This window comes from Trichosurus vulpecula, chromosome 6 (assembly GCF_011100635.1).
Source record: "Trichosurus vulpecula isolate mTriVul1 chromosome 6, mTriVul1.pri, whole genome shotgun sequence".
NCBI lineage: Eukaryota > Metazoa > Chordata > Mammalia > Diprotodontia > Phalangeridae > Trichosurus > Trichosurus vulpecula.
The window spans coordinates 44,184,057-44,328,235 of record NC_050578.1 but is presented as its reverse complement, the minus strand read 5'-3'; the positions used below and the strand labels follow the sequence as shown (position 1 = coordinate 44,328,235).

The window sequence follows — 144,179 nt, the reverse complement described above, 5'->3', positions numbered from 1 at the left end:
TAAACTGTACTACAGAGCAGCAGTCATCAAAACTACCTGGTACTGGCTAAGAAACAGAGGTGTGGATCAGTGTAACAGGATAGGAATACAAAATGAAGAAGTGAACAACTATAGCAATCTACTCTTTGATAAACCCAAAGAGGCCAGCTTCTGGGCTAATAATTCACTATTTCACAAAAACTGTTGGGAAAATTGGAAAATGGTAGGGCAGAAACTGGGCATAGACCAGTATCTTACACCATATACCAAAATAAAGTCAAAATGGGTTCATGATTTAGGAGTAAAGGCTGATACTATAAGTAATTTGGGAGAGCAAGGAATAGTTTACTTATCAGATTTATGGAAAAGAAAAGAATTCATGACTCAACAAGAGATAGAGAGCATCACAAAATGCAAAATGGATAATTTTGATTATGTTAAATTGAGATGTTTTTGTGCAAAAAAAGCCAATGCAACAAAAATTAGGAGGGAAGCAGAAAATTGGGAGAAAATCTTTGCAACTAGTATCTCTGATAAAGGCCTCATTTCTAAAATATACAGGGAACTGAGCCAAATATATAGGAATACAGGCCATTCCCCCACTGACAAATGGTCAAAGGATATGAACAGGCAGTTTTCAGAGGAAGAAATTAAAGCTATCTATAGGCATATGAAAAAATACTCTAAATCACTACTGATTAGAGAAATGCAAATCAAAACAACTCTTAGATACCACATCTCTCCTCTCACATGGGCTAAAATAACGAAACAGGAAAATGATAAATGCTGGAGAGGATGTGGGAAAATTGGAACATTGTTACATTGCTGGTGGAGTTGTGAGATGATCCAGCCATTTTGGAGAGTAATTTGGAACTATGCCCAAAGGGCCATAAAAATGTTCATACCCTTTGACCCAGCAATACCACTTCTAGGGTTGTATCCCAAAGAAATCACACAAGTGGGAAAAGGACCCATATGTACAAAAATATTTATAGCGGCTCTTTTTGTGGTAGCCAAGAATTGGAAATCAAAGGGATGCCCATCAATTGGGGAATGGCTGAACAAGCTGTGGTATATGAAAGTAATGGAATACTATTGTGCCATAAGAAATGGGGATGATATGGACTTCATAACAACCTGGAAAAACCTACACGACATAATGCTGAGTGAGCGGAGCAGAGCCAGGAGAACGTTGTGCACAACCACAGATATATGGATTCCATGAGGACCAACCCTGCAGATTTCGCTCTTCTCAGCAACACAAGGTGCAAGGACAACTCCAAAGGACTCACGATGGAGAATGCTATCTACATCCAGAGAAAGAACTATGAAGTTTGAATGCAGATTGAGGCACACTTCATGCTCGCCTTTTTCTCTTCTGTTTTTGTTTTTGGGTTTTGGGTTTTTTTTTTGGTTCTTTTTCTTCTTCCTCACGATTCATTCCATTGGTCATAATTCTTTTCCACAACTTGACTGGTGTATAAATTAATTCAATACAAAATTATACGTGGTAGTGATATGAGATTCCATGCCGTCTTGGGGAGGGAGGAGGGAGGGAGGGGAGAAAATCTGTAACTCAAAATTATGTAGAACCATCTGTTGTAAACCAAAAGTTAAAAATAAATAAATAAATAAATGAAATTTTTAAAAACGTTCTTGTCTCCCTTACTAGGTTTTATATTGCCCAATGAGACTGTAAACCCTATGAGCCAGGAACCAGGGACGGGGAACCTTGACACAGATTCCCCATCTTTAGGCTCTCATGGTCTTTGAGTCCCAAGTGCTCAGTAGATGTTTGTTGAATCTTATTAAATATGGTCCATATTTGGAAACCTGTCCCCAAAGAAGAAAAGTATTTTGAGACTTTAAAAATTATTAAACTGCTTTCAGAAGAAATAAGTTCTTATCTAAGCTCCCTAGAGTTACCTTTGTCTTCCTTCGAAAGTTATCCAAATAAGATTCTCAAAACCCTAAGGTTGGGACAAAGATTTTTGTTTGTCTTACTTTCACTACTTAGAGCTCACTACCATTTGCACTCTTAATAAACCTCTGGGAACTTGGGCATTTTTCATGCCTAGACTGGTTTCTCTGACACACAGTTTCTTCTTCCTTTCTCTCCCCAGGACTCCCAGGACCAGTTCTTATATATTGATGCTGCCACGCAGGATTTTCAGTCATAGTTTCTGCCTTCCCTCACCCATCATGGACTAGGGACATAGATTCGAGGGCAAGAAAGCTCTACCCTACAGGTCCTAAGGCAGTGGGCCATTATCGAAGGATTTTGATTACCAGCAACAGCAAAGGAATAGACAAGAGAAAAACAAAAACAAGGGGAAAACTGGAATTAAAAAGTAGTTTCAGGTCTTGCCTTTAACATGTACTGGCTATATGTCCTTGGCCAAGTCATCATCAGTATCCCCAAGGAACTCTCTAAGAATATAAATTGTAGAGAACATGCATCAGTAGGGTTTCCTATGTCAATGAAATCATTGACAATGAAATCAACCAGTCCAGTGCTTATTTTTTATTCCATACATATTTGTTCTGAATATATATGTATATATACATACACACATATACATATTATATATGTGTGAATACATATATATATATATATATGTATAATATATATAGAGAGAGTCTCATCCACCCTTTATATTGTCGCCTTTCCCCTGCCGTTAAATGGAAGTTCTATGAGAGCAGTCATTGTCTCATTGTTTGCATTTGCATACCCAGAGTTCAGCACAGTTCTTGAAACACAGTAGGCACTTAATAAATGCTTGTTGGTGGACAGATTGCTTTATCTGGTTAATTTCTTTAACACGGCTGCAAGAAATGTGTTCTTTTTACTGATTCAAGTATTGTTTTAAAAATGTAATAGATTAATTTTGTTCTCTTATGAAGCACGTGAACCTATAGGCATCTCAGTATAAAAATACTTGTTATTGCACGGGTATAAAACAAGACTTCGAGAGTAGAAAGAAAACTATAATAACATGATAAGTAAAGGAAAATTCCAGAGTTGGCCATCTGCTGAATAGATCAAAGCCAGATAGTCACCAGGCAGCTCAGGATAAGGTTTTGTTTAGACTGAATACATTAGCTAGTATGCTGTTGTGGGAGTGGGGGTTGGGGGAGAGGGAAAAGGAAAAGGGAATATGTTATGGTTGTTCCTTTTCCTTTTGTATTTTACTAGTAGCAGAGGTTATGGTGTCTCTGAAAAAAAAAAAAACAACTTCTCAATTTACAATTAAATGAGGAAAGCCAGTGGTTTCTGGGTATTATGCTCAAGTGTAAGGAAATGGGAACGGAATACCTGGTGGCTTCTAGACACAGGTTTTCTCCTTGCATTTTCTTATCATTTCTAGGGCCTAGATAGAAGCAGAAATGCAGGGATTGAGGAGCTGACTTGCTTGAATATTCTAATGTAAACGGAGCTTCACAAATTTATACAATGTTGTACTATAGTAGGACTTTTAAAACAAAAGAGATCACATTGCAGAAAACAGACAGGAAAAGGATGCATGAAAAAAACACCTGAGTTGCAACATTGGCAGGGAGATTAGAAAATGGTGCTATTGACTTTGGACACCAGGCTGCAGTAAAAATAACAGAGAAAATGTCCACTGTCTATAAGGCTCCAAGTTTCACTTGCAGATGTGCCGGGAAGAGAGGGCTTACCCTGTTCGAATCAAAGTGCGGCAAAGGCCATGAGCTTGGTTTTGAAATAGTTCCTTTCCTGCTTTGAGACTTAGATATTGGGGTTGGAGTGTGTGTTTGTGCGCACGCACGCGTGTGTGTGTATGTGTGTACGTGTACATACAAGTTTGTGTATGTGTGTATATGTCGATGTATGTGTGTGTGTGATCTGGTGATTGATAACCCTTCTCAAAAAATTGCATCTGGTATACCTAACTGTCCCCTTGGTGAAATGAAAACTCAGATTTTAGCATGAACAGCTGTACCTGGAGTGGCTAAGAAATTGAGAATTCAGATCTTTAGATAAAATTTTAGGTTGCCAACCACCTGGGATTTTTATTATTGCATCTTTTATTTTCTATTCCATTTAGTAAATATGTTATTGTTCAGTCATGTCTGACTCTTTGAGAACCCATTTGGGGTTTTCTTGGTAAGGATACTGGAGTAGTTTGCCATTTCTTTCTCCAGCTCATTTTACAGATGGGGAAACTGAGGAAAACAGGGTTAAGTGACTTTCCCAGGGTCACACAGCTAGTACAGTATATATCTGAAGTCATATTTGAACTTGGTCTTCCTGACTCCACCCCTGTGCTCTATCCACTGCACCACCTGGCTGCCCTTTAGTAAATGTACTCTAATCTATAATAAGAGTGCATATCCTTTGGGCCATGTGAAATTGGGAAGGAAATACATCTCTTAATGGGAATGGAGGCTGTCACTTTGATAAGTTGATGAATTGGTGATAATCTTCACACTATCTACCATAGCCTAAAATGAGACAAGAGGGAACTTGAGCCAATTTCTAAGACACGGAACGAAAGCTGAGAGGGCAATATACCTGTGTGAGAAGGGCTGAGGAGGACCTGAGCAAGGTAGCCACTCAAGCTCAGAGACCTATCTGGTATCTTGTGGCAGCGGTGTCATACTCAAATAGAAATGGAGGCCACTAATTGATACACAAGGATCTCTGGGAGCTGCATATTGACTTAGTTTTAAATTTTAATATTTTCTGTGTTTTGTTGTATTTTTACTTATTTTGTTAGTTATTTCCCAATTACATTTTAATCTGGCTCACTCCACACTGGGGCAGGCTGCATGTTCTAATTGTATATTACTGTATATAACTGTATAATATAATACTAACTATGTGTCTTACACAAACATTGCATTCTTTTTATCTATTCTGACATTGCTTACCCACTCCTAGTTTACAGGTAAAATAGGCACTCCTGTAGAGAAGACAAAACCCTAAACCTTACAGAAATAATTCTCTCCTCTTGAAATACTCCAGGAGCAAACACCTGGGTCTTTCTATTCAAATTCAATCCAACACCACAAATTGAGTTAGATTGGATGAACTCTAAACTTTTTTCCAACTCTAAATCTTATAATCCTAAGTAAGCCAGGGTATAGGCACCTTACCTCGTTGTTCCACATTCTTCTCCATGGTTTTAATCCCTTCCCAGAAGCCAACGCCTGTTGGGTTAGGGAGAATTTGTATTTCACCTTGAGACTTCTAAAGAACTTGCTCTGATTCCCATTGCTCTTCTGGGGGACATAGCTAGTTCCTAATGTCCACTGAGACCAATCATTTCTTTTTCCCTACACACATAAGAAGTTAAGAATACATAAAGTGAATCCATGCATCCAGGTTCTAAATTCCTCATGCTAAAGCAAGCTAATATGATGGATGGATGACAGAAACAGGTTTTGAAGTTTTTATGTAACATGCACACAGAGCTACTCCCCCAGAGAATAACTACTACTCCCACAAGTTCAAATGTACTCTCTGAGTGACTGCTTCTATAACACAAATGCAAACAAACCCTCACTGGTGACCTTCCTCTTACCTCAGCCAATAGACACAATTAACACAAAGCAGGCTGTGGTGTTTGTCCTTCATTCTCAAAGAGGACCATGACATCAGGGAGATAATGACATAACTTGCAGTTGACTTTGATTTCAGTGAGGGAGGGCTGTGCAAGGTCACCAGCCTCACTTTCCCCTCCAAAGCCACCTGGGTCCAGTGGCCAGATATTCATCAGGATGACTAGAGATGGACCAGGATGCAACACAAAACAAAAGCACTCATTAAGATAGTAGGAATATTAATTATGAAATATTTCTCCCATAAACATGGTATCCACCCTCTCATAAAAATATACATGTTAATGTAAAGAGTGGACACAAACTTAAAACACTACTGTAATGGGGCATATATGTAGCTTCTTACCTCCTGATGCCAAGGAGAACTAACATGATGCTAACAGAAACAGGCATCAGAGCTATCTCTATGTACTTTGAACTTGAAGAGGTAGGATGGGATGGGGAAATGGACTGATCAGACATCAATACAAGATGAAACATTACAGAGATAAATATTAAGTCTTTCATTTAAGTACCAAAAAATCAATTGAATAAATACTGAATGGGGAAGAACAGCTTGATGGAGTCTGTGTGAAAAGACCTTTGAATTGCAGTGCTAACAATATCAGACTATGTAACGTGGCTACTTAATCCTAAAGTAAATTTAGCCTGAATTAATAAATTTATAACATCCAGAACACCGGAGATATAGTGGGCAGGTAGGTGGCATAAAGGATAGAGCACTGGGCTTGGAACCAGGAAGATTCATCTTCATGAATTTAAATCCTACTAGCTGTGTGACCCAGGGCAAGTCACTTAACCCTGTTTGCCTCAGTTTTCTCATCTGTAAAATGAGCTGGAGAAGGAAATGGTCAAGAAAACCCCAAACAGGGTCATGAAGAATCATACAAGACTGATGTGACTCAATAAAGACAAAAATAGTGCTACTATAATCAGTTCTAGCTAGACTTGTGATTGGGGAAAATTCTCCATATCTAACCCCACCATGATGGATACCATCATATTGCTCTCAATCCACTTCCCACTTTCTATCTCTAGCTCTGGGAACTGTAATTAAATTAATGCTACCAATCCCAGAAAGAATAAATCAATAAATGGCCCTATGGTTCTACTAACCATCCGTGTCTATGTACAGACAAAAATATCCCTCCCTGCCCACCATTCTTCTGTATGTATTATCTCCCCTTATTAGAATGTATGCTTTTTGGAGGTAGGGACTTTCTTGAGTGTGTTTGTTTGTGTGTGTGTGTGTGTGTGTGTGTCTGTGCGTGTGTGAGTATCATGGGGAGAGGAGCTAGACTAAAGCCTCATCAATATCTAAAAGTCTAAGGATTCTACCTTAAAATAAGGCAAACAAAACATAGGTACAAATCAGTGCTAATTGTAACCTCACTTATTACACATTTTGCCAGTCTTTTTAGAAAACAATTTTTTTCTGCTGCTTAGGGAAGACTATTCTATGCAAAAACCTCCTGGTCTAACTGCCATCTCCTATGTGGAAGCAAACCACACAGTTCAGCGTGGAAACTTTCTCTTTAGATAAAATGAAATAAAAGAACCGCTACCTCGAAAGCAGAAGCCTTCAAAACGGGTGTTCTCTGATTATCTGCATATTTCAGAGGAAAGCGGTTTGGGGTCTTAAATTATTCACATATTAAATGATTCCTAAAGTAACCTCAATTTTCCTCGGCTACAAATCTACAATGTAGAAAGAAAAAAAGAAGGGAAATAGCTATTGGCAAAAAGGAACAGAAAGGTATCTAGAATTCTAGATATTGGAATCTAATCATCAATGCCCTCAATTATATGCATCCTTCTGAAAAGGCATATAGATAATTGTTTATATTTACTGCCATGAATTTTGAAAAATCCCAAGAAATGAATGACAGGGAAGGTAAGACTGGTTAAATAAATGTATTTACTCTGTTTATAAAATTAGAGAAGCCTGCAAATTAGAATTTTCCTAAAAAATTTTTAATATTAATGAGTAATCAGATAAATATTAGTGAAAATTTTCTGGGGACAATAATTTTTTTGGTTTTTCCAATTTGATTTGGATTGAGTTCCAAAGTATGCCTGGCTTTGTTCTTGTGGTTGTTGTTATGTGGGTGTTGTTGTTTCTTCCCTTACAGTAATTTGCATTCATTTCTCTTCAGGTTAAACTGCACAAATTCCTATGGAATTGAAAAACACCTTAGAAGCTCACAAATTGTCAGTGCTGAATTCTGTTTTAGAGAACGCTGAGTTCAGTTCACTTACTTTACAGATGAGTGGACTGAGGTCCAAAATCATGAAGTGGCTTGACCAAGGTTCTTAGAGGCACGCCGATATTGAAATCCAATAGAATAAGCAGGAGACAAAGATTGCTAAATACCAGCCTTCTTTTCCTATCTTCATCTCCATTAAAAAAAAAGTGACCAGACAACTAAAAATCTTCTTTGGGGGTTAACTCTAACCCTAACCCTAATTCCTTCCAGGGGGGAGAGGGAGGGAGACCAAAGAATTCCTGATCTACTTGAGCTGTTTAGTTTCTATAGTATCCTAAAATCCTACCTGACAGCTTAGGGTCTTGGTTGAAAGAACTGAAAAAAAACCTTAATAATTTAGCCTTTATTCTTTGGGGATTTGGTCAGTTTAGTTCATAAAGCAGGCTGCTGTGTTGCTACTATAAACTTTGAAGCACTATATACTCAAATAATCTGATTTCATCAACTCAGGAATTCCCTCCAGGGAACAGGGAAGTCCACCTGCCATGCCTGGCCATCCTGTGACCCTACTAAAAATCTATCACAAGGGGTCTCCCCAACCTGCTGGAGGCCCTCCTCACTTTCTCCAGACCTTATATAAATAAAGCACTATATAAATACATACATATGTATGTATATATACACACATTCATATATATATACACACATACATATGTGTATATGTATTATATATATATATGTATGTACATATATATACACACACACACATACATATGGACTATTTATCTAGCCTAGTTAAGTTTTCCACATATATGAGAATCATAGAGGAAGGGACATTGAGATTATCTTCTCTAACTCTCAGAGTTTCATAAAGCACTAGATCTGGGTTACTGGTATTTGTTTGTTTTAATTATTTTTTTCAACAAACAACTATTCATTTTTATTCCCTCTTTCACTGGAAAGAGGGGGAAGGAAGGAAGGAAGGAGGGAAGGAAGGAAGGAAGGAAGGAAGGAAGGAAGGAAGGAAGGAAGGAAGGAAGGAAGGAAGAAAGAAAGAAAGAAAGAAAGAAAGAAAGAAAGAAAGAAAAAGAAAGAAAGAAAGAAAGAAAGAAAGGTGAACTACAGCTAACTGAAGGCATGACTTGGCTAAGTTTCTAAACCCTTCTAGGCGTGGTTTCCTTGTCTTCAGTTTGGAAGACGGGCTAGTATGGTGGCCAGAGCCTAGGCTCTGGAGTTGAATGACCTGGGCTCAGATCCTCCCTCTGACATTACCTGTGCAACTTTGGATGAGGGGTTTAACTTCCCTGGGCTGCAGTTTCTTCATCTATAAAATGGGAAAAGGGTTATTCTAAATGGCCTCAAAAATCCTTTCGATTCAACTCTACATCTATGATCTATTATCTCACATGAACTCATATTATTTGAATGAGGTTTACTTCATTTCTGGAAGAGGTGGCATATCCCACATTATTAAACTTTCTAATTCTATTTGTATTCAAATATCCTTTGAGAACACAGATGCCAAACCTTTATTGCAAAGTTAAAAGACAAGTCACGGAGAGAAGCATATTCTATTTCTATTGGTCCTTTTTAAGGCTCTATTCCCTAGTTTTGTGGGTTTTTTTTTCATCTATGAAATCATTCTATTTTCTTCTTCCTTCCTCTCCCTTTAATAGTTGTCATTAAAAATCCCATGATCCCTTTTTGAACACAGCAGAGAATAATATACCCTCATTATCCTGGTCAATGAGTTCTTTCGAAACACAGCAGGCTCTGATTTATTCATATATAGATTCCCATATCTATTTAGTTCCTTTTCCCCAAGGGTTTGAGTGTTTAGCACTCAGAGGTCAGGCAGTAAGTTTGGTATTATTATCCTTTTTTAAGAAGTCCAACCTTTCTTCTCCTTAAGAAGATACTAAAGAAAGTAGAAGGGCTGGAGAAAAGGAAATAATTAGAGAAAGAAAAAAGGGAGGGAATTCACAATGAAAAAAACACAGATCAACTCACCTATTGAAGTTATTTTATTTTATGAACCTACAATATAGAGCTATTTTAAAATTTAAAAACCATTACTTGAAGAAAAGATCCCTCTTCTGTTTTAAGGATCTAAAAAGTAAAATTTAATTGGTACAGTCAATAGAGTTCTAGGTCTGGAGTCAGGAAGACCCGAGTTCAAATTTGGCCTCAGATACTTACTAGCTGTGCGACCTTGGGTGAGTCACTTAACTTCAGTCTGCCTCAGTTTCCTTATCTGTAAAATGGTGATAACTATAACACCTATTTGCCAGGGTTGTGGTGACAATCAAATGAGTTAACATTTGTAAAGGGCTCTAGAAATCTTAAGGCATTATTTAAATGTCATCAAATACAATACTATGCTATGTTTATTTTATGATGTTGTGTAATGTCATATTTCATTGTCTGTATCATCTTATATGAAGGCTAGCTGTCATCATTGTTTAGAAGATGTTGACTGGTAGCATAAATTATACAGAAGCTCCTAGGCATCATAGAATAATGAAGCCAGAAGAGAACTTTGAGGTCATATGGTCCAGAGGCTCCCAAATTGGGGTACAACACAAGCTAAGGAGGTACAAAAATCATGTCAAGAAGACAGAGAATATTAGATAAATAATTTATATTATATTATCACAATTGATCTCTTTATTTCCCATGCTCATATCTATGGTAAACTCTAGAGATACTTTCATTCATACTAAGTACAAGATCTGGAAAAATGTATTGTGCCCCAAGGGGTATGAGACCACAAAAAGGTTGGGAGCCTCTGAGTTAGTCTAACTTCCTCATTTTAAGGTGAAAGAACCAGAGACTCAGTGAAGTTAATTGATTTCCTCCAGATAATTTTATGGATGAAGAGACTGCGGCCCAAAAGGTTAAAGGATTTGTCTTGGCTGACAAGTGACAGAACCAAGTTAAAACTAGGGTTACTAGTGGGAGGGGAGAGATGGGGAGAAAATTCGGAATTCAAAATCTTGTGGAAGTGAACGTTGAAAACTGAAAAAAATATGTATATACATATATATATATACATATATATATATATGTTATATTAGGGTTACCAAAATCAAAACTGAGTTGCCTGCTTCTATAATAAAATGTTGGTGGTGCTGGTTAAGTACCAGCTCAGTTGATAATCCTTATTGGGACCCAAATTTCTCGATTTCTAGTTCAGTCATCGTTCCACTAAATTGTAAGCTCCTTGAAGAAAGGGGCTGTCTCTTTCTGTCCCCAGTGCTTGGCACAATGCCTGGAACATAGTAGGCTCTTAGCAAAATGTTTATCAGATTGAATTGAATTCCACTATTCTGTAGTACAAGCCAGGATTTATACAAACAGTGAAGGAAAAGTTGAATTTAGTGACCCAATCATATCACAATGGTGATAGAGTATCCTAAGGCCCTCACTATGGCACCTCTAAAGCAAGTGCCTCATTTGCTTTGGGCATCCAAAGCTGAGGGGCACAGGAAAAAATGTAAGACATGTATCTACCATCCTAGTGCATACAAATAGGAGGAAAATAGTATTACATCCTTGTCTCAAAAAGGAAAAAAATGCTAGCACTAAAATAAATATAACCAACCATATCAAAAATTGCAATTAAAGGGGAAGTCTGTTTAGAGAACTACTTTGTATCCAGAAAAGCATATTATTGCTTTGTCTTACCTTACAATTAAAACATCTATCTTTAAACATTATGGGCTGGGTTTAGCTTCATACACTGGTACCCATTCACTTAGGAACAAGGGAACTATTTACTAACAGTGCCAATCACAGAATCACAGAATTTCAAAGCTGAAAGGGACCTGTAGTCAAATCCAGACTTGAAAAATAATTCTCTTTACCAAATCCCTGACAAGAGGCCCTTCAGTATTTGCTCAGAAATCTACAATGAAAGGGAGTCCGCTCCCTCCTGAGGAGGCCCATTTCACTGTTAAAAGGTTCTAACTGTGTTGGAGAAGATGCAGGAAAATTAGAACACTAATACACTGTTGATCCAACCAACAATTGGAGAGCAATTTGGAACTATGCCCAGCAATATCACTTCTAGGGCTTATCCCAAAGAGATCATACGAATGGTAAAAGGACTTAAATGTGCAAAAATGTTTATAGCAGCCCTTTCTGTGGTGGCAAAACATTGGAAATTGAGGGGAGGCCCATCAACTGGGGAATGGCTGAACAAGTTGTGGTATATGAATGTAATGGAATAGTACTGTGCTGTAAGAATTGATAAGCAGGCAGACTTTAGAGAAACCTGGAAGGACATATATGAACTGATGCTTAGTGAGGGGAGCAGAACCAGAAGAACATTGTACACAGTTAGATCCACATTGTGTGATGACTACCTTTGACAGACTTGGCTCTTCGCAGCAATGCAAGGTTGCAGGACAACTCCAATGGGCTCATGATGGAAAGTGCTATCCACATCCAGAGAAAGAGCTAGAGAGTCTTGAATGCAGATGGAAGCATACTATTTGATCTCTCTCTCTCTCTCTCTCTCTCTCTCTCTCTCTCTCTCTCTCTCTCTCTCTCTCTCTTCTGTTTTGTTTTATTTCATCTTTCTCATGGTTCATTCCATTGGCTATAACTCTTCTTTACACATGACTGATGTGGAAATGTTTAATATAAGTGTATATGTAGAGCCTAGATTAGATTGCATGCCATCATGGGGAAGGAGGAGGGAAAAGAGGAGGAGAAAATTTAAAACTAAAAAGCTTGTGGAACTGAATGTTGTAAACTAAAAATAAATAAATTTTTAAAAAGAGTTCTAACTGCTGGGAAGTTTTTTTTTTCCTTCCATCTGTCTCCTTCTATCTTCTACCTATTGTTCTTCGCTTGACCCTCCTGGGGTAAACAGAATAAATCTAATCCCTTTTTCACATGAAAGCCCCTCAATAATCCAAATGACTCTTCTAACTCTTCTCTTCCCCAACCTAAACATCCTTAATTACATTAAATGATCCTCACACGGAACATTCTCAAGGTCCTTTGCCAAACTGATTACCCTCCTTTCAATATTCCATAACTTATGACCTTCAGGGTTGGCAATCAAAATGGACTCTTAGCACTTAATTCAACCAAGTGCCCTTGAAGAGTTTGGCCTTTATTTCCTTGATTAAATTAGGAGTCCTTGCCAACCTCCTTTTCTCAAGGGAAAGCCTAGTTTGCATAGGTTTGAGTGATATGTTTGTGACATCAGAGGCTTTTAGACCACGTGGGTTTAAGTTGCCTCTTTGTGACAATTTTAAGTCACTTGGGTGAGTTGCATGAATGACTCACCCTTGACCCTGAAAGAGATATAAAACCAGGGGTTGGCTTTCTCTTTTTCAGAGCTCTGACCCTCAGCAGTGGTGGCGCATGTGACTCTGGGCTAGTTGTTGTTATGAGCTCCCAGGCTGAACTCAGATGTTGGTAACTATGAATTGCATTTGGTCTGTCTGTCAATGTTTGTAATTTCTTTGTATTTGCTCTGAAGTTCAGGGTGCTGGCTTTTTCCCCTGAACTAAGTGAGTGATATTTGTATGCTGGAATAAAGTAATATTGTGAACCCCTTAACATTGCTTTCCTTAGTAAAGCAGATCGAAAGAACCTGGGCTTGCAGTGTTCTGTGAGCTGGTTGTTGTTGGCTTTTCACCCCCACAGCAGCTACTAGCTGAATTGTTGAAAGACCTTCTTAAACTCTGACACCTAGAACTGAACAGGATACTAAGGATGCCATCTACGCACTATCACCTTTTTGCTCCTGGACCCCACACTTCTCTTAATTCAGTCTAAGATTGCATTAGCTTTCTTGGCTGCCATATTCCTCTGTTAGCTCATCTTGAACTTTCAGGCTGCTAAAACTCCCATATCTTTTGCTGCTGTGTAGCCATGCTTCCCTAAATTTGGAAGAAGATTGCTTAAATATCAATGTAAGCCTCTTGTTCATTTCTATTCAATTTCATTGTATTAGATTTGGCCCAACATTCCAGCCTACCAAAGTCTATAAATCTTGACTCTTCCATCTAGTATAATGAGCCCTAAACTTTGTTGATCATATTACACTTATCAATACAAAAAATCTTTGAGCAAACACTCCCTATACATGCATTTACTTACTGATAAATACATTTGCTAATGTACTAATAATTATGTAAACTCTAAAACTTACACAAAAAATAGAGATTTTGGAAGGATGAGTTAAAGGTGAAATAATATTTGACTCTATATCCCAGAGTCAATAGGGAGCCACTTGAGTTTTTTGAGGAGGAGAGTAACGTGTTCAGAGTCATACTTTAGGAAAAATCACAAAAAAAGGGAGGGAAACCAAATAGAAGGCCACTGTAGCAGTTCAGATGAAAGACGGTGATGTCCTGAATGAGGATAGAGGTTTTATGAGTAGAGATGTGAGAGAATTATGAAAAATGTATAAGGTAAAGCATGCTACTTAGAAAAGTAAACCTTTCACCTTCAGTTGAAGAAACTAATTATTTGGAATTTTTGTTTTATAAATTATTTCTTCCAAACATAAAGAGGGCGGATATGACCATTTCCTGGAAATTATAAAGATTTATGTAGCTTTACATATAAGTGATAGACAGATAACTGACATTTATTTTTTTAATTTTTATTATCATTTTTATTTAATATTTTAGTTTTCAACATTAATTTCCACAAGATTTTAAGTTACAAATTTTTCCCCATTTCTACCCTCCCCCCCATTCCAAGAAGGCATATATTCTGATTGCCTTGTTCCCCAGTCAGCCCTCCCTTCTGTCACCCCACTCCCCACCCCATCCCATTTCCCCTTACTTTCTTGTTGGGCAGGATAGATTTCTATGCCCCATTGCCTGTGTATCTTGTTTCCCAGCTGTATGCAAAAAGAAATCCTTTTTTGTAAGCATCTGGTTTTAAAGCTTTGAGTTGCAAATTCTCTCCCCTCTTCCTTCCCCACCCACCCTCCCTAAGAAGGCAAGCAATTCAACATAGATCACACATGTATCATTATGTAAAACACTTCCACAATGCTGTGGAAGGCTAATTATATTTCCTTCCATCCTATCCTGTTCCCCTTTATTCAATTTTCTCCCTTGACCCTGTCCCTTTTCAAAAGTGTTTGCTTTTGATTACCTCTTCCCCCTATCTGCCCTCCATTCTATCATCCCCCCTTTTTTATAATCTTTCCCTTACTTTCTTGTGGACTAAGATACTGAATTGACTGTGCATGTTATTCCCTCCTTAAGTTGAATCTGATGAGAGTAAGATTTACTCATTCCCCCTCACCTGCCCCCTCTTCCCTTCCAACAGAAGTGCTTTTTATTGCCACTTTTATGTGAGATAATTTACCCCATTCTATCTCTCCCTTTCTACTTCTCTCAACATATTCCTCTCTCACCCCTTAAATTTATTTCATTTTTTTAGATATCATCCCTTCATTTTCAACTCATCCTGTGCCCTCTATCTATATTCCCTTCAACTCCCCCAATACTGAGAAAGGTCTCATGAATTACACACATCATCTTTCCATGTAATAATGTAAACATAACAGTTCAACTTTAGTAAGTCCCTTATGAATTCTCTTTCTTGTTTCCCTTTTTATGCTTCTCTTGATTATTGTGTTTGAAAGTCAAATTTTCTATTCAGCTCTGGTCTTTTCATTGAGAAAGCTTGAAAATCCTCTGTTATTGAAAATCCATATTTAGCCTTGGAGCATGATACTCAGTTTGCTGGGTAGGTGATTTTTGGTTTTAGTCCTAGCTCCATTTACCTCCGGAATATCATATCCCAAGCCCTTTGATCCCTTAATGTAGAAGCTGCGAGATCTTGTGTTATTCTGATTTTGTTTTCACAATATTCAGATTGTTTCTTTCTGGCTGCTTGCAGTATTTTCTCCTTGACCCGAAAACTCTGGAATTTGGTGACAGTATTCCAAGAAGTTTTCTTTTTGGGATCTTTTTCAAGAGGTGATCAGTGGATTATTTTAATTTCTATTTTACCCTCTGGCTCTAGAATATCAGGGCAGTTCTCCTTGATAATTTCTTGAAAGATGATGTCTAGGCTCTTTTTTTGATCATGGCTTTCAGGTTGTCCAATAATTTTTAAATTATTTCTTCTGGATCTATTCTCCTGTTCAGTGGTTTTTCCAATGAGATGTTTCACATTGTCTTCCATTTTTTCATTCCTTTGGTTCTGTTTTATAATATCTTGATTTCTCATAAAGTCACTAGTTCCCACTTGCTCCGATCTAATTTTTAAGGTTGCATTTTCTTCAGTGGTCTTTTGGACCTCCTTTTGCATTTGGCTAATTCTGCCTTTCAAGGCATTCTTCTCCTCATTGGCTTTTTGGAGCTCTTTTGACATTTGGGTTAGTCTATTCTTTGAGGTGTTATTTTCTTCAGTATTTTTGGGGTCTCCTTTATCAAGTTGTTGACTTGTTTTTCATGGTTTTCTTGCATCACTCTCATTTCTTGTCCCAATTTTTCCTCTACTTCTCTTACTTGCTCTTCCAAATCCTTTTTGAGCTCTTCCATGGCCTGAGACCAATTCCTATTTTTCTTGGAGGCTTTTGATGTAGGCTCTTTGACTTTGTTGACTTCTTCTGGCTGTATGTTTAGATTTTCTTTATCACCAAAAAAGGAATCTAGAGTTTGAGTTTGAGTCTGCATTTGATTTTGAGTTTGTTTTTGCTGCCTCTTCATGTTCCCAGCCAACTACTTAACCCTTGAGGTTTTTGTCAGAGTATGACTGCTTGTAGAGTAGAGAGTACTCTGTCCCAAGCTGCTGTTGTCAGAGTTATTTCTACTCCACTGTCACCCCAGGCTCTGTCACCACAGTGCTCCTCCTCCCCCAAGAACCGCCAGCTAGGACTGCAATACAGATCCAAGCAGGACACAGCCAGAGAATCTGCCTTTGTGCCCACAAAGTGCTCCTTGCACTCCCACCCTGATGGGCTGCTAGATTCCTCCCACCATGTGAGCCAGGGACTCAGGAAACAGCTGATGCTGTGGCTCTGGAAACAGCCTCAGCCACTTCCTGCTGCTGCCACTACCCCTACTCTACCACCTCTGCCACTCCCGGGGCTGGTGGCTAGACCACTCTGAACTCGATCCCACAGTTTCCTTCTAACCTGCTCTTTGGCATTTGTGGGTTGAGAAGTCTGGTAACCACCATAGCTCACTGATTTATGGCCCCAAGGCCTGTTCCGGCTGGCTGACTCAGGGTCTAGTCTGTCCTGGACCCTTCCTGGCAACCATCCAGGCTCTCCTGGGCTGGAGACCTGTTTTCCTCTGCTATTTTGTAGGTTCTGCAGCTCTAGAATTTGTTCAGAGCCATTTTTACAGGTGTTTGGAGGGATTTGGGGGAGAGCTTAAACAAGTCCCTGCTTTCCAGCTGCCATCTTGGGTCTGCCCCCAACTGATATTTGTATAGCACTTCACAAGTACAGGGTGTCCCCTAAAGTCCTACCACATAGGCAAAAAATGCATATTTTTAAATATTTGGAATATTAACAGACCTTAGCCCCCTTGACTTCTTTTTCTGGGGTATGCTAAAGGAGAAGGTGTACTTAGTGAAAAACACAGATGCCACATAGTGGATCGAAAGCATAAAGAGTGAATATGCTAAAATTGATGGCAATGTGGAGTTATTGCATCAAGTTCACGTGAATCTTGCAAAGCACATCAACCTTTGCATCACAAATGATGGAAATCATATTGAAGATGTTATTTGTTACTATTCCAATTAAATAAAATGTTGAAAATTTCATTTATTTCATTTCTTGAAAATATGCATTTTGCCTATGTGTCCAGACTTTAGAAATACTCTGTATTATCTCATTTGAGCCTCACAACACAACTGTGAGATTGGTACTACCAGTATTGTTACTCCATTTTACAGATGAGCAAACTAAAGCAGGCAGAGGTTAAAGTGGCTTGCCCAGGGTCTCACAATATAAGAGGCTGAATTCAAACTCAGGTCTTACTAAGTCCAGCATTCTATCCACTGTGCCATACTATCTTTCCTTCATCGCTAGCCATATGTACAGATAGAACAAGTGTGATTTTAGGGATTCGAGAAGGCTCCATAACAAAAATAAAATGGCTTTCCAATTATTGATAGTTGTTTGACCAGGAAATATAAATGACTTAAAATTGCATTAAGATATATAACAATTAAGGCTTCCATGGTTCAGAACCATAGTTCTGGGTTTGCATGACTAGGTTCAATCTTAGGGCTTCTCCCCTAGGTGGGAACAGCAGAATTTGGCTCATGTGACTCTGAGGACCCTTGCCTCCCATGGAAATGCCAAGCCTATAAAGAATCTAGTGGTTTTCTACCTTCCCCAGTGGCCCAAGCAGTCTTTAGATTGAGAATACAACCCTTATAGGACCCTCCCCTACAAAGAGAAAAAACAGTGTTGCTAAATTCACCTTATAGCCCATGTGATTCCCAGTGCCAGTGAAGGGTTAGGAACAAGTTATTTACCCATGTTGTGTTTCCCTATTATATCAAGCTTTTGCTGATTCTTTTCCACCCATTTCGCTCCTTGTCTAGTGGCAGCTCCTTCTCTCCTGGAAGAGAGGTTCCTTAAAGGGAAAAGCTCAGGACTAAGAGCTAGCTATGGACTTGAGCCAATGGTGGAATAAAAGCCTAGGCAGTAGGACAATGAAAACTTAATCAAGGGAAATTAACACCTTTTCTAGTGAATTCATCTAGATAAAGGTGAGTGATTCCCACTTCCTTTATATCCCTTCCAGAATGGAGAGTGGAAGAAAGGGTTCCACAAAGAGCAGAGAAAAAGGAAGAAAGGAGTATAGGGTGAAGGGACCAAAGATAAATTTTACAAACTTTATGATTTATTGAGGTCTAATTCTCTATCAATGAGTGGAAATGTAAGATATATGTTGGTAGCTCTCTCAATATGAGTACCAAAGGCTCATATGTGTCATGGATAGATATCTGATCTGGGATTTGGCACACTCATCTCCAAAGAAGATAGTGATTTCTGCCTTTGTAGGAAGGGGGTGGGGGAGAGTCTGGCTGGCCAATGGCTCTTTCCCTTGACTATCTAGTCCAATCCCAAGAGGGGTATTGGGCTAGAATTAAATCTATCTGCCATACTTCAAATATTTATAGTCTAGAGATTTGATACTTTGGGGCTCAGGATGAAGGCCATTTTCCCTAATCACCCCCAAGGGGAGGGTAAGAGCTTATTATTTCTAGCTTAGCTCTCTCCTACCAAACGGTACTTAGGTACACTTCATGAATAGTTAGTTAGTAAACCTCTTTGTTAAAGTAAGCAGTAAACAGAAAGTGGATAGGTTATACCAATTAGAATAGAACAGACCAAAGAATACACAGGAGTAAGATAAGATCTCAGCTCCCAAGGAGAGAGACTGCTATTATTGAGTGGAGACAGTCCTTAGCAGTCCAGGGAGGCAAGCTGTGGAAGTGAGGAGCATGGTAGGGTCTGGCTTCCCCACCTGTCTGAAGCTCAACGAATATGCCATTCAAAGATTGTGCTTATCTCTCACAATCTCCCACAAAGTCCTCTGATAATCTAAAGCCACTTCTCTCTCCTATATATCAGATGCATATGCATTGGATAAAGCTATCCTTCTCGGAACTCTCCATTCTGCTTTGGCAAAGGTATTACAGGAGAAGGGACAGTTGGGTGGCATGATGGATAGAGTATCAGGTCAGAAAGACTCATCTTTCTGAGTTCAAATCCAGCCTCAGTCATTTCCTAGCTGTGTGACCCTGGGCAAGTCACTTAACCCTGTTTGCCTCAATTTCCTCATCTGTAAATGAGCTGAAAAAAGAAATGGCAAACTCCTCTGGTATCTTTGCAAGAAAAGCCCAAATGGGGTCACTGAACAAGAACATTAGAGGAGAATGACTCAGTTGATTGAAGACATCAAAACATAGTACAATGGAAAGATCAGTGGCTAGGAGTCAGAGAACCTGGTCTTGAATCTGCTTCTTTCACTTTATACCTCCTGACATTAGGCAGGTCACTTCTTCTCTCTTGGGTCTCAGTCTTTTCATATATAAAATGAGGAGGTCAGACTAGATGACCTTTAGGTCTCTTCTAGCTCTAGAGCTATGATTCTTCAATTTTTTTATTTAACTATTTTAAAAATGCATAAATGAAATCACTTGGCATTGAAGGCTGTGATTACGTGGAAGCCCAGAAAAACCAACGAATAGTAGACTAGATGCATTCACACAATTGTCCAGTGAAGTGACTTTCAATGGCATTGCCGTTATGATCTACGTAAGCTTCCATCTGGTAGTAAAAAATAAATTCACAGCATTTGAAGGTCTTTTCTTCCCTTGCTCTTTTTCCAGGAAAAGTAAGAATTAGAACTATGGGGATAAGACAGGGAGGACAAAGTCCCATCAGGACAGTGAAATGAAATAAAAAGGACTTCCCCTCAGTGAGATGAGTCTCTTTCCTTAGGAACTGAGATCTTACCTTCCTCTTAGCTCAAGAGCTCATTTACTCAAGTGTATTCTTTGGTTGACTCTAATTGGTGTAGCCTGCCTCCTGCTGCTACTGCTTACTTGATAAATAGTATAACAATGGAAAATTCTGATGTGTACATACAAAGAGATAAGATATGGAAAACCTGAAAGAAGATGAATTTTTCCTCTTCTCTATTACTTTTTGTTCGGGTTTTCATAAATATTTGTATTTGTGGGTATTCCTGAATGTATATATAAGATCACAAGAGGATAATTGTAGATCTTAGACACCTCTCATTTTATGGATGAAATGAAACATTGCACAGGAACTCCATAAGAACATCAACAATTAACATTTATACAGTGCTTTAAGGTGTACAAAAGCTATTTTTATTAAATTATGTATTCATTTTAAACTTAAATACAAAATGAGAAAAGAAAAAAAGAGAATTTTCCATATACACAACAAAATATAGGAGAGGATTGAATATAAAATGATAAATTTCCATTTCAAGAAAACCTATGTAATAAATACTACACATTATTTTCAAAGCTACCCAGATTTTCTTTGCTTCCTTCTAGGCTTTCTTTTGTTCTCTGCTGTGTACTTTTAACCTTTTTTTCTCTCTTTCCACTGCCCTTGCCCTAAGGAAAACTAAAATTAAACTCAGATAGACAGACAGACAGATAGATCGATAGACAGACAGATAGATACACAGAAAGACACACACATACATATACATAGATATCTATAAACATTTACATATATACACATACACACTCATATACACATATGTAAAACCATACCATGCATATTTTCACTTGTCATCTCTTTTTCTAGAGGTAGATAGCATCTTCTTTCATTGGTCCAAGTCTTTCAAAGTTTTTTTTTTTTCTAAATCAAACAGCTTATCATTTCCTACACCATGTCAGTATTCCAACACAATCACATCCTATCTGAGAGATCGTCTATGAAAGTTTCTTCCCAGTTTTCTGCATTCCTTCTATTCTTGGCTACATTGGGTTTATTTATTCAAGAAATTTTATTTTTTCCCCATTATTTATTTATTTAATATTTTTTCGTTTTCAGCACTGATTTTCACAAGAGTTTGAATTACAAATTTTCTCCCCATTTCTATCCTCCCCCTACTCCAAGATGGCATATATTCTGATTGCCTTGTTCCCCAGTCAGCCATCCCTTCTGTCACCCCACTCCCCCTGCCATCCCCTTTTCCCTTACTTTCTTGTAGGGCAAGATAGATGTCTATGCCCCATTGCCTATATATTTTATTTCCTATTTGCATGCAAAAACTTTTTTTTGAACATCTGCTTTCAAAACTTTGAGTTCCAAATTCTCTCCCCTCTTCCCTCCCCACTCACCCTCCCTAAGAAGGCAAGCAATTCAACATAGGCCACATGCGTATCATTATGCAAAACCCTTCCACAATACTCATATTGTAAAAGACTAACTATATTTTGGTCCTTCCTATCCTATCCCCCTTTATCCAATTTTCTCCCTTGACCCTGTCCCTTTTCAAAAATGTTTGCTTTTGATTACCTCCTCCCCCATCTGCCCTCCCTTCTATCATCCTCCCTTTTTTATCTCCTTCCTCCATCTTTCCTGTGGGGTAAGATAACCAATTGAGTGTGTATGTTATTCCCTCCTCACATCAAATCCAATGAGATATTCAAGAAATTTTAAATTCAAAATTGTCCATTTTATACTTCAACAATGCTCTCACTTTATAATATAGTTTAAGGTCTGATACTGTTGAATCTCTTTTCTTTGTATCTATTCCCTCCAGTTTCTTTGAAATTCCTGACCTTTTGGTCTTCCAAACAAACTTTGTTATCATTTTTCCTAACTCGGTAACATAAGTTTTTAGTAATTTCATTGGGATTTCATTGAATAAATAAATTGTCATTTTTATTATATTGGCTTTACCTACCCATAAATAACAAATATTATTCCAATTATTTAAATGACTTTATTTGTATGCAAAGACCATTACAAATATTATTTTATCCTCAAAATGACCCTGGAAAATTTTGCTATTATCCTCATTTTACAGGTGAGGAAACTAAAGCACAGAACCACAAAGGAATTTGCCTTGGTCACATGGCCCAAGGCCATATTTGAACTCAGGTCTTCCTGACTCCAGGTGTAGAACTCAATCTACTTTGCCACCTGACTGCCAAGTGTGTCCTGGACCACATATACTCCCTCTTTTATCTCTTTGCTTTCCCTATCATACTTAGTCTTCCAATTCCCTGCAGTGTCCTAGCTCAGAATATTTGAAAAAGCTAAAATTGAGCAATCACCATAAATTCTTGCGAATTTTTTCTTTAAATTCCCAGGTCCTACACTAAGTCAATTTGGCCTGTTGTATTTGGGCAATGGCACTTAGCTCATAGTCATGGCCTTACTGACTGACAAAATGCTTGGCATGGTTCTGGTTAAGTGACCTCTCAATGTATTTGGCTCTGGGAACAAACTGTTTAGTGTGTCAAAAGCTAAGAGTAAAATTAGAAGGGGGTGCAGAGATATTGCTAAATTTAGATCACAAAGTTGTGTGACCCATTGTTTTTGGTTTTAAATCTCACTGGGATATAATGAAATAGGTTAACAGGGTCTCTCACAGAAAGGGTTATTAATACCAAGAAGTTCCATGACCTCTTATACTTTTCTCAATCAATTTGGCTGTATGAAGCCTATGGCCCATGACACAAATTGACAAAAGAGAAGAGAGTTTTATGGATAACTTAAAAGTTAAGTGATAGCCAGTGTATATCAGAGACAAATCTAGAGCCCAACTCTTCCTAGAGCTGAGACAGCTCTTAATCTACCCCTGTTCTAAATAAGGCAGATGACTGACTCAGTTTTCCACTTTATTGTGTGCAATCACATTTTTAAAAGCTTCTATAGGGAATCAATCGATCAATAAACATTTATTAAGTGCCTACCATGTGCCAGGTACTATACTAAGCACTGGGGATATAAAAAGAGACAAAAGACAATGCCTCAAGGAGCTTACAATCTAATACAAACAAATATATACAGAGTAAGCTATGTACAATTATGCATTTCCCATCACAACTTTCCCCATTGTGGGTTTTGATATATTGCAGATTGGCATAAGAAATTACACAGAAATTTGGGGGGAGTTTTGCAAAAGCCACAGATTACACAGAGCCTATGACCAAATACTTAACCCAAATTTTGCAACAAGTATTGTAAACAAACCATAAAAGAAAAAGAAAAAAAAATCATACTTCTGCAGTATGAACAGAGGGCCAAAAAATTCTACATTATGCACTAGGTGGGGAGTGGAAGATGCTCCTCACCCCTAAACCCCATGATATGGAAGGGATAAATGTATAGAAAAAGTAGGAAATAATTAACAGAGGAAAGCACTGGAATTAAGAGAAACTAGAGAAGACCTCCTGAAGAAAGTGTGATTTTAGTTGGGACTTACAGTAGGTGAGCAGAGGAATGAGAATATTCTAGGCCTTGGGGACAGCCAGAGAAAATGCCTGGAGCCAAGAGATGAAGTGTCTTGTTCATGGAACAGCCAGGAGGTCAGTGTCACTGGATTGAAGAGTATATAATGGGAAGATGTAAGAAGACCAGAAAGGTAGGAGAGGGGCTAGGTTATGAATGCCAAACAGAGCATTTTCTATTTGCTCCTGGAGGCAACAGGGATCCATGGAGTTTATTGGGTAGGGTAGTGACATGGTCAGACCCGTCCTTTAGGAAAATCACCTTAATGGCTGAATGGAGAATGAAAGAAAAATTAACAAGTTTAATTTTTTTCCTTTTGATTATACTTCACTTGCAGGAAAGTTACAAAGGCATTGGACTAGATCAATCAATGAACAAGCATTTACTAAGTATTTACTATCTTGGAAAAACAAAATCAAAACAGCCAAAATAGCTAGACCTTAAACTTCTTGGAGAGGAGTCATGTGTAAGAAGACCAGAGAGGTAGGAAAAGACCCAGTTATGAAGACCTCTAAATGTCAAACAGATGAGTTTACATGTGATCTCAAAAATTTTATGGTCCTAATTCCAAAGTCATGCTTTTAATAACAAATGTTTCCATGTAGAAATGATAATGAAGTTTAGTTCCCTAGTATGAAATCTCATCCTGGTACTATGAAAAGATTGGTTAACTGGAAATCAGGAGACCTGGCTTCTTATATTGGCTCTGGTACTAACTGGTAAGTAACTAGGTTTCTATTGGCCTTTGTTCCTTACCTATAAAATAAGGTAGTTAGACTCAGTGACCTCCAAGGTTCCGTTGCTGATAATTTTATTAGTCTGAAATGAAAATAAAATAGAGTCTACCGTTTGCTCTTATGAGTCAGCAAAGTGCTACAATGCACTGAGCTTTGGACCTACAGGAAAGAAATCTGAGTCCAAATGTGGCCTCAAACACTCACTAGCTGTGGGATCCTGGACAAGTCACTTAACTGCTGTCTGCCTTAGTTTCTTCATCTGTAAAATTGGAATTATAATAGTACTTACCTCTCAGGGTTGTTCCAAGATTCAAAAGAAATAATACTTAAAAGGGCTTCTCAAATCTTACAGTCCTATGTAAAGATTATCTATTGTTCTTTCGAATTTTAACATTAGATAGTCTTCCATTTGTGAGGCTTAAAAACGTGTTTTGCTATTTTAAATATATACATGTATAAATGCATTTCTATATACGTATACTGTGACTACTTCACAAGTGTTTGAGAATAACAATTTATCCATCTGACAGCTCCTTCCCTTTATTACATCAGACAGTTAGAATAATGACCTCTGTGGCACAATGAGCCCAGTCATTCTTTTCTGACAATAGATTCTGGCATGTTTTCCAATTTTACTCCATACTAAGCGTATGTTTTGATAGCTAGCAAAAAGAATGCAAAATTCACCCTTGTCCTAATCTATGGAGCCTGATATAATGAGAATTCCAGAAAACATTTCTGTGTCTCTCATTATATTGAATTTTCTGTTTTAGTGGCTGAGTTTTGTGTCTTTCATCACAGAAGGAGCATTGAGATGCAGCCATCAGCTTTCAGGAGACAAAAATGGGGTCATAGAAAGGGCACAGTCTTCATATTCCAAAAAATTGGAAAATATATAACAAACAGGTGTTCAAAACTTCAAGGATATATAATTTCACGAATGTAAGTCGTTATACCAATGCTAATTGCAGCCCCTCTGTAGCTAGGTGGACAAATTTTAAGAGCCGACAATGAGAAATTGATCACCATGAAGAGTAGCAATGAGCCTTTCCAAGCTCCGATAGACTATTCCTCACACAGATGTCTATACTAGACTGAAGTTTTCCTAGTTCAGACAAACAGCCAAGGTTTGGTGTGGTCTTCAAGAACCTTCATTATTTTCCATGTCACAAGGAACAGAATTCCACAGAGAATGTAAGACATTCTAACTCAGTAAATCATAACTCCACCTAAAAGGACACCAACATTTATCTTTAGAAATCAGGAAATACCATGTTATTTTCTTGGTTCTTGCTGGATACAAAAACAAAACCTTTAAAGGCTAAATAAGCATTTAATCAGATGTGAGTGAAGCTGCTCACTGAAACAAATGGTAATAGCACACATTTGCCCAACTTTCTAAGGGTCCTATTGATCATCGAATAGGAAAACAAAGCTACAGATAATGGCTTTTTTAATATGCATGGGTCCCCATGGAGAGTTAATTTTTAGTAAAAGCTAAAAGTCTCACATCTGGAAGGGATCTCTGAAGCCAACGACTCCAACCCCTCCCATTTTACAGATGAGGAAACTGAGACCCAACTTTACCCATTATTGCATAGGTAAAAGCTGTAATGGCTAACGTAATGTTTGCAGAGCACTTTACTTATGTTATCTCATCTGGTCCTCATCATAATTCTGTTAGGTAGATGATACTATTATCCTCATTTTATGGACAAAGAAACTGAGGCTGAGAGAGGTTTAATGACTTATCTAAGGTCACACAACTAGTAAGTATTTAAGGAAGGATTTGAACTCATGGCTTCCTGGCTAAATAGGCAGGATTTGAATTCAGACCCTGTAACTCTTGAGCCAGTGTCCTTTCTATCATACCAGATACCACTCAGAAACACATTTTTCCTTTCCTGCCATAATTCGATTGACCAGTACTAACTCTGTCTTGGTGATGTACTTTAAAGGATTTTTTTAAATCATTACCATCCAGCAAACTTAAGGCCTGCTGGGCACAGGAAAACAGAGGGAGGTTTCTTCAAAGCCACCCACACAATGGCTGTCTTCCTGCTCCCTGCTCCACTCATGGAGTCCTGTTTCCTGACGAAGCACGAGGAGCAGAGAGTGCATATGGAGAGACTGTGGAGTCAGCCAGCTCCCCACCCACATCTACTCTGCTATCCCTCAGCAATACCCAGAGAACCCTCTCCAGTACATCTCATTGGGACCACTTGCAAAAAACTGATAATAAAAATAATAACATTAATAATGATAACATTCACATAGTGCTTTAAGATTTGCAAATCACTTTACGAAGATGGCCTCGTTTGACCCTTACAACCCTGGAAGATAGGCGCCATACTTTACAAACGAGTAGATTGAGATGGACAGAGTTCTGGTGACTTAATACAGGGTCACGGAGCTAGTAAACACTGACAGCTGGATTTGAACTTATGTCTTCCTGACTCCAGGTTTATGGTAAATTGAGGTTAAAGTCATCTTCCTTACAGGCTCCTTTTTTTGTTTGTTTTGTTTTTTTGGAGGTTTTTTTGGCAGGGCAATTGGGGTTAAGTGACTTGCCCAAGGTCACACAGCTAGTACATGTGTCAAGTGTCTGAGGCTGGATTTGAACTCAGGTCCTCCTGACTCCAGGGCTGGTGCTCTATTCACTGAGCCACCTAGCTGCCCTACAGGCTCCTCTTAAATGGAGATTTTCAGTTTTGCTGCAGAGAACAAGTCCATAGAATGAATGACAGCAGAATCAAAGCATTGAGAAATTTAAAACATGAAGTTTAGGAAATGACACAGGGAAATGGAAAGATTTCATGGGAAATGGAGAAAAGAGAAAGGGACCACAAGGAATATGTATACAAAGAAACTTGAGAAAATGAACGAATTTTCAGATGAAACAATTTTTTAAAAAAAAGGAAATAAATACTTAAAAGAGACCATTAAAGAGAATGAATAGGGCAAAACTTCAGCCATCATACCCCTTAGGGTAAGAGAAGGCAGTGTTGCACAATGAAAAGAGCACTGGCTCTGAAGCCAGAAGATCTGGGTTCTAATTCTACCTCTGATGTTTACTGCCTGTGTGACCTAGGTCAAGTCATGTATGGGCCTGTTTTCCCATGTATAGAATGATGGTGGCCTGTGAAGTGCCACATTAACTCTAAATTTATGATCCTGTGAGCTGTTCCAGATGACCAAATTTTCCAGAGTGTAGGGCTTACCCTTTTTACAAACCAAATATATATTTTTTTAATTTTAGATGGAAATCTGTCTAAAAGGCACTATATACTTTTCTCATTTCCTAAACAAAACACATTAAATAGAATTCAGTCTTTATTGATGACCTTGGGTACTCCTCAGCCCCTCTCCTGATGCATTCAGGTCTGCTGAAACAGTCCATCGCAAAGACATGATGTTTGCAGTTTTGTTAAGGGGGCAGGGAGGGGAAGTAGGCAACATCTCACACATGGTACCAGCCTTCTCCCAACTTTAGTCCTATGTAGAGACCTCTCTCAAGGTGATCTATGTACAGAACAACTCCATCAGGGAGCAGAAGTTGCTTGTATTCAAAGATGCTTTTAAGGGTGGAGCCCTGCCCCACCAACATCATCCATACCGATCACAAGAACCAGGTACATCTTCAGACTGACCAACAGCTGAATACAGGGCAAATCTCTTGGCCTTTGATTTTCAGTAATAATGATGATGACGATGATGACGATGATGACAATGATGATGACGATGATGATGATGAAGATGATGACATAGCTAGTATTTACATAGTGCTGTAATAGTTACAAAGCATTTTAGAAATATTACCTCATTCTATCCTCACAACTCTGGGAGAGAAATGCTATTATCTCCATTTTATAAATGAACAGACTGAGGTTAAATGACTTGCCCATCAATCAATCGATCATTTAATCAATGAACAAATATTTATTAAGTGCCTACCAAGCATTAGGCACTATACCAGGTGAATGAAGAATGAAACAATCCCTGATCTCAAGAATTTTACATTTCAACAGAAGAAACATATAAAATTACATACTCTCAACTTTGTTCCTGGACATCAGAATCTTACAGATTATTATTATTATTGTAGATTATAGGCAGGTGTGCTATAATCAAATCCTGAATTTAACCACCCAATGGAATAATCCACTCTAGAGAGCACAAACACTGACTTAAGATAATAGAGTTAATTTATCATCTGTGTGTAAAGGATGCTAATGTCTCTTCTGCTCTCTCTGAGCTGACACAACTCCCACAGATAAGGGAGGGTCATTGTCAAAAGCGCCCTTCTACCTTGTAGCCATGCCTGTTCATCTCTCATGGGGAAGTACAATGGACAGTGCTCTGTCTTTGTCAATCGCAACTGCAACATGACATCCACTGGTCTGTCCAATGACGTAAAATGTGTGCCTGGGGCAAGGATGCTTTGCTAAATAAACAATGCCTTCCATCCACAGTTTTTCCCTGAACTGCTCAAGCCTGTGAAGTTATTGGGTAAATGGGGCTATGATGGAAGCCTCCCAAAGTGACTGGCAGCAGACCATGAGAGTCACTTAAATAGCTTACTGAGAATGCTTACCACCAGGAGGGTCATGAACATAGGAAACCAAGTCTGGTTAACCACCTGAAGCCTCGATATCAGCAAACCTGGCAGGAAACTGATAGAAAGGGCATCACTTCTCAATCACAATTCTAGTGTCTTGCCATTTGGAACTTCTCTCCACATCCATCTGGTGTTCTCCTGTTCTTCACACCTTCTGAGTCCCCATCCTCCATCACTCATAGTGGAAGTAAATGTTGTTTGGGGAGCCCAGTTTGACTAACGGAGCCATCAAGGCTACCTCTCATATTTAGCAGACTGACAGGGCTATAGGCTGGGGGAAAGAGAGACACTGTGATCCAGTTAAACTTTCTCTTTGTTCCTCATACAACACTCCATTTCCTGACTTTGTTCTGGCTGTTTCACATGCCCAGAATGGCATCCCACCTATGCAGTCCTTACAACAGCTCAAGTACCATCTTCTACATGAAGACTTTCCTGATTTCCTCCTTCCTTCAACTCCTCAACTACCTATGGACTAAAATGATAAGAATAAATTGAAGGGTGAAAAAGAATAAATTGAATACCATTTCCTCCTATTTTGGCTAAGATAAAGCTATAATTTTGTCTTTTGGTCTATTTGTTGTTGTTTTTTTTAAAACAAACTTTCCTTAAAAACCTAAAAGGGGTGAACAATACCAACAAAAAAAAACCCTGGTAGTGTTTTTTCAATCCTACCTTATCTGACATCTAGGCATGGATCAGATTGACTGGCATGGCTTATAGGAACCTCCAGCACCTCAACTCAGTCAATCAATAGACATTTATTAAGCACACACAATATGCCAGGCATAAATAATTAACAGAAAGAAGTAACTGGCATTAAAGATCGAGAAAGGCTTCTTTAAAAAAAGTATGATTTTAAATGATACTCAAACTTTTCTCTTTTTTTATACTGTTCAGTTTGCTTGAAATATATTAAATACCTATCTCTAATGTACTTCTACCCTTTGGTGAAGGTCAGTCTTGTATTGTTCTATGCTGGTATCCAGGTTTTTCTCTAGTTCTCTAGTTTTTCTCTAGTCATCCAGTTACAATGGTGGGTGATGAAGCTTTCAGTGTGGCTTCTACCTCTTGACACATTGAGAAGCAGACTCCCCTTTCTTTTTCTCTTTCAAAACCCATGTTCCCTTTTGGGCCGCCCACTAAGTTTCTGTTTCCTGTATGAAGAACACCTTCCGCTGTCTGCTCAATGTATCACTGACAAACTCTAATCTTAAAGTATGCAAGCACCCACTTTGGCAGGTCCCCTTTGATACCTCACCAGTCAGAGGCTCCTAGACTCTTTACAAAGTATAATAATTACTTTCTTATAGTAAGCACATGATTTTAAATATACATTCAAGGTAACAGGCATAATTCTGCCACCACCACCCCCCCCCCAGGAAAGAGGGAGCAAGGGTGTTTCCGTCATACAAAGATGGCTAAAACATGTATGACAACACAAGGGAATGTCAAAATACTTTCTTCTAGGGAAAAAAAGTCTTCTTAGGATATCAGATTATGAATGACAAATATAGAAAGTCCCCACTTTTTTTCTTTCATGTGACATGTTTTGTGTAATCTTTTCTTATTTTTGTCATTCAGTCATTTCAGTCATGTCTGACTGTTGATCGCCAATTTGGTGTTTTCTTGGCAAAGACAGTGGTTTGCCATTTCCTTCTCCAGCTCATTTTACAGATGGGGAACTGAGGCAAACAGGGTTAAATGACTTGCCCAGGGTCACACAGCTAGTATGTCTGAGGTCACATTTGAACTCAGGAAGATGAGGCTACTTGGCTCTAGGCCCAGCACTCCATCCACTGCACCACCAAGCTGTTCATCTTTTCTTGTAAGTGTTCTTAAATTTTTACTTTTGAACATTTTAAACGATGGTTACTCATGTAATATTTTCCATGTGATACGTTGCTCCAACCTCACGAAGAGGAAGCCTGGGGAAACTAGAGAGGGCAAATTAAAAAGTCCTGAAAATCTTAGCAAGAAGAGTAAATAGCAATCACATATGTTAAACATCCCTGTGTGGAGTGTAAGGCTGAAGTTAAATTAGTCCCTACTCCAATCACTCAGTCAATTCCTGAGCATTTATTAAGCACTGACTGTGTCCCAGGCATTGAGGTAGATTCTGGGACTTTACATATTATTTAGAGAGAGAGAGCATATACATATATGATTATATACAAAATAAATACAGATTAATTTTGGGAAGGGGGAAGGCATCAGAAGCTGGGGGGAAGGCTTTATGAAAAAAAATGGAACTATTTTCCATAGCATATCCAGGCCAAGGTTTATAGAACCTGGGACCTAATGACTTGGGAGAGGGTGATTCAGCCTTCTGGTTTCTAGAATCAATGCTAGAATTGTTCCAGTCTTCTAGTTTCTTAAATTGAAGAGTCCAGAAAATGTGGAAAACAGAATATAATCCATTCCTAAATAACAGAATTAAGTCTTAACAATTGAACACAAGTATACAAGATCCAGGTAGGTGGTATAGTAGATAGCGTGCTGGGCCTAGAATCAGGGAGACTCATCTTCCTGAGTTCAAATCTAGCCTCAGACAATTAGTATTGTGTAACCCTGGGCAAGTCATTTAACTGTATTTGCCTCAGTTTCCTCATCTGTAAAATGATCTGGAGAAGGAAATGGCAAACGACCCAGAATCTTTGCCAAGAAAAGTCCAAATGGGGTCACAAAGAGACATATGACTGAAAAATGACCGGACAAAAATAAAATATAATATCCAAAGATGTTAAGAATTAAGCAATGAAGGTAATAAGAGTTTTAACCATTACAAGATAAAACAGTAAAATTTGTGGTCAATCTTATTTTACAATAAAACCAAGCTTAATCTACCAGGGGTGCGGAACCTGCAGCCTTGAAGCCATATGTGGCCCTCTAGGTCCCTTTGACTGATGAATCCAAACTTCCCCACCCCTTATCTAGACCCTCACCTCCTCTCATCTCATGAAGGGAGAGAACTCCATGCACAGTGTGCTTTATTCAGTGACACCAAAGAGAAAAGACAGGACAGAAGTGATTCACAAATGTTTGAAGATTAAGTGTAGGTTTCTCCCTCACCCAGTCAGGTCTTGCTTTGGAGAAAGAATAGCTCACATGGAAAAAAAAAGGAAGATGTTCAATACCTTTAGTTCTGTGGATGCTTTATTGACAACCCTTCAAGTGAATCAGGTCTTTATTTTTCCCTTTAGATTCACATGTACTGCATGTACGGCTTAGTGGAATGGTCTATTTAGAGCTGAGATATCTCAGATATAGTTCTGATGTGATCTTGGACAAGTCTATTAACCTCTGTGGGCTTCATTTTCCTCATCTGTAAAATGTGAGGGTTGGACCAGCCTCCTTCCAGCTCTAGGTCTATGAGGAATAATTCTCCAACACCACAGCTTCTGATGATAAGAGGGAGGGAAAAAAATAGCAGTAAGAACATGAAAGTAGGGAAAACTCCAACAGAAAGATGTCAGCAAGGAGGAACTGAAAATGGGACAGCAGTTAACATGAATAAATGTATTTGGACTTAAGGTCACTCTCAAATTAACACAAATTACTAGATTTAATTTCTCCCTTTAAATTTAATTTCTCCTTTCTCCTTAAAAGGTAATCAACAATTGTCAATACATATCAAAGTGAAATGTTCTTCAAGCTGTGAAAATAGAAAGATTCAAGGTCCTCACAGCAACTGCACAAATGGAATTGTTATACCCTCTAGAGAAGTAATATCTTGGCCACTATTTAAACCATGCATCTGTTCTTGGTCACATGTCAATTCCTGGGCAAATGATCTGATAAGGATTGCTATTGAACTTCATATAGCATAAGACTGGCATGTCGCTGTTACCAAGGTAACAAAAACCTTGCATTTCCCATTCCATTAATCTACATGACACATAGGCGGAAGTTTGGTTTTGCTGTATTTTTATGGTTTAGATGTTCACATTGGACGTGGTGATGAATCTCACCCAGCTCCATGTGCTTGTGTTATCTGTAGCATGTAATCATGTTGAGGATATCTTCTCTAAAGATGGTTAATGTTGGTAAGAACAAGAGGTAGTATATGGTCAGTCAATAAACATTTGTTAAATGCATAATCCTGGAGCCAGGAAGACCCCAGTTCAAATCGAGACTCAGACACTTACTAGCTGGATATAAATCTAGCCTCAGATACTTCCTAGCTGTGTGACCCTGGGCAAGTCACTTAACCCTGTTTGCCTCAGTTTCCTCATCTGTAAAATGAGCTGGAGAAGGAAAGGGCAAATTATTCCAGTATCTTTGCCAAGAAAATCCCAAATGGGGTCACAAAGAGTTGGACATGATGAAATGATCGAACAACAAAACATGCCTATTGTGCATCAGGCATTGTGCTAAGGGCTAGAGATACAAAGAAAGGAAAATACAGTCCCTGCCCTCAAGGAGTTTACAATCTAATAGGAAAGAAGCTTAAAAGGGGTGTGTGTGTGTGTGTGTGTGTGTGTGTGTGTGTGTGTGTGTGTTTTGGGAGGTATGGAAGGAGGTATATGGCACAGGAAGAGAGAGGAGTATAAAATGCTTCAATGAGAATTAAGAGACCCGAGTTCTAATCTAATCTAATCAGGAGTTCCTCTTGTGTTTTGTGTCATGGAGCCCTTTGACAGTCTGGTAAAGCATGTGAACTTCTCAGAGCAATATTTTTCAATAATTGAAGGAAATGTTAAGTTTCAATTAGAGGTTAGTGAAAATAAAGATGCATTTTTTCCCTCTAAGCTCATGGACTCTCTTAAAGCAATCCATGGACTCCTACCTCAGGTTAAGAACCTTGTATGATCTTAAGAATATTGTATAATTTGGAGCAATTCACTTAACCTAGAACCCTCAGACTTAGCTTCTTCCTTTACTACAATCATTTCTAGTGATCAATAAGAAATAGTTCTCTGATTCTTCCATAAAAATTTGAAAAGAAAAAACTAAATGGCTCTTTGGCCAAGAGAATAATAGATCAAGGAGGAGCCATCTCTAGTCATCTTGATCTGTATCTTTCCACTGCACCCAGATGGCTCCAGAGGAGAAAGTGAGGCTGGTGCCTTTGCACAGCCCTCCCTTACTTAAATCCAATTCACTTGCAAGTCATGGCATCACCTTCCTGATGTCATGGTCCTCTTGGAGAATGAAGGACAAACAAACACTAATGGATGAAGATATAAAGTGGAAAGCAGAGGACACTTGGGAGGTAGAGAGGGGAGTATCCTAGGACAGTAGAAGCTAAGGGAATGAAGCAAGTCTTCACTAAGTTAGCTAGAAGAAAGTTTCTTGGTCTGAACTTGGTCTTTGTCTGAACTCTTGATCTGAAACTAGAAAGAATGCTGACTTCTCGGGGAGGCAAGAAGTAGAGTCACAGGTAAGAATTCTTTCACATCAGACTGAGGGGTCAAAGGATGGATTAGGAGATGCCTATGGAGAACAGTTGGGATGCCATAAAGGTTAGTGGGGGTGGGGTAGGCAACAACTGTGAAGGACAATTCAACAACAAGTGTCATATGAGAGGGGCCGGACGCCCCTTCTCCCGCCTCTGCCCCTCACCAAGATTCACTGAATGTCTCATAAGGGTCTGAGGGAAAGGAAGAATAAGGGTACCATGGCAACAGAACAGGGGATAGAGGTGAGTAAATCCTTTTAATAAAAGGATTAGTTCTGTAAAATTTGGATTCAGCTGCACTTGAGGACCTAGAAGGCCACATGTGGCCTTAAAACCACAGGTTCCTCACCCCTGGGTAAAGCAATGGTGTCCTGCTAGGTAGTACAGACAGACAGAGGGCCTTAAGATTTGAAGGTTAGAGTGCCCCAAGCATTAACCCCCTGAAAATGGCAGCACTCTGGGAGAAAAGCCACATTTGCCTTAACCTAGTTAGAGCTCTGCCAAAAAGAACAACTGTAGTCTGAGAATAATCTCAATTTGGTTCGTGTTAACAGGATTCCCTGTTACAATTCCCTTCTCAGTTAGGGTGAGATAACAGATATAAGGCACTTTGCAAACTTTAGAGTGCTATATGTGTCATTCATTATTATCAGTATTGTTATCCTCCAGTCCCCAAGCCTCCAGTCTAGTGATGACTTCATTTCTGCTGTATTCCTGCTGAGATCAGAGTTTATAGAAGAATACAGTATAGGAGTGTGCTGGTAAATGTTTAGCAACATGGCCTTTTTGGGGAAGGGAGGAGAAGAATGTATCTACACACACTTTTAAGTTTAATCTGCATTATTTACACTTTCCTAAGTCTGAACAAAACAATAATTCAGCGCTGATCTGTAGCTATCGCTGATTTCTCACACTGAAAATTTAATAATCCACTCTCAAACTTCAGTTAAAGCTGGCTCTAGCACACTCCTAGACAAAATTTCTCTTGGAATTACATGGAATACTGTTCTACGAGTCTAATAAATCCTCAGTACCTATATTAAGGTAGCTTCTGATACACTAAAAAATGGCAAGCCGAAAAGCATGTTCCTATTTACGTGACTTATTGGGTAATTCTCAGTAAGCCCAACAGTTCCAGGAACATCTGTGCACTCAGACTACAAACACATTGTTTTCACCTCAACCCTTGCAGGGAACACCACCCTTATGAAGAAGGGGCCTGTCATGTCTACCACCAACCCAATGAGCCCTGAGAAGAATAGCACTCCCCAGACTACTCATTACTCTCCTTCCAGCCTGCTCTGCAGCCACAGTCCAGGGAAGTAACCTTTGTAGAGATCTGACCTGACAATGGTCCTCTGCAGGTAGATATCCCCATCTCCTCAGTAAAGACCTAGAAAGGAAGGTTCTTGGCACCAAAGGCCGTGCCACTGTCAAATGGTTCAATATCAGAAATCAATATGGCTTTTATTAATGGAAATTACATTAAAGAAGATGCATTACCGTGTGTTTTGTCCCTGAACCCCAAGGACTATGGGGCTTTTCCATCTGACTTGCAGCTGAAACTTCCCATATGTGTTGTCTCCCTTTAATAGAATACGAAGTCCTTGAGAGCTGGGATTGTCTTGTTTTTCTAATTGTATCCTGGAAGCTTAGTACAGCATTTTTTTTTGTTCTTTTTAACCTAGCAAGCACTTAATAAATGCTTTTTCATTCATTTCCCTATATAATGCATCTTCATTCTCCTTTACTGGCTCCTTCCCATCTGCCTACACGGAAGCTTAGGTCACCCCAATCCTAAAAAGAAGCCTTTCTATGACCTTTATATACTTTCCAGCTACCCTATCTTGTTTCTATCCTCCCTTTCACCATTAAACTTTTCGAAAAAGTTGTTTACACCCAACATTTTCTCACCACCCACTCTTACCAATACCATGCAATCTGGCTTCTGTTCTTACCACTTAATTGAAATTGATCCCATCCTAATGGTTAAATCCAATGGCCTTTTATTCAGTCCTCATTCACCTTGACCTCTCTTCAGCTTTTGAAACTGTGAATCCTACCTTATTACATACTTTTTACCTCCTAGCTTTAGAGACAGCATACTCTCCCAGTTTTCCTCCAACCCCACTAACTGTTGGTTATTGCTCCTTTGCTGCCTCACCTTTTCCTTAAAACTTCAATGTGGATGTCCTCCAAAATTTTGTCATTGGCCTTCTCTTGTCTCTCTATAACTTTCTTCCTTGATAGTCCCATTTACTCCAATGCTTCTACTGCAATCTCTATGCATATGGCTCCCAAATCTATTTCAACCCTGACTTTTTTCCATCAACTCAGAAGATTTAATATATGCAGAAGAAAAAATTATCTTTCTACCTGAACCTATTTTGTCTTTTGAATTCAGTCAATCAGCCAGTCAATAAGCATTTATGAAACACTGACTGTATGACAGTCAGGTGGGATACAAAAACAAACAACCAGTCCCTGTTCTCAAGAAATTCACAGTCTAGTGGGAGAGGCAAAATATAAACAATGGTGTGCAAAGAAGATATATGCAAAATAACTGGAGATAATTAACAGCACTAGGGGAAAGTTTCCTGCATAAGGCAATGTTTTAAGTGGAACTTGAAGGAATCCAAGGAGACTAAGAGACAGAGATGAGGAGGGAGAGAATTCTAGGCATTGGGGAACAGCCAGTAAAAACTTTCTTGAGTTGGAAGATGGTGTGTCTCATGTGACAGACAAGAAAGTAGGATAGTGTCGCTATATCAGAGTACATAGAGGGGAGTAAGATATTAGAGGACTGGAAAAGTAAGGATGGGCCACATCATGATGGGCTTTAAATAACAAACAGAGGAAGTAATGGTGAACCACTGGAGTTTATTGAATAATAAATGATGATGACATGGTCAAGACCAATTTAACAACTGAGTGGGGGATAGGCTTGTAGAGTTGGGAGGGACTTGAGGCAGGAAGACCAACCAGAACGTTATGGCAATAGCAAGGCATGATGTGATGAGGGCCTGTACCAGGGTGGCAACAGTGTCGGAGAAGAAAAGGTAGACTACATAAGAGATGTTTGCAAGGTAGAATCGACAAGGCTTGGCAATGGATTAGATATGGAAAGTGGGAGAGAGTGCAGAGTCAAGGATGACACCTTCAAGCCTGGGTGACTGGGAGAATTGGTGATGCCCTCATCAATAACAGGAAAATGAGGAAGAGTAGGAGGACTTGGGGGTGTAATGGCAAGCAAAGTGGGACTTTTCACTGTTTTTTCTTTTGGAGTACTTCTCAACACTAAGGCAATCAAGAACCTTTGATTGAATCAAGAGTCTTTGATGACCTGCTTAAGTCACAAGAAAGCCTAAGTCACATGAGTTTGAGTCACATGGTTGTGATGCCCTCTGACCCTGAAGACCCTGAGGTTAGCTTTTTGCTTTGGGGATCACTCATTGGAAGAGCATTCATATGATTTTGCCAGACGAGACTTTGGGTAGCCATTAAGGATACTTTGAAAACCCAGATGTTGGTGCTTCTGTCTCTGGTAACTATGTATGTATTGCTATGGACAGACAGTTAGAAGCCCTCTCTGCTGACTTGTGTAATTTGCTCTGTTTATATAATTTTTGCTTGTAATTTCCGTTCGTGTTTTCTCTGAAGTTCAGGGTGCTGGCTTTCCCCCTGAACTAAGTGAATGATATATGTATGTTTAATTAAAGTGAGATTGTTAACCCCTTAAAGTTGCTTTCTTTAGAAAAGCAGATCAAAGAATCTGTGCTAGTGTTATTGGTCTTACACCCTCACAGCAGCTGCTAGCAGCAATGTTGTTAAAGGGGTGCTGGGGGGAGAGGGGAGATAATGAATTTGGAATTCACTATTTCTGAGGATTATACCACCCTTTTATCCAATCTCTCATGTTCAAAACTTTGGCATTATCCCTGATTCTTCTTTCTTCCCCACCTCTCCGATGGACTCCATTACTGAGTGCTGGTGATCCCACCTTTGCATTAACTTTTACATCGATTCTTCCCAACTTTATTACCACTGTCAGCTCATCATTGCTATCAGCCTAGACTACTGTGACAGTCTCTTTAATGGTCTTCCTGCTTCCATTCTACTGTCTCCCATCTAGCCTGCATAGCAAATTCTTCAGATTTATCTTCCTCAGACTTTCCTCTGCTCAAAAAATCTTCCATGGCTTCTCATTGTCCACTGGGTAAAGTTTGAATCCTTTACCTAGAATTCAAAATCCCTCCCCAAAATCTGGTATCCCTCAGCCTTTCAAGCTTTATCTCCTGTAACAGACCTCCCCAAATTCGATATTCTAGCTCAGTGATTCTCAAAGTGAGATTCAGTGACCCCTAGATGATGGGGTATGGGACTTGGACCCTGCAAAATGCAACCCAGCTCCTGAACTTTCCCACACATCCCCACTTAGATATTCAATAATCCTTTCAACTGTTCTTTCACTGTGCCCCCCAACCCAGCCCAGCACATTGTCTGTTACCTCTGAACCACACCAGGCTACTTCCCACCCCTTAATCCCATAGACCCCCAGTCTGTTACCTCCAGCCCATCCTAGGCTACTTGCTGCTCCTAAATTACTTCCAGATTTTCTCACAGTTTTTCAGTATAAAATATCAACCTTATCCCAATTAAATTGCTCAGATTCTTAAAATCTGGCCCACTTGTACTGGTATCACAAATAGTGTAGACTTACTAGGAATCTCACCTACCCCAACTGGTGCCGCTTTACTTATCTATATCTATATATCTATATATATATGCATATATATATATTTATCTATCTATTTGTTCATTCAGTCATTCATTCATTTATTATTTTTAGTTTACAACACTCAGTTCCACAAGTTTTTGAGTTCCAAATTTTCTCCCCCTCCATCTTCTCCCCTCTTACCACCCAAGATGGCATGTAATCTGATATAGCTTCTACATATACCTTCACATTAAATTTATGTTCATAATAGTCAAGTTGTAAAGAAGAATTATAACCGATGGAATGAGCTATAAGAAAGAAGAAACAAAACTAAAAAAGAAAAAAAGCCAACTGGTGTTTTAATAAACTACTTGGACTGAAAAGAGGCTTGAGTGGTGGAATTCTTTTGAAGGAGACTCACACCCTTTTGCCCTTGAGTTTTTGGGTTCCCAAGACCCCTAGAACTGTGATATAGAGACCCCAAGACATTTCTAAAAATAGTAAAATGTTTTAATTTGTAATGCAGTAAATATTGGTAGATATAACCCACATAAACAAAAGCTCTTGGGGGTGTCCTCAATAATTTTTGTGATTCTTAAAGGGGTCCTGAGACCAAAAAGTTTTAGAACTACTCTTCCAGCCAAATTAGACTCCTCTCTCTCAAAAACACAGTCTGAGCTTCCTTGTCTCAGACCTTGCTCACTCTTTAGTTGTCCCCTTATTTTCTTGTCAAATTCCTATATATCTTTCAAAGCCTAATTAAAATACTAATTTTCCCATGTGCCTGATCCCCAAGGTTTCTAGTTTTCCCTCTCTGACATCATATAACACAAAACTCTAGAAGATGATGAGAGGAGGATAGACAAGATGATGAAACACATCGAGAGCATATCACATAAGGAACTGGAACTGTTTAGCCTAGGGAAAAGAAGTGGGTGAAGGGGAGGTTGAGGGTAGAAAGCAGAGCCAAAATAATTTGGTTCTGTGAAAGAAGCACTGAACTTAGAATCACAACCTGAACATGAATCCTCACTCTCCTATTTACTACCTATAGAACCCTGGACAAGTTGGACTAGATGACCTCTAAGGTCCCTTTCAGGTCTAGATTAGACACTAACTCATGTCTTCAGGCAACTGAAGAACTGTCACATGGAAAACAAATTACACTTGTTCTTCTTAGCACCAAAGGGCAAAACTGAAAGCAAAGAGCAGAAGTTTCACAGAGGCAAATTGAGTTTTGTTTTCAAGAAAAAAAAAATATTCTAGAAATTGAGTCAATTTTCCAAAATGGAATGGGCCAGAAAATAGTGGGATTCCCATTAGTAAAGGTCTTCAGGCAAAGGTTGGATGACCACTAGTGAAGTATGTTATGGAGATGATTCTTGTTTAAGTATTAAGCCTGGAGAACAAGGCCAGTGTACAGCTTCTGGAGTTAAGAGATAAGGGTCCAGGAGGTTAGCCCATAGTTTCTGAAGATAAAGAGACAACCAGGAGGATGAGGACTGGAAAGGGGACCACTGGATTTAGCTATTATTTGAAGTTTACCTAAGGTATGTCACTTAATACTGTGAATAACATTTTCTTGTGTTTGAATTTCATTATACTACCAGATAGGTGCCATGCTTTGATCATTAAGTACACATTCAATAGATCATTGAAATAGAAATGGAAAAGACCTGAGGCCACTTAGTCTAGGACCCACTTTTTCTTACAGATGAGGAAACTGAGTCCCATGGAGGTTAAGTTACTTGCCCAAGGTCATACAGGTAGTAATTTAGATCCAGTACTCTTTATATCATATTAGGAAGTCTCCAATAAATGCTTATGGAAATGAAAGGGCATAGAAGATAAAGGAGATGAAAATAATTTTTTTAAAGTGTCAAGATCTAGGGTTGCGTTGCTAACCAAAAATGGGCTCCTTAGCACTTAGTTCAACAAGTGCCCTTGAATAATTTGGCTTTTGTTCCCTTTGAATAATTCATTGAGCCTTACTAGGTGCTAAGCCCCAGGCCCAAACCCCTATTAGGTGTAAAACCTTAGTGGGTGTGGATTGGCAACTAAGGTGGGGCCCAAGGTGGGGCTAACTCCAGGGAGGGCCTAGTTTACATGTCTGGGAGAGCAGAGGCTTTTAGACCACATGGGTTTAAGCCCGCCTCTTTGTGATGATTCTAGGTCACGAAGGTGAGTCACATGTGTGACTCACCCCTGACGCTGAAAAAGATATAAAAACCAGGGGTTGGCTGTCTGTTCCTTGGAGCTCTTCACTGCAGCAGTGGTGGCTTGAGTGACTGAGCCAGCCCTTGTTCTGAGCTCCCGGGCTGAACCTAGATGTTGGTAACTATGAATTGTATTGGGTCTGTCTGTTGATGTTTGTAATTTGTTTGTATTTTGTTCTGAAGTTCAGGGTGCTGGATTTTTCCCCTGAACTAAGTGAATGCTGTCTGTATGCTGGATTAAAGTAAACTTGTCAACCCCTTCACCTTGCTTTCCTCAGTTAAGCAGATCAAAAGAATCTGTGCTGTTGACAGCTTTCTGGGTGCTGGCTGTAGGTAGATCTTACACCCCCACAGAAGCTACTAGCCAGATTGTTGAAACAAGGGTGAAGCTAAAGAAGTATCTTTTGTATCTCTCTCTATATAGACATAGATAGATAGATATGTGATGTAGGCATTTTATACTAATACAGACTCAAAACTGTTATGGGTTGATACAAAAATAAATCATTGGAAGGAGGTATGTTACTTAGCCATCCCCAAATGTAGTAATGCCTCCTGAGTTCCCCAGTGTGGTTATAGTTTTGGACAATTCTAATTTTTTTTCTACAAATTCTAAAAGCAAGTCAGATCTCATCACAAATATTACTAATGGCAAACCAAAGTTTTAGCAATGGAATGTACTGACATGAGAAGAAAAAAAAAATAATCCATCCCAAAGAAACCTCTTATTTCTATGGTGGCATTAAATTCTGTGTATTTAATCTTGAATATACTCCATGTTTTAATGACTTTTGGAAAGGAAAAAGAACCACCTTTCCTCCTTTTCATTTGATGCTAGGCAATGACATATTTTCTACCCCACTCCTTCCCAAAAGAAGGAGCAAGTCTTGTCTGAAGGTATATATTTGTCCACTGTGAAATTCTGTTGTTTTTAACAATTCATTAGGCCAAGAGAAATTTGAATTTAATAATCTAATCTAAATAGCTCTATCTCCTAATCACTGGGCTCATCCTTTGCCAATATAAGTACACTAAAAATACACCAATTAAAACTTTTAGAGCTGGAAGAGACTTTTGAGATCAATTAGTCTAAACCTTGATCCTGGAGTCAGAGAATTAGGATTCGACTACAGCCTCTGATAGCTGTGTGTCCTTGGGCAATCAATATGAAGGCATTTAAATTTAACTTAATTTTCTCATCTGTAAAATTGGACTGGGAGAGCTGGACTAAATGACCTTTGAAGTTCTTTCCACTTTAGATCTATGATCCTATGCCCCTTCATTTTATCAGTGAAGAAGGAGAAGCTCAGAGGAGTGAATTCACCTGCTGGAGGTCACACAGCTAGTTTAGTGGCAGAATGAAGCCTGGATTTCAGGTCCCAAGACACTGTTCCAGAGCTAATTTTCTGACTGCATTCCGATGAAGTTAAGTGTTAGTAGACAGAAAAGGGGAAATAAGTTTTGGATGGGAGGAGGGAAGAAAGCAGGGGGAGCCAAGACAGAGGGGGAGATTCTGGAGGGGGAGAGAGGAAGTGAAGAAATAGGGAAAATGAGGAGGAAAAGGGTAGTGGAAGGAGAAAAGAGAAAGGGGAGAGAGGCAGGAAGAGCCGGGATGAGAAAGAGAAATGGACAGAGATCAAAGAAAAGGATAGACAGACAGAGACAGAAGCACAAACAGAGAGACTAGAGACATGAGAAGAGAAAAGAAAAGAAATGGGGAAAATCAGGGAAACGGGAGATATAGAAAGGGAGGGGGAAGAGGAGAAACGGGTAGAAAGATGTAGAGAGAAAAAGAAATGGGGAAACCAGGGAAAGGGGAGAGAGAGAGAGAGAGAGAGAGAGAGAGAGAGAGAGAGAGAGAGAGAGAGAGAGAGAATGAGGATGAGAAAAAAGGGAAGAGAGGAAAAGAAGGGGAAAAAGAAAAAAGGATGAGAGAAGAAAGGTTGAGAGCAAAAAAAAGAGAAGAGAAGGAGGGAAGAGAGTAAAAAGAAGTTAAATCAGAGGCAAGAAAGAGAAGGGGTAAAAGAGATGAGCGAGGAAAACAAGAATTTGGAGAGTAAAAAAGTGAGAATAAAAATAAAAGGGAAAGTAAAAATAGCGAAGAGAGAAAAAGACCAGGATGGGAGAGTATAAAAAGGAGCGAGGAAAAAAGAGGCGAGGGGGAAAAGAGAGGTAAAGAAAAGAGAGAAGAAAGGGATGCAAGGGGGAAAGAAGGGATGCAAAAAAGAGGAGTGAAACAGAAAGAGGGGATATAAAGAAGAGGAGGAGTGGAAGGAAAGGAAGAGGAGAATGGGGGAGGAACAGAGAGAAAGGAAGGGAAGGAAGAGAGAAAAGAAGAGGTAGATGGGGGAGAAGAGGAAGAGGAGAAGTGGAAAGAGCCCACCGCCAGCCGCAGAGGTGGCACATACCTGAGCTAGAGTAGCCCTAGACCCCGCCCCCTGGCCCCCCTTTCCCCAGCCCCTCGAGGCTCCGCCCCTGAAGGCGGGGCGGCCGAGCTCAGGGGCGGGGCTGGCGAGTGCCTAAAGGGAGCGGGACAGATCCTCTCACTTCTGCCCCTGGGGGCCGGCCAGCCGGGGCGGGGCTGGGCGGAGCGTCGATTCCGTAAGGCGCTCCCGGGGCCCCCGAGCCGAGCCGGCGGCGCCCTCCCGCCCAACGGCTTGTCAACAGTCGCAGGGGTCCGGGAGGGAAGCCTCGGAAGCGGGCGAGGCCGAGCGTGCGTCCCGGATCCCCTCCCAGCTGGGCGGCCACACTTGGCCCCGGGGAGGGGGCGGGATGTGCTCCGCCGGGGAGCTACTGCGCGGCGCGGGCGGCGACGGGGAGCCGGACGAGGACGGGGACGGAGCCGACTCTGGGCTGGAGGGGCCGGAGCCGGGGCCGGGGCCGGCGCCCGCGAAGACGGAGGAGCCGGAGGACGGCGGCCAGAGCCTGCTCGCGGGGCAGCAGCAGCAGCAGCCGAGGCGGCGCGGGCGGCCGCGGCAGCAGCAGCAGCAGCGTGGTCCTGGAGGAGGCGGCCAGGAGCAGCCGGAGCAGGTGAGCGAACGCAAGAGCGGGGCCGGAGCCCCCGGGGGGCTGCTTGCCGGCCGGCAGTGCCGGTGCGTGCCCGGCGCCAGGGGGACGGACCCGGGCGCAGCGCTGTTCCACCCGGGCGGCGGCGAAGTTTCACTCCTGACCGGCTCCGCGCCCCGACCCCCCCGGCCTCGGACTCGGCGCCCGCCGCGGGGATGGGGGGCACGCTGCTCCCTCTGCCCCTTCCCCAGGGGCCGCTCGGGGACTGCGTCATGTGGGCAGCTTGGGAGCATCTGGGTCAAGGTGTGTGCGTGGACGGGACCGTGGAGGGGGCGCGGCGTGCCTGCTCTCCAGCGTGCGCAAAGAGGAGCCTGGGCAGCCGCGGGTGCTCTGGGCATCCCCGGAGTCCGAGGGTCCTCTCCTCGTGCTTGGATGCCTGCCCACCCGCAGCAAGGTGCAGCAAGGGGGAAAAGTGGAGTGTTGGCACCCGAGTTCGGAGCCCGGCTCTGCCACTTCTGTTTTCTGGAGCATGTCGCTGATAGTGCTCTGAGCCTCCATTTCCTCATAGGGTAGAAAGAAGAGCATTGAGCCGAGTGATCTCAAAAGTCCCTCCCAACTCTGAAATCGTGTGCTTTTATATGTGCCAGCATGCATACCGTACTCCCCTCTCCGGCTCTGACATCGCATGATTCTTTGTATAAATACCTTTAAAGTATGGTATATATACTACACACACATATAATATCCATACATGGTGTGTATACTATACATGTCTGTGTGCATATATACATACGTGCATATGTACTATACACATATAGTATATAATAAAGAATCATGTGTGCATATGCAAAATGTGTGTATATATGTGTGTGTATATGTCATATATACAAAGAATGGTGTGTACATTTACAAAGAAATATGTGTGTATATATATATACTACATATGGTATGTATACAAATATGCACACTATATACTATACATATATGGTATGTATACAAAGAATCGTGTATATATACACAGACACACTATATATAATATGTGTGTACATATATGTGTGTGTGTGTATATATATAGTCCATCAATAAGCATTTATTAAACTATTACAGTGTGCCAGGTGCACAACTAAACTCTGGAGAAATAAAGAAAGGTAAAGACAGCCCCTGTTCTCAAGGAGCTCACATTCCAATGGGTGAGACAAGTGTGTAAATGACTGGTTACCCAAGATATATATAGAGTATACTGGAGGTGAGCTCAGTGGGAAAGCACTAACATTAAGGGAGACAGGAAAGGCTTCTTGAAGAGAAGATGAGATCTTAGTATAGACACAGAGACTGTAAAAAGTCAAAGCTATTTGATCTGAGTGGCTTCTGAGGTCCCTTCCAGTTCTGAATCTGTACCTTTAAGAGTAAAATGACATTTTAAAGACACTGGGAAATATGTTTTTCTCTTAGGTCATTCTCATACTTACCCATTTGAATGTTTCTGTTCTAGAGAGGACTAAATCTGGCCTAAGTCGCTCCTGGTTCAGGTTTTTTTCTTTTCCTTAGAATCCTAAAACAGCTGGTTTTATATGCTGCCTATATGTGGATATGTATTTTGCTTTCTTTGTGTTTCCCATGCTTAGCCCCGTATTTGGCATGTAGTAGGTGCTTAATAAATGCTTATTGACTAACATATATGTGAGGACATAATCTAGTGTTCTTTTCACTTTACTGTGGAATCAGGAGATCTGCATGAAATCCTGACTGTCCTCACTTTGCCATATAATCTCGCATGAACCACTTAAGTTCTCCGGGCCTCATTTTCCTCAGAGTAAAAAGAGAGAAGTGAGCCCAATGATCTCAAAAGTCCCTAGCCATGCTGCCCTTCTGCAGTTCTATATGTGATTGTATACACATTGTGTAAATAGCATATAGGTACACAAATACTGTATTTTGTGTGTGTAAGTGTGTTCAGGAACTGAAACCACAAACAAATGCTTTTTGATATGGAGCAAGTTATTTCTAATCTCTGAAAGCAAATAGAATCGCAAGCCGATAAAGAAGAAAAAGAAAAGTTGGGTTTATATAAGAATCAAAGGTGGAAGGGAGATGAGATAAGGGAAAATGAGAAAGTGGGCAACTCCAAAATCCCTCCCAGGCTGTTCCAATCTCCTAGTATCCTCAGTATATAATCACAACAATGGAGAGAGCAAAGTTTAAGGTGAATTTTGACTAGTAAATACATTCATTCATAGTATGAAAAATGACCTAGGTAAATCAGTTACTAGTCACATTAGTTGGTAGGAATACAATTTATCGTATATTACATTTAAATGATTTGCCTACGTATTGAATGAGCTCTTTGTTCATTTTACTTTCCTTGTATCCCCAGTGCTTATCACACTGCCTGGCACACAGCAGCCACTAATTGCTGGGTCACTGACCGACTGACTGATCTATAGCTTGGTGAACAGAATTATTATATACCATCCTTCTCACCTGTTCTTTTCTACCCTCCCTCAGACATAAACTCCATGTCTAAATTAGTAGATATATTCCAGTCAAGATAAATTATTTTAGCATGTGAAACAAAAATCAGAAAATACATTTTTTTTTCAAAACCACCCAAAAAAATGTACTTTAGCACTAAGTTCACCTTTGACAACCTTGATTTATCACTGCCAACTATGGAAGAGATGATAACTAAAGCTAAGAACTGGTTACCAGGATGTTAGAACCCCTTCCTGGCACCCTCTCCGGGGTGGTTGCTTAGTGACTCAGTAGCAAAAAGCTCGACTTTCTTATACCTTAATCCCCAAAATGGAAAAAAATAAAGCCTAGGAATCAGAAACCTAATTGAAATGGCTTTGGAGAGGGGGGTGGTTTGGTGTCTGGGAGGGAAATTCAAGTTGTGGTTTCCTAAATAAATGATCAGATGAATCTGAAGTGTTTGATAATAGCTAACATTTATACAGTGCTTTTAGGTTTGCAGTAAAGCACTTGTTTTATATTATCTCGTGGGACCCTCACAACTCTGTGAGGCCGGTGCTGTTATTCTTATCCTAATTTTCCAGACAAGGAAACTGAGGCAGAATGAGGTTAAGGGACTTGCCTGGGATCATGGGGCTAATAAGTGTCCCAAATAAAGATCTTTATGACTCTGGTAGGCTAGCTACCACTCCACTTAGCTAGCAATTCTTACAAGGTTAACTTGTTGCTAATATGGGTGAGTCCTAATTTATGGCCCTTATGTCAGTAAAATTTGTTTATGACAAAAGAAAAAAATGAACAGAAGAGCAAAGGAATATGCTTAACAGTATTAGAGATTTTGTATATGTCACTATAAGACATGCATATCTTTCCGGATATGCATGTCTTATAAATGCAAAGTTCAGTTTCCTACAGACTTTTGAAAATGTGAATAGATTATTTGATTTGGCAGCCGGAAGAAAGTTTTTAGCCAAGACCACTAGCATTTTACAGTACTGTGTAGTTGAAAACTACACTGGAGTCATGATTGATTTACTCAATCAATATTACAGGTATACCAGTATTATTCAATACTTCTTAGTCAAGAAGCCCAGAACATTAAAATCCATTGCAGTTAGAAACTGAATCCATTCTTAGCAGACAGAAACAAATTCTAGAAGAAAAGCAAGCTATCATCATCATAAAGAGGTTTCGTTGTTATCTTATCGTGAAAATGTAATTTATAATTTCACCTGTTGCCTGTAGAAGGGCTATTGACTACAGCAAAAAAAAAAAAAATGGTAACCAGGACAGTTCTGAACCACCACCCCCACCTTCCCTCCTTCTTTATCTGGTGTCCTTCTAGTGACAGGCAAGCAACAGGTACTTCCTACATGCTGGGTACTGTGTTGGTCATTGGGGATACAAAATGCAAACAAAAACAAAGACAGTCTCTGCCATTTCTCTAATGGGAGAAGACATCACATAAAAGATTGCTGAAAAGAGTGGAAGGAGGGGGTGGGGTGGGAGGATAAAGGACCAGAAGGTACCCGTGGCAAGGGCATTGTGGCAAAATCCAGAGAGTCTAAAGCACAACTGGAAGGGGAATGAAGGATGACAGGCCTGGGCCCTTAACAAAAGTTAGACTCCAGAAGGAATTCACCAATGGCAGAAGGGGTCTGAGCAGATGCGTAGTCCAGGGTGAGAAGGCAGCCTAGGCATGGGAGAAAACTCAGGAGAGTCAAGTGGCAAAAGAACTTGACTATCCCCTGAAGTGGAAATGAAGCAGTATTGATGGGTATTCACTATGAAATGGTATAATTTTGGAAAGCAGTGAATAAAACATAAAAACAGCTCGCAAAACTGTTGGGTTTGTTTTTTTTTTTTTTCAATTCCCAATTGGGTTCCATCAGTTATTGAGGAGAATAAGCTGAATTGCATTTGGGAAGTACTTTTCACAGATCCCAAGCTGTTCCCTGACAGAAAAACCCATCTTTTTTAAAACCAAAGCTCTCCCTGTGACACTTTTTTGACTGTGAAACATGGAACACTATCATGAAATCTCCAAAGAATCAGAATTATGGGTGACCCAAAGGTCAGTGGATGATTGTGAGTAGGCTGTGATAGCAATATGTTACCAATGATGGCATCCATGAAAGAAGTGGTACAAAACAATACAAGGGCACAAAGTTAGTCCATAAGAAAAGGAAGTAGGCCATTCAGGGAATAACAAAAAAGAGTCGCCTTGGTGCTACCCTGGAATGTAAAAAGACCTGGAAAAAGGCAGGATGGCTGGGTAGTTAAATCCTCTTTGTTGAGTCATTCTTAGTCATGTCCAATTCTTCTTGACCTCATTTGGGGTTTTCTCAGCAAAGATACTAGAGTGGTTTGCTGTTTCCTTCTCCAGCTCATTTTACAGTTGAGGAAACTGAGGCAGACAGGGTTAAGTGACTTACCCAGAGTCATACAGCTAGTTAAGTGTCTAAGGCCAAATTTGAACTCATGAAGATGAGTCTTCCCAACTCCAGGCCAAGCACTCTATCCACTGCACCATCCACCTGCCCGAAATTCTCTATGGAAGATGTTTTTTTTTTGGATAGGGCTCACTCAGGATGCTGTTATTTGTCCTTCATTCTTGAAGAGGACCAGTGACATCAGGAGGGTGATGCCTTGACTTGCAAGTGAATTGGATTTAAGTGAGGCAGAACTGTGCAAAGTCATCAGCCTCACTCCCTCCTCCAGAATCATCAGAGTCCAGTGGCAAGACATAGGTCAAGATGACTGCTAATGGCCCTGGATGCAGTGGGGGACCATGACTTTTTTAAGTTAAGGTCTTTCCCAGGTCTCAGTTTCCTCTAACTTCTGAATCCTAGCTCTCTCTGCTGTACCAGGAAAGGGAACAGAATATGGTAGAAAGACCACTTAGGAGGCTATTATAATAATCTGGGTAACAAGAGGTGAGGGCATGACTGGTGGCCGAAGTAAATGCTCAGAGGAAAGCAGAGAGATTAAGAAGATGGAGTCATAGCACTTGGCAACTAATTGCTTATGAGGGGCAAGAAGATGACCCCAAGCCTGGATGACTAGATCAAGGGAAAGGGAAGTTAAAGGTGTACAGTAGGTTTTAGGGAAGAGATGAAACATCAGAAAGTTTGGCATATTTGGGAACAGGGCGAGTCTGCTGAGTGGTCTATGCCCAGTGTCTTCTTTCCTCTAGCATTCAGACTAAGATTGGTTGAGAATACATTCAGTGCTGTAGAGCTCCCACATCCAGGAGATCACAGCTTCACCTTAGTATCAGAGTATTCAAAATGTCAATAGGCTATCTCTCAAAGACTGTGGATTCTATAAGTCAGGATGTTCGTTGTGGTAAAAGACAATGTTATAAATGGTGGTTAGATTTCTAAATCAGCCCAACAGAGGCACATTTAGTTCATAACGTAGCTAAACTAGTAACTAGCCTGAATTATTGGTCCTGGAAACAATCAACCATCTGGTATAAAAGGAAGGATGAAGAGGCTCACCTCCTCCTTTCCAGGTGTGAGCCCAGCCCTACGCAAAACTAAAAGAGGGCAAGATTTTTTATGGCATGCTATACCTGTGTGTGCCTCTTTCCTACCAATTACTGCCTGTCTCTCTTGCCCCAAATCATCCAGTGTGCCTTATGCCATACTGACTGGCTGTCCTAGGTGAGGTAGGGGAGGGCAATGTAGCTCTGAAATACTCATCTCCAGCCGCTTTCACCTATCAATCCTTCAAGACTCATTTCAAGTCATATCCCCTTCAAGGACACTTCTCAGTTCTTGGTATTGATTGGCACAGTGGACTAGAGCACCAGGCCTGGAGTGAGCCAGGAAGATCGAAGTTCAAATCCAGCAAGTAAATGGCAAAATGCTCCAGTATCTTTGCCCAAGAAAACCCCAAATGGAATTACAAAGAGTTGGATATGACTGAAATGACTGAAAATAGAAAGATTGCTCCCAAAGCAATCCATGCACCCAAATGACACCCTCTTTGTCCTTTTTCCTCTTCTAAAGCAGAATTTCCCTTACTTCAGTGCAGCTAGAACTAGCTCTTGGAAAAAAATTAGTCTTACTGAGCTAATTCGTTTTTGTTGTTCAGTCATTTCAGTCATATCTTTGGTGTCAACAACATCATGTTGTTGTGTCTTGGAAGCAATATTTTGTATGTGAAGAAACTGGGACATGATGTTGTTGACAGTCAGATAGAGCCAGGGTAACTTATTAGAAATGTCTTGAGTGCAGCTCAGACCTTAGGACAATGGATGATTTCAGTCTCTGGTATGGGTTGAACTAGATGACTTCTGAGGATACCTTTCAGCCTTGAGATTTTTATTTGAAATTCATCCACATAACCATGATTCAAATTTCTTGTAGAATTTGGATGGATATTCATTAATATCTGACACTATAGTCCAACTGTCTCTATAGAGTAAAAAAAAAATGCTCATGATATCACGTGGGTTCAACACAACTGCTCACTCTTTGGGAGCTGTAGTAGGCTGGGTCTGATTCAAGCTGTATGGAAGTGAGAATGGAATGAAACATCTGTAGACCATCCAACAGTTAACAGAAGTGACTTCCCCAGAGTTAAGTGACTTGCCCAGGGTTGCAAAGCTAGTAAGTGTGTAAAGCCAGATTTGAGCTCAGGAAGATGAGTCTTCCTGATTCCAAGCCCAGTACTCTACCCACTGTGCCACCTAGCTGCCTTCAAACTGATTCACACTAATGTGTGAATGAAGGCACCAATTCTGTTGAAGGACTTATTTTTTAATTTAAAAATTAGATTGAAAAATAGATGTTAAAAATTTGCTGATCTCTATGAGTGGAATTTGTCCCAATGAATGCATAGGCAGGTTTTCCCAGCCCTAGAAGTCTAGAAGTCAGTGGAAAAAACTCTGATTTGAAGTTTGAGGACCAGAGTTCAATACTGATTCTACTACAATACTGGGGCACAGACTCAGTCCATAAGAAAAGGAAATGGGTCATTCAAGGGAAAACAAACAAGAAGAATAGCCACCTAGAGGACCTTTAGCAAGCCACAACCTTTTTGGAACTCAGTTTCCTCGTCTGTGAAATGAGAGTGTTATATGTCTCTGACGTCCTTTCCCAATTTAAATTCATGATCCCATTTCTGCTTTTGAGTCCATAGATTCTTTTAAAATTGCTGGGGGTTTTTTGTGTTTTTTTTCCCATAATTGCTCTCATAACAGGGTCTACAATGGGGGTAGAGAGGGTATTCATCAGTTATATAATACCTGTAGTCATTAATTTAATTTCTTTGTTTACTGACTTCTATTCAAATATTAAATTTCTCCTTCTAACTAATAGTTCTTAAGATAAGCTTCTGTAAATAGGCAGGATTCCAAGGTAGGTTAAGAGGGGCAGTAATTATAATCTTATGTGACTTGCAAGGCCTGGGCAGGGCTTATTTATTACAATATTTTAAAAGTTTGTCATTACTGAATATAAAATTTTAGAAGAGTTTACAAAGGATGTTTTCATTTTGGGGATTCGAAGTGCCAAAAAGGTGTTCATAATTATATCTTAGTGCAGGAGCAAGTCTTAAAAGCAGAATTTTGAATATAGAGAAAGTGTGACATGGTGTTGCTGACACTGAAGTCTGATAGAGCCAGGGCTTCTCATTAGCTTTGTGAGAGTTGTCTTAGATACAACTTGGATTTTAATTCACTGGATGGGCTGGAGCTTAACAGGAGTTTCTAATGCCTAGTACCAGGGCATACATCACTATTGGTTATGTTAGAAGAAAAGCCATCATTGTGAGATAGCTTAAACTAATGGTATAGCTTCAAAATAAATCACTTAGCCTCTAAACTCCAGACTAGATGACATGAAGTTCTTTCTAACTGATTCTGAGTAAAGAAAGAATACCATTTCTTGGCACTTGCCTGTTTAGGCCAAGGTTGGTTCATCCTAGTATCTCAGTGTTCAGATTAACCATGACTCATTAACCTAAATGCTGTTACAAGTAGGGGCCCATTTTTCCCTGGGGCACAGTCCTCAGAAGAGTGGTTTGGGAATTGGTGATCACTAAGAATCCTCATGGGTTCATAAAGAACAGGTTGTTCCAGACTAATCACTTTCTTTCTTTTTTTTTAAAGGGCTATTAGATAAAACTCTCTTTAAATCTAGGCGTTGAAGTTTAAGATTTCAAATCCACGTGAGGGAAAACTTAACAATTAGAGCTGCCTCATGAGGCAGTAAGTTCCCCGTCACTGAGGTCAAGTGAAGTCTGGATAGCCCTGAGTTGGGAATTACTCTGTAGTTCTTTCATCACTAAATATAAAATTTTAGAAGAGTTCAGAAAGGATGTTTTCATCTTGGGAGTTCAAAGTGCCAATTACATCTTAGTACAGGAGGTAAGAGTGAGTCTTAGAAACAATATTTTGTATGTGAAGAAACTGGGACATGATGTTGTTGACACCAAAGCCTGATAGAGCCAGGATATCTTATTAGAGATGTCTTAAGTGCAACTGAGACCTTAGGACAATGGATGATTTGAGGCTTAACAGGAGTCTCTGGTACAGCTGGAACTAGGTGACTTCTGAGGATACCTTTCAGCCCTCAGATTTCTTTCTTTTTTTTTTAAAGGGGGAAGGCAGGGCAATTGGGGTTAAGTGACTTGCCCAAGGTCACACAGCTAGTAAGTGTGTCAAGTGTCTGAGGCCAGATCCTCCTGACTCCGGAGCCCCAGGTCCTCCTGACTCCAGGGTTGATGCTGTACTCATTGCGCCACCTAGCTGCCCCAAGAGATTTGAAATTTATCAACATATTCATGACTCAAATTTCTTGTAGAATTTGGATGGATATTCATTGATATCTGACACTATAGTCCAACTATCTCTTTAAAGCAAGCTAGGAAAATGCTTATCATATTGTGTGGGTTCAATACAACTACTCACTCTTTGGGGGCTGTGGTAGACTGGGTCTGATTCAGGCTGTATGGAAGTTAGAATGGAATGAAACATCTGTAGACCATCCAGCAGTTAACAGAAGGTTTCCTTAGCCATAACGTGGGGAACATAGCCCAGCAAGAATACAGCACTGGGTCAGGTAGAGACAGGCCCCTCCCACCTCCACACTCTTTGTCTCCATACAAAACTTGTCTGATCAGCAGTGTATGTTGGGTGTGGCAACTCAGAGGGCTAAATCTGAGGAGCACTGAATCCTTTAGGGCTAGCCTTATATCCTGCAGGGATGGAGCCTTAAGCCCCTAGAAGCCAATCAAGTCTCTAGGATAACTTTCCCTTGCCTTTTTAAAAAATTGTCTACAATTATTTTATTGTATTTTTTAAATAGTATTTTATTTTTTCCCAATTACATGTCAAGACAATTTTTGCATTCATTGCATGCATTTTGCATGCATTGCATCACAACTTTTGCATTACATTTTTACAAAATTTTGAGTTCCAAATTTTTCTCCCTCTCTCCTCTTCCATCTTCTGGAAACGGTAGGCAATTTGATATAGGTTATAAACCTGCTATTATGTAAAACATATTTCCATATTAGTCATAGTTGAGAAAGAAGAAACAGTTCAAAAGGTGAGGAAAAGCACAACAAAGAATAAAATAAGTGAAAAAATATGCTTCAATCTACATTCAGAGGACACAAGTCTTTATATGGATGTGGACAGCAGTTTCCTTTGTGAGTCCTTTGTACTTGTCTTAGATCATTGTGTTGCTGAGAAGAGCTGAGTCATTCATAGTTGATCATCACACAGTCTTGCTTATACTATATACGATGTTTTCTTGGTTCTGCTCATTCCACTTTGCATCAGTTCATATAAGTCTTCCCAGGTTTCATATATCATAGCTTGTTAAGCCATTCCCCAATTGATGGATATCCCCTCAATTTCCAATATTTTGCCACCACTAAAAGGACTGCTATAAATATTTTTTCACATTTGGCTCTTTTTTCCCTTTTTTATGATCTCTTTGGGATACAGACCTGGTAGTGGTATTGCTAGCTGAAAGGGTATGCATAGTTTGGTTGCCCTTTGGGCATAGTTCCAAATTGCTCTCCAGAATGGTTGGATCAGTTCACAACTCTACCAGCAAAATGTCCTAGTTTTCCTACATCCTCTCCAAACATTTATAATTTTCCTTTTTTTTGGTCATAGTAGCCAATCTGATAAGTAGCCAATAGTAGCCTCAGAATTGTTTTACTTTGCATTTCTCTAATCAAGAGTGATTTAGAGCACTTCTTCATTTGCCTATTGATAGCTTTGATTTCTTCCTCTGAAAACTGCCTGTTCATATCCTTTGACCATTTATCAGTTGGGGAATGGCTTGTATTCTTATAAATTTGAGTCAGTTCTCTATATATTTGAAAAATGAGGCTTTTATCAGAGACACTTGCTGTAAAGATTATTTCCCAGCTTTGTGCTTTCCTTCTAATCCTGGTTGCATTGGTTTTATTTGTATGAAAGTTTTTTTTTTAATTTTAATATAAGCAAAATTGTCTATTTTACATTTTGTAATGCTCTCTATCTGTTATTTGGTCATGAATTCTTCCCTTCCCCATAGATCTGATTGGCAGACTATTCCTTGCTCTTCTGATCTGCTTATGATGTCACCATTTATGTCTAAATCATGTACCAATTTTGACCTCATCTTGGTATATGATGTAAGATGTTGGTCTATACCTAGTTTGTGTCCTATTATTTTCTGGTTTTCCCAACAGTTTTTGACAAATAGTGTGTTCTTATCCTAAGAGCTGGGGTGTTTGGGTTTATCAAACATTAGGTTATTATAGTCATTTACTACTGTGTCTTGTGCACCTAATCTATTCCTCTGATCCACCTTTATTTCTTAGCCAGTACCAGGTAGTTTTGATGATTACTGCTTTATGATATAGTTTGAGATCTGGTATTGCTAGGCCACCTTTCTTTGTAGTTTTTTTTCATTAATTCCCTTGATATTCTTGATTTCTTGTGATTCCAGATGAATTTTGTTGTTATTTTTTTCTAGCTCTATCAAATAATTTTTGGTAGTTTTATTGATATGGCACTGAATAAGTAAATTACTTTAGGTAGAATTGTCAATTTTATTTTATTAGGTTGGCCTACCCATGAGCAATTGATATTTTTCCAGTTGTTTACATTTGACTTTATTTGTGTGAAAAGTATTTTGTAATTGTGTTCATATAGTTCCTGGGTTTGTCTTGGCAGTCAGACTCCCAAGTATTTTATGTTGTTTACAGTTATTTTAAATGGAATTTCTCTTTTCTATCTCTTGCTGCTGGGTTTGTTGGTCATATAAAGAAAAGCTGATGATCTATCTGGGTTTAACTTACATCCTGCAATTTTGCTAAAGTTGTTAATTATTTCAATTCGTTTTTAGTTGATTTTCTAGGCTCTAAGTATACCATCATATAATCTGCAAAGAGTGATATTTTTGTTTCCTCATTGCCTATTCTAATTCCATTGATTTCTTTTTCTTCTCTTATTGCTACAGCTAACATTCCTAGTGCTATACTGAATATCAGTGGTGATAATGGGCATCCTTGCTTCACCCTTGATCTTATTGGGAAGACTTCTAGCTTATTCCCATTACAGACAATGTTTAATGATGGGTTTAGATAGATACCGCTTATCATTTGAAGAAACAATCCCTTTATCCTGTGCTCTCTCATGTTTTTAATAAAAATGGGTGCTACATTTTGTCAAATGCTTTCTCAACATCTATCAAGATAATCATATGATTTCTGTTGGTTTTGTTATTGATATGGTCAATTATATTGATGGTTTTCCTAATATCGAACCAACCCTGCATTCCTAGTATAAATCCCACCTGGTCATAGGGTATATTGTGGTATATTGCTGTAATTGCCTTGCTAGTATTTTGTTCAAAATTTTTGCGTCGATATTCATTAGGGAAATTGGTCTGTAATTTTCTTTGTTTTAGTTCTTCCTATTTTAGGTATCAGCACCATATTTATGTCATAAAAGGAGTTTAGTAGGACTCTTTCTTTGCCTGTTTTTCCAAATACCTTTTATAGTATTGGAATTAATCAGTCTTTGAATGTTTGATAGAATTCACTTGTGAACTCATCTGGCCCTGGGGCTTTTTTCTTAGGGAGCTCATTAATGGCTTGTTCAATTTGTTTTTCTAAGATCAGATTACTTAGGCATTCTATTTCCTGATCTACTAACCTGGGTAATTTATATTTTTGCAAATATTCATCTATTTTGCTCAGATTGTCAGATTTATTGGCATATAATTGGGCAAAATATTTCCTGATGATCACTTTAATTTCTTCTTCATTGGTGGTGATTTCACCCTTTTCATTGTTGATACTGGATATTTGGTTCTCTTCTTTCTTTTTTTTAATCAAATTAACCAATGCTTTATGTATCTTGTGTTTTTTTTTTTATAAAGCCAGCTCCTAGATTTATTTGTTAGTTCAATAGTTTGTTTTGTTTTGTTTTTTACTTTCAATCTTATTAATCTCACCTTTGATTTTAAGGATTTCCAATTTGATCCTCAATTGGGAATTTTCAATTCGTTCTTTTTCTAGTTTTTTTTTTATTTGCACGCCCAATTCATTGATCTATTCTTTTTTTCTATTTTGTCGATATAAGAATTTAGAAAAGTAAAATTTCTCTTAAGTACTGCTTTGGCTGCATCCCATAAAGTTTAGTATATTGTCTCATTGTTGTCATTCTCTTTAGTGAAATTATTGATTGTTTCTATGATTTGTCTTTGATCTCTTTATTCTTTAGAATTAGATTTAGTTTCCAATTAATTTTTGATCTATCTTTCCACTGCCCTTTGTCATATGTAATTTTAATTGCATTGTGATCTAAAAAGAACACATTTAATATTTCTGCCTTTTTACATGTGATTTTTATGCTGTAATACATGGTCAACTTTTGTGTTCAGTCCTTTTGATTCCCATTTAGTTTTCTCCAAAGGTCTGTCATATACAACTTTTCTAATTTTCTATTTACCTCCTTAGTTTCTTTCTCGCTTACTTCTTGGTTGGATTTATCAAGTTCTGAGAGGGGATAGTTGAGGTCCCCCACTAATATAGTTTTGCTGTCTTTTTCTTCCTGTAACTCACTTAACTTCTTTAAGAATTTGGAAGCCGGGGCAGCTAGGTGGTGAAGTGAGTAAAGGACTGGCCCTGGAGTCAGGAGGACCTGAGTTCAAATCCAGCCTCAGACACTTGACACACTTACCAGCTGTGTGACCTTAGGCAAGTCATTTAACCCCAATTGCCTCCCCCCACCCCCAAAAAAGAGATTTACAAAAGAATTTGGATGCTATTCCACTTGGTTCATATATGTTTAGTATTGATATTGCATCATTGTCTCTGGTACCTTTCAGCAAGATGTAGTTTCCTTCCTTATCTCTTTTAATTAGATCTATTTTTGCTTTTACTTTGTCTGAGATGAGGATTGCTACTCCTGCTTTTTTTCCACTTGCAGATATGTAAATCATTTGCCTCTATCGAATCCCTTATGTTTTCTCTTCCCTTTTTACCTGTTTATGTATCTTTTGGGTCTTGGTATTGGAGATCAAATTTTTGTTTTAATTCTGGTCTTCTCCTTATGAAAGCTTGAAATTCTTCTGTTTCATTGAATGACCATTTTTTCCTTCATGTATTATGCTTAATTTCATTGGGTAAGTGATTTTTGGTTGTAGTCCTAGCATGACTCTATCTTTTAATGTTGCAGCTGCTAAGTCCTGTGTATTCCCGATTGTGGCTCCCTGATATTTGAATTGTTTCTTTCTGGCCACTTGCAGTATTTTTTCTTTGACCTGATAATTCTGTAATTTGGCTATCATGTTCCTTGAAGTTTTTATTTTGAGATCTCTTTCCTGGGGTAATGAACGATTTCTTTCAATGCCTATTTTGCCCTCTGGTTCCAGGATATCAGGGCAGTTTTCCTTGATAATTTCCTGACAGATGCTGTCCAGGTCCTCCTTTTGATTATGGCTTTCAGGTAGTCCAATGATTCTGACATTGTCTCTCCTGGATTTTCCAGGTTAGCTATTTTTTCCAATAAGGTATTTTACATGTTCTTCTATTTTTTCATTCTTTTGACTTTGATTGATTCATGATGTCTCATAGGGTCATTAGCTTTCACTTGCTCAATTCTAACTTTTAAGGAGTTATTTTCCTCAGTTAGCTTTTGCACTTTCTTATCTATTTGGCCAATTGTACTCTTTAAGGGGTTGTTTTCAATGGATTTTTGCATCTTCTTTTCCATTTGGCCAGTTCTACTTTTTATGCAGTTGTTTTCTTTTTCCAAGCTGTCGACTCTTTTCATAATTCTCTTGCGTTACTCTATTTCTTTCCTCAATTTCTCTTCTGCCTCTCTTATATGGTTTTTAAGCTCCTTTTTGAGCTCTTCCATGAGTTGTCTCTGGACACTTTTCTTTGGGGTTTTGCCCGTAGGTGTTTCGACATTGTTGTCTTCTTCTGAGTTTGTGTCTTCATCTTTCCTGTCACTATAATAATTTTCTATGGTCAGATTCTTTTTTTGTTGTTGTTTTTTGCTCATCTTTTTTTGGCCGTTTACCTTTCTTTTAAATTTGATCTCTGCTCCCAGGATGGAAGGGGAACTGTCTCAGGCTTCTTGTGCCTAACCTTAACCTTAACCCTGGCTGTTTACGTGCTGCTGCCCTGATATTGCCCAGAGGCCCATCAGGAGCCCACATGTCTGGTGCTTCACTGAGGGAGTATCATGGTGGGGGTGGGGTCTGGCACTGCCGGAAGTCATAGGGGTCTGGCAGCTTACCTAGTGCTGATCTGGCATCCTAGTGCTGGTATATGCTAAGGCCAATGGGGTGTTTCTGCATTTCCCTGGGGATACACTGAAGCACATGGAGGTCTGGCTACTGGATGTTGCCTGCTTGTCTAAGGCTTACCCTGAAGCAAGTGGCAATTCTCAGAACTGAAATCTGCCCATTTCCCTGGCTGTGCTGAGGCATGTGGTGGGTCACGTTTTTGGTGGTTGCATGTTCCACCACACTGGGGCTCAGTATGGTTTGCTGAAGTGGAGCTTGCTTTTGGCTTCCTGGAACACTTCCTCTCCCAGACTGTAGTTCCTTTCTACCCAAGTGAAACAGACCTTTCCTGCCAATCTTCCCAGTTTCTTGGGCTCAAAGATTGTTTCACCCCATCTTTTTGCTGGTTCTGCTGTTCCAGGATTTGTTTTGAGGTCCTATTTTATGGTTTTTTGGAGGTATATATTGAAGAGTTAAGGAGATTTACAGTTTCTTCCACCATCTTAGCTCCTGGAAGTCTCTCTTGCCTCGTAAGGGGAAAAATCTTGCCTAGTCTACACAGAATACAGCACTCCTACCACAGGGGGATCATTTTAATAATTTTAAATGCTGTAGCTACTAAACAATCCAGTGTGAAGGTTTAATATTAAATTGGCAACAATAATGAAAGGAAACCTTTTTTGTATTTTTACTTTTAAATAGAAAAATAAAATTTTAGTATGTTGTCAGAAGGGATGTCAAGAGAACAAAGGTTCTCCTGGCTCAAATAGAAGCATAGAATTTTTATAACTGGAAATGACTGTGAGATTATGTATTCCAATCTGCCTAAAGGCACGTAACTGTTTAGTGGCAGATCCCAAAATAGAAGTTAGAGGTCTCCTGCCCCCACCGCCCCAACCCCCGCTCCTTAACTCCACTATATATAACAAGGAGTACTCATTAATGATAGAGGAAGAGAAATTGGGACAGAGGGGTGAGTAAATGCCTTTCTATTATATTTTGTTCTAGTTCCATAAATTTTGTAACCAGTATTATAAGTACTAAGAGCCAGCAGGGAATAGCAGATAAAGCTGATTTGGGGCCAAGAAGATTAGGGTTCAGATCTTTGAGATATATTGGCTCCTTAGCCCTACGTAAGTCACTTTAACCTCTCTGTGTTCTAGGATAATGTTGTCAGATTCAAATAGAAATTGATCCCCATAGGCTACATATTGACTTAGAAAACCACAGATTTGTATTATCTATGTTATATTGTAAAAGGCAGCTTGTTGGCTCAGTGGATAGAGCACTGAGCCTGAAGTCAAGAAGACCTGAGTTCAAATTTGGCCTCAGACACTTAATAACTATGTGACCCTGGCAAGTCACTTAAAACTCTGCCCATAATCCATTAGAGAAGGAAATGGCAAACCACTCTAGTATCTTTGCCAAGAAATCCTCATGAACAGTATGGTTCAGGAGGTCACAAAGTGTCAGACATGACCGAACAACAACAACGCTGAATTGTATTTTTATATATTTTGTTAACTATCTCCCCATTACATTTTAATCTGGTTCTAGCCAGTGCTTCTTAAAGCAACACACAGTTTAAGAAGTGCTGAAGGGGTCTCAAGTGGACAAAGTTTAAGAAGCCCTGACATAGACAACTCTCTAAGAGTCTTAAGTTATAGATGAGTTTTCAATCTGCATTGGTAGAGGGAATTTCCAATCCCATGAGTCACTTTCACTGACACTAGCCATGTTGCTGTTCCTTCCCTGGTTCCAGGATATCAGGGCAGTTTTCCTTGATAATTTCCTGAAAGATGCTGTCCAGGCCCTCCCCCGCCCCCCCACTCCATCCCCTAACTCAGAACATTTTCTTCGACTTCTCCATGCCTGAAATACTCTACCTCCTCATCGCTGCCCCCCAACTTCCCTGGCTTCCTTCAAGTCACAGCTAAAATCCCAGCTTCTATAGGAAGCCAATCTTGGTTCATCTCCAATTTAACCTGTATCTTCCATGTTGGTACATATTTGCATGTTGTCTATCATGTTAGACTTTTCGCTTCTTGAGAGAAAGGATTGTGTTGTTTGTTCATTTTTTTTAATTTTTATCCCCAGCACTTAGTGTGATGTTTGACACATAGTAGGCACTTAATAAGTGCTAGATGATCAGCTGACTGACACTAATGGAATCATAGGTCTGGACCAACAATAAATATAAGGCTAGAGATTCAATCTGTAAGCTTTAGAGAAGAAGCTTAATTATATTATTGTAAGACATTTCCTCACTAGGAGTTCTCTGCATCAGTGGTTTCACAGACCTAGACTATGTATGAATACAAATATATGTAACTATATATGCATACACAATGTACATATACACACATATGTATACTACTTACACATACTTTTTCTCTCATAAAACTTCCAAAGCTGCTTCTATCTAGTGTTGGAGAAAATTCCATCTTGTAGAGTGGGGTCTGTGTAAATCCCACAAAAGGCCACACCTGCCTTTCTGGATGGTTGTTGTTGTTTAGTCATATCTGACTCTTGTGACTCCATTTTGGTGTCTTCTTGGCAAAGATACTGGAATGGTTTGCCATTTCCTTCTCCAGCTCATTTTTCAGATGAGGAAACTGAGGCAAACAGGGTTAAGGGACTTGCCCGAGGTCACATAGGTAGCAACTGTCTGAAGCAGAATTTGAACTCATGAAGATGAGTCTTCCTGATTCTAAGTCCAGCGTTCTATCCGCTGCATCACCTAGCTGCCGCATGGTGTAATGTGAAGAGTATTTAACTTGGAGGAGTCAGGGACACTTGGGTTTAAATTCCACCTCTGCCACTTAACTCTCCATGTGACCCTGGGTAGTCACTTCTCTAAGCTTGTCTCCTTCTCCTGTAAAATGGGAATAACACCTCATGGGATTGTTGTGGAAAGAATCACTGGAAAAAGCTTTTATTAAGTATTTACTTAAGTAAATAAGTAAGTACTTAAGTATGCAGGGGACTATGCTAGGCAAAAAGACACTGCAGCTAAAGAGAAGGACAACTCAGAGCCACATGGAAAGGCAAATAAAGGAGTTTATGGAGTTTTATTATGTGATCAAGGGCAGCAAGAAACATTATTTTGTGGGCACTTTTCCCATTTTATTGTTTATATTCTGAATGTAACCAAAATAAAATTAATATTTTCATAAATATTTAGTGTGTATTTATATAGAGCAGAAAGAGATAAGATTGTACACAAGACTGCAAATCTTATGATATAGAGCTTGCTTTTCATTTTTTAGTATATAATATATTCAAAATCTAACTTTCAAAGCTACCCTGCTTGTCTCTGATTCCTTCCAGTTTTCCTGCGGTTCTTTTCTCATTTGGGGGTGGGGAATCACTGACCCCCTGTCTCTCCCACACACTGCCCTGGCCCCACCCCCATTGGAAAGAGAAAGAAAAAAAAACAAGCCCTTGGGAAAAAATAGATATAAGCAAGCAAATTAAATTCCCACTTTAATTATATCTGAAAATGTATGCCTCTTCTGCATCCTTAAGTCCATCCCTTTTTATCAGGAGGGTGGGTATTATGATTCATCATCCCTCTTTTGGAAGCATGGATGATCATTGCATGGTTGTTTGTCTTTACAACATTTTGTAATTGTATGTATCTTGTTCTTCCAGTTTTGCTCATTTCACTGTGCATCAGTTTATACAGATCTTCCCAGATGTCTCTGAAACTAACCATAGGAGACTCATTCACCTCATATTTCAGGGCTCATAATAAGTATTTACAAAAATTGAGCTTCTTGAGAGCAGGAACTGGGTTTTGTGGTTGTTGCATTGTTGGGTTTTTTTTCTTTCTTTGTATTTCCACTGTTTACCACAGTTCCTGGTGCATAATAGGTACTTAACAAATGCTTAATTGACTTGACTTGATATCACCATTAAAAATAATTGTAGCTTATTATAACCAACATCAATTACAGTGGATGCAGAGGTAGAGAATTCTCTGTGGAACTTGATAAGATCTTCCAAATTAAGTTGGTATATCTTTTAATTCCATGCAAAGGTGGGTATAAGAGAGGAGACTGAAAAATAGGTTGGGAGATAGGGTTCAGGAGTAAGAAGCAAAAGAGGAGAAAGCTTCACAGACCAAAAGAAGCCTCATGCATGTATATCATGAAGACTTTCATAAAGAGAATCAGCTATATCCAAAAGAAAATCTTGACATGCTGAGCATCAAATGACATCAGCAAAAATAAAAGTGCTCTTATCTTGATGGGAAATAATCAGCAACCATTGTGGGAGTCATTTCCAAATCAGTTGCTGTGTAGGACTTGTTAAAGCAAATATAAAAATCAATACCAAAGTAGAAGAATAAAAATGGGAAGACATGGCTTGAAACTGAGGCATTTCTAGCCCATTTATTATTAAGGAAACTGTTGATGCTGAAGAATGGGATATGGCTAAAAGAACAGACATTAATATTGATTATCACCATTTCCTAAGGAAGTGTAACTGATATAACTCAGACACCATAATGAGGCATCCCAAAGAGCCTAGAAATCATTCCAGTGAACAAACACTTGATTTTCTTGGCAATTGGTGTAATAAGGCAGCCAAAGGCTACTCTGCTTTGCAATAGAAATTTGTTTATAAGATCTTACCAAGGAGGATAGTGGGAGATTATGAACAGTATTGCTTCATAAACTAGCAGGAAACATTACAATCATTTTGCAAAGAGTAAACAAGTTTAAAGAGAGCTTGGCAAGAGGCTCACCCAAGCCATGTTATCCCCAGAGTGTTTAAGGATGTAGCTGGAAGGAGGACCAGGAACACACTAAAAATGGAAAAGAATTTGTAAACACATTATTTTTTACATCAAGGACAGTAGAGCCACTGTATCTGTACCCTTAACACAGTCCCTTTTATCCTGCCTGGATAACTAGAAATGACACTTAAGAAAACAAAGATCAGAAGAGCCCCTGGACTAGACCTGGCACACACAGAAGAGGCTCATGCTGGAGGAGAAATAATTTGAGGGTGTTGAAGGGTCAGTTCTCAAGATACCTGAAAAGAGGAGAAGATAAAAAAATGCTTGGCAAAAAAATCACAGTCATAATTATCACCCCCCCAAAAAGGGGATAGAGAAAACATAAATAACTGGCCCATGTGCCTACCCTCCCATCTCTACAAAATCTTCATGAGGATAAACTCATGCAAAATGCATCAAGAGCATCCTTGAGGAAGGTGTTAGAAGGGGACACGAAGGCATTCACAAACAGTGTTTTGTTTGTTTTTTAAGGGAGTTTTTTTTTTTGAGACTGACACAAGAAAATGTTTCATTAACTGTTTTCTGGAACTCTTGCTCGACCTTTAACCATTAGCCTTTCTTTTAGTTCTCATCTGCATCATTGTCGTCATCGTATATAATTATCCTTCTGGTTCTGCTTACTTTATTCTTTATAAGATCATGCAAGCTTTCTCACGGTTCTCTGAGGTCCATATATTTGTCATGTCTTATTGCACAATAATATTCTATTACCTTTTTGTAACCCTTTTGTTCAGCCATTCCCTGATCCAGGGTGTGGGGAACCTGCAGCCTCAAGGCCGCATGTGGCCCTCTAGGTCCTCAAGTGCAGTGGCTTCACTTGAGGACCTAGAAGGTCATATATGACCTCCAGGCCACAGCTTACCTTCAGTCAAATAGCTGAACTTGAGGACCTAGCAGGGCTACATGTGGCCTCGAGGCCGCAGGTTCCCCACCCATGTGTGGACACCTACTTTGTTTCCATTATATTTGCTACAACAGTTAAATGTGGTGTTATGAATATATGCTCATTCCTTCTGTCTTTGACCTCCTCATGATATAGGTAAATAATAGAATCATGGATCAAAGGGTAGGAACAATTTAATCAGTTTTTTTACACAACACGAAAATGTTTGTTTTTTTCAGAATGTTTGGACAGATCCATCAACATCATCTTAGAGCTTCTCCAACATTGACTCTGTTTTTTGTCATTTTTGCCAATTTTTAGGGAGTGAAGTGAAATCTTAGAGCTGTTTTAATTTACAGCTCTCCTGCTATTCATGATTAGGAATATTTATCATAATAATTATAATAGCTAGCATTTATAGAGTGCTTTAAAGTTTGCAAAGCACTTTACAAGTATTTTTTAAAAATTTTACCCCCACAGTAAACCTGGGAGCTGGGTGCTATTATTATCCCCATCTTACAATGAAGGGACTGGGGCAGACAGAGTTTAAAAAACTTGCCCAGGGTCACAACTAGTTACCATTGTACGGCTGTTGATCGGTCACATTGTTTGTTCGTATCCTGTGACCATTATCCATTTGGGGAAAGGCTTAGTCTCCTCTACTTGTGTCAGTTTCTTATATATTCTTGATGTCAGACTTCTGTCAGTGGTGTTTGATGTAAAGACATTGTCCCTCATTATGATTATTCTAGTTGAACCATTTTTGTTTGGGTAAAAACTTTTAAATTTTATTCATCAAGGTAATTTATCTCATTTTTCGTAATCTCCTCTGTCTCTTATTTGGCTAATATTTCTGCCTCTAGCCATAAGTTTTAAAGGTACCTTCTTACATGTTCCTTTTAAAAAAGGGCCCAGGGGGGTGGGAGGGAGAGACTTTTGTATTTTGGTTGAATAGTGGTTTGTGATATAAGATGCTGGTTAAATCTAGTTACTGCCAAATGTTATTCAGTTTTCCTAGTAATTCTTTTTGAATTGGGAGCTCTTTTCATTATGATTTATGTTCTTGTCTTTATTAAAACATGGCTGCTATTTTTACTGCTTTTGGTTCTTGTTTTCCTAGTCTGTTCTACTGATTTTTTTTAACTACCACAAAGTCATTGTAATTTTTTTGTTGTTTAATTATTTCAATCACATCCGACTCTTTGTGACCCCATTTTGGCATTTTATTGGTGAAGATATTAGAGTTAGTTTACCATTTCATTCTCCAGGGTGCACATTTTACAGATGAGAAAACTGAGCCAAGCAAAGGTTAAGTGACTTGCCCAGGGTCACACAGCTAGTGAGTGTCTGAGGCAGTATTTGAATTCAGGTCCTCCTGACTCTAGGCCCAGGACTCTATCCACTGTGCCACCTAGCTGCTATAATTTTTACAGCTTCATAAAAGTTTTAGGACTACTTCTGCTATACCCCCTTCATTCCTGCTTTTTCCATTATTCCTTCTGAGAGTCCTTCTCAAAAGAGAAAAATGTCTCTCCCAAAAGAGAGAATTATTTTGTCTAGTTCTATGAAGTATCCTATTTGTAGTCAGGTATATCATTAATCTGTAATATTACATTCAGATATATCCCTCCCCTTCTCATACCCACAGACCCATTCCTGATTTTAAAAAAAAAGAGGAAGGAAGGAACAAATGAAGAGAAGGAGGGAGGGAGAGGAAGGAGGGAGGAAAATTACAAAGAAAAAGTAGTTCCACAAAACTAACCAATCTATCAGACAAGTGGGATAGTATATGCATTATTTATACCCATAGTCCCCCACCTCTTCAAAGAAATGATAGAGGCACATTTTCTCATCCCTTGTTTGAGGCCCAAGCTTGGTCATTATAATGTCATAGCATTCAGCTTTGATTTTGTGGTTGTTCATTGCATTTGCATTGGTGTGGTCATTGTATATACAGTACTCTTCTCCTACCTGTGCTAATTTGACTCTGCATCGGTACATAAGCTTGGCAAGCTTAGAACTGCACCAAGACTCACTCCCCTGTCCGATGAACTCCATTTACCCCGTTACCCATAGAATTTAATAGGGACTCCTCTGTTTGGCATGTCAAGCCCTTTACAGCCTGGATCCAACATACCTTTCCAGCTTTGTTATCATATATTCCTCATCTTCTCGTATGAGCCCTTCAGTCCAGCCAACATTCTTCTTGTGTTTGTACTACATTCCACATGCCTAGAATGCACTCCCTTGTCATCACCACCTTTTAAACTCCCTAGTTTCTACTTCCTATGTGAATTCCTTGTGCCCATTTTTATAAATGTATAATTATATATGTACCTCCCCCCCACCCCAAAAGTAAGCTCTTCAGGGGCAGAAATAGTTATATGTTTGTCTCTGTGTGCCTATATGTATGCCTCTCACCTGCCATGGTGCCTAGCACAAAATAAGTGCTTAATGAATGCTTGTTGATCAATTAGACATTAAGTCCAGAATCCAAATCAAAGAAGGATTCCTGGGGCAGCTAGCTGGCACAGTGAGTGGAGCACCGGCCCTGGATTCAGGAGGACCTGAGTTCAAATCCAGCCTCAGACACTTGACACACTTACTAGCTGTGTGACCTTGGGCAAGTCACTTAACCCCAATTGCCCGTCCTTCCCCCCTGCAAAAAACAAAACAAAAAACAAAAAAAAAACAAAGAAGGATTCCTGATAAATGTAGATAGACTTCTTCCAGGTACTTCTATATACAGATGAGTGTGCTAATTGTATTCAACACTGAAACATTTCAGAGTCTCATAAATGAGGTCCATAATCACCGTAGAGTTCAGCCTAACTAACTATATATATATACACCAAAAAAACAGGTGAAGAAAGTCTATAGGGTATAGACTGATATTCATTTGAATAGATAACCCATAGGACTGGATACCAGGAATAGGGAACCTGTGGCCTGAAGGCCCTTCTAGGTCCTTAGGAGAAGCTTTTTGACTGAGTCTAAGTTTAACATAAATCATTTTATTGAGGGTATTTGTTCAGGGCCCCACTTGAGGACCTAGAGGGACACATGTAGCCTTGAGGCCGCAGGTTCCCCACCCCTGGGTAAACCATAGAATCACTATAAAAACTTGACCTGTAATTTCATTTGTTTAGGGAGTTCTCAAATAATTAAACCTCCTCTACCAATGTAGGTTGGTATCTTCTCTATAATTTATATAGTCTGTTATGTTAATGAGAGGTTAAGTGACTTGTCCAGAGTCACACAGCTAGTAACTGTCTGAGACAAAACTTGAATTCAGGTCTTTCTGACTCCAGGCCCCGGCCCTTTATCCATTGCATCACCTAGCTTCCTTATGTCTACAAATTAGTTGTGCCTAGAATTGAAGAAGAGGCTAAATAATGAGAATTAGTCTAAATAACTTTTGGAAAATTGCTTGGGTTTTTCTTAACTGACACCAAGATTTTCCTTAATACAAAAGCCCATCTTTTAAACAGTGTTCTTTTGGTGATGCTGCATGGTTATGAGTCATGTAACACCACAGTCTCTGAAGAATTACTATCATGGGTCACATTAAGGTCCATGGATAGAAGAATGATGGGAGCAAGATGGTTGCAACAAATTTCCAATTAAAAAATTACAAAGAAACAGCAGCACAAAGGATTCCATCATAGAGAAATATGGCTGAGCAGAAAACCAATGGACAGCTACTATCCGTTGGTATTTAGGCAGTGCCAAAAGAACTAGAAACATCGAAGAGCTATGTGGAACAGGGTTAGGACTTGTATTGCATGGAAGATGGAAAGGAAAATTCCCTAGTAATGAGAGCTATTCTAAGGTGGAACGGGCAGCAGTGGGGGTTGGAGGTGCTGTGGTTTCCACTACACTGGACATTGTTAAGCAGAGGTTGATAAGCTATGTAAAAGGGAATTCTGGTTCAGGTATGGGCTGGACTGGGTGGTCTCCGAGGTTCCTTTCAACTGAGATTCTGTGATGAAAAGCCTGAGAAAGGAGGTTAGTTATATGTGGTTATAATGTCAAAAAGATGTACAACTACAGGAAAGAAATCTAGCACATTGGGTACAATCCCTGTGGAAGATGGTGCTGGACTCCTTATATACTTCTCCTCTTAGAATCCTTTGCTCCCTCGCTTCCCTCAAGGCTTAGCCCAAGTGCCGTCTCCTCCAGGAAGCCTTTCCTATGCTCCCTAAATCCCCCAAGTTGTAAGTGTATTCCCCCATCACGCTATATGTGATCTGTTTTACTTGTCAGCTCTATCCTCTTCCACTCCTGTGCCCTGGCCATGTGTGTTCCCTGTGCATTCATTTCTACTTGTGACTTCGATGTAGATCTGCCTTTCTGCAGATGCAGGGAGCATCATGGGACAGAATGGACCCCAAGTCTGTGGGAAGGGTGGGTGGCTTGTTTTCTTACTGTGCTGCTATTTGAGTAAATGGCTTTCTGTTGAGATAGTTGTGCATTCTGGTTGACTACCAAAAGGGAAGCACATCTGTAGAGGGCTCTTTACCTATAATTTTTGTGAGTATGGACCCACAATATACATTTAACCTGAAGTAGACTTCTTGATAAATTGGGTGAGATGTCAACATTTGGAGGGTGGTAGGAAAGGACACTACAACCATATGTTCCCTCTTCTGAATTAAGGTAAGTTCAATTTTTTTCCATCACTTAACTGCTTTTGATATATGACCATTGATTGTCCACCCCTTCTCTTCCTCCCACAACATAAAAAGAGAAAATGGTTCTATTAAACAATAGGAAAAATGATACCCCAGAGGGGCAGAGCCAAGATGGAGGCTAGAAAGCAGGGACTTGCCTAAAGCTTTCCCCCAGGACCTTCCAAACACCCATAAAAATGGCTCTGAACAAATTCTACAACTACAGAACCCACAAAATAGCAGAGGGAAGCAGGGCTCCAGCCCAGGACAGCCTGGATGGTCGCTGGGCAAGGTCTATGGCACAGAGCTGGGAGCAGAGTGGAGCAGAGCCCAGCGTGGGCCACGCCCAGACCAAACAGACCTGGAGCCGAGCAGAACAGGCCCTAATACCCTGAATCAGTGAGCTGTGGCAGTTTCCAGACTTCTCAACCCACAAAAAACAAAGACAACAGAGAAGGTTAGTGGGAAAAACTGTGGGGACAGAGTGAAAGGAGTTTGAGGTTCAGCCACCACCTCAGGGGCAGCAGAGGTGGTGCAGCTACAGAACTACAGCTGCAGTTGCTTCCAACCCCAGGCCCACATGGTGGGAGGAATTAAGTGGTGGATCCAAGTGGGAGTACAGAGCCTGCTCAGATCTGAGTCCAGGTTGGGGGTTGGTGGTTCTTCTGGGAGGAAGAGGGCTGGTGTGGCAGAGCTTGCTGTGTAGAAATAGCTCTGAAAACAACAGGGCAGCCCCTCAAGCTTGGGACAAAGTCCTCTATACTCTACAAGCAGTCATACCCTCACAAAAAGCTCAAGGGTCAAGTAGTTGTCTGGGAACATGGCCAGGCAGCAAAAACGGACTCAGATTCAGACTCGGACTTTGGAATCTTTCTTTGGTGACAAAGAAGACCAAAACATACAGACAGAAAAAGTCAACAAAGTCAAAGAGCCTACACCAAAAGCCTCCAAGAAAAACGTGAACTGGCCTCAGGCCATGGAAGAGCTCAAAAAGGATCTGGAAAAGCAAATTAGAGAAGTAGAGGAAAAATTGGGAAGAGAAATGAGAGTGATGCAAGAAAACCATGAAAAACAAGTCAATGACTGGCTAAAGGAGACCCAAGAAAATACTGAAGAAAATAACACCTTAAAAATAGATTAACTCAAACGGCAAAAGAGCTCCAAAAAGCCAATGAGGAGAAGAATGCCTTGAAAGGCAGAATTAGCCAAATGGAAAAGGAGGTCCAAAAGACCATGGAAGAAAATACTACCTTAAAAATTAGATTGGAGCAAGTGGAAGCTAGTGACTTTATGAGAAATCAAGATATTATAGAACAGAACCAAAGGAATTAAAAAAAATGGAAGACAATGTGAAATATCTCATTGGAAAAACCACTGACCTGGAAAATAGATCCAGGAGAGATAATTTAAAAATTATTGGACTACCTGAATGCCATGATCCCAAAAAGAGCCTAGATATCATCTTTCAAGAAATTATCAAGGAGAACTGCCCTGATATTTTAGAGCCAGAGAATAAAATAGGAATTGAAATAATCCACCCATCGCCTCTTGAAAAAGATCCCAAAAAGAAAACTCCTAGTAATATTGTCACCAAATTCCAGAGCTCCCAGATCAAGGAGAAAATACTGCAAGCAGCCAGAAAGAAACAATTTGAGTATTGTAGAAACACAATCAGGATGACACAAGATCTAGCAGTTTCTACATTAAGGGATCGAAGGGCTTAGAATATAATATTCTGGAGGTCAATGGAGCTAGGATTAAAACCAAGAATCACCTACCCAGCAAAACTGAGTATCATGTTCCAAGGCAAAATATGGATTTTCAATAAAATAGAGGACTTTCAAGCTTTCTCAGTGAAAAGACCAGAGCTGGATAGAAAATTTGACTTTCAAACACAGAATCAAGAGAAGCATGAAAAGGTAATCAAGAAAGAGAAATCATAAGGGACTTACTGAAGTTGAACTGTTTTGTTTACATTCCAACATGGAAAGATGATGTGTATAATTCATGAGACCTGAGTATTAGGGTAGCTGAAGGGAATATACATACATACATATATATACATACATACATACATATATATATATATACACAGAGAGAGAGAGAGAGAGGGCACAGGGTGAGTTGAATATGAAGGAATGATATCTAAAAAAATAAAATCAAATTAAGGGATGAGAGAGGAATATATTGAGAGAGGGAGATAGGGAAAGATAGAATGGGGTAAATTATCTCACATAAAAGTGGCAAGAAAAAGCAGTTCTGTAGGAAGAGAAGAGGCGGCAGGTGAGGGGAAATGAGTGAATCTTGCTCTCATCGGATTTGACCTGAGGAGGGAATAACATACACACTCTGTTGGGTATCTTACCCCACAGGAAAGAAGGAGGAAGGAGATAAAAAAGGGGGGACAATAGAAGGGAGGGCAGATGGGGGAGGAGGTAATCAAAAGCAAACACTTTCAAAAAGGGACAGGTTCAAGGGAGAAAATAAAGGGCGATAGGACCTATGTTGAATTGCTTGCCTTCTTGGGGAGGGTGGGTGGGGAGGGAAGAGGGGAGAGAATTTGGAACTCAAAGTTTTAAAAGCAGATGTTCAAAAAAAAATTTTTGCATGCAACTAGGAAATAAGATATACAGGCAATGGGGCATAGAAATCTATCCTGCCCTACAAGAAAGTAAGGGAAAAGGGAATGGGGGGAGTGGGGTGACAGAAGGGAGGGCTGCCTGGGGAACAGGGCAATCAGAATATATGCCATCTTGGAGTGGGAGGAGGGTAGAAATGGGGAGAAAATTTGTAATTCGAACTCTTGTGAAAATCAATGCTGAAAACTAAAAATATGAAAGAAAGAAAGAGAAAGAAAGAAAGAAAGGAAGGAAGGAAGGAAGAAAACGATGCTGCACCTTTTCTTTAGAAGCCATTCTTGATTCTCAGGGTTCAGGGGAAATTCTTAATGGCAACATTAGGCTACATGGAAAAAAGATAAATCAATGCCAAATAAGGATTGTCCCGGGAGGAATAATTAGAAGTTCTGCTTCCCTGTTTTTGTCATCTATCAGCTAAGGACCACATTGCCTAACTTTTATCTTTCCTGCTCAAGGCAAGTTATGCATACTTATTGCTACAATAACAGGAACTTTAGTTCCTCCAAGCAAATGGACCTACTGTTTGAATTTATAATTGCTTTATAATTCTGTAGAGCTGTTCTGTCCTCAATGTTTTTTTTTTCCTTTTTTTCTTAGACCTCTCCCCCCACCCCCTATTTAGACTTATTGACAGCTGTATCCTAGCATGGAAAAGGGAAATGGTGACTCTGTGTGTGTGTGAGTGTGTGTGTGTGTGTGTGTGTGTGTGTGTGTGTGTGTGTGCATATGCATGCATGTATGTGTGTGTGTTTTCTTTATGGAAGCAACTAGATCTCTGGATTTGCCAAGAAAAAAAGCATGGAGAAAAAAAATTTTGAGCTTCACAGAATGCTATAAACAGAATTACCACTCAAAGTATAGTAAGATGTTAAAGCAACTGCTTTAATAAGCTACGATGAATATATACTATTTTATAAGTAGCTTTTTTCCTGTGGTTCTACATCTTTCTGACATTATTACCACATATAACCTCATTTCTCAGGCTTTTCATCAAAGAATCTGAGTTGTTAGGGATTCAGAGACCGCCCAGTCCAGCCCGTACCTGAACCAGAATTCTCTCTTACATAGCTTATCAACCTTCGCTTAAAGATGTGCAATGTAGGGGAATCCACAGCCCCCCACCGCTGCTCATTCCACTTTAGGATGGCTCTCATCATTGGGAAGTTTTCCTTTCTATCAAGCCCAAATGTACTTCTTTCCATCTGCAATACAAGTCTTATCACTGTTCCACACAGCTCTTCAAATACTTGAAGACAAACCATCATGTTCCTTCCCCCTCTCCTTTTCTCCAGGTTAAGCATCCCCAATTCCTTCACCTGGCCCTTAGATGTTGTGATCCTACCATCATTCTGATTGCCCTCCTCTGGACACTATCTGGGCTTATCAGTACTCTTCCCCCAAATGTAGCACCTCAAAGGTAGCCCAGCACTCCAGACCAGGGCAGACCACAGGAGGAGTCTAATCTCCCACATCCTGCGACCCATGCCATTATCAATGCAGCCCAGCGTCACAGTAAGTTTTCTCACTACCACGTCGTATAGTTGATGCTTGGAGTTTGGCGTCCACTACACTAAAAATCCCCAGATCTTTTTCAGATGAATTGTTATGCAGCAAGCTCCTCCCCCTGCCTCCAAGCCATTAAAACAAATTAGGTTTGTGACTTATTTACATATACAAAATTCGGGTGGAACACTTGACAGTTTGTCTGCAGGTAAGAGGTAGGTTCTTACACCACCTATTAAAGACCTATATATAAAACCTATTGTTTTGTTATCTTACTTATGGAATATTTGGATATGATCAGTCTCTTGATTCTTAAAGGAGGGAGTCAGTTCTGGCAATATTAAGTCTCAGTGACAGAGAGAAAAAGGTGCTATTGTTGGGGATTCAGAACTTATAATTTGAAACAGTTTTTGTAATGAAGGTGAGCTTGGCTCGGGCCTGAGGCATTTTCTTTAGGAAAGATCCTGTCATCTTAGACTCTCTAGACTACAAGCTGCAAATACATTTTCAGTATATTTAATGTGATAAAGCAAAGCCAAGACTTACAACAGTTTTTTTTTGAAATTGCATTTTAAACTGTATGAAATCCATATGCAACATATTAGAGAATGGAGATTTGTTTTTTAACTGTTGATATTTTCCCTTTGTTGCTGCTGTTTTGTGGGGGTGTTTTTTGGTCCAGTGGGTGATTTTATCTGTGTAGGGAACTCTCTCCACTGATTCAGATCAGCCATTCATCTGTAGCTTGTAGTCTACAGAGTGGCTCTGGGTGTACTGAGTGGTTAAGTTACTTCTCCAGGGTCCCACAGCCAGCATATGTCAGAGGAGGGGCTTAAATCCATTTCTTCTTAATTTTAAAGTTAACCCTTTATTGTTCCAGCTTCCTGCTCTCCCTTTTCTCTCCTCTCCCTCTCCCTGTCTCCTCTCTCTTCCTTCCCTCTCCCTCTCTACCTCCCTCTCCTTCTCTTCCCCTTTCCCTCTCTCCCTCTCTTCTTCCTTTCCTTGTCTCTTCTCTCCCTTTCCTTCTCTCCTCTCCTCTCCCTCTCATCCTTTATTTTTCCTTCTCTCTCCTCCATCCTTCCTCTTCCTCATCCTTTCTCTCCCCTTCTCCTCCTCTCCTCCTTCCTCTCCTCTCTTCTTCTCCCTCTCTTCCTTTCCCTCTTCTCCTCTCTCTCTCCTCCCTCTTTTCTCCCTCTTCTCTTCCCTGTCCTTTCTCCCTGTTTCCCTCTCCTAAAGAAAGGAAGCTCTCTGCATCTAGTTTTCAAACAAACAAGTGCATTCATTTGGTTAAAGATTCTAGTAATATCCTTTAAAAATCTATTTTCAGCTTTCAAAAAAATTATCATCTACAGTACTCTGCTTTTCTAAGTGCATTTTCTATTTTCCATGAATGTCTAACCTGGTGTGTAAGCCCCCTAGTGTATGGAGCTGCTGTCTTCATTTTATCATTTAAAGATAATGATGACAGATTGCACAGGATGCCCACAACTTATTGTTTTTGACTTTTATATTTTGCCTTAAAGTTTGAAAAACACTTCACATAAATTATCTCATTCAAGTCTTACCCTAACTTTAAAGCGAATACTACTGGTAATATTTTCCTCATTTTACAGGTAAAGAACCCAGAGTTAGAAAGGTGCACTGATTCACCCATGTTAACACTGCCAATTAGTACTGAAGTGAGACTTAGGTCTGCCTGATTTCAGGTTCAGCACTCTAACATGTGTGTGTGTGTGTGTGTGTGTGTGTGTGTGTGTGTGTGTGTGTGTGTCTTTTAGTCTATAGTCAACCAAATGAACTTCAGACTTGACTAAGTCCCTATCAGTATGTTCAACTGCAACTCTCAGTTTATATCAATGACCACAGTTATACTGATTACTCTAAGGTTCAAAGAAAACATAATGACTTGTTTTAAACCAGTCCATACACTTTGAATATTGCATGACCCTAGGCAAATAACTTAACCCCCAAGTGCTTCTAGCACAGACGTGGGGAACCTGCAGCCTGGAGACCACATATGGCCCTCTAGATCCTCAGGTGCAGCCCTCTGACTGTACTTGAGGATCTAGAGAGCAACATGTGGCCTCGGGCCGCAGGTTCCCCACCCCTGTGCTAGCACCTCCCTAAGTTTATCTAAGACATATGGGGGTTGCCTTCAGTGTGGGTGGAAGGAACTTCCCCATATTTCCCTATACAGGGAGTTTCTAATATTGCTGAAGTCACAGAGCCTTCCTGTGACTGGAATTCCTGTAAACAGAAAGAGGATTTCTAAAGTTTAAGAATTTGGCTGAAAAAACTTGTCTTGAGAGATGTTAATTGCACAGGATGTAATCACCCACTCACCCTACAGCCTAAAAAAACTCTTATTGGCACCCAAAATGTTATGAAAGCACTCTTCTTGGCAAGAGTCACTCCAGCCATTCAAGTACAGGCTGTTAACTCGGGTAAGAAAAACACCATTCAGCGGGTGGCCCACATGGATGGGACTTGTCATCCAAGAGACTTTCAGTCTTCTCTTCACATAGGAACAAACTTACCTGAATAAACTTACTTGAATATAAACAGATACAGGGAATAAGTTGGAGGCTTTTAAGTCCCATCTTCTCCTCCTTTCCATGACTCCTCCCTCTCAAAATAACGTGCTCTTTGTTCCTTGGAAGTGATTGGCATAAGGAACTACCCTCACTATTCATGCATCTGGACAGGGGTGCCTTACTTTATATGAATAAGGAGGCCAGAGAAACGTAGGATCTCAGGGATGAGAGGGAACATAGACATTATGGAGCCCAAGGCTCTCATTTCATAGTTAACTAGTGACCATGTGGTTATGCCTCATTCCCTGTCTTATCCTCCATTCAGAATCACAGACTTTCTGACTGCATAGAAACAATAGTTATTAGTGGCATTAATGTGATTCTATGCTGCAAATACATCACAGTAAGTAAGTTTTAGGTGACTGGCCCTAGAGCGGGAGAGGCAGGATAGCATAGGGAAGAGAGAACCATAGATTTCAATCTCAGCTCTGACGTCATCTTGTCAGACAAGTCATTTAATCTCTGCCTCATTTTCCTCATCCGTAAAATAGAGATGATTGAATGTGCTTGCCTTATAGACTTTACAAGGTTGATTGGGAGAGCAGTGTTTTATATAACTTTGAAGTCCTGCCAAAGAACAAGTTAAAAAGTCACAGATCTCACTTTCCAGTAGCTTTGAAAATTTTTTTCCAAATGAAGATCTGCCTTCTTTCACTCCAGCCTTTCTCCTTCCCCAGCTCTCCCATTGAGGAAGCAAAAACTAAAATAAAATAAAATAAAACTTCCAGTTACATATATGTATAGACAAGCAAAATAAATTTCTAAATTGGTCAACTCCAAAAAAAAAAGGCTTGATCTTCACCTCTCCATCAGCAGGTAGAAAGCTATTTCTCAAGAATCCTCCAGAATTATGGTTGGTCATTGTGTTCATCAGAACTCCTATGACATTCAAAGCTAATTGTCTATAAATAGTCTTCTAGTCCTACTCATTCCACTCTGCATCAGTTCATACAAGTATTGCTAGGTTTCCATGAAACCACCTTTTTCATCATTTCTTACAGCATAATATTATTCTGTCATTTCATTCGCCATAATTTATTCAGCCATTACCTAATTGATGCCTTTCAATTGCAATTCTTTGCTACTACAAAAAAAAATGCTGTTATAAATTTTTTTGTACAAATAGCTTCCTTTCCTCTATATTTTTTAAAATCTCTTTGGGGTGTAGACCTAATAAGAGTATCCCTGGGTCAAGAGGTAAGCACAGTTTAATAGTTTTGGGGACTGTGCCAATTAAAAAGGATGGAGAGACATAAGACCAGCAGGTTATTAATAAGAGCATGGTCATTTGGCTGCCTCTCTTAAACCAAAGGCCCCCTCATAGCAGTGGGCTTACAGTTTATATGCCCTTCAAAGAATCGGTGATCCTGAAGGGTGCCTAATCAACTCTGATTGATTAACACAATGGGAGGTGGCCATATTGGGGTACTAGACTTAGGTCACTCAACTCTTGGTCAGAGACATCAGTTTCTGTATCACCTGTCTTGATAATAGGGATAATCAATATTTTCCCAGACTTGTTGAAGCAAACACAATGAGCAGGAATATACCCTCTAACCCCAACTTAGAATTTCTTTTACCATCTGATTAGATCTTGGCTTGGGTAAACCTCTAAGATTTCCCACACTGGTTGGTTTCTGGATGATGAAGTAGAAAGTGGGAAAAACCTTGGTGCTAATACAATAATTAATTATTAAATACAAGAGATAAATATTTAAAAAAGAGAAATATTCATTTCTCACAGGACATAGGTCCAAGATTGCATTCTAGGATGGCTAGATCAATTCACAGCTCTACCAAGAGTACATTAATGTATCTATTTTCCCACAGCCTCTCTAACTTTGTCATATTCTTTTTTTTCAAATCTGATGGGTTTGAGATGGACCCTTGGAGTTGTTTTCATTTTTGTTTCTCTAATTATTTGTGGTTTAAAATATTTTTTTATATGGCTAATGATAGTAGATTTCTTCCTTTAAAAACTGTCTGCTTATATCCTTTGATGACTTAGCAATTGGGGAATGGTTCTTATTCTTAAAATTTTCAATCAGTTCCGTATATACTTTATAAGAGAGGCTTTTATCAGAGAAACTTGCTGCAAAGATTTCCCCCCCCCCCCATTTAACTATATCTTTCCTAATTTTAGCTGCTGCATTGGCTTTGTGCAAAAACTTTTACTTTATTACATGAAGTAATAAATACTGTCCATTTTACCTTCTGTAATCCTGGGTATTACTTGTTTGGTCATGAAACCAAATTACCCTATTGATAGATCTGACAGGTAACTTCTTGCTTGGTCTTCCAGTTTGTTGATGATGTCAGCCAATCCTCTTTGCATTTGGATCTTATCTTGTTGTAGGGTAAGAGAAGCTGATCTGTCTCTAGTTTCTGCCAGACTGCTTTCCTGTTTTGTCAGAGTTCTTGCCCCAGTAGCTGGGATTTTGTTTTTATCAAACACTAGGCTATTGTGTTCACTTGGTTCTGTGTATTGTATACCTAATATTTTCCACTAGTCATTCTCTCTCTACTTCTTAACCAGTACCAAATTGGTTTTGATGATTATTGCTTTGTTGTATAATTATAGATCTGGTACTCCTAGGCCTCCTTCCTTCCTACTTTTTGTATTAATTCCCTGAAGATTCTTAACTTGTGTTCCTCCTGATGAATTTTTAGAAAATATTTTTCCCTCAGCTGAATGAAGTATTCCTTTGGTAGTTTGATTGGTATGGCACTAAACAAATTAATTTAGGTAGTAATTTCATTTTTTTATTGTATTGGCTTGGCCTACCCAGAAACAATTAGTATTTCTTCAGATTTTTTTAAATATTTATTTTTTAAATATCTCATTTTATCTATCGTTATTTGTATAAAGAGTGTTTTTGGTTGTATTCCTTTGTATGTCTTGGCAGATAGACTCTCAAGAGTTTTTAATTATTTTTAATTAGTTTAAATGGAATTGTTCTTTCCAGCTCTTCCCGTTGAATTTTGGGGGAAATATACAGAAATGCTAATTAATTATGTGAGTTTATTTTGTATTCTGCTACTTTGCTGAAATTTCAATTTTTTAAAATTTAGTGTTTTGTTAATTCTCTAGGATTTTATGAGTAAACCATCATATCTTCTGCAAAAAGTGATGATTTTGTTTCCATATTACTTATGTTCATCCCCTCAATTTCTTTTTCTTATTGTATCGCTATAGCTAGAAGTTCTAATACCATGTTGAATATTAATGGTGACAATGAACATCCTTGATCTTATTAGAATGGCTTCTAGCTTATAATTTGTCTGGAATATAAACTACATGTAGGAAAATTATAAGAAATAAAACTAGAAAGGTACTATGACTCTGTGGACTGCATTGAATATGAGACAAAGGATTTTGAACTTTCCTCAGAAAACAAAATAGGGACATTTAAGATTTTCAGGATAGGGCAATGGGGAAAAGGGGATTTCTCTCTTTCTCTTGCATCAGGGCTATTCACCCAGCCATATACACCACACCCAGCATAGAATGGGTCTAATGAATAAAGGGGAGTTGGTGAAGGGGGTTACAAGGAGTATGATTCTTAGCAGCAAAGGAGATCCACTTATGGATTCAAGAGAGAATTAGCCCTGGTGATCAGGTGCCCAGTTGTGATGTGAACAGACTCAGGGACCCCAGGTGATCATCTTGCCTAGCAGAGATGAGAGAGGTCAAGTTGCTTGTAAGTGTCACCTGAGTCTCTGAACTCTTAACTTCACTGCTTTTTTCCATGATACCAGTTTTCTCAATTTAACACATCAGGACCTTCTAGGAGATAGCAAATAAGTCTTCCCCATGTTGCTGATGGGTGAGTTAACTCCAAATGATTCTGACTATCATACCAGCTCTTGGGTTTCCTTTCTGGTCAATGGTCATCTCCAGTCCAGGAAATTTATCCTGCTGCTGACATTCGGCCCCCACTGAGGAACCCAGGTACTCCTCAAATAGTTCCTTCAGCACAGTTGTTAGATAATCCTAAAATTCTGAGGACCTGCCTTGGTTTCTATTCTCTCTCTGTTTGAATGTTCTCTTTTTAAGCATTTCTGCTATAACCTGATCCTTTTTCTATTGATGTCAGTCAATCAAACATCAGTAACATGTAGTAAGTGTCAAAAGGCTAAGCCCCTGGCTGTTTCAGTGCTAATGTGCCAACACCAGGGACCTAGTCATAACTAGTAAGGACAGTTTGTCTTTTATTCTCCCCCCACCTTTCCCCAGCTCATTCCACCTCCAGGCACTCAGGGCCTTCACGCTGCCCTTTGGATGTGCATTATCCCAGAAATGCTCCAGTTCAAAAATATCTCCTTCCCACCATCTCTACCCTTCCCTAAACAAACCCTATCTAACCACTAGGGCCAATTTCCATCAGGTATCAGGTGCAAGCTGATAAAAAATATTTATACTAATAGCCTCAATTTGACATTTAATCCTCCCTGGGAATATTTGTATTTTAAAGGTTGTCATTAACGTAAAGTAATCTCTACTTTGTGGAAAGGTACGAATAATTTGGGCCCTTCTTTATGCCAGCAGTTAACGCTAAACTATTTCTCTTGGCTATCTTCTCTTCCCCATTCTCAGAAGAATAGAGATGGACAACTTGGTACTATATTATTTTGTATGTGTGGAGAGGAGAAGGAAGGGCAATTGGGGTTAAGTGACTTGCCCAATGTCACACAGCTAGTAAGTATTTCACGTGTCTGAGGCTGAATTTGAGCTCAGGTCCTCCTGATTCCAGGGCCAGCACGGTGCTCTACTTACTGCATCACCTAGCTGCCCCTGGTACTATATTTCGCAAAGGTTGTCTGCTTCAACTTTTAAAAATAGCTATTCCATACGTATGAATATGTCGTGGTGGTAGTACCAGTAATAACAACTACAGTGTTAATAGCATTTATGTTGCACTTTAAGGCTTGCAGAACTCTTTACAAATAATCTGATTTTATCCTCAAAACAACCCTAGGAAGTAGGAGCTATTATTATCCCCACTTTACAGATGGAGAAACCAAGGCAAAGGCTAAAAGACATGTCCAGGTTCACACAGCTAGTGTCTAAGGCTGGATTCGAACCCAGATCTTCCTGATTACTGTGCCACCCAACTGTCTCTTATGATGACACATGTTTCATGTGTTATACATATGCATATATTGTGTGAATATGTATATGATATATAAATATAGATATTCCTTTTTAGCAATGCTGATTGTGACTTCTCTATTTCATAGTAGACTTAGAGCTGGAAAATACTTTTAGGATTTTGCACTGAAACTCCCTATTTTACAAATGAGGAAACAGAGATGAAATGGCCAAGGTTCCAGAGGTAGAAAGTGGCAGAGTCAGGATTCAATCCCAGACTATTGACTCCAAATCCGGTGATTTCCCCATTGCCCCAGAGATTTTGTAGTGTTTTTCATATTGCTTTTTTTTGGCAATAAAGTTTTTTTTTATTTCCTTCTGTGGTAGAGATCTATTTGAAACTTGTTCCAAAAAAAAAACAGAATGCCACAAATACTAAGCTGATTGCCCCTTTAGAGAGACTATTCTTTTCTTGAAGAAATCACAGAAATTGAAAGCAACTTTAAGGAGTGGAAACTTTTGATTTTGTGTCGTATGTATCAGGAGAGCTCACTCTTTGGCTTGGCTGAATTGGCCCAAGTGAAACTCTTGTGGTATTTGTACATTGCGCTAAAGACCCCTGGGGAAAGCAGGCAGTGGTTCAAACAGGATGTGTGCTGCTTGGTGTGTTTTGCTAAAGAACTGCCACCGTATAAGGAGGATGAAAAGCTAACAAACATTGGAACTTCCCAGCTTTACCTGTCACCAAGGAGCATTTATAGGAAGAATCCAAGTGAAGAGCTTTATGGTAGGGTGGGCTGACAATGTGGTCTCTACCTTGGTTTGAGTTTTGGCTCTGTTGCTAGCTGAATGAACCTGGGCAAGTCATTTAACCTGCGTCTTAGTTTTTTCATCTGCCTTATAGGGAAAATAAAGCCTTACAGGACAACTGTGAGAAAAGAGCTTTGAAAATCTTAAAGCATTATGTAAATGTGGTACATTCTTTCTTTTTAAAATTTAATTTTTTAACCAACAAACACATATTCTCTTTCACAAAATTCCCCTTCCCTCTGTCACCCTCTACAATTTATGAGAAAATAAACCTCTTGTAAACAAATATGTATAGTTGGACTATTCCTTCTTAGGAGGCTCATGGGGATTGGGGCAAGAGTGGGTTGGGCAGGGGGCGGGGGGGGGGGTGGAATTTTGGTCCAGGTTTTAAATTTCAGAGCAAATATTTAAATATTGATAGTAAAAGGTGCATATTTATACTTTTTTGGCCACTTGAAATTAGTTTCTCTCTCTTCTGAGTTTGTCATAAATTTATAAAGAAGTGGCCTTCAGGAGCAGAGAATCTTAACAGTTACTAGGGACCTTAGAGGTCATCTGTTTCAACCTTGTCTCCCATTGAAAACCTGCTATAACTTCTCTGGCAAGTGGTTATATACCCTCAGCTTGAACACTTCTGAGGGTAGGGAGCTTCCCATCTCAACGATACAGCTCTTTTTGTAAGAAAGTTCTTACCGTTTGTTGTAAAATCCAATCCTGTTAGTGCTTGGGTTGTGTTACTTAGGTATTTATAAGCCTACAAGATATTGTAAGGTCACAATGTTCTCAGTTTGACATTTCCAGAACTGAATTTATAGCCTTTATCTTGCTTCCCCTTGGGTCACAAGGTCTCTCCTCCCAGATTTCTCTCTTTTTGTTAGTGTCATGGTTATTTGCCAAGGCATCCAGGCTCAAAAGTTGAGTCATTTTCTCCCTTCTCCCTCACTAACCATATCCAATAAGCCAACAATTTCTGGCCTTCCTATCTCTGTAATATCTCCTAAACCTCAGGTAGTCAGTAGATATTTATTAAGGGCCTACTATGTTCCAGGCATTGTGCTAAGCACTAGGGACATGAAAAAGACAAAAAGACGGTCCCTGCCCCCAAGGAGCTTACAGCATAATGGCCTTGCCCCTGGGGACCACCCAGCTCAGCTCAGACACTTATCTATCTCCCAAACTGTTACAGTGGTCTCCAGTCTCCAGCCTACAACACTACTGCGTGGTGGTACCAGATAAAAAATTCCTAGAGCAAAGCTCTCCTTTCCATTACCTCCAGGACAAAACCTAAACTCATCATCTTTGAATGACCAAGTCCAATGGCATTTTCTCCTTCCTCATCCTTTTTGACCAGCCTCTCCTACAACATCTTGAGATTGTGGACTGCCTACTCTGTGTAGATACGCTCAGCTCTTGGCTTCTGCGACATTGCCCTCTCTTGGTTTTCCTCCTATCTGAGTGACCTTTCTCCTTCTTTCCTTTTCTGGATCATCCTTCTTCTCCTGCCCATTAAATGTCAGCTTCCCTCAGGTTCTATCTTGGGCCCTCAGCTTTTCTCCAGACATACTCTCTCCCTCCTTGGTTTCATCAGCTCTTATACATTTGGTTTCCTATATAAAAATGGTTCCCAGAAGTGTATATCTATTCCCAATCTTGCTCCTGAACTCCAGTCCCAAATTATAAACTAACATGTGAATATCTACGTCTGGATGTAGCCCATGGGTATATTGAACTCAGCATGTCCAAAACAGAGCAGAACTGCCCCCCATTTCCCTCCTCTGTCTAGAATACTGTTCCCCTAAGTTCACTCTCCTTGCCTTATGTTCTAGGCCTGCCTTTGCCTAGAAGCCTTCCTTGGTCTCTGGCATAAGTGTGTTCCACCCCTTTTTCTGTGTACTTTCTACTACACTATTCCTATCCTACCTCCAATTATAGCTATCTGTGTATGCCTTATTACCCTAATAATAATAATAATAATAATAATAATAGCTAACATATAGTACATTAAAGTCTATAAAATGCTTCATGTGTTATTTCATTTGGTTCTCACAACTCTGTAAAATAAACACTGTTATTATCCTCTTTTTACAGATAAGGAAACTGAAGCTTGCAGTTTCAAGATAACACTATGACTTGCCCACAATCACACAGATAGTGTCTGAGGCATAATTTGAACCCAGATATTCCTGACTCAATACTCTAGCCACTGTAGACTATAAACTCCTTCATTGATCATCTCCAGGGCTGCCTTGGCAGAACAGGGGTTCAGTAAATACTTTGAAGAACAACTGAATGAGTATTGGGGTATCTCTAGCCATCCAGTCCAGTCTTGGGGCATCTGATTCAACCGTAGCACCAATTAGTTCAGCCAAGTCAGCAGAAATACACCAGGGAACAAAGCAATAGTAGGAATAACTGAATAATGCTTTTCCAGTCACAGAAAACCTGATTCTGTTCAATTCCTGCTTTGAGTAATCACTGCTTCATAAAGAACACAGGCTTGGTAGGCCAGACCTCTCCCTTCTTTTGCAGCACTGTTCATTTATGGGAAGTGAGCTGGTACAAATGCTAATCTAATAGAAATTCTGTTCTGTGCTACTAGAAAACTTAGTTTTGTCACCGCTTGGCAACATGCAGATATTTTACCATCTTTATTTTTACCACCAAGGTCAAATTGAGGGTGTTGTGATGGACGACAAAGTGGAGCACCAGCGCGGAATCCAGGAAACCCAGAGTCTAATCCGAGCTTTGCCAGTAACTAGTTGTGTGACCTTGAGTGAATCACTTAACCTCATTTCTTGATGTGTGAAGTGAAGGGCTTACATTAGATAATCTCATAGATCCTTTCTAATGCTAACATCCTATGATTTGGATAATGATCGTTTGATATTTATGAATCTGTATGAGAGGTATTGTTTTGGTTTCTTTATCTCAGGTCTTTTACTTGAGTTCTGTGAGTAAAATTAACTTGACACCACAACTTCTTTCTACCCTAGAGAAAAAAAAATTCTAAAGTAACAGCTGCACCAAATGTATCTGAGACTAGTTTTAATTTAGCACAGATAGCTTCATTTCCAGCCTTTTCTCTATACCCTCACCATATTTAAATCACAGCCTGTCAAACCCAGAAGGGACCTCTAAGGTTACCTATATGCCCATGGTCACTCAGAGAAAGCAAAAAAAAACATACACAGGGGAGCAGAGGGGCATGAGAATTTAGCCCAGTAAGTTTAAGGAAGAATACAAATAAAATTGGTTTTTCTCATGGAACCCTTACGATACAGAATCACCACCAAGAGTAAAGATAAAAATGTCTAATGTAAATATTTTAAAAGTACTGCTTAAGGAAGGATATATGCATTTATTAATCACTGTGCCAGGCCCAGTGCTAAGCACTTTACAAATATTCTCTCATTTGATCCTCACAACAACCCTATGTAAAAACATAGCATTGCATCAGGCTTCCTGTTGCTCCCATATCCATCCATCTTTCCTCATGGTAGAATATATATCTAGATATATCTATATCTATACATACATATATATATATATATATATATATATATATATCACTTATTCAGCAGTGAACATAATGAAAAGTATTACTGGTTCTTTGATTTTTTTTCTAGTTGCATTTTCCCTCCTTCCTCCTTATGTTGGAAGAATTGTGTCTTACTTAGGCTTAAATACCTGGGCCTCAAAGGGTTGGGATAGTCTGTACTTGGTTCCTCATTTAAGATTTTAGTAATCAGCCTTCTCTCTGTACTCTGTTCTCTCTTATTATATTTTTGCTTATTGTTTCTATCATCTTGAGCTCTAATTGTCATAATAACCGTCCAAGTTGTAGCCAGCTCTGTTATTGACTTATTCCTTATCTTTCTGGCTAGCCTTAGTAGAACACTTTCACATGTACATTTTTTCCATAACATCTAGGAATTTATTGTGAGTTGAACACAGCTTTTTAAAAAATTTAACTTTTTTCAAATGATAAAAATCAATTTTTCTCCTATCCAAGTACCCCACCCCCATTGGAAAAAAGAAAAACAAACTCCTTGTAACAAATACACATAGTCAAACAAAACTAATTCTTGCATTGTCTACATCCAAAGAATATATGTCACAGTCTTTATCCTGAGTCTAAATCTTGACCCAAGTTCAAGTAAACTATCATATCATCTACAAAGTGATAAGTTTGTTTCTTCTTTGCCCATGCTTAAGCCCTTGCTTTCTTGTTCTTGTCTTATTCCTGTAACTGCCATTTCTAGCACATATCAAACAGTAGTAGTGATAATACTTGCTTTACTCATGATTTCATTGGAAAGGCTCCAGATTATCTACCAGCTTTTGGGTGTAGATAGATACTAATCATATTAAGGAAAGAACCACTTATTCCTATTCCTATTTTAACAGGAATAGATGTTGGTTTTTGTCAAAGGCTTTTTTTAACATTGATATGATCATATGTTTGTTTTTCCTTTTTATATGGTTTTATTATTTTAGTAGTTTTCCTAATCTGGTATAAATCCAACCTTATCAATGTGATATGTTGCTATAAAATTTTTGCATCAATATTTGTTGTGGATAATGTTCTATAGCTTTCTTTCACTATTTTACTCTCCCTATTTTAGGTATCCAGAATATATTTATATCATAAAAGAAATTTGGTAGGACCCTTTTTCCCATTTTTAAACAGTTTATGTAATCTTGGAATTCCTTGAATGTTTCATAGAATTTGCTTATAAATCCACCTAGTCTTGGAGACTTTTTTTTAAGTTTTGTTTTTCCCCTGTTGATTATTCATAGGAGACAGAATATTTTATTTTATAGAACTATCTAGAAAAAGCTATGATATACATTCAACAAGATTGTCAATGATCTCACTGATAAAGATATTTCTTCCACAGATGTTGATTGCAATTCATCTATGTCTTCCCATCCTCTCTTCTTCTCAGCCATGCCTTTCAGTAAATCCTTCATAGAGAGTCTACCCAGTTCACCAGAGTCCTTCCTCAAGGTCTTTTAAAACTTTGTGAGCACCCAATTAATAAATAGTTGTGGGATATGAATAATTGGTTTCCAAGGAAGGAAATTCAAGCTATAAATATCTAAATGAGGGGGAAAAGCTCCAAATCACTAACAGAAAAAGCCAAATTAAAGCGACTCTGAAATTTCACGTCACACCTCTCGCATTTGCAAAGATGACAAATGTTAAAGGAAACATGGGCAAGTTAGGCACATTAATGCAGAGAGTTCTGAATTATTCTGTCCATTCTGGAAAGCAGTTTGGAACCCATCCCCTCACCCCCAATACTAACCTTTGACCTGGTGGTGTCACTACTAAGCCAGTACCACAAAGAGATCAAAGAAAAAGTAAAAAATAACAGGAAATTAAAGGAATGTCCATCATTTCAGAAACAGATGAACAAATTATCGCGTATGAATGTAAAAGAATACTATTATGCTCAAAGAAATGACTGAAAGGATGGTTTCAGAGCAACCTGGGAAGATTTGTATGAATTGTATAACTGATAGGTTAAGTGAGCAGAACCAGAAGAAGAATTTGTACTGTAGCAACATTGTAAAAACAAAAGTTTGAAAGACTTGAAAATCAATGAGTAAAATGACCAGTCATAATTCCGTAGAACCAGTGATGAAGCCTGCTGCTGCCCACCTCCTGACAGAGAGATAATGGGCTCAAGGTACAGGAGATGTACATTTTTGGTCATGGCTAATGTGGGAATTTATTTTCCTTGTTTTTGCTTATTTATTAAAAGGGTTCCCATGCCCATTCCCTTCCCTCCCCGCCTTCCCCACCTTACCTTCTCCCCACAATAGTCAGGTGAGAGAGAAAGTATCCATTGGAAAAATAAAATAAAAGTTTAAGAAAAGAGTTTTCAAAAATGTGTGGACACAAGTACAATACACAGACTGTTCACTTATTATTCTTAGTTCATGCTCCATGAGGAGCCCACATTCTTCTCTGGTAATACATCTCCTTGAATTTCTTTTAGACTGTTTCTTGCTTAGAAATCAATGGTAATATGCCCATGGTAATATGCCACGATCAGTCATTTGAATATCTAGGGGTTGTGCTAGGTTCTGGAAATACAAAGATAAAAATCAAATTAGTTGCTGTTGTCCATAAGCTTAAATTCTACTGAGAAAAACAAAATATACACACATATTATATTAAAAATTAGCAAAAGGTGATTTGGGGGATGGGAAAAGCATTAGCAGCTGGGAGGGGGACCATAAAAGGCCTCGTGTAGAAGGTGCTCCTTGAGCTAGTTTTGAAGGAGACTAAGAATCCTAAGAGGGAGGGGGTGAGGAGGCAGGGCATTTCAGACACAGGCAATTGTGAGGAATGCCCAGAGATCAGAATAGTACTAGTACCATACATGAGGATAAGTAAGAAGGCTGGTTTAACTGAACTCTAGAGTGGGAAAGGAAGAAGGGAAGGTAGTATGTTATAAGCCTGGAAATGTAGACTAGAGATAGATTGTGAAGGATTTAAGATGCTGAGCATAACAATTTGTATTTCTTCCTAGAGGAAATGGGGAGCCATTTGGATTTTATTAGGAAGAGTACTGACGTTGAGATCTGCCCTTTAGGAGCACCATTTTGGCAGCTGTGTGAATAATGGATTAGAGTGGTGAGAGACTTAAATCAGAGAGACTGATTGGGAGGTCATTGCAATGTCCACGTAAGAGGTGATAATAGCCTGAATTGAGGTGGTGTCTGTGTGGATGGATAGAAGAGGAGAGAGATGCAAGGGTTGTGGAGGAAGAAGAGATATTTGGCAACTGATTGGATATATTGGGGGAGGAAGAGTGGACAGTTGAGGACTGCAGTGAGCTTGAGAAACTAGATGTCTGCAAGGATGGCTGTGCCTTCTACAGAAATAGGGAAATTCAGCAAAGGGTAGGGTTTTTTGGAGGGTGGGGGGAGGCAAAGACTCTTTTTGTCTGTTTTGAACATGTTACATTGGAGATGCCTGTAGGACAACCAATTGAAATGTCCAACAGGCAGCTGGTGATGCAGGACTAGAGCTCAGGAGATTGACGAGGAGTAGATATATAAATCTATGAGTCATCTGTTTAGAAATGGTAATTAAATCTTTGGGAGTTAATGAGGTTACCAAGTGAGAGTGTAATGAGAGAAAAGAGAAAGGGTCTGAAAACAGAAGCTTGCAATATTCTCAGTCAGGATTGTACAAAAAACTTAAATCCCTCCATGAGCCTTTTTAATGCCCTTTAGGTCAATTGTAATTTTAATTTTTCTAAGATCATGGTGTTCTGTGATTTATAGTATCACCAGAAGAATATTGTTCTCTAAAAAAAAAAAATCCAAAGTTTTGCAGCAGGGAACATCTTGGACCATTTTAAGCACTATGCTATTTTCTACAGGATATCATTTGAAAGTGTCTTCAGTCTGCTTTAAGTTGTACCTGAACAAGAATGCATCCCAAACAAGTGGTCAGCCAGTTTCTACTTGAAAATCCCCAGCAAAGAGGGAGTGCATAACCTCCTGAGGCAGCCCTCCTGTGGACCAACCTACTTTCCTGTTTCTGTTCAATTCTAGGTCCGGCTTATTTTCCAACTGAAGTGCTCTAGTGATAAGCCAACTCAGTAGGCTGCCTGCCCTGCCACTGCAAGTTCTAATCTCAACAGTCCACATTGTTCATCTACTTGACTTTTTTAATGTACAAATTAATAGGTTTACTCTTTTGAATGGCTGTTTTATTCCAGGACTTGATGAGTAGCCAGGACAATGTGACAAAAACACATTGTGTATATATCAGGAGAATTTCATCATCCTTAGAGGACCTGCCTTCCATTTGGATTTTGGGCAGGATATCCTTCATGGCACTGGTGAACACCTTTGGTAAGCACATGCCCTGCTTTGTGCCTCACTTCATAATGATACTCCAAAGATCATTGAACTGAAGAATCTCGAATAATCTCAACATATGCTTAGGAAATTTTTATTTTTATTCACTTGGGTTTTGTTGTTGTTTGTAATCAACAAACAAACACAGATGTGATATATATGTTTATATATATACATGTATATACATATATAATGTGTGTATATGTATAGACACACATATACATGTACATATATATATATATATATATGTACAACTTCTGTAAAAAGCTTACCTGTTCCTTTCTCTTGTATTAATTAGGGCTACCCTCACTCCACACAGAGACCATTTTCAAATTTTATTATAGATTAAATTGGCATATTTCATTACATCCTATCCCTGGCTAGAGGTCTCATTTGGTTTTGAACAAGTTTTCTCCCTTGCCCCCTCCTGCTTTTTTGGGGGGGGCGGGCTAATTTTTTCACTTTCATGGAGAGGCAGCATATTATTGTGGAAAGCACACTGAACTCAGAGTCAAAAGATTTGGGTTTGAGTCCTGGGTTGGCAACTAACTAGTTGTGTGAGCTGGGCAAGTCACTTCAGCTTTCAATTTAGTAATCTCTAAATTGGCGATAGAGCTTCACAGTGTAAGAAGGAGGAGAGAAGTTTATAAATTTCAGTGCTAGATAAATGGGTGCTGTTATTTATGTATTAGGGAAAATATTGTTTCCTCAGAATGACCATTAAATTAAATACTCATAAGAGAAATAATTATTTCCTTTTTTGTGACATTATGACAGGAATTTTGAACATGTATTTTAACATATTCTTCTGTTTGACATTTAAAACCCTTCACAAACTGTCCCCTTCTTGTCTTTCTAGTTTCCTTACATATTATTCTCCTCTGAATATGCCGCAGTTCATCTGTACTAGCCTGTGTATAATTCCTCAAACATTTCTGTCTCCCCTTTCCAGGATTTTGTAAATGCACTTCCTAATCACCTCTACTTCTTAGAGACCCTGGCTTCCTGCAAATTCCTACCCCGTGTGATTTCCCCTCTGAAGTGGTCTTGTATCTACTTTGTAGTTATCTGTTGTTGCACGTACCTAAACACTTACCTGTGGTCTCTTTCTGTAAACGGAAAGCTCATTCTTTGTCTTGGAGTCCCCAAGTACAGTGTCTGGCTCACATAGCTCTTAAATGTTAGTTGGTTACCATTTATGCTTTCCCTATTCTGCATTCCTTTTCAAGAACTGTTTCTTGCTTTAAAAAAATTAAAGATTATTTTAGTTTCTACATCTGCTTTTCTTCCTGTTTTTGTTATTAATATGTGGTTAATCTTCCACTATAATTTTTAAAAGAAAGATTTTCTTTGTAAGTTCAAATTAATTAAAACAATTATTTGATTACTATAATTTTCATTTAGTACCATTTTCTTCTATCATGATCTTCTTCTAGCTTCTACTTGAGAAGATGCTGTACTTAGGAAGAGCAATAGACAGGAATTGTTTTCTTTCTCCTTAATTAAAGAGAGGAGAGGTATCTCCCTGTTTCCCCTTGTTTTTTTCCACGTTAACGATTTTGCTTATACTTTTAACTTTCTTCCTGCCAGGTCAACTTCAGATACTTCATCCATCTTAGCAATTATAGTACCATTTGCAGAAATTAGTCCACAGTAATAGAGATGATAGATCAGGCAAGAAGGTAAAGTTGACACAACAGTATATCTTAAGCACTAATGATGCTAACTTAATATTTTAATGTGTTATTGGCATACTAGTGTCTAGCCTTTGACTGCATGATACTCTTTTTAAAGATTTTCATCTACTCCATTAACAAACACACACAAATCCTGTTTGTAATAATCCATTAAAGAATATTAGTTCAAAAACATCAGTTCAGCATTTTTTTTAAATTTAGGGCAGAATAGGATACAGTTTTTGGCATCAGATTTGATGTGTCTTGGCAGGCTCTCCATCACATCCCAGATACCCAGCACAGGAAGACAGCACACTCCCCAATTAGCCGAGTCAGCTCCACATACATATTTCTCAGCAGGGACTCATCCTCTCCACCAAGCAATACTGTTCTTTTGTGCACATGGCTGACATCTTTCCTCACCCTGTCCATGAAAAGATATATCTTCTTTAACAAATAAAAAAATTATAATGAAAATTATACATTAGGTCTTCTGGTTTGATCGTCTTCCCAGGAGAATTTTCTCTTATCCTAGTGAAATTGAATTCAGGCCCTTTTGTGGATACTAGCTCCCAAAACATTGATGGTTTTGGCACAATTCCTACACAGGAAAAGTCTGTTACTAACTGGATATTTATCTACATCCTATGTTACACAACTTCTTGCATGAAAAAAAAATTGTACTAGTCTTAGGCATTTATGTATCATGGAAAACAAACATTGTTCAGAAAGATATGTAACCTATTTTTTCCTGTTGGAGAAATTGTTTTGAGGATGGGGAAGTACTTTTTAAGCTACAAAGTACTATATGAATGTATATAGTTATCCACTCTCTACAAAAGGGAGAAAATGTGATTGTTGTAGCTGCAAGGAAATAAAGGAAGGTGTCAGATCCAGAGAGAGAAAGCCCAAGAGAGGAGAGAAGGAAGCTAACAAGAAATGATTGGCAAAAACTGCCACTCAGAATAGGGATAAAACCAAGCAGAGCTTGGGACAGGTGTGAAAATGACAGTGGTCACCTATATGAAATATTTTTTTTAAAACTCTATGCAAAAAAGATAACCTTAGAAGAGGAAAAAATAGGCTAGGAAAATATTTATTCCAAATAACAACAAAAAGCATGATACAGAATAAATAAGGAACTATTAAAATTCAATAAAATAATTCCCAATCCACAATGGATAAGTGCTATGAGCAGACGTAGTTTTCAAAAGAAGAAACACAGGCTGATAACAGATGTTCGTTTTAAAAACAACAACAACAAAAAAGACTCAATCTCACTGATAAGGATAAAGCCATGGCTTTATCAGAAAGCAGTATCGATTCAGACTAAACTCACTTCCTTTTTTGGAGGAGTTATTAAAATAAGAGATGAGGGAAATGCTATAGGTGTAGTTTACCTGGTTTTTAGAAAAGCATTTTTCAATCAGCAAGCATTTATTATGTGCTAAGCATTATACTTGATCCTGGGAATACAAAGACAAAGATGAAACAGCCCCTGCCCTCAAGGAGCTTACTATGTATCAGGGAAGAGAAACATGTGCAAACGTAAGTATATACCAACTATGGACAGAGTAATTTGGTTGGGGGAAGATACTAGCAACTGGGGGATTGGGAAAGGATTTGTGCAGGAAATGGCATCTTAACTGAACTTTAAAGGGAGCTAAGGGTTCTTAGAAGTGGAGATGAGGAAAAGAAGGAATTCTAGGTGTGAATGACAGTCTTGCAAAGTCCTAGGGATAGGAGATGAAATATCAGGTATTAACAGCAAGAAGGCCAGTTTTGCTCAACCGTAGTATGCATGAAAAGGAATACATAATAAGGCTAAAAAGGTAGTTTAGAGCAAGGATATGAAGAACTAACACAGAATAACAAAGTGACAGATCAGGCCTTTGTTTTAGGAATATCTCTTTACCAGCTGTACAACAGAGAGCCTTGAGACAAGTGAGAGCTTGTGAGATCCTGAACTAGAATGGTGGCTGAGTGAATAGAGAGAAGGAGACGGAGAGAATGTTGACCTTGGCAAGGAGAAGGATCACCCCCTCATCTGCTTAGAGTAAAGGAGGAGAATTTGGGGGACAATGCCAAGAGGTTTGAGATCCATGGTGGAGGGGGTAGAGAGGGGCATAGTGCTCAGGTCAAATGACCTCTATTTTCTTAGCAGAATATTGGATGAGGACCTCTGCTGAGAGGATGAGGATCTTGAAAAGGGGAGTTTGGAAAAGTCGCCATAGAGTGTGATAGAGGACCAATTAAAGAGAAAGAACAGGATTAGCTTGCTGTAATGAGGGCCCAGTTGAAACTAAAAAACAAACTGGTAGTGGATTCAGTCCTGGCACAGAGTAGGTACCAAAAATGCCTATTCCCTTCTCCAGCTCTACCCCCTTTCCTTGTGTGATGATCTCCAGTACCTCTTCTCAGTAGAAGGAGAAAAGCAAAGGAAGTCCTCAGCCCTCATGAAGATAGAATCTTAAGACTGTTTCTGCAGGAATCACAGCACCCCCACATCCCTACTTTCTCAACAGCCACAGCTACAGGACTGGCCCCCATTCATTCAGAAATGAATACGGCTTTATCAAAGGAAATAACATTAAAGAAGATCCATTACTGTGCACTTTGCTACTTCAACCTAAGGACCGCTGAGCTCATCCGTCTGACTTGGAGCCTACCCCTGCTCCCAGTTGGTAGGTGGGTAGTCACTTTGTACCCCCAGGACCACAGTATTTTTCATGTGTTGTTGTTGAATCATTTCAGCCGTGTCTGACTCTTTGTGACCCCATTTGAGGTTTTCTAGACTAGGACACTGGAGTGGTTTGCCGTTTCCTTCTCCAGCTCATTTTACAGATGAGGAAACTGAGGCAAATGGATTACACAGCCAGTAAGTGTCTAAGGCCAGATTTGAACTCAGATCTTCTTGACTCCAGGCCTGGTATTCTATCCACTGCACCCCCCCCCCCAGCTACCTTTATTTTGCATGTAGTAAGTGCTTAATAAATACATTTTCATTCATTCATGATAGGAAAAATACATTCTGCTGCTTGGGGAGGTGTGAGGGATGACAGGGCAATGGGGCCAAAGATTCATGGATAGAGAATAGCATAGTGGTTCTGTTGAACTGACTAACTATAGGGTCAGCCTTAGGCAGGGAAGAAATTAAGGCCAGAAGAATGGGGGTAGCCTGGGAATATGAGTACTCAGTGATGTAGGGATTAGAGGTCCCAGGGAAGATGAGGAATAGGAAGAGATGAATGATAGAAAATTATATCCAGATAAGGGAATTTCGAAATTGTTCATCATGGAAGTAGAATGCCAGTAGGTGACAATGAACTGAAAGATATAAATATCCTTCACGTAGAGCTGAAACAGTATCAAGTAATAATGAGAGTTGAGTAAAATGAAAACTGAGAAACCAAAGTGTTTGAAGGAACATCAGTATACGTGGTAAAGTCCCCTAGTATTAGGGGAGGGGCTGGGGTGAAGAGTAACACTATAAGCCAGGTACTGAACTCCTTGAGAAAAGAAGGGAGATAATCTTGGGGCTGGTAGATAGATAACTACTCTCAGAATATAGATTGAGTAAGCCATGTAGGGGCAGGTAGTTGGTGCAGTGGATAGAGTGCTGGGCCTGGACTCAGGAAGACTCATCTTCCTGAGTGCAAATCCAGCCCCAGACACTACCTATGTGACCCTGGACAAGTCACTTAACTCTGCCTCAGTTTCCTCATCTGTAAAATGAGCTGGAGAAGGAAATGGCAAACTACTCCAGTATCTTTGCCAAGAAAATTCCAATATGGGATCACAAAGAGTCAGACATGACTGAAAAAGGACTAAACAACAAAAATCAACCTGTCAAGAGGTTTCCAGTGAAGTACCCCTGGAACTTACGCTTATCCCTGGTCTGTTGAACAGTTTTATCTATGACTTGCATGGTGTACTCACAAAATTCCCAGATGCTACAGAAATGGGAGGAATATTAAACAACACAGGATCCAAATGACCTTAACAGCCTAGAGGATTGGGCTGAATCTAACAAGATGGAATTCAGTCAGGATAAATGTAAAGTTCTTTACTTGGGTTCAAATAATGATTTCATTAGTAGAGGAGATTAGGTAGCAATTTGTCTAAAAATAATCTGCATGTTTTAAGTGTTCTTCAGGCTCAAGATGAGTCAACAGGTGGTGTGGCAGCTAAAGGTGCCAGTGCGATAAGATCTGTGTGAAGAGCGGGATAAAGTGCAGGCATAAGAAGGTCATAGTCCCTCTGCATTCTGCCCTCCTCAGAGCTCATCTAGCTGGCATACTGTGTTCCCTGGGAGTTAGCGAGCATCTAGAAAGAGGATGTCCAGGATGGTGACACAGAGCCACAAGTTCACATCATGAAGATCAACTGAAGGAACTGGAATTGTTTATCCTGGAGAAAAGAGGGGGAGAGGGGGAGAATGATAGCTACCTATCTTGAGGATTTCAAAGGCTTTCATGTGGAAGATGGGTTAGACTTTTTTATGTGGCCCCCCAAGAACTAGGATCAATAGACGGAAGATACAAAATAGAAAAGTTACGCTTCATGTCAGAAAAACTTTCTAACAATTAGAGCTATAAGTGAAATGGGCAGCCTCAAGAGTTAATGGGTTTCTCTTCCTTAGAGGATAGAAGACTATATCAAGTTGTTATAACAGAATTCTACAGAAGGTAGACTAGGCCAACCACCAAATGATAGAAAGCAGGAGCACCGGGGCTTCTCCTCCAGGATTCAGGGAGTGCATCCTCAGGGGCCATTGACCGGAAGTAATGTGCTGGGAAGAGGCTCGCTTGTACCTGAAGGGCTGTCCACACTTGGTGAGCCTTCTGTCACTTGATATCGATAATCGTAATACCATTAAAGGACGTCTCTGTGGTTGCATCTGTTAAGCGCCCTAAAACAGTCTCACCATGTGCAAAAAACGGCAGCTCCCGGGAGAAGAGACCTTAAGGCTGTTTTGTTCAACTGAGTCAGATGGGCTTTGATGTCATTGTTGTTGTCAGTCGCTGGCTTTTATATTCTTTACACCCATGAACACAACTATGAACATGAGGTCTCCTGTGGAGAATCACCCACTAAAACCATCGGCTTCATCCCTTCCCATATTTTCATCAAGAATATCCTCATGTTCTCATAAAAATGTTGGCATAAGGGCAGCTAGGTGGCGCAGTGTAGCACACCGGCCCTGGAGTCAGGAGGACCTGAGTTCAAATTCGACCTCAGACACTTGACACACTTACTAGCTGCGTGACCTTGGGCAAGTCACTTAACCCCAATTGCTTTGCCTTCCCCCTTCAAAAAAACAGAAAAACAAAAGAAAAATGTTGGCATATTGGTGTCTTGATGTCTTTTTTTTCAGCAGTGATATATTGTCCGTCATTCTCCCCTCCCCTTCCTCAACTCTTTATCTTTCCCCTCCTTGATACATATTGAAAATCTATTGATTTCAAAGTGGTGTCACCGCCATCAGATCTGCTCTGTTTATTTTGGCCCAGACATTCTTCCTCACTCCTATGTGTTATATTTACCTGACCTACTTACTCTCTAGTGTTTTCCGCCTACTTCTCAGCTGCCTTCTCCACCAGGGTGGAAAAGCCTCTACTCTGTAGCCCATTCTCCTGACTGGTAACTCCCTCACCTGGGAGGACCCATCCATATTCATTTTACTCCCAACTGACTAGTTCTGTAGACTTCCATATCCCTCTGTCACCCACATTGTTCCCTACTCTCTTTCTCCCCAACTCATGCTTTCCAGCTCCCCTTTATTTATTGTCTTCTCTCATCAGAATGTAATCTCCTGAAGGGCAGGGTGTATCATATTTGCTTATATTTGTATCCCAGCATTTATTATAATAGTTGGCACATATCAAAGACGTAATAAATGTTTTATCTATATGTGATTTTCTCTTTTTCCTATAGCACACCAGTTGTTAAAGGTATTGAAGTCCACTATTTCGAGTAGGCCTTTCAGATTGGGTCCAGAGGTTTTATTGTGTAAGCCTTAATAATTCTGTTAAGGAGCCTGACCAGGGATCCAGGAATAAATGGTTCAATTTTTTTTTAGTCTTTCTCTTCCATTATAGAACTATGCTTTTCAGCAAAGTGTTGGAAATTTAAAAGGGGGGAAATTGAAATAAAAGCATCTCTGTCTTATGCCAGGGCCCCACCCCACAGGGAGCCCTATATACCATTTCCTGCTATTTCAGTTTTCTACGTTTCCTGTAGGTTTCTTGCTTTTTCCTCTTCTAAGGATTATATCAATCTAAACTGTCTTTAAACAGCCATAGTAAGTGTTCACAAGGTTAGAATTAGTAAGAAATTCAGAATAGATATCATTTTATTCTTCTTTAAAGATGTCTAAATTATTGAAATCTATAACAATTTTTGCCAACCTCTAAATTTCCCACCAGCTTTTCCTATCCTTAACATCATGCATCAGTAGTAATAAAACATAGAACACTAATTTGCTGTCATTACTATTAAAATATAAAAGTTCTTCTTAGAACTTTGACATAATTTATGGCTGCTTTCAAATGACCAATATGGCTAGGTATGGAAAGGCTGATCACCAAGAGGGTTCCCACTTTAATAGGGAACTTTTGCCTGAGCAACCCCATTTCATGGAAGTATGCAGGTTTTCGGGTTTGTTTTGGTTTGGTTTTTAAATTAGAAACTGGAAAACTTTCTTTGCCTACCATTTATTTCCAGTGTTTTTAAAAAAGTTGTTTTCAGTACTTCCCTTCCTACATGTGGTTGTTAAATAAATATTGAGTAATTTGAAATACAAATGAAGCAAACACCCATATGAATATCCCACTTAGGAGTTCTTGTATACACACTCAGGCACACAGTATTATGTAGGGGGATTTTTCTTTTCCTGAGCCTTTCATTTCTCCCAATAATAATAAAGTCTTTTCTCATTCCATTGAGGGGTAATACAAAGAATGCTAGACTTGAAATCAGAAGACCTCTCTTTGAATCCCACCTTTATTACTTGCTGTCTGCGTGACATTGGACAAGTCAGTGGGCCTCAGTTTCCTCATCTTTAAGATGAAGGGATTGGACTAATCGACTGTTAGGATCCCATCCAGCTCTGAATCTGACTCTCTAGTCCGTCTAGCCCACCTGTCAGTCTCTGGGCTACTTTCAGTTGCTTAAAAAATGTAACCATCTAACCCCAGCTCCCAAAAGCAAATGTTTTGTGCCTCCTGAAATCCCTCAAAGATGACTATCACCATCCCTGAATCTCAGTATTCCTTACACCTGCCTGCTGTCAGCCCTAAAGCCAGGGTTCTTAACATAAGGTCGGTGAACTTGTTTATTAATATTTTGATAATTGTAGCTCAACACAATTTATTGTCTTTGTAATATGGGTATTTTATTTTGTGTCTGCAAAAATCTGATTCTGTCCATAAGCTTCACCCTGCTGCCAGAAAGGTCCATGACACACACATGTAAAAAGGTTAATGACTCCTGCCCTAACTTCTCTTCATCTACATATATATATATATATATATATATATATATATATATGTGTGTATACATATATAATATGTATATATATGCTCACCAGGAATGCCTATATACATCCTGCTTTTCCAAAACAACCTTAACCTGGATTTCATCCTTGAAGAGAGATTATTACTTCTTCCCCCAGACCCCAGAATACTATTGAAAACCCTCCTTTTTGTCATCACCCAGAATTCCTTTGGTTTTCCAATGGCCTACCAACTTCTCTGGAACCTGATATTATATTTGAAGTGATAATTTTGTCTATATCCATTCCTTTTTTGTTATAACCATTTTACCTATTTAGACTAACACTTAAATAAGACAAAAGCAATGACTCTTTATCCTTGAATGCCCCCAGTAGTGTCAAGCAATGCTAATTGGGTGCCCTGGAGTACCCCTGAAGGCAGGAGGAGAAAGGAAACAAGGATTAGGGAAAAGGGGATGGAAGAAAGAAAAGTAAAAAGGGGAATATGGGGACTACAAAATGTTAGCCTCTTGGTTCAAGTGTCACTCAGAGCAGTATTCATGTTACAGGTTAGTGACTCCTCTTAACTTATGTTTGAAATGATAGATGGAATTGGAATTGAAAGATCCTTAGTATTTTTATTCAGTCCCCTTACCAGGCCATACCTCCCTTTCACCTCATTCCCCAGTTCTAAACATTATTCCCAACAATGCTGGTTTCTCACAATCTGTCTCTAGTCTGGCCCAGGATTCCTAACATGTTTCTGCTGCTAAGTCCTCTTCAGCTCCTTAGATGTATTTACATGCTGTTTAGACTGCCAAATTTAATTTAAAATGCCTTTGCATTCCTTCTCATTTCCTCCTCTCTCCATACTTTACTAATCTGACTTACAGTGACTCTGCATCTCCAATAGGACTTTGGGGATGCTATCAGGAAAAGCGAATATGAAGTTTTCTTTGTGTAGTTCAAAAACTGTGAGTCTTGAGCAGATAGGAATGACGATCAGAGTTTGTAGCTAATTTGTGCATGGCCTGTGGCAGGCAGTAGAGTAGAAAGCGCCGTGGACCTGCTTAGGCAGAAGAAAGAATGGGAAAGGGAATTAACAGAAGGTTTTTTAGGCTCAGGCATTTGGATGATGGTACCTGCTAGACCTTTTCAAAGGACCTCTGCTATCCCACACCCATATAATTCCTGCTGGTACCACCCCAAGAGTTGCTGTGAAAAAACTTGGAGATTTTTGAAGGATCTCTGGGTTCAGAAGCAGAGATGAGTAACATGTCAAAAGCAAACCTGTCATCAGGCCACCAACCCTGAAAACAAGCTCGCAGGCAGAGCTGACCTTCCTAAAAATGGCCCTCATCTGAGCTGGATGAACAGCCCCAAGTTTGTACCAATTAGGGATTTATTTAAAGAGTTTTTTCTTAATGTCTTCTGTTTTAAAAAACACAGATGCAGGTATAGAGTGAAATAAAATGCAGACAAATAACAATATCCACAATGACTTCAAAAATGTAAGTGAACATATAAAAACTTCATCTGGCCCTGGTGAATTTAATGAGTTCTTCAGTCAACCTAATGAGAATACAGGAGATGGTTTTTTGATTGGAAGCATCCAAGGGCCATTTTGCCTTGAATGAGGTCATGCCTCTCTGGAACCCAATTTAGAAGATGTAGACATTCCCTGTGACCAGAACCAACTCCAAGATGATTAGCTAATTGGCAGCTACTTGGCACAATGGAGATTCTAGATTTCAAGTCAAGTAGACCGGAGTTCAAGCCCTGCCTCAGACACTCAGTAGCTGTATGACCCTGGGCAAAACAGTTTTCCCTTCTGTAAAATGGGGTTAATCGCACCTACCTCTTAAAGTTTTGTGAGGATCAAATAAGATAATATATGGAAAGCCCCTTAAAACACCGTATAGATATTAGCTACAACTGTAGTCATACTTGTTAGAGAAACCACCCTGCCCCGTAGCCGATGAAAGCAGTCTCTTCACTTTCGTTATCTTTGAAAAGACATATCAGTGTGCTGCAGAGTGGTCCTGTGTGCTAAGGGGGTGTAACCCATGGGTGTGCACAGTTTCCTCCCACTCCTACCCAACCCCCCCCCCAGAACAATGAATAGGCACCCGTAGCAGAAACACGCAACACAGGTAGATATATATATACATATATATGTTTGCTAATGGAACCTGGAAAACATTCTTGAACAACCCAACCTCTCCGATGTGGAAGAGAAGGGATTTTGTTGCGTGATTCCAAAATCTAGCCTTGTAACCAGAAAAGTTCATCCTAAGGTCATTTATTTGTTGAGTGTTTATTCATGGACTCTATGAGTATTATGCATCTTATGCAGATTTTTCCGAGGTTAAATAAAGGCATCCTGTACCTAATATGCATATTGTAATTTGTTTATACAAGAGAGGTGGACATCTTTTTACCTAGATTTGGGTGACCCTAGACACAAATTATATCCTAGGCTGATTATATTTTCGTGGAGCAGTTCTAGTGGGTTGGGAAGAACTGAGCTAAGCAAAGAAAGTGACTCCCTTGGGATCTGGTTTTCAGAATTGGAGGTCCAAGGCTTTGAAGGGGACCAGGGCCATGAGTAACAAAAAGGAAGCCAACATCTGAGTAATTGAAAAACCAGTGATGATTCCAAAGGACAGATAATGAAGTATCTCTTTCTCCAGATGTCAAGAAAAGAGGGAGACAGCCAGAGCAGAATAAGGTATATATCATCAAATACCAGTCACTGTGGGTCATTTTCGCATAATTGTTTTTCTTTGTCACCAGAGAGTGTTCAGTCTGGATTACATTAAGGGGAGTTGTTTTTTGTTTTTGTTTTCTTTTTCCTTAGAGGTATCTGTGATCTAAATGTAAAATATTAAAATGTAAATACTAAACATAATAATAAAATATAAAATTTATATATTAGAAATATACATACTACTGGACAAGTAAAGGAGAAGATAAATAATTTCATACCTTAGGGTGAATTTACTTTCTTAGCTTGCCCTCTTCTTAATATTTAACTGAGTTGAGCATTGACAAGAGCATGACAAATTTAGCTGAGATGGGTTGACTAGAAAAAATCAAATTACTTTCAGCATGGGCATTGCAATGGGGATTCTGGGTAACATGAGGGAACTGGAAATAAAGGGGGTAGGGAGCTAGCTGCAAGATGATGGGAATTGATGCACAAAAGATGGGGGAGATTACCAAAAACAAACTGCCTATTTGAAATTTTGCCTGGCGCCTTCCCTAAGCCATGAATAGGAGAGTGAGTCCCTTTCCTGCCCTTCCATCTCTTCCTCCCTCCTACTCCTATGTTCCTTACTCTTAAGTAATCAGAATTATATTAGCACAGTTCTCTTACTGCACTGTGGGTTAAATAAGCTTGTACAGAACTGACCTGGAGAACTGCCATTTATAACATTGTTTCTGTGGGGAAATGGGAAGCTCTAAACAACTGATTTTAAAAATAAATAAATGTTTTAGTGATGCTTTTTTCCATCAGTGTCACTTCCCAGTAAATTTCCCCTGCTTCTCCCCCAACACAACCATCCCTAACAACAAAATGGTATAATTAAGTTAGGGGTTCTTAACCTGGAATGTTAAATAGATTTCAGGGGATCCACAAACCTAGATGGGGAAAAAAATACATCTTTATTTCCATATAGTCAGTGTACTTTATAATCCTATGGATTTTATTTTATTAATTTAAAAACATTATTCTAAGAAGGAAGTCAGCTGTGGGCTTCACCAGACTGCTAATAGGATGAAAGATGCAAGGTTGGTTAAGAATCACTGAGCAAGACAAAACAAACCGAGACCTTGGTCATGTCTATTGGCTGTGCCTCATTCTGTACCTAGAGTTCACCATCTGCTGGGAAAAGAAGACAAACAAGTGATTTACAAATAAGCTTTGAAAGCTCAACCAGCTTGTAATCAGGAACTTGGCTATGCATGGTCCTGAATTGGGCCAAAATGGTGTTCATTTTATGGCAAAGTTATTAATATAGTTCAAATATTCTCTCTTTTTCTGTCTCTCTCCCTCTGTCTCTCTGTCTTCTCTCTCTCTCTCTCTCTCTCTCTCTCTCTCTCTCTCTCTCTCTCTCTCTCTCTCTCTCACTCTCTGTCTCTTTCTCTCTGTCTATCTGTCCCTTTATAACTTAATATAAAAGGAGACTGCTTTCTCATGATTGTTTTTGAAGGTGATCGAATTGTGGTCTCCATTAGTCAGTACACCATGAAATGCATGAAATGAGTTTTGGCTTGTTCAGCCCCTCATATTCCCAGTTGGTGATAGCCTGTTAGCATTTGTTGTTAGCATGTCATCCCACTTTGTAGGTTAGAAAATTTTTAGGGACTGGCATTGTTATTTATTTCTTCCACTATTTTATTTTAAGCATATATTTCTGTGGTATTCTATAATGCAATTTATCTTTCTGATCAATTATAAAACTTTGTTGGTGGTAATGAGGACATTTGTCAGAAGAGTTTGGTTGGAAGTTTTGTTACGCGTGGTCTTGTGCAGTCTGTCATGTTTTGTGGAACCCAGTCAAAGATGAATGCTCTTGAGGAGAAGTTGTCATATGCCTCAAAACTTTCAATGTGGTTTCCTGAAAATAAGCAGCAACTCAACGAGTTCTTTGCAAGTTTGCCACAAATGGGGCATAGTTTAGTTTGCACCACATGCAGGTGCAAACATTTCTAAGCTATCAGCACTCTAGAATGCAAGTGCAGACTTGGCATTGTTAAAATGAAAACCATAAGACAACTAACCTGTCTTTCCACTCTCCTAAAATAAAGAGGCTTAATTTAGTCCTTTGAAAGAAGGTAGCCTTAAGAATCTTATTTTAAAGGGGTGCTTTCTGCTTAATAATGTCATCAGCCTGTATCTTTTTTTTAATCTGCCATACTCGATTCTTGCACACTATTTAGTGAAAAACAGTTGAATCCCTTCATCGCTGAAGTATTCAAAATCAATGGAGTCAAACTCAAATAGAAATGGTGTCACTAAACAGTAAGTGAGCTGCGTGTTGACTTAGTTCTCAAATGTGATATTATATGTTTTATTGTACTTTTTATTTATTTTGTTAATTATTTCCCGATTACGTTTTAAACCATTTTCAACACAGGAGTGTCATGAGCTGCATGAAATGAGTTTGACACCTCTGTTCTAAATGATGGACTAATGCTATACTGAGTAACTTTTCAGGTGTCATTTAACTTCTTTCAGAATCAGTTTCTTACCTGGAAAATGAGTAAATTGAACTAGATTAGAGGTCCTTGGTCTCGTTGGTGTCATGGAACCCTTTGACTGTCTGGTCAAGTCTATAGACTTCTCAGAATAGTGTATTAAAATGCAAATATAAAATGTAAAAGAGTATAAAGGAAATCAAGTATTTTGAAACACAGTTTTCAAAAAAAATTTTTTAGCAGGATCATAGACTCCCAGGTTAAGAACGCCTACAACTAAAAGGTGTCTGAAATTGTTTTCATACTTTCAAAGAGGATTTGGTTTTAGAATGGGCAGGAATTTGGCTGGTATGTAGGGTGGAAACAACCAACTTGATTAGATCTTGGTTTTTATTAGAAATGGAGAATTTTTGAAAATAGGAAATTTTATTGTAGGGTATATTATCATAAAGCCACCCTCAAAACACTATTTTTAAAATAATATTTTAGCAACATGTTACATTCTCCCCTCCAACCCCCCAATACATACATACATATTCAGTAAACTCCAATGACTTCCAGTTGCCTCCAGGAGCAGATACAAAATGTTCTGGTTGGCATTCATAGATCTTTATAGCCTAGTCCCCTCCTACCAGTCTTGTACCTTATTGCCTGACATGTAATGCAACCCAGCAACACTGGCCTGCTGGCTGTTCTACCAACAAGATACTTCATCTCTGAGCTCTGGGCATTTTCTCTGGTTGTCCCCCATGCCTAAAATTCTCTCCCTCCTCAACTCTGCCTACTGACTTCCTGGGCTTTCTTTAAGTCCCAGCTTTTACTGGAAGACTTCCCCAACCGCTCTTAATCTTAGTGGCTTCTGTTTCGGGCAGAAACTGTCTTTTTCTTCTTTTGTATCCCCTGGGCTTAGCACAGTACCCCGGCACATAGTTAGCACCTATTAATGATCGTTTATTGATAAGATTAAGAAACTGAGCAAGTTACTACATTGAAGCAAGGATGGCATTATAGATCTTGTAAATAAGAAAGTGGGGCAAATAAAAGTTATCCTTTAGGTGTTTAAATGGCAGGTTTTTACTCATCCTAACAAAATTAGCTCATAGGTGTGCATACAATTGCTAGATCTTGCCAGCTGAATCCTTCTTAAACTTTTGTACATATGTTAAAGAACTATTTTGTACAAGCAAATGGAATGTGTAGAATATGCTCAGCAAACTTGTAAATATACTTATGTAGGGTTTCACTTGATCTGTTATTATACAAACTCAAAAGTAGGTCACTGAGCCACAGATTAATTTGGAAGAGCATGATCCTTCATATTGTTTGTCTTGAAGGCAGAAAAGTTGGTGATTTTTCTTATTAGATTTGTGGCAGTCCCCACTAGGGATGTTAGATTCTGGCCATAGACTCCACTGTTGCAACCTTTCTGCCATTTCTTCATATCTATCCTGTCCTCAAGAAAGTTCATCTTCAAGGAAATAGAGGAGCATATGTTCTCACTGTGACCATAATTTTCAAACTTTGACACAAATATGAAAGTGTGCTGTATTCTCTTTCAGAAATTATTGGTATGTCTACACTTTGTCAGTGGAGTTGAAAACAGAGAAAACCAGTGGGCCTGATATATATACAGTAGCTTTCTCCTATTAGGAATGGTAGTGTAAGAGCTCATCCTAGCACCAGACCATTTCTTTAATATTTTATTTTTCCCGGTTAGAGGTAAAAACAGTTTTTAACATTTGTCTCTTAAAATTTTTAGTTCCAAATTCTCTTCCTTCCTTTTCCCCCTCTCCCCTCCCTGAGGTGCAGCTATGGAAAGCATATTTCCATATGAGTCATTGATTAAACATTGATAAAAAAGAAACAAGAAAAATAAAGTTAAAAAAAGATATTCTTCAATCTGCATTAAGATTCCATTAGTTCTTTCTTTGAGGGCGGATTTTGCTGAGTCAAAGGGTATATACAGTTTTAAAGCCCTTTGGGATCGTTCCAGATTGCTCTCCAGAATGATTGAATCAGTTCACAACTCCACCAACATTGCATTAGTGTCTCAATCATCCCACATCCCCTTCAGCATTTGTCATTTTCCTTTTCTGCCATATTAGCCAATTGATGGGTGTGAGGTAGTACCTCAGAGTTGTTTTAATTTGTATTTCCCTAATCATTAGTGATTTAGAACATTTTTCCATGTGATTGTAGATAGCTTTGATTACTTTGTCTACAAATTGCCTATTCATATTCTTTGACCATTTCTCAATTGGGGAATGATTTGTATTCTTTTAAGTTTGACTAAGTTCAAAGAAACATGCTGTAAAATTTTTTTCATAGTTGTAATTACTTATTGCGTTTCCTTCCACCTTATTTTCCAATCTCTCTCTCTCTCTCTCTCTCTCTCTCTCTCTCTCTCTCTCTCTTTCTCCCTCTGTCTCCCCCTCCCCCTCCCCCTCCCCCTACCCTTATCCTTCTCCCTCCCTCCCTCCCTCCTATTTCCCTTCAGGGTAAAAATTCAACTAAAAGTGTATGTTATTTTCTCTTTGAGCCAATTCTGATGTAAGTAACATTCAAGTGTTGTCTGCCAAACCCCCAACCTACTTTCCCCTCCATTGTATAAGCTCTTTCATGCCTTTTTTATGTGAGGTAACAGCCTCTCCCTCCCCTTTCCCAATGCATGCCTGTTTCTCACACTCTTTATTTTATTTTTGTAAATACCATCCCATCATACCCATGCTCTCTGTCCATGTATACTCCTTCTAACTACCTTAATAATTATAAAACTCTCAGGAATAACAAGTATCATCTTCCCATGTAGGAATGTAACCTTATTGAATCTCTTACGATTTCTCCTGCCTGTTTACCTTTTTCTTAGAAAGTCAAATTTTCTATTCAGCTCATCTTTTCATCAGAAATGCTTGAAAGTCCTTTATTTCAGTAAATATCTTTTTTCCCCTAAAAGATTATACTCAGTTTTGTTGGGTAGGTGATTCTTGGTTGTAATCCTAGCTGCTATGCCCTCTGGTACATCATATTCCAAGTCTCCTGATGCTTTAATGTAGAAGCTGCTAGATCTGGTGTTATCCTGACTGTGGCTCCATGATATTTGAATTGTTTCTTTTTGACTGCTTTCAGTATTTCCTCCTTGACCTGTGAACTTGTATTAGGAGGGCAGAGTTTATAATCTCAAAGAGGATCATAAACATGTCTGAAAGGTTCGGAACCGCCGGATATAAGAAACTCTCAAAGTAGAAGGCAGAAGAATCAAAACATATATTTAGGCTCCACAGTAACCAACCCATGAACCAGCAACCCCATTTTGATATATTGATCAAAAGCTTCCAGGCCCAATAAGTACGCCTTGAAAGAGTAACCAGGAAGCTACAGAGAAGCATGATTGCATAAAGCAAAATCATGCTTCCCCCTCTATGGTAAAAAGATTACCCACTGGCCTGAAGTCTTTGTTCAGCTTCCTCCCCTAGGTCAGCTCTGCTACTGGCAGCTCCTGCTTCAGCTGTGGCTGTGGCTGTAGCAGCCTCTGGCTCCAACGGGAGCTGCTTTTAACCATCCAGCTTCTGCGGGGGTGTAAGGTACACGGGGAAAGCACAGGTTCTTTCAATCTGCTTAAGCAAGGTGAAGGGGTTGACTGGGAAAGCACAGGTTCTTTCCATCAGCTTAAGCAAGGGAAGCAAGGTGAAGGGGCCAACAAGCTTACTCCAGTCCAACATACAAACAGCATTCAGTTCAGGGGAAAAAGCCAAACTAGTCAAGGGCACTTGTTGACTAAGTGCTAAGGAGCCCATTTTTGGTTGCCAATACAGAACTCTGGAATTTGGCTGTAATATTCCCAGGAGTTTTCATTGGGGGATCTCTTTCAGAAGGTGCTTGGTGGATTATTTCCATTTCTATTTTACCCTCTGATTCTAGGATATCAGGGAAGTTTTCCTTGACAATTTCTTGAAATATGATATCTAGGCTCTTTTTCTGATAATGGCTTTCAGGTAGTCCAATAATTCTTAACTTATTCCTTCTCTATCTATTTTCCAGACCAGTTGTTTTTCCAATGAGATGTTTCATATTTTCTTCTATTTTTCATTCTTTTGATTTTGTTTGTTTCTTGATCTCTCATGAAGTCATTAGCTTCTAGTTGCCAGTTCTAATTTTTAAGGAATTATTTTCTTCATTGAGCTTATGTACCTTCTTTTCCATTTGGCCAGTTCTGCTTTTTAAGGATTTCTTTTCCCCAGTGAATTTTTGTATGTCTCTTGACACTTAACCAATTCTGCTTTTTAAAGAGTTCTTGGTGGATTTTTGTGCCTCTTTTGCCATCAAACCTATTCTGGTTTTTAAGGTGTTATATTTCTTAGCATTTTTTTTGTGCCTCCTTTACCAGGGTATTGACTCTTTTTTCATTATTTTCTTGCATCACTCTCATTTCTTTTCCCAACTTTTCTTCTACCTTTCATATTTGAGTTTCAAAATCCTTTTTGAGCTCTTCCAGGAATTCTTCTTGGGCCTGAGACCAATTCATATTTTCCTTTGAGGCTTTGGATATAGCAGTTTGGATTTTGTTGTCTTCTTCTGAGTTTGTGTTTTGACCTTCCCTGTCACCAGAATAACTTTCTATGGTCAGGTTCTTTTTATGTTGCTTACTCATTTTTCCAATCTATTTCTTTACTTTTAACCTTATGTTAAAGTTGGGCTTTGCTCCTGGGGCCAAGGGGGGCACTTCCGGTTTTTCATGCTGCTACTTACAGAGCTAGTTCTGAGGGTTTGTAAGTTTTCAGTTCTTTTAAGGTAGTATGATCCAAGAAGAGGTGCGGTTACTGCTCTCCTGGCCTGCACTCTGGTCTGTGATTGACCATAGGCACTCTTTTCCACTCTGGAATTGGGATCAGGGCCCCACTCCCCTCACTTGCAAACCTTGATATGCTACTACTCCTCCTCTCCCTGGGACTGTGACCCAGAATCTCAAATGGACAATGTAGCAGAATCCTGGACTTAGTGCCAGCAAAGCGTTCCCTATAATCTCCTTCTAACTAGTTGTCTGACTTGTGGACTGAGAGCTCTGAAAACCACCACTGTCAATTCACTTGCTTCCAAAACCTGCTGCTGGCTTGTTGGGTTGTGGCCTGCACTGTCTTGGTCTGCCCTGGATGGTACTTTACTCCAATCCCAGTGAGACAGACCTTTCCTGCTGACCATCTAAGTTGTTTTGGGCTGGAAAATTGTTTCACCCTGCTTTTTTATATTGGCTTTGCCACTCCAGAATTCATTTTGAGGTGTTAATTTAAAGTTGTTTGGAGGGGAATTTGGAGAGCTCAGGTGAGGCCCTTCCTTTATCCTCCATTTCTAAAAGTAATTTATTTCTAGCCTGAAAAACAGTCCTGTAAATAAGATATCTGTAAATGCTTTCAAAATGTCTGTTTATCCATGAAGTAGTGTAGGAATATTTTACCAGCCCAGGTCAGCATAGAGATACAGACAAGGAGGTCTGTGGACATTGGGCCTAGGGTCAAGCCAGGAGGAGCATTGCAACACAAAGAGAGGCTGTGTACCAGGACAAGAAGAGGTCTCAGATATAGCATTGAGGACCTAAATCTGTGTAAGGTGCAGGAACAGGTACCAACTGGAAGCACTGTTATTCACTTCCAAGTTCTGAGTCATAGATCCAAGGGGGCCTAATGCCTAGGTATGGCATTTGAGAGTGAGGAGGAACTTTGGACCTTAGCCTCTGTACAAAACAAGGAACAACTTCAGAAGCCAGCATCAGCTATGTGACTCAGATACCAAGAGCGAACTCTTAACTTGTAGCCTAGTCTGGAGACCATGAAACAATAGGACTGGAATCTTAGACTAAAGGAAAGCCTATAATTCTGTCACTGAACCAACAGACCTTTCCACCTTACTGATAAACTGAATACACTAGAACCTCAGTTTACAAATTTAATTCATTCCAAGATTCTGTTCATCATGTGATTTGTTCATATTGCAAAGCGAATTTTCCCATACGAAATAATGTAAAGTCAGATGATCAGTACCACATCCCCAAAAATATTCATATGAAATAATTATTTGTAATTTTAAATAAGTTTTTTGTCCCTAATGCACCAGAAATACAATAGCAATGATTAGTACACAATATAAACCGAAAATAAAACAATTTTTTTTTGAAGCTGCAACTGGCATGCAGATTTATTTAGGATCTTTGTACATTTAAACCAGTGAGAGTCTCCTGGCTCCAAGGACACATTTTTGGTCCTTCAAGTGACAAAAGGAAGAAAAAAACCCAAACCCCCACAGCCCACGTCTGTTCTCTTTACTTGGCCATGACAGGGTGGAGTGCCGAGCCAGTCTGGATGCCTGGCGTGGAGGAGACCCCAATGGGCAGGGGCTGGAGTGGAAGACCAGGTCATGCAGGCGAGGCAGCAGCAGGGTTGGGGGCTTCCACCTCAACTCAGATGGCAGGGCGGGGGGTGGGCAGCCAGGAGGGCCCAGGCCACAGCCTGTGAGCAAAGGGGAGGGGCCCACAAACAGGGGAATGGGTGTCCTCTTCAAAGCAGCAGCAGCAACAGTGTGTTCAAGCCAGTCCTCTTCCAGCCCATGGATCTAAGCTAACTCAGTATTTTGAATCAGGAATAAATACATTCAGAATGGGTGAGTGCAGGCCTTCCTGCTGGGCATTGAGCTCTCCACACCATTTCCCCTGGTCCAGGCCAGGGTTATTGCTTGGAAGGAGAATCTCCTTCCATGAGAACACTGGGATTTCAACATCTTATGCTACTTTCACTGAAAGTAAGACTAACACTACTGCTTTCACTTATTTTTCGTTTTTTAGAATCACTTTCATGTTTTGACTCACTGATTTTTTTCCAAGTCCAAACATGATGTTCATACTGCAAATTTTTGTTCATCCTGCAAGACAAATTTTGTGAAAAATTTTTCCTAGTCCAGTAAATCGTATGTAAACCAGATTACTTGTAAACCGAGGTTCTACTACTGAAATCCCAAGTAGTGCAAGCCATCAGGTCTGTTGCTCAGACCCAAACTCACATCAGGAATTTTCAGAGCTCAAACAAGGGTGGCAGTGATCATCAGACTTTACCCTGGATTTTTCCTGGGTACACAAGGAAAACAGCGGCAAGACTAGCCCAGACTTTCTCTCTAGATGTATACAGAGTCTGATCCTAACATAAAGTTTCAAGTCGGAAGTAGATTAGATGAATGCACCCAAAAAAATATCCCCCAATAAAAAGCTATTATGATTACGGGAGTGTTTAGGATATGTCTCAGAAGAATGACTTAAAAACATCTACAAACAGAGCCTTAAAGAAAAACACAGCTTGGGCACAAGTTCAACTAGAATTCTTGGAAGAGATGAAGTAAAACTATTTTAGAAAGTTTTAGAAACTTTTTTATAAATTAAATGAGTATGCTAGAGGAAAAAAATAGAAGAAAGAATTGGGAAAAGCGAGATGGTATAAGAGGTACAAAACCTTGCAAAGGAAAATAACTCCTTGAAAATTAGAAGGGACCAAGTAGGAACTAATGAATCTATGAGATAACAAGAAATACTAAAACAAAGTAAGAAGGCTGATAAACAGAAGAAAATGCCAGGTATCTCAGCATAAATAACTGATCTGGAAAACAGATCCAGGAGAGATCATTTAAGAATCATTGTACTACCATAAAGTCATGGCCTTAAGAAAAAAAAAAGAACCTGACATCATATTTCACAAAAACTAGTCATATCTGTTAAAATCAGAAGGCAAGGTAGAAATTCTCAAGTGAAAAATGCAAAAGAACATTCTAGCCAAACATCATAGTTATCAGGTCAAAGAATAAATACTGCAGGTAACCATAAAGAAAGAATCCAAGTACCAAGGACCCATACAGTCAGGATCACACATGATTTAGCAACCACCATTATAAAAGAATAGAGAGCTTGGAATATGATATTCCAGAAAGCATGGGCTTAAAACCAAGGATAATTTAACTAGCAAAATCTAGTATAATCTGACCAGGGGAAAAATGGATCTTTAATGAAATAGAGGACTTCCAAGCATTACTGATGAAAAGACCAGAGCTTCATAGAAACTTTGAAGTACAAATACAAGAGTGAAGAGAAACATAAAATGATAAACATTAATGAATCATAAGAGACTAAATAAAAATAAACTGTTTATGTTACAATATTAGGAGATGATATTTGTGTCCTTTCTGAACCCTATCATCATCAGGGGTTATAGATGGTATCTAATTAAGACAAAGGGTTTAGAAATGTTTTGCTTTAACATATATACATATACATACATATACATATGTATATGTTTGTATGTATGTATATACATATATATATATTTATGATCTTAAAAGAAGAATGGAAAGAGAGAGAGTAAGAATACACTAGGAGAAGAATAGAATTACCTTACATAATCAGGGTGCACAAGCAGAAGCCCATACAAATGAGGAGAAAGGAATGGTGGAAGCCACTGACATTTAAACCTTCATTCTCAACTGAACGAATTAAAGGAGGCAAGAATGTATGCATTGTTGGGTACAGAAATACAGAGTTGTCAGGAGGTTAGCTGAGACTCAGATGATTTGGCTAAAAATCACAGAGGTAGGTTTTCAATACATTGCCTCTGACCACAGAGCCAGTCCTTTTTCCACTGTTGGCAAAAGTGCTTAGTAAACCATGTGACACTATTATGGGCCTCACCTAAATCAGGCTAATATAACAATTTAGGTTTGACAGCAATATTGTAAGGATGAGTAACTATAAAAGTCTTAGCTACTCAGAACGATACAGTGATCCATGACAAACCCAAAAGGTCCATGATGAAAAACACTATCCACTTCCAGACAGAGAACTAATGAACTCTGAGTGGAAATTGAAGCATATTTTTTTCACTTTCTTTATTTTTGTCCTTTTTTAAAATCATGAATAATATGGAAATATGTTTTGCACAACTTTTCATGTATAATGGGTACTGCATAGCCTTCTCAATGGGAGGAAGAAGGGCTGAAAGGAGGGGGAAATTTAGAACTCAAAATTTTTAAAAATGAATGTTAAAAAAATTAGGTTCGAGGTTTAAAATGGCACTGTGGTTTATAAATAAAACCAAATTTACTTAATAGTTTAAAAGAATCACTTTTTAAATAAACCAAAGTTTAAATAAAATACTACTTAGCATAGCAGACAACTAGATCAGGAAGGCAGCAAAAACTCTGGTGAAGCTTCTGATACCAATTCCCCTGAGCTGAGACTTTTATGTTTAAGGCTGCAAGGAAGCCATATGGCCTCCTTGTTCCCTTAAAGAACCAGCCCAACCCACATAAGACAGTTGTTGCTCCTACCACATATGCTGTATAAATGAGAGCTATTATAATGACTTCCATAGTAAGTGTTAATTTCAGTCCATTAGAATAAGGAAACTGCTATTGTTGTTCTTCAGTCATTCCAGTCGTGTCCAACTCTTCAAGACCTTATTTGGGATTTTCTTGGCAAAGGTACTGGAGTGGTTTGCCGTTTCCTTCTCCACCTCATTTTACAGATGAAGAAAGTGAGGCAAACAGGGTTAAGTGACTTGCCCGGTGTCACATAGCTAGTAGGTGTCTGAGGCTGGATTTGAACTCAGGTCTTTCTGATTCTAGTCCCGGCATTCTATGCACTGTGTCACCTAGCTGCCCCATAAAGAAATTAGAGCTCACTAATTGGTTCTGTAGAGGAACATAATATTTGAATTCACAGAACTATAATTATATATTAAGTTCTAGTATACAACCAGTAAAGTCTTGTCAAAAGTGTCATGGCCTGAAAGCAAGAGGTAGTAAGAAGCAGGAGACTGTGGTCAAGTCACATACCTTCTGTTGATCTGAGTTTCTGTTTCTGTATCTGTCAGATCTCTCCCATCTGTGTGCCATGGTTCTATAACTTCAATTTTCATTCAACTTTTTCCACTCATTTTATTTTTACCTTGAAATTATATGTTCCAACATTGATTCCTAAGTAAGAATCTTCCTGTCTTAACCAAGTCATTTTGTAAGAGGAATTACTCTTCAGGGTCCTGAGAAATAGAGTGTGCTCATATCAGCTGATCAAATATTTTTAATACAAATTACTTATGTTGATCAATCAATAAACATTTAAATTAAACACCTTGAAGGTACGGTGCATATACTCTTTATGGTCTTCAGTTTTTCTTTATCTATAAAATGTTTTGACCCTTCACTATACAATTCCCGTGTCATTCTGATTTCACAAATAATTTTTAAAATACACGTTGTGACTATTTGTGAATAGTTCCTTATGAATTATTGTAGTTCCAAGTACTCAAAAAAGATAAAATCTATAAATTAACTTAGGAATAGAATTTTGGAGTGGGGAGGGGACTTGAATATTATTTCCAGCCTCTTTATTTTAGAGATGAGGAAATAGACTCAGAGATGATAAATTACTTACCTAAGATCACAATAGTTTAGTCCAGCTTACATCCTAGGCCTCCTGATTCTCTCAAAGTCACACAGGAAGTAAGTAGCAGAACTTAGATTTGAACTCAGATCCTCTCTTTCTCCAGATTCAGCACTCCTTCCATTGTACCAGGGGTTGATAATACCTGTTTCTCTTAAAGTGCACTTTAAAATTATGAAGTCTTAATATACCCTCTATAGAAATAACCCGGTGATTAAGAAAAGTGTTATTTAGGCCTGCTCTTAGGCACCTGGTCTAATATGAATTTGTGTTATCTTTTTGGAGATCAAATCAGAATTATACCACAAAAAAAAATCAAGACATTCATACTTGCTCCTGTGATTTCTAAGGATATTGTTGACAAGGGGAAAAAGACCTATCTGTACAAAAATATTCCTGGGGTGGGGAATGGAAACAGTCTGCACTTCTAAGGACTAGGGAATAGTGAAGCAAATTTTGTAGTATGACTATAATGGAATTACTTTGCCATAAGAAATGATAAATATGAGTATTTGATGAATTTTTCAATCCATTTGATGAGATTCTGGAGTATAGACATTTGTCTAAAGAGTACCTCCCATGGAAGTAAGCCCAACACATTACTGAGAGAACAGAGGGAACTCTTCTACTTGATTCCTGTAATGGTGATCGCTTGCAAAATAATTGTCAGCTGAGAATCAGGAAGGAGCATTTTGGTGTGGAAAGGGATAGACCACCCCTAATGGTCTATAAAAGTAAGCTATCTCTCTGCCTTAAAAATGAGAGTGCAACAGACCTTTATTAGGCAGGAAGGGGCTGCAAAATTTTTCCCCTCTCAGAGCAGTAGGTGATGATTTGTCCCAGAAGTACTCCTTGTAGTTGATCTGTGCTTGACACTGTACCCTGTAACTGAACCTCCTACTTTGAGGAACAGGCACTTGAATTCCTTCGGCAATTTGTTCTCACCATGTAAACTTGGGCAGCACCAGTTTGGGAGTTATGGTTGATCCCAAGTTTCTGAGTTCAGGCCTTCAAGAGGAGTGATTCTTGGGAAGGGAAGAGAATAGCAAAGGAGCTTCTGTAGCTAGAGGACTAGTACTGTCATTGGTGGTAGAGGGGATGGGTTGGTGAGAAGTGTTGGATTTTACCAAGCCTCTCTGCTATGGTCATGAGTGGCTCAGGCACTCAGGGGAATTGCTTGTCTACCTGTATGAATACAAAGAAAAAAAGCTAAGAAAGGAATTGCAGATAGATAGATAGATAGATAGATAGATAGATGTAGACAGATGTGTGTGTGTGTGTGTGTGTAAAGGATATTGTTGTTACTGCCTTGTTAAAGCTGATGCATGCTTTATAAAGGCAAACAAAAGTTTATAGTTGTGATTTTTTAAGAGTATTGGAATATATGGGATAGCAGATGTTTAGAGATTTATAGGAGGAAAGGGCATGAAATTAATTCATTCATTCAATGAGTCCAGAACACATCACATTCCCACCACCACCATGATTAATTACCATCCTCTATATAGGGAAAACCATTTCAGGAAAGGCCCTAGCCATGTTTCACACTCTCCAGATTTCCCTTCCTCACCAGCCAACTTGTTCCAATCAGGAACCACCTCCCCCACCCCACCCCCCACAACCATCCTTTTAAGCTACTCTTTCCCTGTTTGGGCAGGGACTGTCTTGATTGCTTATATTTGTCTCTCCAGGGCTTAACACAGTGCTAGGGACATAGTAAGTACTTAACAGATACTCTATTCCACTCCGTCCCGTTCTATTCCAGGCTGCACTCCTGACTGTCCAGGCTTTCTCTATCATGAAACCTCTTTACCTTGGAACTTTACACCGCCCCTGGAATTCTTATACGGGAAGTACCCTCTGCCTCTGTAGCCTATTCCTCTGATTGGTTGATTCTTGCCACTAGACTGATGACTCCGGAGGAGAAAGTGAGGCAGGTGACCTTGCACAGCCCTCCCTCACTCAAATCCAATTCACTTACAAGTCATGGCATCATTTTCCTGACATCATGGTCCTCTTTGAGATCTAAGGACAAGCAACAACAACAACAATCCTCCTAGAAACATCACTGTAAGGAGGATTCCCAAGCTGGACAAGTCTTCATTCCGGCACTCCTTACTCTCTAGACTTTCTCTATCATATTCTGGAGCAGGTATCTCCCCACCCTTTCTACCCCTCCCCACCCCTGCTTTACAACTTTTTTTTAATGCATTTTCTTCTCCCGTTGAAGTGTTAGCTCCTTGAGGGTACAGACTTGTCTTTCTTTCTGCTTGTATTTGTATTCCTAGAGCTAAGCACAGGGCCTGGCACTGATCAAGCAATAAATGCTTGTTGACTTGACCTGACATGTATCTATCTATGTATATCCATACCTATTAACAATAATGACTCTCATTTCTATAGCATTTTAAAGTTTTCAAAGCTCCTTACATATATCATCTTCTAGCTCCTTAAAATAAGGATCTACGTTTTATTAACTACCTTGTGAGATAGGTAATATTTTCCATTTCTTCATCATCTGTAAAATAAGAAAGTTGAATTAGATGGTTTTCTAAGGTCTTTTCCAGCTCTAAATCAATCATTTTTATGACTCCATATCCAGTGTTCCATCCACTATGCCATGTTGCCTCTCATTTAAAAACAAAATCATTTATTAAATGATACTATTCATCGTGATAGCACCTACATAGTCATTCTACTTGTCTTAGGAGTTGACGGTTGTCTATTGGGATGTTTAGGTACATAACTATTCACAGATGAAAACATAAGTATAAGGCTGTTGCTCTTCTAGTCAAATAGAGTGCATCTTGCTCTCTAGATAATAATAATTTATTTGACGGTTCCATACAGAAATACAATAGAAAGAGCATTGGCCCCCAGGTGAAAAACCTGAGTTCAAATCTAAGCCCTGATGCTGTGCGACCTCTGGGCAGGTTGCATAACATCTTCAAGCCCCAGTAAAATGAGAGAACTGTAACAGATAGCCTCTGAGGTCCTTTCCAATTCTAGCTATGGCATTTTATATTTCATTTGATAAAAATGAAATGGGATTATGGAAATGAAAGTCCATTGAGCCTCTAGCTATAATGTGCATGCATCTTAAAGCTAACTAGTGGTACATTGTTGTTGTTGCTTTTTAAAAAGAGAATTAAGAAAAAAAGAGCAAACTACCATTTGACCAGATGTTATACTTCAAAACAGCATCACTGTAAACATTTCAACTTTTCATTAGGAAAACAAAACAAAGCAAAACTACTTTTTAAATGGTTTGTTGCTTGCAAAGAAAAAAGAAAACCCAGGAAACAAATGAATTGAAGAAGTCACAACTGTTTCACACCTGAAATTGCATATGGGTAGCAGAAAGTTTAATTTTGTCTTAATCTTAAAACCTGTCATGATGTTCCCAAAATCAAATGTTTAATTCTGGCATTGTCTAATCATTGCTTTCTAGTTGTCTCCATATCCTGGGAAGCCTTCATTTTAGGACCTAGATTTTGTAATCAAGAGGTATAGGAAAAAAAGAAAATAAGTCTCTGCAGATGGCTAAATATTAAAGCAAAAATGTTTTTGATAACCGCAGATCAGTCTGTACTATTTCAGAGTTATAAACACTGATCCTATTACATAACGAGAAGAAAGCAAGCTAAACATACCACACACAACATTAAACAATTTTTTTCTTCAGAAATAGCTACCTCTTGATGAGAGTTCAAATGTCTCTTAATAATGCTTGAGGGAGGGGGGTGTTCTTTTCATATTGTTTTTGGAAGATGGGCAAGTCAACTCATTTTTTGAGTGTGAACCTGTCCAATTAAAATGTTAAAGAAAGAAAATTATAAAATGTATGGCAAATCGAGCTTCAAAAAATCTCAAAGTTTGTTTTTCCTCCCATGTTCTCTTCTATTCAATTATTCATGACAAAGTGGGGAATAGGAAAGAAAGCTATGTTTTTTAATTATAGCATCAGTCTTCGTCTATTTTTTAGAACCTATGAGACTTCTAAGAATCACTTGGTATGCTTTAAGTAAATGTGAATAAGAAATATATGAATCAAATTAAAATAATTTTAAATGATGAATTTTAGTCATGAGAATTTTCACTTTACAACTAGTCCCTGTTTTGAACTTTGGTGTTCAGTTTGGCTACCCTTAATAATTAACTAATCCTTGCACTGACGCTAACTAGTTGGTTACAATATGGTTTGTATAATACCCTTTGTGAGGAAAGAAGCCCTCTTCTTTAATGGTGGAATCCGTAAAGAACATTAGCTAAATTTTTTTAGACGGAAGTCTTTTGTACATTTCAACTTAACCCTAAGTTTCAATATACATACAGGGAATATTCTCAAATTAATAGGAAGACAAATAACTGTTTAATGACTCCTTAGAACATATGATTTCTTTGCTCAGAATTAGACTGTTTTACTGGAAAGAATCTATTCACACAGAATAGTGTCATTGATAGAACTTTCAGGGTTCTGATTATAGAAGCTTCTCCTCTGTTTGACTTTTAAAGCCCTTCCTACTTTTCTAGTCAAATTATGCTTTAGAACACCACCTCCCCAACAAAGCCCCTCCAGGCATTTTGCAATCCAATGACACTGGCCTCCTTACTGATGCTCAAACGAGACAGTCTATCTCTGATTGAGGCATTTTCACTGGCTCTCCCCTCTGCTTCCTTCCCATCTCAGCTAAAATCTTACCTTCTGTAGGAAACCTTTCCCAGTCCACCTTAATTCTAATGCCTTCCGTCTGAGACTACCTCCAGTTTATCTTGTATATAGCTTGTTTGTACATAGTTGTTACCATGTTGTCTCCCCCATCAGACTGTGAGCTCCTGGAGAGTTGGAGTCTATCTTTCGTCTTTCTTTGTATCTGCATCAGCTTGGCACGGCACCTGGCACATTTTGTTGTTATCGTTGAGTCATTTCAGTCATGTCCCATTTCAGTTCATGATCTCATTTGGGGTTTTCTTGGCAAAGACACTGGAGTGGCTTGCCATTTCCCTTTCCAGCTCATTTTACAGATGAGGAAACTGAGGCAGACAGAGCTAAGTGTCACACAGCTAGTAAGTGTCTCAGGCTGGGATTTGAATTCACAAAGATGAGTCCTCCAGACTCCAGGCCTGGCACTATGTGCACTGCACCACCTAACTGCCCACATGGTACATAGTAAGTACTTAATAAATGCTAGCTGACTGACCGACTGCCCTCCAGGCATTGCTTGAGTTTAGTGTTATTGGCTTTTAACCAGGAAGAGTTGTTTGGTGTTTTTTTTTCCTTAACATTTGAAGTTAAACCTAATACTTAATCCTAAACCTAGAAAATTAACCCTAATTAACCTAGTTAATCAGCCCTAATCCTGAACCAAGAAATGATTGTTACTTCATTCATTCATTCAACAAGTGTGTACTAAATGTCAGCTGTGCGCAAGGTACCGTGGTCGGATGTAAAAGATGAATAAATTATCCATGCCGTCAACATCCTGGTTAATTATTACTCTTGTGTCCAGGCATTATTACAGACTCCTACAAGTTGCTGTCCCTGGAGTTTAGCCATGAAAGTAGATAATGCCATGTTCCTACATTACAGTCTTATGGACTACAATTGGAAACATTCATAGAATCATAGATATAGAGTTGGAAGAGCACTTAGGGACCATCTAGTCCAACTCCCTCATTTCAGTTCACAGAGACTCGGCTATTTGCCCTCAGTTACAAAAAGAGTAAGTACAAAATGCAGGTCTTGCGCCCAGGTCCTTGATACTCACCTCCCTTCTCACTGTCCTGGCACCAGCAGGACCCCAAGTGGGCTTTAGGCTCTTTGACATCCAAACCAGTTCAGAATCTGTTCTTTGAGATGCCTCCTTTTTATACTTTGATTGCTTTGTTTTCCTTAGTTTCTTGATAAAGCCAACCTTTTAAGTCTTTCAGGACACTTAGGGAGTTGTCAGGGGATTGAGGACTGCCCTTAGCAAATAGGACTGGGGGCAGCCCCAGGAATTGGTAGCAGAGTGGGAGTAGAATTGGAAGGTCCTGGAAGAGAGAGAATTTGGACTAGCAACTGATTTTCTGGAGTCCTGGAAATTATGATTGCTACTTGTTGGAGATGATGTAGAGGTGGTTTTGTTCAGGCATGTGCTGGACAGGATGACCTCTGAGTCCCAGATGCTGGGATTCTGAGAGGAAGGGAAATTACAAATACCAGATGTCCATTTTAAAGTTCTTCATTTTAATAGCTGGTGTCTTGGGAAGAGTCAGAGGTAGAAGATTGAATTTATGAAAGACTTCATAAGAGTAGGCATGAGTGTCATGAGCCAGGCTACTTGGATTAGTCAGATGGCATAATCAGTCAAATTACAGTCAATTACGTTAGAACATTTTCTATATCCTGGATAGTTCCAAGAGTTTCTGGTCTCTACTCAAGTCTACTGGAAATTCTAAGGGCTTATGAACAGATTGGATATTGATCAAGTCTAAGAGAATCCATACTGTAGACATGCTAGCCAATGTAAGCCAAAATGGAAACTTATAGGGCAGTGTTTGTACTTTTTTGCTGCCACCTAAAAAAGTTTTTTTCTTAAAAATGCTATGCCAAAAAGTGAGGTAGGCAAATGGAATTATTAGAATAGAATCTGCTAGCATTCGAATAACACTTCTAAGAGAGGCCAACATTATGGTTTGGGAATGTGAATATCTAGAGAGAGAAGAAATAAGAAGAAATAAATTCAGCAGTTTAATTTGCTTATTTGTCCTGTTCAGCCTATAGGACAAGAGTCTAATCCAAAGAACTCAAAAACGTATACTTTATAATAAACTTTCACCCTCCTGATTGATGTGTGAGGAGGCATCAAGCTACTGTTTTCTGTTTTTGCAAATGTCAGACAAGTATTAAGCAAGGCTTCCCATTTTAACCACCAGACAAAAGAAAGTTATTATTCTTAAAAGTATTATGGACTGTTTCAAACTGTATCAACTTTCCCCCCCCCCCACCCCAGGATTAGCTATATTTCTTTTAAGGAATTATAAAAATTGTCGATAGAGAAACTGAACCAAATATAGCAAGAATTATGGTTACCAGGGGATACTGTAGAATTTTGATGTAAGAATAGGCCTAGAGCGCACTTAGCTAAAACCAGGCAGCAAGATAGAGAAGTTTCTTCTGTGCAAATGGATCATCAGCCTCCCTCTCCCTAGCAGACTGTGGTTTCCTTGAGGACAGAGACCAGAACATCTTGGTCTTTATTTCCTATACAGTGCCTGGTATAGTACCTTGCACTGAGTAGGTATTCAGAAAATGTTTATTAAATGAATGAATGGTAAGGGCAGCTTTCCCAGGACTAGCATAGTCAAGAAAAGCCTAATGGGAAAAGCGAGACTTGATCTATGCCTTAAAAATAGTGGGAATCAAGAGAAGAGGGGTACAGGAATATAGTGACTGCAAAAGTGCAAAAGATATAATAAAATAGCAAAAAATATAAGTTGATTATGTCTGATGTTTGTTCAGTGGTAAGAGTTGAGAAAGGAAGTAGCTGGAAGTTTGATTTCATCACAAAAGTTTATAAGAATTTCCTCCGCCCCTGCTCCACCAACCAACCAGTCCCAGCCCCAAAAAGGCATAGTAAAAAGACAGTTGGGAACACTAGTTGGTGTAGTGGATAAAACACTGGGCTTGGAATCAGGAAAACACATCTTCCTGAGTTCAAATCTGACCTCAGACCCTTACTAGTCATGTGACCCTGGGTAAATCACTTAACCCTCTTTGCCTCATTTTCCTTATCTGTAAAATGAGCTAGAGAAGGAAATGGCAAACCACTTCCAGTATCTTTGCCAAGAAAACCCCAAATGGGGTCACAAAGAGTCACATGACTGAACAACAACAGCAGCAAAAACAATTCAGTTTTCCTAGTCAGTTAACAGCCAGAGTCATGGAGAACTGCTGAGTATCTCATTTTGTACAAATATGGAATATTCCCATCACATAAGGAGATTGAACTATTTGTATTTCTTACAGTGCCAAGCAATAACTACATGCACACAAAATTCAGGTTACTCTCTCTGTTCCCTGTGTATTATTGGTTTACCAGGGAGAATGAAGTGTTCTTTGAAAGAATAGAAGAAGTACTATGAATAAGATATTAGGGGAAAAATAACTCTGAAGAGGCTCAGAAGAGAATCCAGACTCACCCCCAGGAGGCTGCTCAGTAGAACAAGAAATAAGAGAACAATGGCCCCTGAACTGTTGTAAGTCTGCAGTAGGTTTAAGGTTCTCATAGAAGGCTTCCTCTGCTGGAATGATGGTGAGGATCCATAGGTGACTCCAGTAAAGAGGACATCTAGTATGGGTCACAGAAGGAAGGGACAGGTCATGGCAGCTGACAATCCCTTGCCTTTTAAAAATAATATAGTATTGATAGCTTTTGTTTTTTATATCACCAGAATTTCTCCCAGTATCCCTCTACCTTCCCCTCCCAGAGAGCCATCCCACATAAAAAATAAATTTGTAAAGAAAAGAAAAAGAGGAATAATTGGAAAATCAACAAACTTAATCATTGCGCCAAAAAAGGCTGAAAATATATGCAATGTTCTACCTTTGTGGACCTCCCACTTCTCCAAAGGAGTGAGAGGGGAGCGTCTTTTCATATCTATTCTTGGGTCTGTGCTTGACAATTGCTTGCTGAGGGATATAATGGCAGCCTCCTGGGACGTATCTCAAATGTGTAGAGAGCCTCCTGAGACATGCCACCTGGAGACATAATAATGATAGCTAACATTTATATAGTGCTTATTATGTTCCAGGAACTATACTGAGTGCTTCACAATTATTATCTCATTGATCCTCACAACAACCCTAGGAGGTACGTGCTATTATTATTATTCTTATTTTTACATATGAGAAAATTGAGGCAAACAAATTAAGTGACTTGCCCAGGATCACATTGCTAATAAATGTCTGAGACCAGATTTAAACTCGGGTGTTTCTGACCTGAGCTCTATTCACTGTGCTATCTAATATCTGCTACTATTATCTGATACTATTAGAACTAAGGGGGAGCAGGTTAATTGTTTCTAAAGTCCTGGCTATGGAAGTGAAAACTTTTGAAGCACAAGTACTGCTTTTGTCACAGATATCAGTTGAAGGTAGGAGTTAAGAAGAGAGAGGGTAGCATGTGAAGTGAACAGCTCTTTAAATTGTTGAATTTTCATGAGATATCTCTGATAAAAGTCTAATATTCAAGATATACAGGCAACTAACACAGATATATAAGACCAAGAGCCATTCCTGAATAGATGAGCGGTCAAAGGGTATGAATAGTTTTCAAAAGAATCGCAAGCCATCAATGCCCCTCTAAGACAGCGTGATCCAAATCACTAATCACTAAATACACAAATTAGTCATTAAAGTCAAGAATTGGAAGAGACCTTGGCAGCCCTCTAATATATCCTATGCAAGAAAGGATGCTCACTGTAATACACATGGCGATTGGTCATTCAGACTCTACTTGATGACCTCTGAGGAGGGAGACACCACCACCTCTCCAAGCAAGCGATTCCACTCTTGGACAGCTCTCATTGTTAGGGGCATCAAGCCTAAATTTGCCTCATTGTAGCTTCTATCCATTTATTCTACTCTTAATTCTGTCCTCTGAGGCCAAACAGACTAATCCTTCCGCCACGTGACAACCCTTCAAATGCTTTAAGACAGCTGTCATGTTTCCCTCTCCTCCCATCCTATCTTCTCTAGGTTAAATAGCTTCACTTCTTCCAATTAAACACAGCCAGAAAAATGGCAAAAACGATGAACAATGTTGAAAGGGCCTCTGTGGTTCATTACTCATGAACCATATTTTCCACCTTTTTTGTTGTTGTTTGCATCCTTGCCTACGTCTGTTGCACAGAAGTCACCAATTACCAATGTGAAATTCTTATGCTTGATGCAGTTCAGTTCCTCCAGTAGTATATTCACTCATCCATCAGTGGACAAAGACCTCACATTTAGAGTATTAACAACTAAATTAATGTTCATAGTCTAAAAAATGTGATTCTTAGCATCTTGTGCTCCATTTTCTGTCACTGCTATCATTAGCATAGAAGCCGAAAAATGAATAAAAGTTCTTATTTTTCTTTATTTCATTGTTGTTGTGTCCAAGAAATTATAACTAAATTCCTAGCCCACCACTGATGGTTGTTTCCATGCTTAGCTAGGCTGGTCCTTGGAAAACAGATAACCTGTTGCTAAGGTTATACTCAAAACCTTTTCTTCATAGTTGAATATATAAGAGCTAAGCTCATTTAAGAACTAGCCTCATTTCCATGGCATAATGAGGCATTAAATTAAGACTTTGTAGAAGAGAGCAAATATAATTTAATAAGTATAATTGAAAAATTCTACAAGTGGGTTCAAAAATTCAACTGTGTACACACACACACACACATACAGAGAGAGAGAGAGAGCGGGGGAGGAGATATGGATAGATAATTCATGTGAAAAAGATCTGGGGAAGTTTCATGTAATACCAACTCAGTATAAATTAGCTCTTTAATGAGGCAGGCAAAAAAGTAAAAGTGACCATAGTGCTTAATGTCCAGAAAGAAGGAGAATATAGTACCATTATTTGCTACTCAACTCAGACCACACCTAGAATATTATGTTTAGCTTTGAATGTTTAGGGAAGGATGTTGACAAGCTGAAGTGGCTCCAGAGGAGAGTTATCAGTGTGGTAAATGTACTCAAAACCATACTACCAAAGATGGTTGAAGGAACTGGAGATGTTTAGCCTGGAGAAGGGAGCCATGATAGCTATCTGTTCATATATCTGTTCATGTACAGGACTGTCACATTAAAGAGGGATTCATCTTGTTTCACTTGGTCCCAGTGGGCAGATATGTGGAGTAAAGATTGCAGATATTCATGAGCTAGAAAGAAAAATTTGTTAACAATCAGAACTATCAAAATGAAATGGACTGTCTGGAGAGATAGTGAGTTTCCCATAAATGGAGGCCTTCAGATAGAGGGTGAGTGATCAGTTATTAGAGATAACTGATGGAAGAGGTAGTGCCTGTTTAGGTACTTGATGGACCAGATCACCTGGATTCTGAGATTTTGTGATTGGAAAATATTCAGAGTGGATGGATGGGTTTGTAGAACATAGTAAAAATGATAATGTACCTTAGATTATTTTAATGATTTAATTTGTTATTAATACCTGTACTCTCGTATCACACTAGATGATCATGAGGAAATGACCTTTGTAGAAATTTAAACTTATGGAGAAATGAACAATAACATCAAGGGATATTCCACCCAATGGAGGTGGACTTGGCCTACTAGACTTTAGTTGTTTCATAAAAGAATCAACCCCATCTAATATCAGACATGTAATGTTAACATAAGTCAGTGGAACAGAATAGAGATGCTGGAAATGGAGTCAAATATGTACAAAACATCAGTGTTTCTTAAACTATGGGAAAGAAAAATAGAAGTTATTCTTTAATAAATACTGTTGGGAGTACGAGATAGAAACGACAAGAAATAGCTTTAGAGACACTGCATACCATTTACCATAATAAATTCCAGCTATATCATAGATTTAAACATTGAAAAAAACATTAAAGGGTTAGAAAAAATGGAATAATAGACTTATCTCTACTGTGCAGTGAAAATAAATTTTTATATATTGAACAAATAGAAGAAATTGAGAACATTGGTAGGTGGATTTGATTACATCAGAATAAAAATTTTGTACCACAAAAATAATGATGGTGATAAAAAGAAAAATAGTTGATAAGAAAAACATTTCTAAGAACTACAAGATAAAATTTTTACATGAGAAAATATGCAAGGAACTGATATAGTCAAGAACAGTCATCTATTCCCTAATGTATCAGAAGACACATTTGCAAAAGGCAATACATGAATTGCACATGATAACTTGAAAAGTGTACAACTTTTTAATGAAAGAAAGGCAAAGGGAGCTAGGATGCCATCATTGTGATTTCCTCTACCTACCAAGAAGTTCTTTGTATATATTTTGCATTTACTTACGTATGTATATGTTGTTTTTCCCCATTAGAACATAAGCTCCTCGAGGGCAGGAACTATTTCATTTTCGTCTTTGTCTTTCCATTACCTAACTTGGTGCTTTGAACATAGTGGCTGAATAAATGCTTACTGAATTGAATTGGTTTGCCAGGCAACCAGACCTTAATCAGAAATCTAAGCGCTAGAACCAAGACAAAAGTTGTTTTTTATACAATAGACTATAAATTGAGAACAGGAAAATGGCTAAAGTGTGAAGAAAACTGTTAGATGTTTAATTTAGATTATATAATAGATAGTAATAAAAACTTAGCATTATAGGAAGAGTAACAGAGATCCTTTAAGGTACCTATATCTGGGATGTTGCTATGCCATAATTGGGCTCTGGCCCATCCCCCGCTCGTTGCCAAGTAAACTCCTTTGTGAAAATAAGTGGACGAATGAGCGCTTCTCTACCATAGAAGAGGTTAACTCTGAGAAAGAGACAGATGACTAAGCACAGTGCCTGGCACATGGTAATAGTGCTTAATAAATATTTATTGGATTGGAGATGTGGGTGTTTTCCACCTTTTTGAAAAGCAATTATATTAACAATTCTGTCTGAATATAAGAAGAAAAGTACCCCTACATCTGTCACTCGTGTATTGAATGTTTATTGAATGTGCTTAGAACCGTGCTAGTGGTTGTTCACATGACGTAATTACATTAAACTATTTTAAGCCACCCTGTATTCATTTTTTCCTTTTCTTATTTGTAGGACGTAGAAGAATCGCAAAATCACAGCGTGGAACCTGTTATAGATGACTACAAAAAGATGGGAACCCTTTTTGGCGAACTAAACAAAAGCCTAATCAACATGGGCTTCACCAGGATGTATTTCGGAGAGCGGATTGTGGAGCCAGTTATAGTCATTTTCTTTTGGTTTATGCTCTGGTTTCTTGGCCTACAAGCCCTCGGACTAGTTGCTGTTCTTTGCATTGTCATTATTTATGTACAAGAGTAAAACGTAGCTGACCCATGTGTGGTTTGACGTATGGAAGCCGTGTTGTATGCTGATGGATATTTAAGCAAATGAGAGCTCCAGAAATCTGCTTTGTTACAAATTATGTCAGCCATTTTCTAACTAAATTTATAAATGGATGTTCTTGGAAAATAAAGTCAACTCTTCTTTATTTAGGGGTTAATTCCAGACCCCTTGTTTCCCAGTAGTGACTTTTGCCCACTTATTGAGCACTAATCACAAACACTACTACCCAAAAATGCGACAGAGGCTATGACATTTAGAGATATCAGTTTTATTCCTTGTAAATAATTTAGGAAGAAAGAAGCTAAAGTCATATTTTACTTGAAGATTATTTCCTAGATATTCCCACTTTCATTTGGGGGATGTTGGATTTCAGATACCCTTGCCATCCCCATCCCTATGTGTAAATTAGAGTTGGCTTTATGATTATCTTTCTCTTGTGATGGAAATGAATCATTCTAGCTCGTTTTCCAAAAGTGAAAAAAAGACATGTACTATTGTTAGAGAAACTGCCCAAGTGGATTGAAACTTCATTAGGCCTGGAACCACTTCAGTATGTCATTGAAGGTTTTTGAAATTTTGGTGCTGGTGAGTTCTTTGTTAATCCAGGAGCCACAAGAGCCAGGTGTATGCTCAGCTGGCTACATACCTACTTTGTGACATGCCTAATTAGGCTGTGGTATTTTCTTCTATCCAACAAGCTTGAGTTTTTATTTTTTATTTTCCATGGGACACTTTCAGTGTATTTTTCACAACTTTTACAATTTTATAGTTCTTTTTTTAATTGCTACTTTAAGATATAAATCAAAATTTGTTTCTTAGCTGGACAGTGGAATATTTTTTCCCTAACTTGTTATAAAATCTGGCTGCATCTTTTTCTTTCTCTTTCAAAAAGAAAAGACTAAATCTTTCACCTTTGAGATATATATATAGAGAGAAAAAAATAGATGCACAATATTAAAGAAATAGTTAAATTTGGAGTGTAATCATCAGTCTTATACATGCAGCAAGACCAAATCTGTGAATCCTCTAAATGGAGAAGCAAAGTAACTGAAAATATTATAAGAGCATATAATGCTAAATCAGAATCCCAGCCAGAGGTTGTTAAAAATACAGTGTATTTGTTTAAATATCAACTTTTTTAAACTTACAACTTTTTTATTTTTACAAAAGGTCTTTGTACTCTATTGTGCTTATATTGAGTTTGCAAATATTTTTATACTAACAACCATACCCTTCATCTACCTTACTGCAAGTGCAAACTATATGAAAGGGTATTTTCATTTATGCACAAGTACAGTTTAAAAAAAACAACTGAGATTATGGGAATTTGCAGCAGTATAAAATATTAATGACTACATTCTTTTGGAATGCTGCTGAGAGTTTGAATTTCTGAAATACAACATGCTTAATAACCGCTCTGGTCCCACCAGTGCCTAATGGTGAATCTATTTTTCAAAGTCATTTTTGTTATAAATTATTTAGTATCCAGTCAGCACTATACATTGCTCTGTTATGCTGATGGGATATGTGTGTGTATCCAATTATAAAAAGTAAGCAGGCATTTTGCTATCTCCTTTTGCACTTCTGTTACTACTTGCCACAGTATACCATCAAGTTCTATGAAGGAGGGAGGGAAAAAAACTAGCTAGTAGCTTATTTAATGGAGACAATAAGAAGTTGCCTCTAGGAAGTGTTGGGATGCAGACTATATTCATTTCCCTAGGTAAAAGAAAATCCTATAACCTTGTCTGGTCATGAAATAAAGTGATTAGATAAAATGGGATATTGAGTCACATCAATATCAGAAATGTAACTAGTTCAAGGAATTGGTGTTATATGTGAATAAGATGTATAATAATTACCATATAATTCACCCATATTATTAGCCCTCAGTTTTAAAAAGGAGGTAGGGAAATAAGATATTTATCTTATATCAAACGTAGTCAAACAAGCTGACCTGGATGAATAAATCTGTTTTCTTTCCAATAAAATATCAGGTATAACTGGGTATTTTGTTTATATTTTGTCTTATTTCTTAATCAGTCATAAATGTGGTACTCTCTTTGTTCCCTACCACTATAGGGGTTCTTAATCTCGGGTCCATGAAAAAATGATATACTTTGATAACTGTACTTCAATAAATTGGTTTCCTCTATAATGTTACGTATTTTATCCTATGTATTTAAAAACATCATTCCAAGAAGCAGCCTATAGACTTCACAAGACTTCCAAAGGAGTCCATGATACAAAAAAGGTTACGAACCTTTGTATTATAACTATAGCCATCCTTCATTTTCAGTGGTATGGAATCCATTTTCTGGTTTTTACTGATATCTTTCTAATATTAGAGAGGGGGGAAATCATTGAAAATGTGAAGAAAGGCCAAGGCACACTCAGGGTCTATCAGTCCATACCCCTGCATCTATTTCAGTAAATAAATGACATCCCATGGTCATTATGCTGCTTTTGGCCCAAGTGCTTGGGTTGGAGGATGCCGTTCCAGCCTGTACACTAATTTGTTTCGATCTGATTATCCTCTTGAGAAGCTGAATGTCCCCAAGAGACCTGAACCTATGGGATAAACCAACTGTTAACAATATTGTTGGGAAGGCAATTCTCAACCCACGCTTTTACACAGGAAGACTCATGAATAATCACTGCTATTATTGAAGACTAATTATCCAGTTTGCAGATTATCTGCAGCTCTCAATTCCCGTAGGGTTTTAGCTAGGGAAAGGAGAGAGAAAAGGTAGAGCTCAAATGATGCTGTTTTGTTCCTGTATTATATCCCTAATAAAAGATGTACTCTAGAAGAAAGAAATTAATTCATAAATTAAGGCTAGGGGTACATCTCTGGACTTGTAATCATAGAATGCTACAGCTAGAAGGACCCATAGGGAATCGAGTCCATCTTACTGTCCGATGGATGAATCTTGCCCTTAATATCCCTGACAAGTGGTCATCTGCCCTCCATCATTTATTGATGCTTTCTCTGGAACCCATTATCTCAAAGTTGTTCTATACTTTAAAATTTTATGGCTCAAATGATACGTTTATTGTGCAGAAGGGGAGTATATCAGGTTGTATGTTGTCATTTAGAAGTCTTTCTGACTTTCTGTTGGAAATATATAGCTGTCACTCATATGACCTGGGTCTTTGCAATATTGCTACCACATTGTAGCATATTTCAGGGCGAAATCCACCCTGCAGATCACATCAAATATGTCAACACTATTTGTAACGCTTATTTCAAGGGGAATAATACTCACTGATATTATTTAAGGGATACTTTTTTAATGTTACTTATTTGACAGCGTGTCCCAATAAGTTTTCATCTGTCAAACATTTTTTTAAATAACTTTGAACATCCAAAATACTTATATCAGGGCTGATGGTTCTTATTACAAAACTGCCATATTAATTCTCTACCAGAATGTCTTGGTTGTCCAAACCATTTGTGTTATCCAAACTTATATACAAAGTTATTTGTTATCCTTTCTAATAAAAGATACTCTGCTATAATCCTTTATTGTATTCTCTCTTTTAATAGCCTATATGTTCCATGTATCAATTATTTGCCGCCTAATGCAATAGCTACAAAAATGCCTGAATCAGCATCACATGGAAGGCACCCAATTCTCAAATCTGTTTTCCTCTTTTTTTGAGAGGGGAAGGCGGGGTACTTGGCATTAAGTGACTTACCCAAGGTCACACAGCTAATAAGTGTGCCAAGTGTCTGAAGCTGGATTTGAACTGAGGTCCTCCTGACTTGAGGGCTGGTGCTCCACTAGCACTGTGCAACCTAGCTGCCTCAAGATCCATTTTCCTCTTTTCCTGTTGCTAGAACAAAAGACTGGGGACAGTAGTGGTTGGCACTGCTTCCCAAGCAATCATAGTTTGATGGGAACAAGCAGGTGTGTCTCCAGTGTCCCAGATGAACGTTTCTCTAGAATTTCTGTCCAGTGGTGATGGTAGAACTTAGAATTTCTATGAATGAGCCACACCAAAGACTTCTGAGCTTTGGAGCGTGGGATAATTAGGGGAGGGAGAGCATGTATATAGCACCTACGATATGCCAGGCACTATGCTAAGCACTCATTACAAGTATCTCATTTGATCCTAACAACCCTACGATGTAGATGCTGTTGTTATCCCCAGTGGACAGATGTGGAAACTGAGGCAAACAGGTTGCATGGCTTGCCCACAGTCACATGGCTAGTAAGTGTCTGAGGCTCGATTTTAACTCTTACCTTCTATCCACTGCAGCACCAAAAGAATGTTCACCTAAGCAACACCTAGGATGTTTGCTCGACTAGAGTTGCCACCTCTCTCTGCATTGGTCTAACTTCCAATAACATTTCAGAATTACATGAATTTCCTCTAAATCTTCTCCACATCTCTGTAGGACAGGGCGGTTTTTAACCAAGAAATGATTGCATCTTTGCAGTTGTTGCTACAGCCATGTAATTATAAAATATTAGTTTATATTCTTCATATAGCAGGAATGTTTATTAAAAAAAAAAAAGCTTGGCTCTCACCACCTTTGAGAATGTTTACAATCTGCTGATTTTCCTTTATCTTCTCCTATGCCCCCACTCCCAGTTATAGCGATGTCATATTTAAAATGTTTGTTTTTAGATTTTCAGTGTATTGTTTAAACAGGGTGTTTGGCGCTTGTAAAATACTAAAACATAGCAAAAAGTTTATAAATTAAGCTACCAAGAAGAAATAGTGACATATTTGAAATGCCACTAAATCATTAGGTCTAGAAAACCCCAACTAAACAGAAATCGATCTTGCATGAAATCCTGAAGGCTTTTCACATCAGAGAAGGATTTGTTTAAATTATGGGTTCATTTATCGAGAACTCTAAACATAATAGAAAAATCTTGTAATCCATTATGGTCCTGACTTTCCATTAGAAGATCCAGGTCTAGAATTACAGCTAATAATAATAGCTAGCATTGACATTATGCTTTACAGAGCACTTTGTATGTGCTGTCTTGTGATCCTCAACTCCTTGAGGCAATTACCATTATCTCTATTTTACAGAAAAAGAAAACGAAGCTGAGAAAGGTTAGGTGACTTGCCGACGGCCACGCATTTAGCAGTTGTCTAAGAGAGGATTTGAACTCAAGTCTTTCTGACTCCATGTCTAGTCTCTATCCACTGCACCACCTACGTGCCTAAGCTACGATGAAACCTGAATTGGATGAGTTATATATTCAGAGTTTCATTGGGGTTTGTTTATTTGGCTGGGTTTTATTTTTGTTTGTGGGGAGGGAAGTTTGTGTGATGTTAGTGTGTGCTCCCTAGTATGCTCTGGTGCCTTCTTGTCGCACTTCCAGAGGACTTTGTTCTGGTATTAATGATTTCTCCCAGTATGAGGTGTAAAAGTCCTCATTGCCCTTTGTTCTAGCATTGAACTTGTTTACTTAACCACTTGTGAAATTCCCTTGACCAGTTAACCCTTGATAAAGGGTGAATTCCTACTCTTGTCTTGGGTACTGCTGCCATTGATTCAAAACTCAAGATGTTTAATGATTCATTGGCAGTTTACACACACACACACACACACACACACACACACACACACACACACACCCTTTGGTCATAAGATTATAGATTTACAAGCAAAAGGGACCAAGGCCACCTAGCTGCAATCCCCTTATTTTGTAGATGAGAAAACAGGCCCAAAGAAGTTTCCTAACATCAAACAGTCAACAAGCACTTTTCAGGTACTTACTATGTGTCAGGATACAAAGAATGGCAGGGGGAGGGGAGGGGAGTGGGAGAGGAGGAGAGTGGGAGACGTGATCCCTCCTCTCAAGAAGCCCACATTCTAATGTGGGAGACAATATGCCCAAAAAAAAGGATACATACAAGCTATATACAGGGTATGTGGAAGGTCATCTCAAAGGGAAGGTGGGAGTTCAGGCAGAAGGGTCTCCTGCAGAAAGTGGGAATTGAGCTAAATATTTAAGGAAGCCAGAAGTTTGAGGTTGGGAAAAAGAGCACCCCAAGAAAAGGAGACAGTCAGACAGGAAGTCAGGAGACAATTATGAAGTGGGAGGAACAACAAGAAGACCAGTGTTATTGGACCATAGATAGATGGAGGAAAGTAAAAAGATTACTAGAAAGGTAGGAAGAGAACAGGTTGTAAAGGACTTCAAACAGGATTTTTTATTTGATCCTGGATGCCAAATAATAGGGAGCTCCTGAAGTTTATTGAGTAGAAAGGTAATACAATCAGATCTGCACTTTTTAAAAATCACTTTGACAGTTTAGTGGAAGATGGATTGTAGTGGGGAGAGACTTGGGTCAGGGAGACCATCCTGAAGACTGTTGCAGTAGTCCAGATAATGAGGGACTGCACCAGGATGGTTTTGGCTGTGTGTGAAGAGAAGGGAACATAATGGAGAGATGTTATGAAGGTAGAAACAAAATTTAGCAACAATTTGGAGATGTGGGGTGAGTGGGAATGAGAGGTTGAGGATGCAAACCTGGGAGACTAGGGGTACAGTGATTCCCTTGACAGTGGTAGGGATATATGAAAGAGGGCAGGGTTTCAAGGGAAAGATAATGAGTTCTGTTTTGGGCACGTTTCACTTAATGTGCCTATACAACATAAAATTGAGATGTCCAAGAAGCAGATGATGGAGCTCAGAGGATAGACTTAAGGCTGGTTATACTGGGGGTCTCAAAAGCCTTAGTGCAGTTATAAGCTTTTAATAACAGAAAACTAAGACTTTGGAGAACCCTGTATAGATCTGAGAATTATTTGCATAGACATGATCATTAAAGTCATGGGAGCTAATGAGATCACCAAGTAATCTGGTATAAAGGGAAAAGAAGCCATGTGACCTTGGGCAAGTCACTCAACCTCAATTGTCCTGCTTCCCCCACTCCCCCACACACACACACACAAACAAGCAAATAAATGGAGAAGAGTACAAAGCTCAGGACAAAACCTTGGGGGAATGACTTGGATGAAGATCAAGCAAAGAAGATGGAGAAATAAAAGTGTCGCAAAAACCAGAAAGGAGAAAGTCTCCAAGAGGGGAAGGTGATAGTGTCAAAGACCTTAGAGAAGTCAAGATAGGTGAGAATTTTTAAAAGGCCAATAGATTTGGCAATTAAGAGGTCATTGGTAACTTTGGAGAAAACAGTTTCAGTTAAATGATGAGGTCCCAAGTCAAGATGCCGAAGGTTTGGAAGCAAAAGAGGAGAGGGGGATCTGGAGGCACCAATTGCAGATGATTTTCTCAGGTACTCAATGGAAGAAGTAACATTCTAATCCTGATCCTCTGACTCCAAAGTCACTGTTCTTTCCACTGCCCCATGCTGCTTCCCAAAGGCTTGGCCTTAAGGCTTGAAATTGTTGAGATGGTGAGGTCATGGTGATGGTGAGGCCACTGTACTGCTAACCTTTGGTAGTGATATCAAGACTGCTTAACTGGAACTTCAGTACTCAAGCTAAGCATGAATAGAAAGTGGGGTGAGGCCTGAAGCTATGTCTAATCCAAGGCATTTCATGTCTGATATGATGCATTCTACTTAGTAGATTGGGGTTAACCCAATCTACTAACAGGGTAAAAGAAACCTCATAGACTCAGGAGTTCAGCTAGACTCCATGTCTAGCATTCATCAGGCTACCAATCAATCAATAATCAATAAACATTTAGTAAGCACCTACTATGTGCCGGCACTATGCTAAGCTCCAGGGAGAAAAAAAAAGAGGCAAAATAACAGCCTCTGTTCTCAAGGAGTTTACAATTAGATGGAGGAATTTATAATCTAATGGACATAGACTAGGACCCCCTAGTGCCTAGGATAGCCAAGATCAGAGCTAGATATAGACAAGGCTAGAGCCCCTTTTGATACTTGTGGCTCTGTATCCAAATGGTCAAGACATTTTCAGGCCCAGGGGTCTGGGGGCTAAATTGGAATGAGTTTCATGGTGGTCAGAGGAGATCTACTTTTAATGAGTCCCCACTTAGTGAAAATGATTTACAACCCTAAGAACTGACCCAAAGATATTTTTAGTACTAAGGGTCTGAGCAGCCTGGGTGAGCTAGCTCTGGAGGCACTGAAAAGAGCTTCCTCCAGACATGGGCCAGCCTGTTCTTGAGCCCCTAGGATTATTTTTAGCAGCTATTTTTATCCCAGGGAGCTTGGAAGTCTGCAAGGGCAGGCAACAGATGGCCCCAAGCTAGTGATTTGCTGAAAATGCAGCTTAGGCAATGGATGACTGCTATTATGAGTCTCCCCTTTGAATCTAAGAGACTACAAGCAGTGTGTGTGTGTGTGTGTGTGTGTGTGTGTGTGTGTGTGTATGTGGGGGTGGGGGTGGAGGTGGGGGTGGGGGGGGTGGGTGTGGGTGTCCTCAAATTCTCCTAGTATAAATAGATGAAAGACCCCTTTCTGAATCTTTCTGATCCTGACGTTTTTCCTCAAACCATTATCCCAATTTAGTGGGAAACATCTTCTCACCGAATTCAGTTCAACTATTATGAACGTGCTATGTGCCAGGTATTGGGCTAGGCACTTGAGATACAGGCAAAAATGAAACCATCCATCCCTTCAAGGGGCTTACATTCTACTGAGGAAGATATATGCATTGATGCACGTAAGTCAGTAGGAAGCATATATGAAGTAATTTCAAGAGGGAAAACATTCTAATTACCAGAAATGGGGAATGATTGGTTAGCCACCAACTCTGTAACAGAAATCTGCAATGAGAGCAAAGTCATTGCTGTTATGCAAGGGAGAATGGCACATCCTAGCTCTCCTTCCTTTTTTTGAGATGGGATACATTTTTTATAACCAGGAAGGGAATAGGAGAAATCCTCTGCCATCCCTACAGCAGTCTCAGAAAACTGGGCTTTCTATTGCTATCGTTGCTAAGAAATTAAAAACAAGGGCACTCCATAAGATCACCAGTTTAGAGCTGTAAGGGGGCCATCTAGTGCAGTACAATACCTAGCACATAGTAGGTGCTATAGGTGATTATTTATGAATGCCCTTTTGACTTGACTTGTCTTCATCAGTAGAACATCCTTGTACTAAGGAAACAGCCTTTGAGGGTTTGAGTGGCTTGCCCAACTAATTGATTCTAATGCAATTAGTAAGTATCAGAGGAGAAAGTATCAGAGTTTTCCTGACTCCTCAATGCAGCACTCTAGTGTCTAGTGTCCTACTTATAAGTTCTCCACAGTCAAAATATGAATAAATGCTCGTACTTATTTTAGCAGCCACTGAGTCGGGAAGTTCCAGAGACAAGACTGAGTTAACTTGGTCTTGTCTCTGGAACTTCCCAATACAGTGGCTGCTAAAATTGTTTGTAGAAGCCAAATAAATTGTAGAAACAAATTGTTTGACAAAACTAAAGAGTCATAGTATACATGTGTAACATGGTCGATGAAGGCACAGTCTTAATCATCTACCAGTTTTTATTTTTTAACCTATTCTAATTACATTAATATGACTTTTTCAAGCATTCCTTGGGCTATTGTTTCCACATGTATTTCTGCTCAAGTAAGGAATGATACTCCGTAGAGCTCAAAACAAATACAACTCTGGCTGCTGTAAATTTGAGCAATTTAACAAATCATTTGCAAAGTGACATCTCTCCCATAAATATTTTTCAGCACATACTGAAGAATCTACCCCATGAGCCAAAAATATAATAAGATATATTTTCTAGAATTTTGCTTAAATGTAAAAGGAAATTGCCAGACTAAGCCTTTGATCATTCCAAAACATTTATCTCCTTTATTTGGCCAGTATCTTAGATAATCTGGCTAAATCCTAGACAGTAGTATTTTAGATATCTACTTTAGTATAGAACAGTGAGTCAAACTCAGAAAGAAACAGAGGCCACTAAACCACACATAAGGATGCCTGCAGGCTGCATATTGGCTTAGAAAACACCGTATTAACATTATGTATGTTCCATTGTATTTTTTATTTAGTTAAATATTTCCCAATTATATTTTCATCTGGTTCCAAATGTTCCAGACCTTGTATTTGACATTATGCTGGAGGAGATGGTTTTGTCATGCCCTCAAAGAGCTGCTTAGGGTGATAGGTGGCTAATATGGCTGTCAGCACAGATTATTATATGACATTACATGAATGTACCTTAGGGACCTGGGAGCCAAAGTGTAACATAAGGTTTGAGGGGGGAGTGTTCATTAGCATCCAGAGGGTTAAGCAAAGGATTTATGGACAAGGTAGCATTTGAGTTGAGCTTTAAAAGCAGAATAAGAATTCAACAGACAAATTGGGAGTTACGACATTCAGGCACGGGGAGCAACCTGAGCAAAGCATGAAGGTATGAGAGCCCAGTTGCATAGTCAATGGAGGCAGAGAAATGTCTAGTCTGACTAGAGGGTGGACAACATGGAAGGCACTGACGAGATGAGATGGGAAAGGCAGGTGGTAGCTACTTAAAATAACAACAACGACAGTAATAAGAATATCTCACATTGATACAGGGTGTCCCTAAAGTCTGGACACATAGGCAAAAATGCTGATTTTGAAATATTTGGAATATTATCAGACCTTAGCCCCCTTGACTTCTTTTTCTGGGGTATTCTAAAGGAGAAGGTCTACTCAATGAAAATCAAAGATGCAACATACTTGATTGAACACATAAAGAGTGAATGTGCTAAAATTGACAGTAATGTGGAGTTATTGCATTGAGTTCATGTGAATCTTGCAAAGCGCATCAACCTTTGCATGACAAATGTTGGAAGTCATATTGAAGATGTTATTTGTTAATATTCCAATTAAATAAAATGTTGTTGAAAATTTCATTCATTTCATTTCTTGAAAATATGCATTTTTTTCCTATATGTCCAGACTTTAGGAACACCCCGTATAGTGTTTCGGGGCTTGGAAAATGCTTTACAAATAATCTGGCTTTATCCTAATAACAAGCCAGTTATTCTCCCCATTTTACAGATGAGGAAACTGAGGCTGGATGAAGTTGAATGACTTGCCCAGGGTCATGCAGTTAATGTCTGAGACGAGATTCAAATTCAGGTCCTCCCAATTCCAGGTCCAGCACTCTATCCACTGTGACACCTGTTTGCCCTGATTGGGTACATACATCCTTACATCTTTTCAATATATCAATTCAATTTATCTTTGTTCTCATCAGCATGTGTTTTTCCTCCTCCACTGATACAAATCACAATACATCTGCACCTTCTCATCTTGTCTGATCCTTGTCCATGCTCCCATATAAATCCTGCCTACAGCCTCCATCCAATGTGCTAAAGACCATCCTCTATGTAATTTTATATTTCATAGGTACCAGTGTAGCACACGGCTTGGTATCTCTTACTCTCACTGCATGGTAACCTTGCCTCTTTATCCAGTCCGAGATTTCCTGACACTTCTTGCACATAGGGCTACATTGGAAACCAATGACTTACTGTGGTTTGACTCTTCCAATAATATGCCAACTTGGTTACTTGACAAAGGTCTCATAATCTAGATGATCGACAATTGAATTAGTGTCTATAAACCACCTCTTGGAATGTCAGGCTTACCACTTTCTACTTCATTTTTCTAAGTTTCTAAGCTAAGTTTCCCTCGTGGCTAATATGAAATATGTTTTGCATGACTTTGCATGTATAATGAGTATCACATGGCTTGTCATATATATCCCCTTAGCCCAGTGAATACGGAAAAGTTAAGCAAAACCAAGCAACACAGAAACCATATCTCTCAATATATGTAGTATTTAACATTTATAGAACTTCCAATTCTGCTGAGAACAAATGTTTCATCATATGTCCTCAGGAACCAATTTTGATCCTGGTATTTGTTCCAAGTTGAGCTACCTTTTTGTATTGTTTTCAGTTGCATGATTGTGGTCATGTATATTATTCTCTTGATAGTTCTTCTTCCACTCTGCCTCCCTCAGCTCATAAATATCTTGTAGTGCTTGTTCATATTTGTAATTTTATGTCAAAATTCTATTCAATTATTTCCACATACTACAATTTGTTCAATCATTCCCAATCAATGGTTACCCACTATGTTTCCATTGGGAGAAAGGCAACCACAGAATCTGCTACTAGGAATATTTTAGATATGTGTGAACTAATTTTCTGACTCACCACCTCAGAGAGCCACCCAAGTACTTAGAATACCCCATCCATTTGGAGTTTATTGTGGTCCATTTTTTTCTCTGCCAAATTGCTTTCCACTTTGCCCAGCAGTTTTTAGCATTTAATAAATCCTTTCCCCAGCATTTTGTGCTGTTGAGTTCCTTTTTTTAATCACTGGACTATGGGTTCATTTGATTTTGCTTCTTGCTTTTCTAATCTATTCCACTCTTCTGTTTTTCTCTTTTTAACCAGTAACAAATAGTTTTAATAGTTACTTATTTGTATTATAGCTTGGGATACAGCAATGCTAGGCTCCTTTGTGTCAATTTTTATTTAAATCCCTTGAGATTCTGGACCTTTTCTGCCTACAATTCCAAAATTCCTATTTTTTTATTATTTTATTTAGTTTGTATAGCAGTAAATCTATTAATTAATTTATGTAGTATTGTTATTTTCAGAGTGTTGACATGGCCCGGCTAGAATGAATGTTTTTCTGAATATTTATCTTCCTTTATTTTTGTGAATAGTATTTGTAATTGTAGTTATTTAAATCATAAGTATGCACTGGCTAGATGATGCCCAGATGTTTTATGCATTTTGTCATTGATTTTTGGACTTTCTCTTTCTATTTCTTCCTCCTGGTTTTTGTTATTAATATATAGGCATGCATATTATCTACACATTCATTTTTTTCATCTGCTACTTAACTAAAATTATCTTCTGCTCTTTTTCCTGCCACTCTGTCAACAATTTATTTATATATAGATCTCCAAAGAGCTTGACACAATAAAGCAGGGTAGCTGTCATTGCCTTCATCTTATATGTGCATGAGTTCATTCATTCAACAAACAAGTGTTGAGTTATAGCACACAAGACAATGTACTGGATACTATGGAGGATGCTGAAATGCTTTTTTTTATCTAGAATCATGGGTAAATTTATTTTATGCAAATCTGAAAACTGACTGACCTAAGTCATAAATAAATTAATTAATTAAATGCAGAAGTAGAATGCAAGTCTCACCCAACTTTCAATCCACTCTCTATCTTGCATACTTAGCATTCTCTCAGATTACTTGTATACATACACAGTTTAAACCTGAAATATTTCTGAGCATTATGTAACCTTTTTTTGGAAGGTGGGGGAGAAGGAAATCAGGGTTAAGTGACTTGCCCAGGGTCACACAGCTAATAAGTATCTAAGGCTGCATTTGAACTCAGGTCTTCCTGACTCGTGCCCTATCCATTGAGCCACCTAACTGCCTTTAGTCTTTAAAATACAGTTTTCGTCTTCAACATGAACATGGTAAAAAGCGAAATGTCATTTTAACAAATTTCATTTTTGTACGCAGCTCCAGGCTGAAAAGAAAAAGTAGCAATTTATTTTCTCAACTATATTTTCCCATTCACACGTTGAATTCAATTCCATAAGGGTTTTTTGAGTTCCAGTTGAGCATGACTCTGAGGCTGGAACTCTGTGTGACTATGTGAAGGGTGAAATCTCGAATAACTGAGGAAACAAAGGTTCAAGCCTCCAAGCCTATTGGTTTATTAAGCAATGCATGCCAATTGCATAACAAATTAGGATTAGGCCTCCTCAGCTTGGCACTCAACCCCAAATACATGGAGAGATGGATCTTTATGCATTAAAAGCAAACAATTAACAGATTATAGACCAGGATACAAGATTAGGTAACCTGATTTCTAATTGAAGGAAAGATTAGGAACTTTCCAAGTTGAGAGGGGGAGAGTAAATAGATGCAATTTTTTGAAATCAGGAAAAGAGGAGTCTCACTCTATTCCAAGTGTTTGTATTCAATCGAAGGAAAAAGGAAATATTTTTGATTGACCGGTATGGGGATCAATTTTCAGATAAGACATATGGGTTGATTGAAATTTATAATTGTGATAAAACTCCTTGCATTGATTTTAGGGTCTGACTGGGTTTCTGGTCATCATAACCTACCTCCTGTATATGTGTATAGACTGAGGAGCCGTATGAATTGAGTTGATCATTGACCCCGTAGCAGCTAATGAATTACAGAGAGATAGATGCAAAGGCCTAGGAGAGAGACCTGGATTGCACCCATGTTTATGGAATTTGACAAGCTTGATGATCCAGGAAAGGAGACTGAGGAGGAATGGTCAAATTAGGTAGAAGGGAAACACCATATCAGGAAAACCCAGGGAGGAGAGCAATGTCTGAGCACAGGGAGCAGCCAACAGTGTCAAAAGCTGCAGCAAAGTCAAGATCTTTAATTTCACACATTTTGAAGGATGTACTTCTATATTTCTCTTCACATCTCACTAAAACCCAAAGCCACTTCCATTTTTCTTTGAATTTATGATTTCAGTGATGTGGAGACACCTTCCATGTGGTACAGCTCACAGACTATCCTTACTTCCTCCTCCCATCTGATTCTTATCCATCTCTTTCCACAAAGCTTCCATTGAGTATCTGCCTGATAAACCAGAGGATATCATTTTGGAATCTCACTTGCTGAGTAAGAAACTTAAACACTTAAGCTGTTTATCTTTTTAAAGCTAAATTAATTCTGATAAATTCTTTTCTATGATAAACAGCAAAGTAGAGTGAAAAGAGCATTAGGATTTAGAGTCAGAGGGCCTGAGAACAAATCCTGTTTTTGTTAGTATCATTTTGACCTTGGAGGAGTCACCTAATCAATCAGTCTTATCCCCACTTTCCTCAGCTGTTACATGAGAAGGCTGGACTTGATGGCCTCGAAGGACCCTTCCAACTCTAAAGACAGGATCTTTTACTCTTTTTTCTTTAAAGCAAATTTCATCCTTTAAATTTCAAAGCAAAAAGGAAAAACAAAAAAGTCTCCCCCACTTTTTGGAATCTAGGTAAAAGGATTTAAGGCTGAAGGATATGAATTTATATTTCCTTGATGGTGTGTCATATCTTTAATGACATCTTGTTATTCATTGCAAAACTGGTTCTCCCACATTCTCTTTGACTGTCATTTATGTATTCACATATTTTATAAAATAGTCAGAGTTATCATCCATTGGGTAGTATGGCTGGTTTCGTTGGACACTACTCTCTTTTAAAAACACAGAAAGAAAGTACCCGAATATTCTTATGCATCTCTTGCCATGATTTTCACACATACTTCTTTTTTTTAAATGGAAATATACTGCATTTTACCTGTCTTTTAACATGTCCTTGAGAGGTAGTGTGGTGTTAACATCACCTGGGTTCAAGTCTCCCCTCTGACACATACTGCCTGTGGTTCCCTGGCTAGGTCACTTAATCTCTTATCGCCTCAGGTGACTCTGTGGGACCATGAATTGCAGAAGTTGCTGATGTGAAATGATAAAGGAAGTTTTCTAACTGGAGAGCTCCATAGACTAGTGAAATCAACCAATCAACAAGCATGGAGTGCTTACTAGGTACCAGGCACTGTCCTAGGTGCTGGGCACACAAAAACAAAAACAGCAGCGATCCTTCTAGTCTATTAAATCATGCCAGGACTGATGATGACGATGATGATGATGATGACAACGACAATGACAACACTATGTACACCTTTCCCCTAAAATAGAAGCTATTATAATAATTAATTTGCCA

At 39.0% G+C, this 144,179-nt stretch overlaps 1 protein-coding gene across 1 annotated transcript; it reads left to right on the top strand.

Moving 5' to 3' along the window:
- Window positions 1-43,550: 43,550 nt before the first annotated feature.
- FAM241A (family with sequence similarity 241 member A) lies at window positions 43,551-131,982 on the top strand. Its single transcript, XM_036764942.1, has 3 exons — window positions 43,551-43,603; window positions 44,002-44,461; window positions 128,191-131,982. The coding sequence occupies exons 1-3, from the start codon at window positions 43,551-43,553 to the stop codon at window positions 128,434-128,436; spliced, it is 759 nt and encodes a 252-aa protein (XP_036620837.1). The 3' UTR covers window positions 128,437-131,982.
- The last annotated feature ends 12,197 nt before the right edge of the window (window positions 131,983-144,179 follow it).

What these genes read in the sequence shown, in the direction of transcription:
- FAM241A (XM_036764942.1), top strand. Translation starts at nt 43,551, where the DNA reads ATGGGAGAGTATAAAAAGGAGCGAGGAAAAAAGAGGCGAGGGGGAAAA. An exon ending in AGGCGAGGGGGAAAAGAGAG is followed by an intron (nt 43,604 to 44,001) that starts GTAAAGAAAAGA and finishes GGGGCCGGCCAG; the next exon opens with CCGGGGCGGGGCTGGGCGGA. An exon ending in GCCAGGAGCAGCCGGAGCAG is followed by an intron (nt 44,462 to 128,190) that starts GTGAGCGAACGC and finishes TCTTATTTGTAG; the next exon opens with GACGTAGAAGAATCGCAAAA.